Source organism: Necator americanus, chromosome V (assembly GCF_031761385.1).
Source record: "Necator americanus strain Aroian chromosome V, whole genome shotgun sequence".
Taxonomy (NCBI): Eukaryota; Metazoa; Nematoda; class Chromadorea; order Rhabditida; family Ancylostomatidae; genus Necator; species Necator americanus.
In genome coordinates this window covers 33,800,208-33,920,708 of record NC_087375.1, presented here as the reverse complement: position 1 = coordinate 33,920,708, position 120,501 = coordinate 33,800,208, and the positions used below count along the sequence as shown (strand labels likewise).

At 35.9% G+C, this 120,501-nt stretch overlaps 7 protein-coding genes across 9 annotated transcripts in view; 3 read left to right on the top strand and 4 right to left on the bottom strand.

Annotated features, from left to right (window-relative positions):
- Window positions 1–411: 411 nt before the first annotated feature.
- On the bottom strand, window positions 412–4,851 carry RB195_016055 (uncharacterized protein; the record flags this gene model as incomplete). Its single annotated transcript, XM_064207038.1, has 5 exons — window positions 412–440; window positions 733–880; window positions 1,524–1,618; window positions 1,688–1,831; window positions 4,818–4,851. The coding sequence occupies 5 exons, from the start codon at window positions 4,849–4,851 to the stop codon at window positions 412–414; spliced, it is 450 nt and encodes a 149-aa protein (XP_064062919.1).
- A 10,725-nt stretch (window positions 4,852–15,576) lies between these two features.
- Window positions 15,577–43,748, bottom strand: RB195_016054 (uncharacterized protein; the record flags this gene model as incomplete). Of its 2 annotated transcripts, none has more annotated exons than XM_064207037.1 (8): window positions 15,577–15,726; window positions 23,766–23,922; window positions 25,618–25,697; window positions 27,943–28,040; window positions 29,508–29,712; window positions 29,772–29,853; window positions 34,074–34,157; window positions 34,354–34,358. In XM_064207037.1, the coding sequence occupies 8 exons, from the start codon at window positions 34,356–34,358 to the stop codon at window positions 15,577–15,579; spliced, it is 861 nt and encodes a 286-aa protein (XP_064062918.1). The 2 variants fall into 2 exon arrangements, with proteins under 2 accessions (XP_064062918.1, XP_064062917.1); XM_064207036.1 differs by lacking the exons at window positions 15,577–15,726; window positions 23,766–23,922; window positions 25,618–25,697; window positions 34,354–34,358 and adding exons at window positions 36,362–36,468; window positions 40,237–40,358; window positions 42,786–42,918; window positions 43,716–43,748 and having other exon boundaries at window positions 27,862–28,040.
- Window positions 43,749–45,611: 1,863 nt separating this feature from the next.
- On the bottom strand, window positions 45,612–52,770 carry RB195_016053 (uncharacterized protein; the record flags this gene model as incomplete). The annotated part of the gene is made up of 2 exons (XM_064207035.1): window positions 45,612–45,736; window positions 52,686–52,770. 2 exons carry the CDS (start codon window positions 52,768–52,770, stop codon window positions 45,612–45,614), a joined length of 210 nt encoding a protein of 69 aa, XP_064062916.1.
- A 429-nt stretch (window positions 52,771–53,199) lies between these two features.
- RB195_016051 (uncharacterized protein) lies at window positions 53,200–91,289 on the bottom strand (the record flags this gene model as incomplete). Of its 2 annotated transcripts, none has more annotated exons than XM_064207033.1 (8): window positions 53,200–53,323; window positions 53,407–53,510; window positions 53,952–54,116; window positions 57,070–57,171; window positions 57,233–57,283; window positions 58,936–59,013; window positions 59,886–59,982; window positions 91,201–91,289. In XM_064207033.1, the coding sequence occupies 8 exons, from the start codon at window positions 91,287–91,289 to the stop codon at window positions 53,200–53,202; spliced, it is 810 nt and encodes a 269-aa protein (XP_064062913.1). The 2 variants fall into 2 exon arrangements, with proteins under 2 accessions (XP_064062913.1, XP_064062915.1); XM_064207032.1 differs by lacking the exon at window positions 91,201–91,289 and adding an exon at window positions 74,629–74,654.
- RB195_016052 (uncharacterized protein) lies at window positions 71,430–77,644 on the top strand (the record flags this gene model as incomplete). Its single annotated transcript, XM_064207034.1, has 2 exons — window positions 71,430–71,595; window positions 77,514–77,644. The coding sequence occupies 2 exons, from the start codon at window positions 71,430–71,432 to the stop codon at window positions 77,642–77,644; spliced, it is 297 nt and encodes a 98-aa protein (XP_064062914.1).
- A 17,211-nt stretch (window positions 91,290–108,500) lies between the features above and the next one.
- RB195_016050 (uncharacterized protein) lies at window positions 108,501–114,555 on the top strand (the record flags this gene model as incomplete). Its single annotated transcript, XM_064207031.1, has 6 exons — window positions 108,501–108,641; window positions 110,906–111,017; window positions 111,082–111,189; window positions 112,489–112,605; window positions 113,262–113,339; window positions 114,431–114,555. The coding sequence occupies 6 exons, from the start codon at window positions 108,501–108,503 to the stop codon at window positions 114,553–114,555; spliced, it is 681 nt and encodes a 226-aa protein (XP_064062912.1).
- Window positions 114,556–117,850: 3,295 nt separating this feature from the next.
- Window positions 117,851–120,501, top strand: part of RB195_016049 (uncharacterized protein) — a gene marked incomplete at both ends in the record, with an annotated part of 9,673 nt that continues 7,022 nt past the window's right edge. The window contains 5 exons of the mRNA XM_064207030.1: window positions 117,851–117,893; window positions 118,008–118,120; window positions 119,014–119,103; window positions 119,924–119,997; window positions 120,116–120,236. Coding sequence (XP_064062911.1) covers window positions 117,851–117,893; window positions 118,008–118,120; window positions 119,014–119,103; window positions 119,924–119,997; window positions 120,116–120,236 — 441 coding nt within the window. The remainder of the gene's footprint in view (window positions 117,894–118,007; window positions 118,121–119,013; window positions 119,104–119,923; window positions 119,998–120,115; window positions 120,237–120,501) is intronic.

The following is a 120,501-nucleotide window of genomic DNA, read 5'->3' as shown; positions in this document are numbered from 1 at the left end:
ATAACGGAAAGAATGTGCTGTTATCCAAGCTCTATTCACCCCCTCGCAAGAATTGTTCCAACCAGGGCAAATGGAAGGGCTCCGAGGCGGAAACAAAGGAAGGCTATGCCCACCAACACTACACGGAATTATACAGAGCGGAACGGAGAATCAGCGCGAAAGAAGAATAGTCCAAAAAAATAGATCAAAAAATGATCCATCTAGATACACATATTATTTATAATTCGAGCACAGAACCCTCGCATACGAAACATGGGGTGTACAACGAGCGAAACACAATGGAGGAAGTGGTGATACACAATGGTACACACGACGTGTATATGGACAATACACGAGGTACACACAAAAAAAAATTTGGATGGGTACACAGATCAGTTGGGAACTGAGAAAACTCGGAGCAGATTCAGTTGTTTACTTGGTCGTCATCATCGTAACGAACTCTGAAAGAAATCGAGCGTAAAAAAAACGGACTTCTTATGTATTACCAATTACACTATCTAACAAACGAGAAAACTAGAAATTTAATTTAATAAACACAATCGCGATAACCTGTTCGCGTTGTCATGAAGAAATTCTCCTACTCTGGTATAAACAAAAACATTACTTCTGGACCATAGGAGAAAACATGTCATTCAATTAAAAAAACAGCTTCTCGTTAACCTCATTTGTTGCGAAATACATGCAATGCGGTAGAAAACAACTCATGAAAAGAAAAGATATCATTAAGCCTACCTTCATAGTTCACTTGTCCATCTCCGTCGATGTCAGCCTCACGGATCATTTCATCAACTTCTTCATCAGTGAGCTTTTCACCGAGGTTGGTCATCACATGGCGCAGTTCAGCTGCCGAGATGAAACCGTTGCCGTCTTTGTCGAACACCTGACGTAGTGTCGATGTACGACAACAAGTTATAATGTAAAACAACATGAACAGACCCCATCAGCCCATTCATCATTATTTTACCTAGTAAACTGCAAATATTGGTGAACAGGTGATTTTTCCCATATGATGCTTATTATCCACTACTTTAAAAAAAATAAAAGGAAGATGGGCGATAAAAGCTACATCCTACATCTGCAAGCTAATACGAGAATTTCTACAACACCTGGAAAGAAAAACACCATCTCAGCAGCCAGGAAATCAACCTCAACGGAAAACTTATTAACGTACTTATCCAAGAAGTAATTTATTTATAGGTAGACAAGAATTATCAGGGTTTATTTATGAAGAAAAGACCTAAACGCCAGCAACCAAAGATCTTTGTAATTCTGCAATGCTTTTAACTGAGCGAGCAGTGGGAACAAGAAACCTATTCTCATTAAGATAAGCTATTCGTTCGACTAATTCAATCAGTCGACGAGAAAATTAAAACGCCGCTGCTGAAACTACTGGAGCAACATCCTGTTAAACGTAACATAACAACTAAGCACGTCTAATTTCCTTTTTTCTTACCCTAACTTCTGAATAACAGAAAAAAAGAAACAAGTTTCATGTTAATTTAGAGAGCGGAACAAAAACTAACCCGGAATGCTTCGCGGATTTCTTCTTCGCTATCCGTGTCCTTCATTTTCCTCGCCATCATTGTGAGGAATTCAGGGAAATCAATAGTTCCATTTCCTGAAATGAACTCCAGCATTGCAACACATTTCGCAAACAACTGACAGATAAACAAAAAAAACAACATACCGTCTGCGTCGACCTCATTGATCATATCTTGCAGCTCGGCTTCTGTTGGGTTCTGACCAAGCGATCGCATAACGGTACCCAATTCTTTAGTGGTAATGGTACCGTCACCATCCTTGTCAAACAAAGAAAAGGCTTCCTTGAACTCTGAAATACATTTATTTCAGAACATATTACCAAAATCCATGCTACAAAGCACATCAATAACATCAATACCACGTTGACAACTAGTTTTACATTAATGTTGCGTAAGATCTATGGAACATTCCATTTCATTTTAGTTTTTCATGCGTGAAAATCGCGGCGCATTTTCATCCCAGTAGCTCATCAGACAGCAAATGAGTGGTGTATAAGTAATGTCATTTTTCCCTATCCTCTTCTCTACTATTTCATTCTACATTAATATTGCAACAACTCTAATCTAACCTAACTTCTCGCTTCATTTACGCATTCGATTCCAACATAAGTTCTCTGATAGTCTCGAGTATTTTTTGTTAGTATTTTAAATCCTACAATGAAAGCAACAACTAGACACCGCTGAACGATTGCTTACTGCAAAGACTGTCACTCTTAGAATCACAACTCTATGATGAAAAAGATTTAATTCACAAAAATCAAAACATCTAATAGATAATTATTATTGCTTTCCAGAGCGAATCAATCTACACCACAGAATCGTTCAATACGACTTTGCCTAACGAAAAATTCATGTGGATGCATAAGTTTCAAACAAATATGCTTGATCATAAAAACTTGCACAAAATCATGTAAATCCTTTTTGATGGAAAATGTCGAGTCCATTAGTGGTTATTCGATCGACATCTACGAAATGTCAAAAAGATTCCAATATTTTTCTACCAAACTCTATGACCATTTCTATGGGGCTACGCTGATCCCATGCTCCTCAAAATCACCACTATCATCAATAAGTTCTATGAAATCTTTTAGACAATGTGCACATGTTAAATCCCCACTGTGACGCTAATCAATCGAAATACACCGTATGAGTGGACCACTTTGCGAGCGAAGTCGAGGAACTCCGTTGTTACACTTTTGATTCCGCCAGCACAATCGATTCAAGCTGCAAGTGGATTTACCCCATGTTATAAAGGATAGAAAATGCAAACGACATTTCCTATGAACAATATGGTACGAACAAAAAAAGAAAGCTGGCTGCAGCAATTTAGAGACGTCGAAAACGTTTTAATTTAAGCCGAAATACGGCACGAGAATTTACGCACAAAGTTGAACGTTTTCTAATCGTTTTTTTTTCTTCTTGATTATATGTGATTTTTCAGTGATTCCACACGTGTGAAATAGTTTTTATCACTGCGTATCATTGACGAATCAAGGGAGTGTCCCGTCGTATGTCTAACAAAGACTCTCAACAATGGAACGCAGCAGGGAGAACAGGCGAACAATGGGTTAGTGATACTGTAGCTCTCACTTTTTCACACTTTATGTTTCATATTCGTATGTATTTCGGCTATTCGAGTCCCTACACAAAATGATGGATGTGCCATCCCTTGACCTAAGAACTCAACTTTTCATGATTCAACACTGTAACCCTGCAGTAATCGATACTGTGCCCACTCGATGAGATAAACATTGCAATTCTGTTACTTTGCACTAATAACTAAAAATTCTTTTTCCAGTTTTTACTCATGTTATTTGATACAATATTAAGACGGAAATGACCTCTGCTGCACAATCGAGTCGTAGCGAGCTGATGTCTACTGCAATCGCGCAAGCGGTTACGATCGGGACCCTCGCTATCTCCAAATGGACAGCAAAGATTAACAACGGTCCCACCACGATAATACGCAAGCAAACCCTTACTCAATTGCACCAGTTTTCAGGACATTTCCACCCCATTGTAACAAGTCAACTTTTTTCACATTTCGCACAGAAAAAAAAAACGCGCGATAGGACGAAAAGTATTGATTTGTGGGGTAAACAGAAAGAAATATGTCGAGTGATGCTAGGGAAGCCATACTATAACTTGATATAAGCATAATAATTTGTAGATTTTCAGGATGTTTTCACCCCCAATTGTACTAAGTCAACTATTCCCACATTTTTAACGAAAAAAAAATCACGCGATAGCACGGAAAGCATTGATTTGTAGAGTAAACAGAAGGAATTATGCCGAGTGATGATAGGAATGCCGTATCGTAACCAGATAAGCATCTATGCTTGTAAATTCCACGTCATAGCAGTTGCAGTACAGCAACCGATAAGGAGTACCTCCACGAGAAAACACAGTAATCAGTGTTTATCATTAAGGCTAGTTTTTAGGAAGCAAAATTTACGTTTTAGTAGATTTAAACACTGAGAAGCTTGAAAGCCGGCAAAAAAAAAAAGAAATGAAAAATAACTTAAGAGTTCTTTATAGATAGCATTACGATTACTATTTCACAGCAAGTAAAATTACACAGACATTACGCGTACATTAATAACCTTGTTATGAGCAAGTTCTCATTAAGAATATTGCTGTTACAGAAATTCCATATTAATATTCGCAGAATAATAGGTCTGTTGTAGCTACCCACGTCTAAGATATTTCCAAGACAAATTATGGTAAAATTTGGCGAACATTATTCCCCACTCATTCTAGAATAATACCGTAGTGATTAAGAAATGATCTCAGCGATGACGCTTATACAACCTATTTTCAAAGGAACAGAAAAGCTCAGCAGCAAAAAAAAAGTGGTGTAGGGATGCTAAGGACAGCTATACGTTGTTCTTTGAGACATTTCATACTCAATAATTTGAAACTTATACATATAATCCCTTCTTCAACAAGATATTCACCACCTATACATTTTCGGTCATACAATTCTCCCATAATACTCATCATTTCCAATAATACACATGATAATCACATAACTACTTCCCTTTCAGCAGTCTTCTTCGTAGTTAAACATAATTTTGACGGAACCTACTCCCATTCAACGACTCTTTAGTATTAGTGAAAAAGTAGACGAGAAAAGGGGAGATTCGTGTCCTTCCTCGATTAATGGGTATTGATAGCGCCACTCATTAATGAGTCGGGGACAAGACAAATTTCTCATTTTCGAAAACACATTAAGAAAACGTTTCATTTAATATGCATGAAATAAAAATTCCATACCAGCAATCTGTTCCTCAGTCAGTTGATCGGCCATTGTGTTGAAAAGCAGAGATCAAGATGGAGAAATAGACCTGTGCAAAAAAGACGAGAAGTCCTTGTTCGACTGCTGAAAAAAGCAAAATTTAGTCTACATTGGGGAATAATTAGAAGCAATATTCACGTTTGTAGGCATCAAACATCATATAAGGACTACGAGTACGACTACGACGATTAAAAGTGATCGCGAACGTATTTGAACTGACAACGGATTAAGATACAATAGGGGACTTTAGAAAGGATAAAGAACTTAATGCCTTTAAAAACGCTAGTAGACAGTGAACGCTTCATAGAATGCACGAAACCAATTCGACAAGAAATTTGAATAGAAAAACAGTAACAATACGGGTTTGACAACATCAATTGCCACTTCACTGAAGAATCATCGAAGATGAACGTATAACAAAAACATAAAGTGACATCTTCAGGTCACGAAATGCACTTGTTACACTGCGAACATAAACATTTACGAAAAGAAAGAACTGAAACAGAAGAAGGAACGAACCGATCACGATATAATCGCACAAGAAATAGATCGGAACAGAGTGTTTCGTTATCGTTCGAATCGATACCCAAGAGAAAACACCAACCGACCGTGCGGCCGAACACACACACGTGGTAAAACCAGTATATCGAGTTAAGCCATTTCGGAAACATTCGCTCCCTCCTACTCATTCCCTCAAATAATCGCCCACGATTATATGACGTTGCCAAACAAATATTTTGAACAAAGCTAAGCGTTTAATGCAACTTTCCCGCTTTTTCATGATCTATCCAGATCTGCAAATTAACGATGATTTTTGCCCAGTTTAGACACAGAAGACAGGATAGCAACTCTTATAAGGAGTAGGGAGGTATTAGGGAACTATGTTCAACAATGCTTCTAATTGTATGACAAAATAGTCGAAGTAAATACTATGAACACTACAGGTATATCACTTCGAGATGATGACTGACAGTAACCTTTCTGATCCTTCATCACGAAAAACGGTATTCCCATGAACAGTACAGCGGGTATCTGTACCCAATGTTCCCATGATCATTTTCCTCCCATGTTTTTTCCAGGACCGCCGCGGGCTTACATACGTTTGTAGCAGTCCTAATCCAGCAATGGCCTCTGTTTTCTCTTTTTGGGCACTCCTGCGTCCCACACACATATCCCAGTAAATGTATCGATGTGCTGAACTGCAGTTGCAAAAGAAGAACACTCGCTTAGGTCCCACTAGACATCTTTGACGTGATCACAAGTGTCCTGCTCTTCTATGAATATCGAACAATTGTCCAGAGAATCGTATACGCCCGCAATGGCTTCTGTGAAATATTCCCAGACTCTTACGTTGTGCAAGTGTACAACGTACGCAGTGCGTAGAGGGACGTAACAAATGTCACCCTAATCCGAATGAGGTTTTCGATTAGGCTGTCAGCCATTACTGTTCCTAAACACAGCCGTGATTCCATGCCTCCCATCCAGAAATATTTATCCGAGATCCTTTGTACTAGAGCATACGTAATCGTCAACATTTCAGATCTCTTCCAGATTTACTATTAAATAACTTGTTGATATAGAACGCTGCACCAGAAAAGGAGGTAGTCTTAAATCCCGCAGTAGGTGCTGGCTTTTACCGCCTAAAAGCACACCTCTTTCTGTTAAAAACACGGTAGATCCTTAGGTCTCGCTTTGTCCCTGAAGAATTTCCACATATTATAGGAAGGCTATTTTAAGATGAGTAGTTAATCTTCTTTTAACGTCCTGCGCCCGACCAATTAAAGTAAGGCCTCATCAGACTCAACGAGATACAGCCTCACATGGATGATGATAAGTAGTACCACGCAATCGGATCACTATAGCGAGAATCCGCACCATTGAATCGTGAACCCATTAACCGCCAATTCTATGAGGGAAAACATAACTGACACAGCAGTAATTGCAAGATCAGCGGGGGAAACCGTTGACATTAAACTGCTCTGGCTGCTCTACTTTCGTTGGCGATTCCAAGAGATATTGTCTGTGCGTATCAATACCCATCAGGAATAAAATTGCGGTCACTACTGTTCGCCGCTATCATTAGCTAGCGCAAAGTATTGCGGTAACCTTTCGCACGCCTACAAGAAGGGATAGAGTGAATTTGTTATTCTCTTTTGCTACTTCTTTCACATCTCATTCTTGGATGTAGATGTGAAAGAAGTAGCCCATGCCACCAATTTTATAAGGTACCAATTTTTAAAAATTATTATACTTTGCATGGAAATTTACGCGTTATTCAAGATTATTTCGGTGTAACTCGAACCACGCTCAAAACACCCACCTGATGAAGGGAAAAGCCAGCAATTCTATCTTTCTAGCTGTCTGAGCAATTCTATCTTTCTTTCTGGGATTTTTCTGAGAAAAATCCCAGAAAGAAAGAAAATGTAGTGGATTAATTTGGCATGTTCTTCATCAGAGGTCCTACCTGAATTACCGAGCGGTTGCAAGTGGCACCATCCGTTGTTATTGAAGATACTTTCTGGATGCTCCAAGAAAACACCTATTATTTCCACATATCCCCTTACGCTTGACCAGAGCTCATGCTTGTTCACGAGGAACTTCTTGTGGGATTCTGGATTCGAGAAATGCAGACTCCTTAACTCGTAGTCTTTCCTCAGTTTTTAGCACACAGCCATGAATGCAGTTTGGTTCGGACATTAAGAGAGAAAGCACTTTATTTTCAACAATTTATGAGAGAATTGAGGAAAATTTATGAATTTGAGATGCTGCAGACCGTCCAAAACCAAAAGTCCAGTTGCCTTTTCGAACATAGGCTTAAACAATTAACGATAATGGAGAATAGTGCATCGTGCATTTCGCATTAATCTCAACAAAGAACGTTCAAACGTTCAGGTGAGTGCGAAATGGATTAACCAATCATGAGCACGTGGTTTGGTGCTCATGACTCCTAAAGCTGCAACTACTGTAAAATGTTAATACAAAATATACTGTGATGAACATGAATCATTCTCAAAAAAAGAATTTCTTTTAACAGGTAGTTTCTAGATAGAGTTTCCAATTTCTAGATAAGTCGACCAACAGTGGAGTTGGAAATCAATGTATTCTTGTGCAGCAAACGAAAAAAAAAAACAGGTAACGGAACTAATGTACACCTCTGCTCAATGTTCATTACATCTCCCCTACCAGTCTTCCATGCAGAACTTAGAAATAGTTTGGAAATTCAGAAATGTTCATGTCCCTTCGAATGATCTTTGAACCACCTACGTTATCGTGATTGAAATAGCTCATGTGTAGGACTCTAAAGCGAAAACAAGAGATTACTAGAGATCGAATACGAACTGAATTTCACCATACACACACAAATCGGCTTGTTTATTAGCACATACGCCGCGTACCATGTTTGTTTATGCCACGTAGTGTAGAGGATAATATAATAGAGGATAATATACGAAAAATTTCTATCCGCCTCTCATATGCAGATAGAAAATAGCCGCCAACCGTCAAATACACTGTTTACACTTCAAAAGTTCCACTTTCGACTATTCGCGCCAGTTTGGTTCGTAATTCTTTTTAATGTTTTTTTTTAGTACAATAGAACTTTCCTTGAGACCTGAAACGAAAAGATGGTTGGATTACTGTAAACATCTTCAACGAATGCAGCAAAACATTGTTGTTTCTGTAAATGGACCGTCGAATCATTTCGAATTATCGCATTCTCAGTTTACTCAGACACATCCAAATTTTGTGTAAACAAATGTTTTCAGCAATAAAACATACTGTACATTTCTATTTGGTTGTCTGTCTTGCTCCGATTAGGATTATTATTCGTATTATTACTAGGATTATTCCAACAAAAAAAAGTTTGCTGCAGCTTGGCAACGACCAAATTGAGAAAATAATATTTTCGTTTACCTCGGAAAAATTGCATTGCATGGAACTCAACACGGAAAAACTTCATGTGTTTACCTTAGTTTCGCGCATTTAAATTTCATTCTAGTATCAATATTACAGCAGTTATCAAACGTTAGGGATTTCATGACGTTTATTGGACCTTTTTTTGTGAAACATGCATGGAGAAGTGAATAGAATATTTGGACGCCCACGTAGGAGCTCTTTTTAATTATGAATGTATCCCGTCATGTTTTAGATCATATTTAGAATTGCTGACAACGCTGAATGATAGGATTCGTCCAACTCGGAATTATATTCATCGCTTGATCTCATTAATGAGAAGAAAGAGGTTCTAGCTGTTAAAGTAGTAGGTACAGTAGCATATAACCGAATATGAAGTAGAGAAACAAATCTGAAAGCAATCGTTTATAGGCGGTTAGACTGGCTGCGGAACTCAGCCACTGATTAAAGGCATCACTCCACGAATCTGAGGTGATACAGATTTCAGGTGGAGTATTCGTATACGGGATTGGAGACTATGGAGAGGGGGGTGATTCCGCCCATTTCTTCCTAATTGCCGTAAAAAACGGCCCGGAAGATACGGTTTCGGGCGTTTTGGAGCACTATTTTCTACAGGGAGTTCGACTGGAGCGCGCCAGCCTTGTGCGGCGTCCCGTATACGAATACTCCACCTGAAATCTGCACCACTTCAGATTCGTGGGGTGATGCCTTTAAGGGGTCTCGTCACATTTCGCCCTCCACCATCGCCCAATTCATTTCGCTCGTGTTGTACTCAAAAACGAGTTGAATTTCCAGAACAAATTTCAAAACAATTTTCAAACAATGAAAACTGGTGAAATGACTAATGCATCGATCGATCGGTGTCGATGTCGTACCGTGTGTTTTCGTTGAACCCTTCCCAAACACGAGCGAATTGTTGGGCGAGGACGGGCTGTTTTCGCATTTCGACCGTGCACAACTGGAAATGACCCCGGACATTGGGCTCTGCTGTCTATTTAGCCATCATTAACCTTCAAGATAAGCAATTTCCCAATCGCTGTACAACACGTGACTTCGGTAACAACATTTGCACAAGCACGTCTGCTTCTGAACGCAACTCATGATTTAGGGCTACTTACATCCCTCATAAAAAGGATGCACTCTTCCTGAACAATTTGCAAACCGAACTTTTGCGTTCCATGCATAACTCTCTTAACGTTGAAATAACACTAAAACCAAAAACAATAAGATTGTAAGAAAAAGGACCAATTGCAGAAATTGTGAAGAATTTGTATAAGTTGAAATAAAAGATGATAAATATGGTTTCATAAAATCTAACCAGAATGAACTGCGTAAACATTACTGCTTGATTACATACAAAAGAAATAGAAACTATCTTTTGCACGTGATAACGGCTAATTAAAATTAAAAAAAGAGAGATTGGCGACAACTCACCAACAGCCGATATAAAACCAATGCCTAAGGCAATAAGGCAGCCATTGTGGCGAGGTAGGCCTATATATTGGTTACGAGGCGCAGGCAATTAATCTGGAACATTGCAAAGCGCAATGCGCGGCGCAATCCCGCAGTTTCGATAAGCTTCAATTTCGAGCGTATCAGAAATCGATCGGCGACGTCCCGTACGGAATACGGGGGGGGGGGGGGCTCGGACGGAGATAACCGGGAACTACTTCGTAGGTAGTTGCTATGCATTTGTGATAAATCATATTCCTAGTTAACTATTCATTGCTTCTTTACCAGTTATTAATCACATTCAAACGATGCTCTCGTATTGGGTGTATCGATAGCGGTGTGACGATAGCTACGACCAAACATCTCCACTATGTATGCCGACTGAATATGACCACAACCGCCGTGTAAACAACATTTCGCGCGTGCGCGCGCTTTCATCGTATGCCTTCAACATTCAGGAACGTCATGAACATCTGTGAAAATGATCAAACTTGTATGAGAATTGAAGTATAAACTGTTGTAACTGCTGAACTGAAGCTGTTATTTGATGCTTAAGCGTAAAGGGCAAGGCGTTAGCCTGGTACGGTCGCGACGCGGTTCCGCAATCTTCACAAACCTGCTTCGAATGAACCTTATCTCGCAAAAATCCGTTCGCTAAGAACAAAAGAAACCGATGTATTGGATACTCATTCGTTCGCCGTAGCATCCAGTGAAACCTAATATTTTCCAACCCGTATTCAATTACAAATGCAATCGGAATATGTCAGGAAAGCGAATTCGTGTAAGGTCAAGTACGGATGTCAGGTCAAAAAGGATCTTTCTCAGATTTCGGAAATAAGGACTAAATATGAAACCGTAGAAAACCGCATTTTAGAGCAAAAAAAAACTGCACTAACGACAAACGAAACGGCGATAGCGGTGTCTCTGTTCAGAATGAACAAAGAGAGGGAGAAGGCAAATAATTCGTAGCGATGGCGGGGACACGAGGAAATCATCGTCGAAATATGCATGAATCACGAGAATTCAAAAAGAAAAAGTACGAGACTGTAACTGTAGATTCGAAAGGATGGGCGGGAATTTCTAACCATTACTCCTAACGGAACAGAAAGAGAACCGAACAGTGGGTAGTGGAGAATTTGGAAGCGCTCGCAAATTGCGCGAATCTACATCGAACAGACGACAGATGTGAACAATAAACGCACTAAAGCGCTATGCAATCAAACAGGCACTGTTTACAATTAGGTCCTAAGGTAAATACGATCCAAGAGCCGGTCAGGGGACGCGCACAACACGGAAAACACTAGCGAGCGCACCAGCCCCAACTCTCTCGCGCTGCGGCCGAAAAAAGCGCAGGCGACGACGGCTGATGGGCGGGGCCGGCCGCGCAATATCCGCGCATTGCGCCGCTGGTCAGCCGTCGCACCACCGCTGCTGCCGCCGCCGCCGCTGTCGTCGTCGTCGTCGTTACGTCGCGTGGGGTTCTCGCCACGATACGTGTACGTATCATTTCAGGTACGATGAGTACGGTAGGTTAAGGCATGCTTGGTGATGTATACAGTAAGAAGGTACTGGTACAGAATAGATCAATGAAACAAAAGGGCTTATAAATGATCGGCGGGTTTGTGGCGGGCTGACGAAAGTTCAAATCGGCTCAAATTTTATGGTGTTTTACATGGACTCCGGAGAATATCATATAAAAATTAACTGTAGGAAGTCGTAGAAGGACCATGAACTGTTCCCATGGATCACTGAAGATGATCTGTTAGATCTCTTAGCATGAATTCTTAGTATTTCCTTCTCAACGAAAACAGAAAGTTATGACTGAGCCACTGGGATACGCATTCATGTCCAAAAGGTGTGTGTGTGTGCGTCTCAAAAGACATAATGCCGATTTTATAGCCGTATTTTCAGTCGAAGTGAACGCCGCGCATTGCGCCGCCGTTGCGCTGACGCACAGAAATGTGCGCTCGTGCGCCGTTGTTGTTTGGTATTCAAATTTTCGTCGTCGCCAGCCATTGAATCATGTGCTTGACGCCGCGGCGACGGCGGCGGTCGTTTCTCAATGCGATCAGCTTAACTTATAGTGTATAGAGCTGCTCTCGGAGTTCACCGTTGTCTATTTGCAATTGTTCGCGACGCGACGTAGCGAGCGGCTTTGCGCTCACCTCACATGACGGGGATTTCCAGTGCCGGCAACGTCGCTGACGTCGCGGCGTCGAGCGCCTTCGCTCACATGATAAGCGGCGTGATAAGAATGAGTTGGCGAGGTGTCATGGAAAAAGTATAAATGGATGTTGTCACGCTTGTTGTAAACCGCGATTCACCATTCAATCGGCATTCTTATGAAACATTAACATCTATAACAAATAATACCGTCAAATGACTTCTGTCATTTGAAGCTGAGTCACCGTATAAATAGTGTGCAATTGCGGAATTTTGGCTATGACACGGCATACAGGTCCCCGAAGAGGAAGTCATGCAGAAAAGATTATACTGTAAATATTTCTGCTTCCTTTCAAGAGTAAGTTAATGATAAAATAATATAATTAATAGTAATATAGAATGACTTAATAGTTTAATAATGAATTTTTTTCCTCTTCACTGACAACGCTGCACACAAATATCTAGGCGGGATCACACAACATCTAATGTGATATCAATTCACTCTGGGTCAATAGAATGGCTATGGCGCATTTTTACTTCCACCCAAACACCTAGAACCACTTCCATCAGCAACTTGTTTCAGAAAATTGTCCCAGATAGCCTTTCTTTTCCCGGCTCTCCCATCTTTATCACAGAACTTGCAACGAGCCTGTGCTGCTGCACAAATAAGGTACAGAAAGCGGGAAGCCTCCCTGGTTATTTTGAACCTCAAGTAATCCAATTAGAACCTTAAGGGGTGTAAACAAATTTTAGCCTATGTCCCAGTTTTTTTCCGCCTAATATCACCCGATTATGACCGACTATCTACGAATTCTGTGGCCAGCGTCATCGGACCGCGTCGCAACCGCTCGCAGTGGCCGTAATGCGGCTATGAATGGCACAAAAGTTGTGATGAGGACTGGATATATGTTTCTTTTTATTTATTCGGCTGTGTGGTTGTATATTTTCGCTTCAATTTCCACAAAATGTATTTCAATACAAGAAGAAATAATTACTTTCGCCTTGCCATTACTTTGCCCAATTTTTCGTGAACTTTGGTTTGTTTATGTCAAAAATTTCATTTAATTTACGTGTTGTATGGAAAACACATTCCTTACCAGAAAAATAAAATTTCGAGAATATTCTACATTCATTTACATAATTAGTTCTACGATGAATTAATAGAGTTTCAGCTAACTCTGTCAAAAACTGTTCGTTTTCGCCAAACCTCATTTTTCAGTTCGTAGTGAACAGTTCGACCATTCGACTAGTCGAATACTCGATTTCTTGCGGCTTAGAATGGTGCGGTGACTAATTGGTGTGAATTTATAAAAAAATTGAGTTTGGTGTGTGTGAAAGGGAAATTTCTTGGAATGAGTGAGGAATATTTCGTTCAATCTTACTGTATCGTTGCTTTGTAGTACCGTACCCAATTGCATATTGTGTGCTATGTTTCTGTTCCTACCACGTTTTGGCGCGATGTGCATCATTTTCCAGTTTTCGCTCGTTGTTCGACCGCTATAATCCGATTTCCATTTTATGGCCTTCCAGTCCACTTACGTGAATGCGAAAAGCTGATTTAGAAAGACTTAAAAGTCTAAAAGTCAGATTTTTTCAATTTTCTACTGATGAAACTGAAGTTACGATAGATTTTCTAGGGATTTTCCTCCTAAAGTCGTAATGGGAGGACGTAAGAATGAAAATTGTACGTTCTACACTGAAAATCTTACCGAATTATGTAATAATAATAGTTCTCTGTTTTTTTCCTTGAACGTATCCGAATTCCTGAATTTTGAGAGCGACACAAATTACATGGTGGAGTTTTGAATGGTGCGATTCCCCTCACGAATTCTTAAGTTGAACAAAAAATTATTCTTTTGAATGAAGTTATCCCTTGTATGTAGATGAATTTGTCTAGGTATTTTTTCCTCCCGGAAAAGTCTTCGATTTCTTCAAAGAAAAACACCGAAAGGGAAAAATTACTGTAACATCTGAGAATCCATCTAATATCTCTTTAAATATCGATTCAATCGCCTGATCGTATGTGTAACGTATGTGCAGCGAATTCAAATTGCGCGCAATTGGACAAGAGCCAAATTTAAAGGTTGCTAATCAATAATATATTGGTGTCCTTTTCCACAATCTTCGGTTCATTGGCTATATTTTCCGGAAGCAACAAAATTTGTTCGGTTTTCAATTTCATTTTTTCTTTCAAATATTTTCCAAATTGTCATCGTACTAAAAATCATAAGTAAGAATTTAACTACTACATTATTATGTTTACACCAAAAACAATACTACATAACTATCGCCGAAATAATTTATTGTATTGTTTGTTATGCATACGCAAGTTTATTTATTGTTTGTTTAGCTGTCATCAACGCCAATTCTATGACACCACGGGGAATTGTTGCTTTTTTCCTGCTCATCATACCCTTCTTTCGCCTTTTTTTCGTGGAAAAATTACACCATAGTTAATTTTTCCCCGCTTTTCGAACGGGGAAGTTAATTTTTCCTTTTTGTATTGATGAAACAGGAACTACTAGCACTAAATTTATTCTTAAATATCATACATAGCTGGCGTGTAAAGCCAGATTTCTTTGAGGATTCTCGAGCTTACGTAGGTCTTCCATGGATTAGTGGATATAATGTGTCGGTGCCGGCGGTGGTGATTGCCTACAAAGCAGCAGCATCTGTTCCAGATAGCTGAGGTTTTTTTTTTCTGCGGTAATTAAAGAAGGGCGTGTTAGTGCATAGCTTAACTAGCCGGTCTTTATTGAATAAAAGTGCTAGCAAGGCTTCGGATTAACGTCTTCCGCATTTTTCTCATTCTCATCCGCATTTGCAGAATTTGAACAGACAGAAAAAAAATGGAAAGAAAAATGCATCAGGAGAATGAGAACGGAAATCAATATTAGATCCGAAAGAAAATATTGTGTCAAGCGTTACTGTGTTATTTCACGGTATTTCCTGCAAAACTGTTCACTTCCAAAAGTAGAACAAATTAAATTTCATCGGAGAAAATTGACCGACATTCAGTTCTCTCTGTGGTATTCTTCATTTTTTTTTCTTTTCTTTCGAAGGCAATTTACAATTAAGCTAGCTTTTTTGCTGAGTAATCCTTGCATCGATTTAATTCTTTTGCTAAAATTCACTTTTACAGGAATTCCTCGTTCCTATCCAGCATTTTTGTGAGGGCACAATTTGCAAAAATGTAATTAAATGCAGTTCTTATGGCCGTAGCATGCCGGATCCATCAGCTGCCGCATTACGACCATCGCGGTCAGCTGCGACGCGGTCGCGCGATCCTCTGATCATATCGGACCAAAGGGATGCATGCAAATGCAAATGCAATCCGAGCCAGAACTCGTATCCATAACCCTAGACTGTTGACCTAAGGGGGATAAATACGATAGAAATGAAACTACCGGCTACATCGTTTCTTCGGATCACGCTATGTATAAAATATGATTTTGTTGACATCCTAACGGAAACTCGGAGCAATGATATTTCGCCACGGGACCTATTTGTTTGTTGGGGAAACATTTCCATTGATAAAACGGATAGATATGTACTTTCACGAGATGATGCAGCGAACTGCGGGGAATTTTATTTTCCGATCCAATCCATGCTCCTTTATTTGAAAGAATAAGTTTATCCAGCTGGATAAATGATGATGGATTCGAGCAAAGATTGTTCAACGAAATGATAAGTTTTTGAACCAGAGAGAAATTTTCTCATGGATTTCTCACGGATGAGCAGCTGTGTATGCCGAAAAAAGTGGACCAAACAGTTGATAACATACTTCCAAGCAGAAATTATCCAGGGAATTGAAGCAGACGTTTCATCACGTGTGAAGAACCAAAGACCAGAGAATTTTCTATGCGTATTTCAGTCAGCACCATTAATTAGTTCGGGAATGAGCGACCATTAGTCACATCGTCAACTCCCTTGACTAGTACCTTCTTAAGCCTCGCGTAATTATGCATAATTATTCCGGATCGCTACATCGAGACACACAGAGAATCGTTGCCATGCATGCAACTGTGGACGATATTAATCTGAAAGAAAAGCGATGCAATAGGTAAGATTTTACGCGTGCAGACGATGTTCCTCTTAGAATTTGGTTCGGTGCTTTATACGAGAAATACACTTTTTTGTAATGTGAATACCTTAAAATGGTGGATTAATGGCAACATGTCACGAAATTGATGATGTTGGAATCTTTACCGGAAGAAACCAATGGAAAAGATAGGGTTAGGGGTGTAAATTACAAATGGAAAAGTGTTCGCGCCCAATTCCCCCTACTCGTCGGGAGAAACAGCGTGAGAAACGGCTTAGCTGTACGAATTTTTCTACGGGGCACCTTGCAACGCGGTACCCTTGCAAACGGATGAACGTCAAGGTTAGGTTTCCCCACCGGCATATTCAAGTAAGTTCAAGTAAAACTAGTGGATAGGCTGCTGAGGGAACCGGTGCGTACACAAGTATGACGTCATAACGTGCCTCGTAGGGAAATTCGTACAAGAAAACCGTTTCCCACGCCATGTTTCTAGGACGTTTATGAGGATTTGAACATGAACACGCTCATACCTGCATTTATATCCCTAATCCTATATTTTCCTGTGGAAATCTCAACCGTTGTCATTTCCGTTAGGTACTGTTTTTAAGTCCAAGCACATTAATCAAAATATTTAGCAATATATGGAAAAATAACTAGAGTCATAGTAAAATCCCAAAACTCGGATTATTTTAAAATCGGAAAAAGAAAATTTCTCTCATTAGCAAACTATGCAGGATTAGCAAATTTTACACTAATTCAGCTCGTGAATGCACTTTCACAAAGACAAATGCTACAGGGATAAAAACTGGTCCTGGTTAGCGATCATGAATGGCCCCAGGGTTCGCAAGACAATGCCAGGCGTTCCTGACGTCCTGCACTTTTCCTGTTAGGCTAACTTCTTCGCTCACTAACGTCGTTAGCTTCTGTTGAATCCCTCCGGATTCTCCTCGTGAGCACTGACTCAGTGTTTCATCGCGGGTGGATTTGATTTTCTTTTGCATGCAACAATCTGCAGAATGCACGGATTTTTTGCGATTGTAATTATTTTAAACGATTGATGCGCTCGCTTTAAAGTGTCCATATTTCTTCCTCGAAGAGAAAAAAAAACATTGCGATCAACTTTGCATGTTTACTTTAGCGTTTTACTTTGAAGCCTGGCTAAATGCTACTTTTTCTCCGCGTCGAGAAACGAACGGCATTGACTGAAGTGGATTTTTCTTTTCGCAAACAACGTCTATCAGGCGCTTTTGAAATATTAACTCTTGGAAATGCGGAACCCGTAAATTTATTGCGGCATGCATAAATGTATTTCCTTTTTCTAAGCTATTTGTTGTGGTTCTTTTCCTGAAATATTTCATCTTATGCGACATACATACACTCTCGAAGGGAATCTTCATCGTGTCACTAGAAAACGAAAATTTAAAAAAAAATTGAAAAATAATTCTCGACACGTTTATTGTATATAGAATAGGGACGAATATCAACAAAATTCTATATGATATCGAAAACATCGTTTTAGAAAATAGTCTGCACTTCCTTCTTGTATTTTAAACAAGATGAAAAGTTAATTCTATTTTTAAAAGGAGCAGTGAGTTTTTCGTTAAAAAAATAATTTTCAAACGAACAAAAATAGAATTTTTGAAAAGAATGAAAGGTAAAGGAAAATTTTTCAAAATAAAACGAGAAATTTGTGAGCGAAAGCAATCGATTTGAAGAGGATAATTAACGTAATATTTGATTACATGTATTACTTTTGAAGCAACTATGCAAATACATATTAAGATACTGTTTTGCAGACTTACATAAATAGATAAGGGAATTTCTCAGAAAAAAAAATAGTGTCAGCTATTTCACATTCGTACATACTTGTGAAATTTCTGGAAGAAATTGCTTAAAAATAAAGAAGAAGAGTGAAGAGAGGAAAAAATCTGCTGCACTGCATATTCAGCAATATCGAGAACATATAACAAACGAGCAAAGAAGAGGAGGCGAGTGAAATTTTCACTCAGAGTTTCACTCAGAGTTTTCGCTCTCACTAACTCATTTGTTTATTTATTTAGAATTATATCAAGATATTATATACATAGAATTATATGAATTATATTAATTTACGTTTCTTCAGAATTTGTTTATCCACTTGGGATTTTTTTTTCCAAAATTTGTTTTTATTTCCTATTGTGTTTTCTCAAAGATATAGTATTATTATTTTTATTTTCATTCAACCCCGGAAAAAATGTCTAATTTAATCTCCTAATTTGCATATTTAGCAATTTCTGACTAACTTCGAATAAAATTACATCTATAAAAAGGACTATTCATCTAACATAATACCCATAAATGGGAATAATCGTCTAATAAAATGAGAAACTCTAAAAAAGTGGTCCATTTAATCCCACGCGCTCGCTTCACAAGCAATTAATGTCACTAGTTTTGATACCCGTTAAAAATTATGAATTAATGTAGGGATTGGATGATTGCAATTATTTTCTAAGAAATTATTTGTAAAATCGCTATTATATTCGAAAAAAAAAACAATTTTGTAACGTGTAACATGTTCATGTTTTTTGAAGCCGCGACACTTCCTGCTTCTCATCGCAGCTCCTTTGCAGCCGGAAAATGTCTATTCCACGCAATTTCGATAATTTTTCCTGGAAATTGTAGCGTAATCATGATGCAGGAGAAAAAATTCACGGTCCACATCGCTTGTTATTGGAGTAATCGACGAGGTAAGGGATATGGTGGTGAAATATGACGTTGTTGTTTTTGTCGGTGAAATGGAGATCGAACTGGTGGAGTAGTTATCTATATCGCCGAGCAAGGAGGAGTTTTTCCGGAGGTTCTCGTATTTTTTTGGCTTCGAAATTTTCCAAAAAAAAACCTTGTTCTGTCAACTTTAACATCTAACAACCTGCTTTCGACCACTTTTGCTTTTAGAATAATTAAGACAGTTCATATTTTTAAATCTCTCTCTATAAGCGGGGCAAGGGAAAACCTATTGGGATTTTTAGAGCTTCTCTTCTTAAAGACCTCTCTTTTTTTCAGGGAATAGACTCTCTTTAAATGCACTTACATAAAAGCTTCCCAGGATTATCGGTCTAAACATCAACATCATTTAGATATGGGAACGAAATGGTTGTTTACCCCAAGTGTCGGCAATGGGGACGTCTCTCATGGGACGTCGATCATGCCGGCATCCTTCGCTCGCCCTCCATAATTTGTCAAATCGCAACTGGGCAACTAGAAAATGTAGGCTTTTAGGCGCTCCCAACTAACAACACCTGTCTGGGGTCTCGAACGAATCGAAACGGGTCATCGATGGTGGTTTTGACTTCATGACCCAGATCCATGAGAAAAGATCTGTCGAATAATCCGGATTGTTTCGATGATAGCGTTTGTGTTGGATGGGCGAAGCGATGGGAGAATCGTGGAATTTCTCAGAAAAGGGTCTGTCTAAACGTAAATGCTAATTGATTGAAAGCTTCGGAAATCCTTCTGGTCCTCATGACGTTCTTTTAATGATAACGCGTAAAAAATAGGGATTTGTCGAATTTCTTGCGGTTATAAGAAAAATGTTGAAATAAAGAAGCTAAGAAATTTTTGATTAAATCCGTAAACTGAACAATTAACCCTCTATCGTTTTTTGTCTCTTTCCATTATAAACAAAGACGCAACTGCTTCTCTAAGCACATGTGACTGGAAGAAACACAAACTTAGAACTTTTTGGGAGTTCTGGATTTTTTTTCTGAACGCAAGCTATTTGAGAATGAACTTTTTCGAAGGGGAAATAAATGCACTTTTGGCTTTGGCTCGAAACCGCATTTTTTATTTTGACAATAAAAAATATTGGATTAGCTTTTGCGGATGCGAATATTTAAACTTTTGAATTTTTATTATGGACTGAAAATCGGAATTCAGCCGCCCATACGGAACTTTTATCCATCGCTGGCGAGTTGAGTGATAATAAAAAGACAAAAAACGAAAATAATCGGATTTAGCATCTGCTTTTGACGATTTTTGCTTCTAGAATAATTTCGAACAGTTCATATTTTTGAGCCTCTTCCCATGTCGGGCATATTCAAAAAGAATAAGACTGCTGACTTCTTAGAGCAACATTTATGAACACTACTTTAGCCGTATTCGACGAAACTTGTCTCATTTTCCAGGATGACATCACACTTATTCAGCTAAAAGGATCCTAATTCCCTTTAATCAAGAGATTCACGATTATTATTAGCTCAAATAAGTGACCGATAAATTTTATGGTCTTTGATATCTTGGAATCTGTGATCGAAAACTTCCTTGTTTTGAACTTCCGAGGTGAAAAAATCAAAGAATTCGCAATCCAGAATCTATTCACTAATAATAACGCTTTCAGCGGTTGTTGTTCGCTTAGTCAGGAATTTTTTTTCGGATGGTGTGAGACACCGAATGTGACTCATTAACAACAACATCTGGAATTTACTTTGGTCATCCGGGCGACTATGTAGTGACGTCAGCATGATTTTAACATCCGGGCTCGTCCCACGCACGAGAACATCGAAGTAGGAATTTTCTAGTATCTGCATGTGATTCGAATGCCACGCTAGAGAAGTTGAAGGAGTCTTCTCCGAGTATAAACACACTTTTTTCTACTATACTTTAAGAAATGCGACTTGAATAAATTTTGTATTTGTACATTAAATATATTCGTATATATATATATATGTTTATTATGTATTTAAAAAGGTCAGAAAATAACATTTCCACAAATTCGTTTTGCATCATACAATAATCCTTTTTTTACTGATTTAAGCTATTGTTGAAAATAATAAAAAGTAAAGAGTAGAAATAAAAATAGGAAAAGGAAAAAAACTTGCATTTCTTTTGGATCAACCTAATAAATTGTAGCCGGAATTCGAGTAATTTCGGGAAGATTTTGAGGGGGCGAATGCTAAAAAAATAGGCTGAGAAAGGGAGGAGGAGAAAAATGATGGATCTAACTACTCGGTTGTTGTGTTTGCTTATTTGTGTTTTTTGTTTGTTGTTTACGGAACTTGGCGGAATTCTCTTGCCGCCACATGCATTTCTAATTTTCTTCTCACAATCATTTTAGATTTATGACATCGCTTTGTGAACAATGTTTTCTTTTGTGTGAGAACTGTGGATTTATCATATTTTTTTCTAAATTCAGGAAGAATTCGGGAACATTTGGGAATTTTTTGTGTGTGCGGATGAAACGGAACATTCGCGAACATCGCGAATGAGATTTCTCGTCCTCGTCCGCACAGCCTCGACGAGTTCAGAGCTCACCGGCGGGTTTCGGCCTGCTATGCCACCGTCATTTAATAGCGCTCCTATGGACACGATTACTCTTTTCCGGCCGCCCGGAAAAAAATCTCCCGAATCTCGGACTGCCAAATTGAAAAATTGGGAAGAATTTCTTTATTACGAGAGCAAGCATCGGTGATGAATTTTTTTTTTCGCGTAGATTCGATTCTCGTTTGAACGCATTAACGCAAATCTAATAGCAAACGTAAAAAATTCACTGATGAAAATTGAAATTCTATAAATTTTATGACAACTGTGATATTAATGAAGATACATATGTTAGTGTTTCAATATTAATATTTTATATATACTTTGTATACTTTATATTACCTTTTATATCAATTATTGTTAATATTAAGATTTTTGCTTTAATATTAACAAATTTTTAAGAAATTATATAAGAAATATATCTAGATTTTAGCGATAATTCGAGATATTAATAAATATAGATATTAATAACTTCAGAAATTCGCTGGTAGTAGTTCCAAATCACCAAATTTCATGACAAATATAATACGAAAAAATTGTGCCGAATTAAAAAAAAATGGAAAAAAGCCTTTTTGAAAACGCATACCTTATTCCATTTCTTTCGATTCTAGACGTATGAGGAAATGAAAAAAATAGGAGGAAGATGATATTAAATGCAAAGAAGAAGACAATGGGAGATAAAAAAAATCTTTTCGGAGAAAATGGAGCATTTTTCAAAGAAGAAGAGGACAAGAGAAAAAAGAAGGGTAAAGGAAATTTATGGGAAATCCTAAAGATTTCCGTTTTTTTAAGCGAGCGGCAAGGAAATGGGAGATAAAATTCTTAAAATGAGATTTTTTAATGAAGAAAAAGAAGAAGAGAGAGAAAAAAGAAGATTAATAGGAAATCCCTACCATATACGTATTTTCGTGATTTTTTTTTTCTCAAAATGAGTTGTTGACGTCAGGAAGAATTAGAGAATAGAGTCGTTGCCATTTAGTTATTGGGAATTCGTTGGTGTTTATAGTCACGGATACAATGTTTTTTGATCGTTTGAATAAATTATAGTTCTCTTCGCTGAATCGCCGCTAATCTTTGGACAATTCCATTGTTTTTTTCCTGGGTGTTTTTTTTTGGAGTTATGCTGTCTCGAAATCCGGTTCTATTTAATTTCACGGGGATCGCCAAAGCTCAACTAAAGAGTTTTGAAGGATTCGATAACAGAACAAACGAAAAAAAGTGGTTGGAAAACACTGTTCCCGTTATTATCGTGAAAATTTCGAACGAATCCGAACATTGACGCTTTGTTTTCTTGTTATGGAAGTGAATGCGGCTGTGTTGTGGCTGTTATTGACACCGAATGAGTTCAGCTAAAGAAGGCTGATGTCTGATCATTTCGGTCATAGACGCATCCTTAGAAATGCACAACACATCCATCGGTCGTTGAAATGTTGAGGAAAATATGACAGAACTGTCAGAAATGTATGTAGGGACTCTAGGAAACTTCCCAAAAAAATCACTAATATCATCAATCAATAATAAATATTAGGTTCAGTCAAAAATAACTTTTGCCCAGGTAACTATTGTTGTTGTTCACACATAGAATAAGTTATTCAAATAGGAGATTTTTTTAATCGCTATTCAAGCAGAGGATGGATGGATCTATGGACAGTAGTCTAGTTTTCTGTACATTACGTTTAATTTTTTAAAATCACTTAAAAAAAGAGAAAAATTATTTTCACCATGTGATGCGTTGAGAATTTAAACGAGGTAGTAGAGGCTGTGGCCTCGGCTCAAAAAAATCCATTTTGTACGGTGAATGGGTGATGACCGATCAGATCATTAAAAATTCCGTTCTGGAGATGTGACCTTGAAAGACGAACAAAGGAGGTGAGGGTCCCATTTTAGACCTGTGGTGATATTTTGAAGTCAATATTGGGACAAAATCCAAGCGAAACAACGAAAAAGGAGAAAAAAAAACAGCTGCGATGCTCATTACGTCACAATTATAATAAATCATCATAACAATCAATGTATAAAAAATAAAACGGAAGTAATTTCCGGCTGAACTCAATAATAATACCGCATCAACAAGTACGTATATTTTCTTCTCGTTTTTTTCTTCTTTGGATGTCTCCGCAAACGTATGACAAGTGAATTTTTGCCGTACGACCCTATCGACTAGGTGAAGGTCTGGGAAAGGTCCAGAAACTAGTAGGTTATTCGCTTCAACACCTTTTCTAAAAATAGAAGAAAAAAACTCCCCGTCTGGACAAATGCAAAAGGTGGAGATATGCAGATATGAATGATTGTTTTAATTTAGAAAAAAAGTCAGTACAAAAGGTAGCTACTAGAATGGACCAATAGCGCAAAGGGGGCGGAGAACGACGCAGCGTCGGACACAGTTACTCAACTCGCTCGCTATTGGAAGGAATTTGTAGCGGTGATACGGCTGAAGCAAGATTTACTAACGCAAAAAAAGTCTTTGAAAAAAAAACCCTAGCAATCTGCTTAATTATTTTCACTGTCGCTTCTTTTTTTTCGCTTGCCATGTGACCATTTTAGTGAATGGATGGCACTATGCTGTGATGGGAATTTCCACTTTCTTGGATTAAAATTAGTCATTATCCTAAATGAGCCTCTTTTTCCCTTGAAATCCTATATCCTATATCCTTGAGTTCGCACTTTCTTACAGAAAAACCGCTATTTTTCATGACAGCTACGTTCATGACAATACAATGGCGAAGTGATGGGGATTTTGAGTTTGAAAAAAAAATTGAACTATAGATTTTTTAAAGGGCTAACTGAGGTTCAATCATTACTTGCTTGTTTTTCCCCTAATCTCTGGAGAAACGATGATTAACCGAGAGGCATATGTGAGCAACGTTAGTGTTGATTGTCATGAACAAACATTTAGGGATGCTTGATGAAGTAAAAGTAGCTGGAATGTGGCTTCCAGGAAGCAATTTGTCAAAATTGCTGTTTTATTTCGATTATTTATTGATTTGTTCCCCGTACGTGATTACGGGGACAAATCAATAAATAATCCGATACCTGTTTATGATTAGAGAAACAAAGCTTAGAAACTGTATGGTGATTTGAAACAGAAGGAATACTGTAAACACGAAGGGACGCCACTAACTTGCTTTCAATCTTAATTTCAATCGAAATTAACTTAACTTAAAACTTTTAATCTCTTTTATAGAAACTTTTAATCTTAACTTACGATCTCTTTCGGACGGATTAATCTTCCGGATTTGTCGGAGATGAAAAAAAAACTAAATTCTGCAGGTAGATTTGAAATCGGCTGCTCATTTACTTTCAAACGGTATTTTCGGTAAAATTTAATTTTGCCCATTTCCAAGGATTCCGACGAGGATCGATTAGTCCGTCGGTAATCGATTTTGGGGCAAAAAGTAGTACCGGCAGTACAATGGGTTCTGAATCAAATCTACGTCTCCGATTCTTGAAAACAGTATTCCGGAAAATTTTCAACGTTTGTTTCTTCCCACTATTACATATGTACATAGATAAGGAACGTTTTGAGAAGATCAGCAAAAAAAAACACTCCCTCCAAATCCTACAGATTCCTGAATCTGAGAATTCAATCTACCTAACGAGGGCTCTACAGGATAGCCAAAACGACCAATATGGGATGTTCGCAAAACATTTCCTTTAATTCCACCTTTTTCAGGATGCAACAGCTCAAGTAATCTTAGAGTTTGACTTCTTTCGTTGCACTTGGAAAAAAAATTTGGGAAAAACCACGAAGGAAAAACAGGACGAGCAAAATCCTCTTCTTTTTTCCGCCAGTGCCACTCATAAATTCCTATTTTATGTGTTATGCGTCTATTTATTCCCTCGTGGGTGATGGAGGGGAACAACATTTTTGGCCGTAAACATGCATACATACCTAAATGTTGATAACGGCTCACCTTCCACAACCTTCAGACATGCAAGTAATCCAACCAATAGCGCACACTCTCTGGCCACGCCCCTGCCGTACTGTGATTGGCTGAAATAAATTAGTGGAAAAAAAACAAATTGAAGAAACTTCGGAAGGAGACATTCAGAAAGGATCTGCTTATTTTCCCCAATTTAACAGTGGCACAGAGTTTTACGACAGAATTTTACTCTATAAAGTAAACTCCCAGTATTTCGGCAGTAGACGAAGAAAGGGGAAGATTACTTCTGCGACCAATTTCAGGGATTTTTCTGCTCCACACGGATTTATCTATGTACTAAAATCCCAAAAGAATACTGTTCGTCGAGCTCAGATTTAATGAACGAACCTCAAAATGAATGAGTTTAAATGGGATTTCTAGGAACAAATAGTGCAAAAGCGGTGTTATTCGGAATTTCCTTCTGTGATGGGTCCCACTCCGACCTCATTTCGATAAAGTACGATCAATCTTCAATGGGAATAGATTTGAGGATCGCTGGAATTCCAAAAAAAAAAAATATGGCACATGGAATTATTATGTGCTGCCTGCAGTTTCTAAGGATTCTTTGTCATCGGATTGTCACTCATTCATGAGTCGACTACTGTCACAACCACGAATGCTGCTGAATCGGTAAATGTTTCCTGTTATGGCTATCATCGACGGGAAGCATAGTTTCATTCGAACGCATTCAACCGTGAAGGAATTTTTGCATGAATTATGCAAAAACCGACACAATAAGCAGTAACGAACGCGTCGCAGTGGCCGGCCGGGCGTTTTGCTTGCGCCGTTGCGTCGATAAGTGCACCGGTGACCGTATTTTTGGTGTTATCATGGTGGTTTTGTTACACGATCGACAGAATTTCGCCCGGAGGGATTTAAATGGAATGCGATGAAAATGGAATGGAGCTTTGCTCGAGTTCCAGTTAGGACCTATATGAAGCCTGTTCAACTTGTTCCACAAAACAAACATAGGTATAAAAAATATAAATATAAAGAATAAAATATAAATAAAATAAATGCAAATAGATATATAAATATAAACATAAATATAGGTGAAAACTAAGGGGAAAAAGACTAAAAATACAACTACAAAACCCAAAAATACAGTACACAGGAAGAAGTGAACCTAATTATGGCAGAAACTTCTTGAACGTGTATTTATATTAATATTAATTACATGGTTTACTAATCGATCCCATATTAATTACATTAATGAAATTAATTAAATGAATTTATTAATAAAATTGATGCGGTTCCTTTTCGTCCCTCATTAATTACTTTAATGAAGTTAATGAAACGAATTTATTAATAAAATTAATGCAATTTCTTTTCGTCCTTAAACAATCTAGATTAATTATTAAAGTGACAATAATTCAGTTTATAAGTTTTTTGCTCTACATAATAATATTTTTAATATTACATTATTACATGATATTTTTTCCAAAATACAACCCTGTAATTATTACATTTTAGTACGTACTGTAGTTTCCTTACGATCACACTCCCTAGGATACTGTAATTGTGAGAAACTGCGCGTGAAACTGCGGAACTATGAATGCTCTGTCGTGAATGTGAATATTTCGCTCATATATGTAAATAGCATAGCAGAAAACATCTAGGTAATTTTCGAATATTCGAATAATCAGAAGAACGCTACACTTGCACTAAAGAAAAAAGTTTATTATTACTGGTATGCTCATTATTATTATCAGAGAACATAGGAAAGAACAACAAGAAAGAGAAAAAGAAGAGAAAGGGGATGGAGAAGAGAAAAATGAAAGAACGCAGATGAGTTCAGCGGAAATCCCGTGGTATACATATAATTAGTTTAGAGCGAGAGAAAGAGAGAGAGAGAGAGCGAAACAAAACAAGGAAAGGAAACCCTTAAATCGCCGAGTGGCCGTTATTATTTTTTTCCTAGTTGGGGTGCTTCATCCAGAAGGCACAGCGCTTCCAAGAAAAATGTCGACTAATCAGCATTTTTCTCCCGAGGCAGCTTAATTGAAAAGCGCAAACGATGTCGACGATAGCGGTAAGACAGCGTCGTCGTTCCTTTTTTCTGGACAAATTCTTCGAATGAACGTGAAAAATGCATATGGACATGGAAAATAACGAAAATAAGAGATGAGAGAAATGATTTGAAAAGAAGAACCAAACAAACAGACAGACAGACAAAACGATGAGAATAGAGAGAGTGGGAAAAAAAACGAAAATGGATGAATGTCATCGGAATGATCACATGTTAAAATGATATTTGTGTCGAAGAGCGACAACATCAAATGAGAAACGTCTTCGCAGCAATGTACTACACGCCACCACAGCGACCAGTATGGAAAGTATATTCGTAATGAGCAAAGCGTAGATCCAATGCAAATAATTCGACGGCATACATGAATGCGGCAAAGCATATGGTCCTAAAAATACGGTAGTTTAATTTATACAGAAAAAATGAATGAAAATAATGAAATTATTAGAATGAAAAACCAAACCTGAACTCGTGAAATTCTTCCCTTCAAAAATTTATTTCTGTTCCGTACAAGCGTAAGCAATTTTTCTCAGGAAAGCTTTTCAAAACACAAATGTTTCGGGTAAAAATATTTGGATAATTTGCGCGCTAAGCTTGAAGGGCTTGAATGTTCTTTCAAAAATTATAAATTAGATTTTTAAGAAATGCAAAACTGCAGATTTTTTTTAAAGAAAAATAATCAATGATTGAATGTTTGCTTGAATCAGTGAATGAAAAATAATGAAATAAAATAGCGAATGAAATAATGAAAAAATTGATTGGGATAACATCTGTGTATGTAAATAAAAGGATTCAAGAAGAGTTCCAAAAGAGAAAGAGGGAGGAAGAGAGTGAGGCGCTGGTTATCATTAATTTGTGAAGGAATCCTTTTCTATCCCCATTCCTAATTTTGAATTAATTTTTCTCCTTTTTTTCTTGTTTTTGAAGGAATGGATGTAAAGTCTTCAGCAAAAGTTCCGGATGTAATTACAAGATCGATGGTTCGAAACCGCCGTAGGGTCAACCAAGCCTTTCATCCCTCCTTGGTCAATAAACTGGCTCCAGACGTGTTTACAAGGAGACGAAAAAAAACTAAAAACTATGTGGGCCTCACAAATCCGAGTTCAGGTGGACACGAGTTCATAAAACCTCTGCGATTCCGAACTGCAGTAAAAACCCGTCGGCGTACCCCAAGCGGACTAGTATGGTAGAAACTTGCTTTTTTTCGAATTCGAATTTTTTTTCAAATTCCTTAATCGGATTTTAGAGATCGCAGTACTTTCCCGTTGCTTTACATTTGGCAAAACGTTATGTAGCCGCACTGTGGGTAGATTGGAAGGAAATTGAATTTCACGTGGAAATTTGCTTGGGAATTTTAAGAAACCACGTGAAAACACCGAAAATTTACATGAAATCTAATTTTTTGTACATGTGAAAAATTTTGAGAAATTAATGCAGAGAAGTAGCAGCATTTAAACAGTAGAAGGAAATTTCACAAACATTCTAATATTCATTTATTTGGTTCGAACACAGTCATATCCTATGAGATCCACGAACTTCGTTCGTTCCTCAGGAAAATTATTTGGGAAATATTTCTACGCAAAAAAAAATTAACGAGAACGCAGATACTTTAGTTTGGCCCGCGAGACACGTTCGATAAGTGGAGAAAAAAATAGTAGGAGAGTCCATATGAGGACAGAAATTGGGTGAGTTACTCGTCCGGCCAATCGGTTGAACATTTCTGGCGCTGTTTATAATGTTTGAAACCCATAAAATAAAACCTTAACCTCAAAATTAAAAAAAAAATTGAAGTGCACAATAATTTTCTCAAAGATAATGAGAATCCTTTCCGCGAAGAACGCTTCCCCACACTCACCATCCTCGATGAATAATGGACGCGTGTTGGTGCTGGCTTCTGGGGTGGTCGTCTTTTCATCACCAACAAATTCCTCCTCCTCGTATTGCTCATCGCTGGTGATGTTCTTCACCTCCATCAGCGCATGCACATTTTTCAATCGTTCCTCAACCGAAAAATCTCCCGGCAACTCTCGTTTTCGTAACGATCGTGGGCATCGAGGCGGCTGAAATTTGCATCGAATTGACGAGTTTGAGAAAGTAAGCGAGTGAAATAGGCACGTACTATGTCTTTAACACAGTCGGCATCGTTTTTATGGCATACGGAGAGCATGCAATTGAAGTGAACTCGTCGTGACTTAGTGAATCTGAAGATGAATCAAAATATTTAAGAGATAAATTTCGTCAAAGAAAAAACTCCTGTGAAAGAAACAAGAAAAGGGAAAGGAAAGGACTACAGAGCTGAAAACCGCATAACTTTTCTTGGACTATTTCTCACGAGAAAGAAAAAACAAAAAATATTGCTCTTTTAGAAAATCATTCGGACATTTTTCACCTTCGCAAGGAACTACGGACTTCCAGACGTACATATATCGAAGTTATAGTCCGTGCCAAAAACTTTTGTTCCATTACGATTGTCATGTGCGCAGCGGCAACGCTGTCCATCGTCCTATACCATCGATCGATCGACATGAGCACGTGATTGTTGTGGTGTCTTCGCACGAGCTTAGTCTTTGTGACAATAGGGTCCTGCCGCGCGAACCTTTTTGTCGTGTTTCCCTTCGCTGGTATATAAAGAGCCGTGTCGTGCCCAGTACCCAGGCACGTGCTGAGATTTCTCCATCATTCACATTCAATCGAAGTGGACGATCCGTTGATCAATAGTGAGATGACTGAGTTCCGACTGCCAAATAGACCACGCAAGTATGCGTGGATTCAAGCCATTTATAGACTCACGTTGACGCATTGCCTCCGTCCTCTTGTCAATCAGCCATCCGACGTATCGTTCCGGGGCGGAAGACATTGGAAGTGTTCTACATTACAGCCAAAAGTCCAACCATGCATCGTAAAGAAGAATACATCGCTGTGTCCAACGAGTTGGGGCTGTCTCAAGACCTGTGCGCTTTTTCACCAGCGGGGTGTGATATGAAAGGGACATCGTTATTAGTTACTATTAGCGGCGCAACTCAAACAACCGCCAGTGGTCCGCTAACATCCCAGCCTTTCGGCTATCAAGGTGAGCGCTATGGTGGTCTGCTTTTCTGACGTTGTCTTTGAGCGATCTCTTTGCTAAGTCATATCTTACGGCGGTGACGAAGCGTATGAGGGGATAGATCACAAGTGTCCTTGGTTTTCCAGGCACTGAAGAAGGCGATGACGCCGAAACGTTAGCCAGTGTAGGGATTAATGACAATCTTGGTTAGGCTCAAACGAGGTAAACCACAATTCAACTCTATGATGCCAAGATTCAAAGAAGCTCGAACTTGGGGCTTAATTAGCCATCGTTCATGAGTAGTGCTTTTTCCATCTTAAACATTTCGATGTATTTATGATGTTATTAGCCATTTGTGTATGTTTGTTAGTTACGTATTTCTATGTATTCATAATATACATAGCCATAGTATACGCCAATGATATCATAAGGATAAACGTTGCAACTTGGTGTGACGCACAATATCTGCCCCGGGGATCCGCCAGCGACACCGAAGGAAGGAGACGTTGAGGTACAGCTCAGCGCCAGACTCAAGGAGCGCAAGAAGGAACCGCGTTAGTCAGAGCAGGAGTAGCGTAGTCCAGCTCAAACCTCACTAGATCCTCTCTGTTTTCAGTCGTGTCGGGGGTCAGACGACCAGTAGACGAGATTCGTTTGAGCTCGGTCTACGACAACTGCCGCGATAAGGTGGATTAAAGGCATCACCTCACAAATCTGAGGTGGTACGGATTTCAGGTGGAGTATTTGTATACGAGATAGTACATCAAGGAGAGAGGGGCGATTCCGTCTACTTCTTCCTAATTGCCGTAAAAAAACGGCCCAGAAGATCCGGCGCGTGCACAAGGCTGGTGCGCTCCAGTCGAACTCCTTATAGAAAATAGTGCGCCAGAACTGCCGAAGCCGTATCTTCCGGGCCGTTTTTTACCGCAATTAGGAAGAAATGGACGAGATCACCAACTCTCCATAATCAACTATCCCATATACGAATACTCCACCTGAAATCCGTACCACCTCAGATTCGTGGAGTGATGCCTTTAAGGAAAATCTTGAATCTTGAAGACTTGTCGCACTGGTGATGTAAATGTAAATGGTTGTGGTGGTGGCAGCCACATAGCAGGATATAATCGCTTCGTGACGAATATTTCACCTCACTCACTCATCCTTGCGCACTTTTCAGCCTAATTAACAAAAAAAATCACATCCGATCAATAAAACCAAAGTTCCGAAATAATCGGGAGAACGTTTCCAAAAAAAGAAATGTACGGAAAAGGGGCAGCAAATTTCCCACGCCGTAGGATTTACTATAGTTGGCACGTGTTCCGCGCGGTCTCCACTAATAGCACTTCGATGGCGCCTATTAGGGCACCCAAAAAAAAAGACCAGACGAAAAAAAAAAAGAGAACGTCGTAAGGAAATGTGCACTAAACGTTCCCAGCACCCCAATTGGAAGTATTTCAGGATTCGGGTTACCGACAACGAACGTTTTCCAAAAATGGTGTTGGAGAATGTACATTGATTCTTCTGAGATGCAGGTAGCTTAGGCAACGTAAGAAAGAAAAATTCTGAATAGTTGTCCGTGTGTCATGCTGGAAAATTTTCTGGAATCTCACCACAAGAAACAACAGGAACTGACTGCTCATTCAAGTCTTTTGAGTAATGGTGCTCAAAATACTTGAAAAATTTCCACACTTTTTTGAAAGTTCCAGAGGAATTTAAAAATTGAATTATGTCTTATGACCGGATGACGTGTGCCACAATTCTTACCAATTCTGCTCATGCTCATAAATTGTACTTTCATGCTATGAATATCCAAATATTTTGTGAAGTGAACAGGCTTAGATGCATGAATAAATTTTCATGCGAGCAGCATTTCCAAGAACGAATTCTGTTGTTTTGGTCTAAAAGTCGGATATTGCCACTATTTTAACATAGCCATTTAAAAAAGTGCATCCCAAGAAAATAGCAATCCATCAGTTTTTACCGTGCAGAGGACATCTATGAAAACTGTTCCTGAGGTGTCATGTAGGGATCGAAGTGAACAGAGACGTGTGTTAATTCCGGGGATTCCGACGTTCTAGCTCACTATTTCAAAAAAAATAATCCGCACAGGTTTTGCCATTATTCAATTTTTATTTGTATTTTTTTGCTGTATTCTTTAAGCTGAATAGTCGTCGTTTTCTTTGAGTTTTTTAGTTTAGTTTTTTTTCTATAAATTTAGTTTTTTTTTTCATTTCCCCAATGTCATTACCCTACACAATGGCTTCTTTCGTGTACCAATTTTGTTGTTCTCTTTTTCTTCTGAGCATTCAGAATTTTATAATCTTTCGGAACCAATTTTATTACCACCATTTAAGGAGGATAAAGGATAAAGTCACTGGCGTATCAATCCACTTGGGATGCGCCAACGCGTTTTACTGAAATTCGTAATCGTTGAGGTTTTGGAACGCGTGTTGGCCTATACAATGACTCGCGGGGGCCAGCCGATGATCAAGTCAGTGTTTTTATCCTCCCAGACAGGTCTGGTACCAATTTATCGAACCCGGAGGATGAAGGGCTTGGTCGCCACTAGGGCGGTTTCGAACCATCGACCGTGTGACTATAACGGACCTCTAACCGACTGCGCCACACTCACCCCCCATCATTTTATAACAGTTTTTTTTGGCAATGGATATGATGGCAAGCTTTTATGTTTTGGGTCAGAGAGAGTAAAAGTTATGATCTTTCCTACTTCTAGGAAGTCCCCGACGGCTTCTTGAAATTTTGGAAAAAAAAACGAAAAAACTTCTCGGAATTTCTTCTGGATTTTGTTACCGTGCACTTTCTAAAAATTTATTCCCGGAAAATTTTGCTTTATCACGAGAAATATAACAGAAAAGAATAATAGGAAGGAATGTAATATAATATAATATAATATATAATATATAATATATAATAGGAGAAATACAGATATCAGGAGATAATAGAAAATATAAATATCACGAGAAAAGCTCAAAAGAAAAACGATTTTTTCTTATTTTTTTCTCCTGTTATTTCCAATATTTCGCTTTAAAAGGTTTTTTTTTCACATGGGGTAGGATCTATCGCTATCATATCTCTCAACGAGTTCATTATGGTAGCAAACAGGGTGAACTATCATTCTGTAAGATGAAAATGAAAGTGAAAATTTTCTTCGAATCGCAAAATTTTCATCTCTTCAATAGTAATTTTCCTATCCATGGAATATTTTATTACATCGCCGAGACATCGTTGTCGAAAGAGAAAATCAGCAAAATTTCCATTTAATTATGCATTCATTTGTGTATGTATGTATGTATGTATGCATGTATGTATGAAGAGCAATGTTCAGCCGAATATGAAAAGAAAAAAAAACTCTGCCTGAATGCTTTTGACGGTGTGTAAACGACACCGTTAACCATATCGTAAGTTGGATGTGGCAGGATCGACTCATCGAGCGAACACCTAAAACAGGTGACAAATTTAAGGTCTTCTCTGACAACCTAAACGTTCTTAAGGTCTTCTCTGACAACCTAAACGTTCTTAAGGTCTTCTCTGACAACCTAAACGTTCTTAAGGTCTTCTCTGACAACCTAAACTTGGCATCGTAACTCATTAACGTATAGTACAAATAGGTCATTTATACAGTAAATAAACTAACGTCATATGACATCACGAAAATATCATTAAGTCCGGAAAACGTGCACTTTTTGCAAAATGTGAAATTTCCATCCACACGGAAAGGTAATTTGCGAAAATATGTGTGGTAATCACACGCACTTTCTCGCGCAATTCTCCGCTGCATGAATGAGTTTGGTGAAAAAAATTACAAAATCTGCAAATATCACTATCATTTCTAGGGATGAGAGGCGCTAGTGAGAATTTAATTGAAATTTTTTAAATGATAATAACTGCGGAAGATACGTATGTTAGAAAACAAACAGATTAAAAGAATTTACGCCAAGAAAAGCAAAAAAAAGTGCTATAAAGTAGACAAGAGGAAACTTTTGCTGATCGATTCCCATATTGATAGGGGTTGATCATTTAGATCACCCACCCCATGCAGATACCCATTGAGTCGATATCATGATCTACTATGCCGCCAGAATTTTGCTCTGCTATATTATAATTTTATATTTTATAATTTATAATTTTGAGGGATCATAAAGTGTTCCAAAATCAAATTTTTATTCCTCTGTAGACCTTTAAATATTTTTTCTTACTTTTAAGGATTCCTTTTTTTTGTTAGTAAAATTTCGCATTGCTACAGAAAACAGAATGATTTAACTTTGAAGAAATCATATATGGATAGAAGTACATATGCTCTGAACAACCCTGAATGAAAACATTCGAAAAAATTCTCCGGTACGAATAATCGAATACTCGAATATCCGAGCACGTGCAAAAATACAATCGAAACTAAATATCCTATAATTATAATTCAAGGCTAATTCTAAAATTATATAGTTATTAAATATAAAAATAGTAAGGAATGGCGGCAGCTGACATCAAATTCGTTCAAATTTGCAATCAAATTTTCACGAAATAACATAGACGCAAGGATTATTATTCGATGGAATATTTAAAAATTGCGAGTATGAATTAAGACGCATGAATTGTCGAATATTCGAAATATTCATGGTTCGAACAATCGAGTTTTCTTTTTTTATAATGCTAAGATCGGCTGAGTCTTAGAATGTTCTCTGAATCCTGAATGAATATCAACTACGCGTGGAATCTGCGTTATCGATAGATCGGCGCTGTTAATAACATTCTAAGAAGACCTGGGAAAGAAATAATTCCACGAAGACTTCTGAGAAACTCACAGAAGTCCTACAAAAACTGTTGACATATGTTAAAGGATAAAGGATAAAGTATCTAGCGTTTATCAATCCGCTTGGGATCCGCCACCATCTTCACTTCAATTAAATATCGCTCTGAGGTTTTACGAACCCATTTCTGGCCCATACTGGCCCATACTGGCTTGCGAGGGTTAGCCGATGTATCAAACTCAGTGTTTTTATCCTCCATGACAAGCCTGATATCACTTTATTGATTTCGGAAGGATGAAACGCTTGGTTGGTACTAGGGCGGTTTCGAACCATCCATCGATTGTGCAGTCCCGGAGTAACCACTTACCAACTGTGCTACACCTGCACTGTGACATATATGTAGCATCTCTGCTACATAGAGCTGCTTTCTAGCGTTTATAAATTGAATAAACCCGTATACATAATTAAATGTATTTTACATTGGCGAAATTGTTAAAACTGTATGGCTGCGACGCTAAAATTCGGTCCACCAATAATTTTTACTTACTGTACTACTGTATTTTTACTTACTGTACCACTTATTATCACTTCTTTCTGGATTAGGGAAACATGGATGTCATAAAACGATCCCTCACTTTTTTATAGTAGGAAAAAGCATGTTTTAGTGTGTTTCCTGCCGCGAAAAGGACTGCACCAGGTTCTACCGAGAAAAAAATTGGATGCGGATTTTCTTCAAAATTTTTTGCTGTTTTTGTTCCAACTCGGACAAAGTGTGTTTCTCTTCACTTTTTTCGGTTTGCTATTGGCGTATATGAATAATTAGATTAGTAAATAAGTTGACTCTTCGGTTTTCTGGAAAATTTCGGCCAAAAAACTGACGTCCACCGTGAAACGTACCCGTTATCGTTGATAATTAGATAGGATTGTTTGAATCCATTGTGTACATAGCATCGATATACCTTGAAAGCGAATTCCGATGATGGACAGGACCATCGATGATACACCTGAAAATATCCTAAAACCTAAAACCTAAAACTAACTAAGATCTAAAATAAAATAAAAAATATGTTGTCTGTCGCCGAATGTGACGAGCTCGTGTTTAGTGAAAACTCGAGAAAAAAAACGCTTAAAAGGTGCACTTTTGTAATTTGTGGTGGAAGCGCGGCACGGCACTTCAACGAGAACTTTTTCCATGCCCGCCGGCATCGAAAATTTGCTATTCGTTTCTCTGAATGAGGTTCGGGATTTTCTTGAAAAATTTTCAAATTTGGAACGATTTTACGGAAAAATTAACGGTAAGTAATGAGACGAAAAAAATGCAAAACGATAGAAATTGCTGGTGGAATTTTCCGAAGAAAAAAAGATTCCCTAAGGAGAAAAAACCCCAACTTTATTCCTAGTTTTGTGTTTTTTTTTGTAGATTTCATGATCGTTTGGAAAAAAAATTATGGGACATTGTGAGAATAGAAGGGAAAATAGCCTGGTAGTCCCTCTTTAGGTTTTCAGAAGGATTTTCCGTCCTCAATAAATGAAATGAAATTTGTTAAATGAGAGATAAACAAGAAAATTTATTAATGAAAATTAACTTTTCTTGTTTATCTCTTATTCCCTACTTTCTTTCTTTTTTTTTCTGAAATTGTTTTGTAATAAATCTTTTTTTTTTGCATTGTTCTGAACTGAGAATAAATTCTGGATCGACTGAAAAGTTATTACTTGAAAAGTTGGAAATTTCCTAGCTTAACCTGTAGCTAGGGATTAATATCTGAGATTGCAGAAGATTTATTTATTTATCAGAAGATTTAATTGGTGAAGGCCTTTTCTGAGCAAGTTATATGAAAGGATAAGAATTTTTGTTAGCATAATGTTTAAGAAAAAAATTAGGAAATGAAGGAAATTTTTACGTGAAGCTCATTTGATCATACAATTTGATTGTTGTATTTCAGTTCATCCTAACATTTCGTGGTAATTTTAGACCTACGGAGAATCTTACACTTTTCCACGGATCCTTTTCCACAAAATCCTAAGTATTTTCTCGGATCTATAAGACTTAAGCGTACTTAAAACTATACCATTTCTCCAATTGTTGCCGATTGAATCCTTGGACCATCCAAAGTGTTTTTACGAAGTGAATAATGACATACGGGCGTACGTGATGTGTTTAGCACCGGTTGAGCGACGAAATTTCTAAAAAAAAAAGAAATTCACGAGAAAATCGTTTACGAAACAACTGATGGTTGTTTTACGTACGATTTTTGTTTTTGTTTCAATTTTTGCTTTTTTCTTTTAATTTTCTTTTCCCCGCACGCATGTTTACGTCATATTTTGCAGGTGGAAATCCGAATTGAAATCCTTTCATGTTGATTGCTTACGCCCGAAGCGAAACGAGAAAAAAACAAAACAAAACAGAATTAGCTGGAGGAAATGAGCAGATGTTCGAGTTTTTACGACAAGTAATATTGGTGGATAGCAGGGAAATGGAATTGATTGCAAGGCCCACCTCGATTTGACCGCATTTTATTTAAATCCAGAAACGAAAATAAAAATAAAAACGGGAACCGGGAAAATTCCCGGGTAAAGAATAGTATTCGAAACAAACGAAAAAGAACGTGAAAAAAAACGTACATTGTATCATAATATGCTCCAACAGAAATATTTTTTGATGTATACGAACAGGTTAGATCGTAAATTTTATCCTCCTCCGTCAGATGTTCATAACTGAACGATACGACAACTCTTAGATGAAAATCTGTTGTTGCAGGATGTAGACTCTGGAAATTTCTTTCTTCGAGTGTACGTATGTGTGCATAATCTTTTTTTTTCGATAATTGGCCGGTAACAAAAAAAAAATCACCTTTTTGCTCCAAACTCCACATTTCCCATATAGAGGTGTGATAAACTTCGGAAGTGTATTCTAAATTTTATATTTTATACGGATAATTATGGGAAGAAAAAGCAAAAAAAAAGAAAAAAAAACAACAACAAAAGGGTTTTTCTTATTGGAGTTTTAATTTCTATTGATTTCTAAACTTTTTCCTCTCTATTTATTTATTTTTCCCTCATATTTTTATTTCTTAAAGTATTTTATTTTCAATGCTAATTACGAAAAAATATCTCTAGAAATATAAAAGTACATTTTAGAAATACAAAACGATAAAATTTTAATTTAATTTAATTTTAACTTTAATTTTAAATTCATTTTTCACTTTTATACTCATCGCTTTAGATAAAAAATAGTAGATAATAATAAAAAAATTATAGATAATAATAAAAAAAATGATCGAATGTACGTGACCCTAGTTTATTCGAAGAGAAATCAAATTAAGATTTTTTTTTTCCCAAGCCCTTGAGATATAATTACGCTATAATTATGGATCATTTAGATCAAAAGTCTAGAAAAACAAGTGAATTAGGCTCATTATGCAGTGGAATTAACTTCCACCAAAATAAGCTGTGTAATTACTGCTTTAAAGGAAAAAAATGCGGTAAAGTGTCTGGCGTTAATCAATCCGCTTGGGACGCACCAGCGTGTTCACTTCAATTCAGAATCGTTTGGAGTTTTGGGAACGCGTAACTAGCCTATGCAATGATTTTCGGAGGCTACCCGATGTGCCAAGTCTGTGGTTTTATCCTCCCAGAAATCCTGGTACCCAATTATCAACCCCGAAGGGATTACAATTTTGGTTGGCACGAGCACAATTTCGAACCTTAGATCGATTGCGGGCTAACAGCGTAACCTCTTACCCACTGCGCTACACTTGCGCCGTGACATATAGCATCTCTGTTAGAGCTGCTTTTTAGTTTTTATAAGTTGCATAAGGCAGTTTACTAATTTACCATATTTTACATTAACAAAACTCCTAAAACTGTAGCACTGCTGCGTTAAAATTGGCTGCACCAATTATTATATTAATGTGTAACTTTATCGACTCTGGGGGATGGAATGATTGTTTGGCAGCAGAGCGAAATCGAACCTCCGGTCAATCATGCTGCAGCGGAACTTTTTACCGACTCCGCTACATCGGTCCTAATTACCGCTTTACTCTTCGAAAATTTATTTCAAAAAAAAAATTCTGACCATCATTCATGTGAGTAAGTTAAGAAATATCTTTAATTCGCAGAACTGCACTTGTATTCCCTGAATAAACGTTAATGGATAAGCAGCTCAGAAGATCCCAATGTGAGGAAAAATCATTCTTACATCCACAATAAAAAAAAATTTAGTGTTAATTTTAAAATGAAATTAAAAGATGATGTCAATTTCCATCAGTTTGTTCTAAACAAACTTTTACTTTCAAAAAAAAAATCAAAAAGTAATGAAATTTTCTGTGAGATCTACGTTGCAGGATTTATTTTGAAAAAATCATTATCCGAATGATGCTAACGGATCGTAGTCCAGAAAAGAATCTACAGTTTTCCCATAGAGTCCTCCTCTAGAGAAAACGGTCTGCGAAATTGTTCCTTGTCTACTGCTTTATGCAAATTCCCCGTATATCTACAGTAATTATTGATCTTAATAATAATAATAATAATAATAATAATAATAAAATAATAATAATGAAATAATAATAACACATAGTAGTAATGTAATAAATAATGATTAAATGGTTTGATAGGAAAAGATAAAATCCTGACGTTATTTAATCCTTTCTAGATTTGTCACCGTAAAATCGACAAAAAATGGATTTGAACGAATATTTCTGGAATATGACCGTAATTTATTCGTAGTCGAAAAAGTCAATGACTGACAAACCGAAGAAATATGACTGACTGACCATTGTGACATATTGCGTACATTCATGATCTTTTTCTCGATGACTGGCATAGATTCGGCCATTAAATGGATAGTCCACCACAATACCCATCGTCCCCTCACCACAAATGAGTATTGGCGCTCCTAAACGCACTAAATCTGTGGAATTTTCGAACTATTCGCGGTAATCAATTAAATAATCATAAGTAATCAATAATTATTGTAGTGTGGAATAGTGGAATTTTCTATGGATCATTTGCTTCAGTCTAAAACGTTCAGAACGTAAATCCATAAAGACGTATTATATATGGGAATATCCACAACTTGTGACCTTGACGTTTGCAATTAAATTAAACTCAAACTTTATTAATTAAACTCTAATTAATTTAACTTCAATTAACTCCTTAATTTTTTAACTAACTTTAAACGTTTTTTCACACACCGTTGTAAAATAGCTGAAAATCAACCAATTGAAGAAAATTTATATCATTTCATGCTGTTTAATTTTTGATCGGATGTTAATGCGATGGTTTCGACAGAAGAAAATTTCTGATGTGTATGGAAACGTTTCCGAAGTCAGTAGGTCCCAATGCTAGTTTAAAAAAATTTCTCAGCAGTAATTTTTCACTTGTCTGATAGAAATTGAAGTGTACGCCCTGTTGAGCCTGATAATGACCGTTTACATAAAATCACTGGAATGGAAACTGATCCCATACCGAAGTATTCAGGAAATAGCGAGAACGTTTCAGGGGACTTGGCCACCTGCCAACGACATCTTCAAAAAATTGGGAAGGTTTACAGGTAGGGTATACATGGGTCCCGAATCTATTACGGCAGGATAATGCCAGATCGAGCGCAGTAAGATTAATCCAGAGGTTTAATACGGCAACTAAACTTGGAGATTTTACCTCATCCCTCATTTTCTCCAGACATAGCACGCAATCTGATTTTTATTCATTCCGATCGATGGAACATTTCCTGAGAGGAGGAAAAACTCAAAAATCTCAAAAAATATCAAACTAAAAATATCAAAAATTCAAAAATATGAAGTGCGAGCCAGAATCATATTTTTCTTCAAAGCACGCGAAATTTTATGAGTTCAAGAGAATTGAAACTCTACCAGGAAAATGGCAAAAGGTCCTGGACAACGACGGAGATTACATAAACGGCTAAGGATGAAATAAATCTAGGTAAATTAGTCTTATTTTGTTTTCATGGGGATACTTGATTACTTAAGGGTACCTCTAATATTTGGTGCCGCAACCTAGACCTAAACTAAGGCTGGTCAGTAAAATTACCTTACATAGAGAGCACAAACGTATAATAAAAATTCCACTTTGCATTTTTTTCCGCAAAACATTGGGCAGTTCCTTGAATGATGCGATTTTTTAGCTGGAATTTTTTAACTGGAATTTTTTTTAAACGGGAATTCGACTGCTCCTTTATTTTCGTCACAACAATTTTCGTCAACAATTGTAGTTGTTAGAAGAATGACTGTGAAAATCTGACCGGAAAAATGGAAGAGGTTTGGAAAAAAATAAACGAGGATATATTTTCGATTGAACAAGCCTTGCTAACGTTAATTTTAGAAAATAACGGAACTAAGCATGGTGTATTACTTACAGGATGGTTAGCGTAATGAGGAGATGATGATGCGGGCGTGATGTGAATTTTGAAAAAAAATTGATTTTTTTCACCTGCCATTTTTATATTTAACATATTATACATAAGCTTTTAGAAGAGAATCAAGAAACGAAAACGGATTCGATTGGAAATTATGGGAAAAAAACCGGAAAGGTTAAGAGAAAGTAAGGTAGTAAAATATAATTGCGTTCTAGTTAAACACGATTCGAAAAAAATGTCCTGTGAAACAAAAAAAAATAAAGGATAATAAAACCATGGAAAGAGGTTTTACTAGAATATGTTCTGGAAAAAGTCTGAATTGAAGTTCTTAGCGTACAGTTGTTTTAGAAACATGTGTGGTAAGAATGAAATTACAGTAGAATTCAAGTATAGGGTAAATTTATCTCCTACTTTTTTCTGGATCCATCCTTAAAGTAAAAGACGATGGATGAATTACGTAAAAAACATGACAGATAAAATTCTTAAATTAAATTTATGGAAAGACTATTATATTATATTATTGTCGTACATTATATTATTATTGTACATAGATATTATTGCCTGAGGTTTCTAGATTACAATGATCACATTATAATTTCTACGACTACTACAGTATCCTTCGTGAATACTGTATTGAATTTGACGAAAATTTTTGGACGGAGCTACAAATTATGGAGTGTTCGCATTAATTTCTAGATTGGCAAACTTGTGGAGGATGAATGGGAGAAAAGTTCACAGAAGAAACCCTGGTTTTAAAAATATTACTCACTCTTAAATCCTAAAACTAATCCAACTTATTTCCATTAATTGATGGAATTTCATTTATCTTCTTGACATACATAATTTCCATATTTTTGCTAATTCTTATTGTAATTTTCCGGGATTATTTTCGTAATTTCTATGTCCTCTTATAATTATCCGAAAATCCACAAAATATAAGCTACATACCTGTTGATTTTCGACGTTCTTGTCGTGTCGGTAATCGTCTTAAGGGGATACGTTGAAATTTGAGGAATTTAGCCTGATTCAGGTTATTTGGTGTGAGTTGAATCACTTCCTCGTTGATTTTCTTGCGGATCTTCTGGAATGGAATGGATTGAAATTCAATGGCAGAGTGACTCAAGAGAGAAAGAGAGAATAGGCTAGAAAATTCTAGAAAATTCTCTACAGAAACTCTACGAAATTATGTACGCACCTCAGTGTTTGTCCAGGAAAATAGGACTGCGATTAGAATTGTGAGAATTGGAAGCATCTTATTATTATTATTATTATTATTATTATTTTGAATTCATCTTTTAAAAATTGTTCATAGTTCCTGAAATACGAGTAAAATTGGAAAAGAGAGTGGGGAAAATGGGAAACGAAAGAGGTAGGGATCCGTGGGATACGGTAATAAGGAGAGGTGATGACCGTAAATCAACGATAACTACTACAGAATTCTTAACTATACATACATTCGAACACAATAACGCATGGATTTAAAGCAGGTCCTGGGGATTACGTGGACGTCGTCGCTAGAAAAACCCCTTCCCAACTTTTTCGTTCCTATTCAAAATCATCCAAGCGGAATATCAATGTACTAATTTCCTCTCGCACCTACGATGTGTGCACGACGTTCCCATAGAAATCCAACAGAAAGTAGGAATGAGGAAAATAAATAATTTCCTTTCAAATAAATCGTTTATTTGGAGCGAAAAAAAAAGATGGAAAATTCTATAGAAGTTATAAACGGACTGTTTGAACTGACCACATACACACAATCGTTCAACGATTACAACAAGATCTCACTACGAACGCCGAATCGTTCTCAGTTTATGCAAATTTTAAATAAAAACTCCGAATTGAGGTTACGATGTGTGACACCACGTGCACCCCCACCGGTGGCCGTGCATTCGAATGCCATAGAATCATTAATCGCAGGTGATGATCATATCGTCGTGCATTTTCCACCACCTCCACCACGGTTTAATGGATTTGATATGATGAGGAGAAAAAAGTAATCGCATGTTAGAGAGATGTTCTTTTCATCGCGTTTCTGGATCTAATTGTGATCTGCCGGAGTGGCCGTGATTTTGATGATCCTACGGGGAAAAACTTGAGAAATTCCTCATCAACGACGATGAATGAGTGAGTTTCGTGAAACGTTTTTCACGTGACCTGAACTAGTGAACTATGTTTAAGCAATTAAATTCACCATCATTCGTATATATCAGTTTATTTTTAAAGTTTATTTTTTTTCTGGAAAGAAAAGATCTATTTCGAAGAAAGTTTCATAAGAAAGAAATTTTTTATCCTATATTTATGATATTAATTAATAGATAGATAATTAGATTATTAGATATTTAGATATTAATTTAAAAAAACTTATAAATTATATAAAATAAATATATAAAAACAAATATGTATATATAAAATAATTTCGAAAAATTCATAATATGGGTCCTTAATTTTTAGTTATAATTAAAAAAGGCCTTAAAAGTATAGAAAGTACTGGTTGAAGAGAAATTAAAACTTCTTCTTAATTTGCTGTCTGCCAACTCAGAGAAAATGGAAGAATATTTATTTATTTATTTATTCAAACACCTGCAGGTGTGCCATAAAACAGAAAAGAAAATATCTCGTACATTCTTGTTTTGATAAATAACACAAATAACTTATGTGGTAAATAACAAACAATGTTAAACAGTAAATAAGTGATAATAGTAATTTAATGATAAATAAATAATAAATGTACTAAAATATACTAATACTAATAAATGTAAATAACAAATAGGTTAATAAAGCTGCATCTTCCTTACTATACGAGTTTTCTGTGCTTCAATCAATGTTAGCAATTTTAAGACCGAGAGAGTGCCGTTCTGATTCGTTCTTGTGGAAAATAAACTGGAAAAATCGAGTTTTTTTTTGAATTTTCTAGGATTGACAAATTTATAAGGATTAAGTCACCAAATAATGATAAAATTTAGGATTCAGCGCATCCTACGTGGTTCTAGGTACTTCCATAGATACTTCCATATATAGAAATATGTCTATCGAGAATCGAAAGTTTTTTTTTCTAAGCGGTATCCAGAAAAAGTGCTGCATTCGTTAAGGATGCGACTGTTGATTGTTTGAATAGTATGGAAATACGGCAAGAAAAATGAAATGCTAATTTGTTGTGAGAGTAACAGTTCACGGATATTCAATTTTACACTGTTTATTTATTTTTCATCGTTAAAATGTGGTTCTTTCCCACTAAATTCGAGTACAGTTCGGATGTGTTCAAAAGCTGCTGAGATATAGAAATCACGGAGCACTCAGGGAAACTACCGGCTCTGCTCTTTAATTTAAGGAGAAAAAGTAATTAAGAAACATTAACCAGAGGTTAGGAAAAAAACTTCTCGTTCGAACATTTATCATTCTTTTCCCATCCAGTCCTTCAAAATCTATCCATATAAGAAAGGGTCCCAATCTAATTTTATGTATACAAAAAGTAAGAAGCATCTAATAATCAAGCAAGAACGATATTCTTAACGTAACGTCGCAATAGAGAAAAAAACTAGAAAATATCCGTCTGGTTTTCTATGTGTTTTAAAAAATTGTGAAACCTATTTAAATATTTGGACCTATTTATTATTTTATTTACCTGGATTGTTTCTGCCTAATTTTATAAGAGAAGAAAATACAAATTTAAATAAACTTTCAAATCAAAGAGACCGTTACTTTCTTCAAAAAAAAAAGAAGAAAAAAGGATATACAGCAGGATTAAGGAAAACTTTGTTATATTGAACTTTTTCAGGAAAATTGATCACAGGATTTTCGATTTTCAGTGCATCTGCAATCATCTCCTTTGACATTTTCAACTGGAGTGATTCGGAGATATCGATAAGACCTTCGAGATCCAGATATCATAGCCCATCCTAAATATATATTTCTTATATTTTTATCCAAAATTCAACTACATTTGCTTTCATTTCATCATCTATTTTCATTGAAAATTTCTCTGGAGAATCTCTTAAAAACATTATAACACTATAAGCAACGCATAAATATAAAAGTATAACTACTACTGAAATTACAGAATTAATTGAAAAATTTTATTTCTCCTTTATTCTAGAAATTTCTTCATTATTTGGATGAAATTTTATGTTATTCTAGAAATTTCTTCATTCATTATGTGGATGAAATTTTATGTATACTTCAGGAAAAAAGATGCGGAGAGCAGTTAGGAAAGAGAGTGTGTTTCGGATGAACTGAGACGACGTCGAGAATGAGGTTCACATGGATCCGTTACGCCCGGACCTTCAAACGAAACGAAAAGGCCATGTGAACTTAATCGGTTGACACAAAGTGAGTTTTGTTTGTGCGGCAACTTTGGACATCTCATTCATTCGTGACGTTCGGGGAAGCAGCGCCAGATGTGAACGTGCATGTGCTGTTTAGACTCGCGCGCGGTTGTTTCAAAAATTCGGTCAAGTGAATGGAAAGTGTAAATAAACAGACACACACACGAAATGGAGGGAAAGTGACGACATGACGGTGATGATGGTGGGAAAGTGACGACAACCACAACGACAACGACGGCGAGGAGTATGAGAGTGAAATTTTCGTTCGCCCGCACGAAATCAACAAACTCTCGGATGAACTGAGACGACGTCGAGGACGACGAGGACGACGAGGACGACGAGGACGACGACGAGGACCGGAGTTTCAATGAGTTCGTGGAGAGACGCTATTGTAGCCGCTCCGTTCAGTTCAAATCGACCATGAGTTCGCGTTCAAGGGTCATTCACTTCTGAATACCTCAGATCGGGTTTTTTTTTCTCTCTCGACCAAAGCCGAATCCAAGAAAAGATCTTAAAAGGAAGCAGATGGACCTCTTATTTGCTGTTGTAAGCTAGAAATCGGTTAGGAAAAATTTCCAATAGATTTTTTACATTTACATTACATTTCTACATATTTATTTTCTACAATTTTTCTTCACATTTATACTTTTAGCACATTTCAGTTTAAAAAAGAACTAAAAATAAATTTCTTGGATATAATAAACACCACAGATATGTAGTTGTCTCCCATCTTATTTTAATCTCTAATATTTATTATTTATTTACTATTATTTTAATTATTTATTACAATTTTTACCTGCTTATACGACATTATACGATTTATTTTCGGTAATTTTACATACGTAGAGCGATATCTACCTACATTTACCATTTCATGTGAATATTTCAGCATACTGTAGACGAATAGTGGTGCAAACTTGCCCGTAAAAACTTTAGGATCCTTGTAAAACCATTGTAACATCCACTACTATCCATTTCGTAGAACAACCTATGTGCTAAAAGTGTAAATGTTAAGAAAAAATGTGGATGACTATTGTAAACTTTTTTAATTGATTTTTAACCTTTTTAAACTTTTTTGATCCAACGTGAACAAAAAAAATAAATTAAAATTTGTAATACTTTTAGACAAGTTAGCAAATTTTTCAATGCATCATATTTGTGAGAAAAATTCAATTTAATGCTCACTAATTCCCAAATCTTCCATTTTTGATTTTTGAAAGACAAGAAATTAATCTAAAATCATGTGAAGACCTAAATAGTTTATTGTAATCGTATTCCAAACAAATTCAGGATAAGCACTTTCCATGCCAGTTGATGGAGGAAGTTGTAATGGTGATATGCTTGTAAAAATTATTAGAAAATTACATGAATGAATAAAAAATGTGAAAAATTGTTGACATCTCTTTTTTTCGTAACGAGATGTTTCCGACTCCTTCATAAAAACTCGCATGAATTTCGCGTGGATTGGCATGAAAACTCTGAACTTGAAATGTTTGTTTATGAAATAAATATGAACGTTGGGGGGAAAAGAAAAAAAGAGGGAAAAGTTTCGGAAAGGAAAAAATTAAAAAAAAAAAAAAAAAAAAAAAAAAAAAAAAAAAAAACCGTGAATGAAAAAGTTCAAAAAAAAAAGAATGTGGCGGTTTGTACTGGGAAGGACTTTGCAAAAATTTTAGTTCCACTTAAGGTATATTTATTAGGCCATCAGGTTCATTAAAAAAAAAGTCAAAATTCACCGATAAATCAAGAATGTTTCTCCCATCCAATCGATATCCATCATGCGCATAAAATATGCGTCGTTCGAAAGCGACATAGTATGAACGAGACTTTAGAGCTTTGCGAGAACTGGAATTTCTTTCTCATTCCGGTTCTAAGCCCTTATTTCTACGCTCATAGCGCATTTTTCTTCGCTTGTTTCACTTCTCAGCTGCTCGATGCTCGGCTTCATCTAAAAACGCTTCTCTAAGTTTAATTAGTCACCTACTAATTACTACCAATTAGTTAATTAATTGTTCAGCAAAAAGAATTGTCATTGAATCATGAAGATAAAGATCATTTCCCAAAAATAATGCTTATGTGTGATTTGATTAGAAACGTGTAAATAAGAGGTGGAATTATTTTTTGTTTCCATTTTTTTGTTTTTTTTTTTGTTTCCAAAGAAAATGACGAAGTTTTTCTTCAACAGAAAGGAAAACATCACTCATAATTCACCAAAACATGCACATACTATCACAAAAATTGTAATGTTACCAAATAAATAAAAATATGATATATAAAAATATAATATGATTGCCAAAATATGAGTGACTATGTCTAAAACAAGAGAAAACGAGGTGCTGTTCAAAGTTCCGTTCGAGAACCTTTTATTCAGAAAAAAAAACTCAAATTCCGAAAACCGGAGACAAGAATCTCTAGAAAAATTTTGATACTTAGCTTAGATGTCGAACATTGTACTTTTGATATGTACTCTTTCATTTTTTTTTCTAGTTCCACCTAATCAGATACATAGTTTCTTTTTCAGGAAAAAAAAGAACTAAAACAAAATCACAAAAATTACTTTTAATTACAAAAAAAAAACTATTCGGGCAGAAATGACAAATTAAACTAAAGAGCACGGAAACAACTATGATTCCAACCCATCACAAATGTGTTCAATTGCGAGACGAAGAAAAAAACGCATAGTATTTTATTTTTTTAAAATAAAGCTTTAAAATGAATTACAACAATTATTCCTGCTTAGGAAACGTTTTCTGAGTCACTCGAGAGTCATTCTTGAACATTTTAATATCCATAAAATACGAAAACATTGGCGTGGGAATCCACGAGTCTCAATAACTTAACCACATCATTTTTTTTTCTGAACGTTCACTAGAACAAAGCTAGTTAGGACAAAGCTCAGCTGAGAACCTTGCCAGAGCACCATAAACTTCTATTTTCTTGATATAATAATATTTTATAATATTATAATATTATTATAATAACAATACTTCTATTTACTTGACTTGTACCCAGGATTGATATTGATCTTCTTTATCAACTATTTAAAGGCATCACCCTACGAATCTGGAGTGGTACGGATTTCCGTTGGAGTATTCGTAATACGGGATCGTAGATTATTGAGAGAAGGGTGATTCCGTTCATTTCTTACTAATTCCCGTAGAAAACGGCCCGAAAGATACGGCTTCGAGCATTCCGACGCATTATTTTCTACAAAGAGTTCGATTGGAGCGCGCCAGCCTTGTGCACGCACCGCGTCTTCCGTGCCGTTTTTTACGGCGATTAGGAAGAAATGGACGGAATCACCCCTCTCTCCATAATCTACGATCCTGTGTACGAATACTCCACCTGAAACCCGCACCATCCCAGATTCGTAGGATGACTATGACTTTAACTGGTAATGTTTCGGTGTTATCTCATTCGTCAGAGCTTGGAAAATTCCAGGAAAATGAAAATCCGTGCAAAAGTTGGTCGAGTCTACGAGTCCCCGACAATTTAGCTAAGATTCAAGGAGAGCCGAACGTGGGCACTACTTCTATTTACATTAAAGTAAATTAAAACTATTAACTTTTCAACTTCTGTCTGATAAAATTGACAGATTGATTTATTAATTCAGTTTTATTTATTTATTAATTTTAATATATATATATATATATATATATATATAGATGTTTCGTGAGAAAATGGAAAATAGAATGGATGTAAACTCTAATTCAAAATACATAGCATATTACATAAATGAGGAGTGCTACCGTACTGCGAAAAAAACGTGTCCAACACTCAGGACACCTTACAGTATACATAGAAGAGCAGCCAAACGGCTTGATAATTGAATATTCGTGAGGCTCTTTATTATATATTATTTTTGTTTTTATTTACATTCACATTTCAAAACCTACCTTGCAGCTTCTTAGCTGAGCTCAACTCACCTAAGAAGCCGCAAGGTAGGTATGAGAGATATTTTTTAAAACACCAACATTTCTTTTTTGCATTTTAATGGTGCTCATACTACAAATAGAACATAACAAAATGATTTTTCTTAATCCCATTAAAAATCTATCCAACTTCTAGTTTTTTGAATGGTATCGTACGAATACGCCACTGACAAGTGAATTATGGAGAAGAGACATTGAAAATTTCACCAGAACAGTGAAAATGGGTCGCAAAAAAAAAACAGTTGCGTACATTTTAGGCTAAAATGGACTTTTCCTTGCCTTAGTTTTCAAAAAATAAGAAGAATTTTAAAAAAAAGGAGAAGAAAAAATAAAATATATATAGTGCTGCAGTACGGCTGGATTGACCTGATTTATGCAAGAACTATCTGACCGACTTGTGAAACTAAACATTTTTTACATTTATATGTCTTATATGTTTTATTTATATGTTATGGTTTTTCAACTATTAAGAAAGCAATTTAAGTAAATATTTACTACTAAGTCGCTTAAGTAACAGTACACGATATCTGAAGGCAGCAAAATATTTCAATATTTCACAGGTGAAAACGAAAATACTCGAAAATTCGATCATTCAAAGCAACATGAATAAAGTGTGGAAAAAAAGAAGAACATTTAAAATAAACACTTATTCCCACCGATCATCACTTATAAATTTTCCCGGATTTTTCATTTTTTTCCATAAATTATTACCCTAGAGAAAAGTAATTACTTTTTTTCTACAACATCAAGACATGTGAATTAATTAAATAAATAGAATGAAATGGAATGTCATTTAATTATTGCATGATTAACAAAAATTTATAAAATCAAATTTTAAATTCATTAATTAAATTTTTTTAGACATATTTATAGGATAGAATGCTTCATCCATTTTAATTAATAATAATTGCCCTTAATTATTCATTAATAATTACTCCACCTAATTAATGCCTCTAATTAATCAGTCACGGATCCATGAAAAATTAATGAAACAAAAATTTTACGCTAAAACTCTCCGTCTGGCTAGGAATGAGACGTGAAATAGTTGAAATAATTTTGAAATGTACTAAATTACTTGAGAAACCGTATAGTAGTGTAGGTCCCGAGTGGAAGAACGAAATTGACGACGAAACGGAGCCCAGGAAATCACAATAACACAAATTGGTCAGAATTGTATGTAATTGGAAAAGGAACAGATTTTTTTTTGTGTGTGTATGGAAAGAATGAATGGAATGAAATAATGATTTACCGTTACTGATAAGAAAAGATGAGTACGTCGTTACGTTCCACACAGTATCCATTAATCACGGATAATGGGAAGGCTACCGATGTCCGATATCGGTCATACTATGTTTTTTTTCACCCACACACAAATTGCTTGACCTTCTATGGAATCCATTGTGGAGTTTTCTGGATTACTGGACAAGTACAACAGTTCAGCGTAGTGTGATGTGCAGATATAACGACATACAAGAGTTCAGCGGAGAAAATCACCCTTAGCAATGATTATCGCTTTTTTTTTCTCGGAGCCTAATCCGCGTCTCCTGTGCTAATCCTGAAGAATTCGAGAAATCTGGGAGCATAGATGACAATCAAACCGCCCCCCCCACCCCCTTCCCCTGTTTCATTTAGTTCAAAAAAAAAGTAGAAAATGTCAGCGAGACTTCAACAATTTGTTCTTTTGATTTTAAGAAAGTAATTAGAAAAGAAAGAAATTTATTAAGATTTTTATTTGAAAAAAATCCAATGATTATTCTCCACATCCCGCAGAGCTCTGTACTCGAGGAGGTCAATCCAGGATAATTAGTGGTACACTATGTCCTTCCTTATTAACACGGTATCCTTTCTATCGTGAAAACGGTATCTTAAATCTAAAAATGTACTTTTTCTACTTTCTACTTTTCTTTTCTTTCTTTTTCTTTTTTCCTCTATCTTTCTGATATTTCATAAAGCCGTTTTGCTAAATTTACCAGCGGCAGTATTACGTGAGGAAACAAACCGTAACTTTTTCCACCATCTCATTTTTCACCATTTTTCATCCTTTTTTTTGTATTTTACGTGTCCTTAGTACATTTTCTTCCTCTTCCTGGTGAATGTGGCTTTATACGTTGTTCTTTTGGTTTAGAAGAAATCCAAAGATTATTTCCTGGATCTACTAAGTTACATTCGAGGAAGACATGTCAGAATGAATAGTCATAGGGTGTACTCTTCGGGTGACTATCCTTTTGTTGCTAAAAGTGCTAGAAATGCGTGGATCGCCACCAGGAGGAAAGAACTTTTTCCAGGTTTTCTTCTATTTTCGTTATATTTCCTGATCCCCTTTTGTACGCTACCGCTATAAGAAATCTTCAATTTTAAAGCTAAAATTATAGGGATTTTTAGTGACGGAAAAAATGATAGATATATGTTTCCTTTTTTTGAAACAGAAATCATTTTAAGATAGAAATATAATTGTCGCTGATAGATTTTTGCAATAAATATTGATTTTTCTAAAAGAGTTGCATACTTGGATTTTGAAGCAGTAGCCTTTTTGAATTCGAATTTTTTTTTGTTTTTTGAATTTTGAAGCCGTAGATTTTGAAACTACTCACCTGATTTCGGGAACCGTTTTCTTTTTCTGGAAAAAAAGCTCATTTCCGAATAGTTCTGTGTATTAGTGGTTGATGGCTTCGGCATTGCTGTGAACACACGCAGCTTCCGGATCTCCTATCCAGAACAAAAGCATCGGTTACTGTATTTACTGTACTAGAATTTTCTCCAAACAGCTACTAGAATGGGGATATCCTCTGAGTATAAACAGCATACTGTCAGAAAATTATTTTAAAAAAATTTATTTACAATTCAGGTAAGTATACTTCTCAAGCAATGATAATATAGAACATTTTGATCACATCAATACAGAGGAAAAAAAGAACTTCGATTGCGAAGTGACTGAAAAAAAAGAGCTGTCGACTGTAAATTTTCCACTATACATAGTTTATCTACTATTTTTTTACAAAAAAAAATCAATACGAGTACATGAGAAGACACCTCAGAAATAAACCAGTTATAATACATTGAATTCCTCTTTAACAGAGAAAAAGCCGGAGGAATCCCGGAGGAGCATCACCAAACTGGTCCCCATCCTGGCGAATAGTATTTGTATCCACCCCATGAGCCAAATTGATGATATTTGTTGGGGCCGACGAAATTCCGATGATAACCGAATGGGAATGGACTGGCCAGGAATCTGAATCGATCAATAGATCAAGAAAAAATCGGAAAATTGGAAAATTTGCCAAAAATATTTGGTGACTGGGGTTCTCCGCTCACCTCAACAACATTCCACTATGTGGAGGCATACCGTAGAGGAGGTTCTGTGAGTAGGTAGGTCCATAGGTAGTATATTTATAACCGTAACCAGGTGGTGGTGGGATCTGAAACAAAACGGACATTTTTCTCTCATAATTTTCTCAATTTCCAATTCTCCTCATTAATTTTAAGATTTTTTTCTAGGCTCTACTCATGGATTTCCACCATTTTTACCATCGAAACAAAGTTTTCCGGGAGAATTTTCTGCAAAATCCTCTTTATTACGTCATAAATTTTGTTGGATTTGCAGAGGCTCCGGAGTGTTATGTTCTTTCATTTTTGAGTCAAATTTCTTTGGTCTACGATCGACGCCGCCGCAGCAGCGATCCATCAAAATGACGGATGCGAGCAAATAGCATCGTGTTCCGAAGAAAGAAAGCCGATTAAATTGATGACACCCATAGGATTAACGATCATTTTCCATACAAGAAAATTATGATTCATGACGGGACGAGTTATCCGGAGCTGAGGAGAAAATTTTCCAGAATCCTTAAAGCGTTCCGAACCTGGTATCCGGCATAAGAGCCGGGACTAAGCGGTGGTGGTTTTTGATAGGTGGTCACCGGAGCGGGTGGAGGTGAAACGGTTCGGTTACGGTATGTCGGTGGAGCAGAGTCCATTGATGAAGGAGAACGAGAGTTCGCCGGTGGATATGAGTGATAGCCTCGATCCTGAAATGAGGTAGTTGGGAGAATATAATTTATTTTATTTAGTACTCCATATTTATCAGAATTAATTAATTTCACGTAATTTTATTTAATTTTTTTATTTCGTTTAGAAAAAAAACACTTTCATCTATTTCATCCTCTATTCTCTTCCAAGTTTTCCTTCCTTTTTCCCTTTTCCTCATCGTTCCGCTTCCCTTTCTATCTTTAAATCCTTCGAAGTTACGTTTCAAAAATATTTTCGCTACAAATATTTAGCTAAAAATAAAACGCAGTTGTATTAGGCCCTTGTATACACTAATACATTTTTCCCAACGTTTTCACACGTCCGAGAAGTTCGATCGACTACAATTCCCACCGCTCATCCGGAAATTTAACGAGAAACGTGTTTCTCTCGTATCTTTCCCACGTTTTCTTAAGTTCAAGAGAAAACACCTGTTTTGCTTCTCAGGGTGAACCATGGAATTAGTAATTTACCGGGAACCGTTAATCTTCGCCCCGTTCTCACCTCCTACTCTGGGAGGATAATTTTAAAGGGGGAAAGACAAGTTATTTTTTGTGGCTTCTCGCTGTTTTTTGATTTTAGCTGATCTATAAAAGAACGGAAACGGAATTTCAGTTTTAATTTTAATAATTTCATAAAGTTAGAAGAAATTCGAAAATTTTCCTCAGCGTTGATGACTCGAGAATTTAAATATCTGTAAGGACAACTACAATTCCTAGCCTTCAAGCGAAAAAAAAAATTAAAAAAAACGTTAGTGAATAGAAGGGTCAAATCCATGTACAATTTACTTGGAATGACATACGTTTAACCGGTGTAGGATAAATTATTTTTTTTCGGTAATTTTGCTGGAGTTTTAAAGTAAGTAAATAAGTTAATATTAACATATAAATGGAAATAAATAAGCAATAAACAAGATGCGATAATTTTTCTGATTTTTAAAAATAAGTCAAATATAAATTTAAAGGCATCACCCCACGAATCTGTGGTGGTACGGATTTCAGGTGGAGTATTCGTACACAGGATCGTAGATTATGGAAAGAAAGGTGATTCCGTCCATTTCTTCCTAATTGCCGTGGAAAACGGCCCGGAAGATGCGGCATCGAGCGTCCCGGTTTTCTGCGCTATTTTCTACAACGAGTTCGATTGGAGCGCGCCAGCCTTGCGCACGCGCCGCATCTTCCGGGCCGTTTTTTTACGGCAATTAGGAAGAAATAAACGGAATCGCACCCTCTCTATAACCTACTATCCCGTATACGAATATTCCACCTGAAATCCGTACCACTTCAGATTCGTGGGGTGACGCTTTTAAGCTTAAGCGCACGCTAAAAATAGAAAATGCTGCGCGACTGGCGATTTCTAAGACCACTATAATCTTAAATATTGATATATTGAATTGGATATTATTGTTCTACATTATTATATTATTAACTTTTCTATCTATCACTGTTCTATATATTAATGTGTATTGTATATTACTAAATATTCTTATGGTTATCAAATAAATTTTCATAGTACATGGATCGCAGACAAAAAATTTTCCTAGAAAACCCCTTGCCGGACAATTTTCTAGGATATAATCTGAGTGGAGGTTTTCTAACCAGGATATTTTCCCTCTTCCATGAGCAGTTCTCAATAACTCCTAAGAATATAAATCCCTGGAAAGAACAGAGAGAAAGAAATGTTGCCGAAAAATCTCCGAGAAGAGGAGAAAAACCGGGGAATGTCTTTCTTTCTAGACGTTTTCTGGATTGGGCAAACGCAAGGTGTATTTCTCTAGGAATCAGAAGTACTTCCTCTAATGCTCACATGCCTAAGGAAAAAATTTTTAACGCTTAGAGCTAGGCTTAAGAGTTATAATAAATTATTAAGGATGTAGAAGTCATGCGTCGCACGTTTACCTACGCCGGTCACGTTCGAGGCACGCTTCAAAGTCATCGGTGATGAGATATGAGGGAGTCGGGAGATCAACAAAAAAACGCTGTCAGCTTCGCGCAACTTGTTTATTTATTTGTTTGTTTACTCATTTATTTATTTGTTTATTTACTTATTTACTCACATACGCCTATGCTTCAGCAGAAAAGGAGCAGGAAATAAAAGAGACAAACTTTATCTGAGTCAAAAAAATTCACAAAACCGTCACCAAATTTATTGTCACTGGGACTCGGCGCTGTCCTTTTTGTAGCGGATAACATCCCGAACAAAAATAAAACTTATGCGGTAACGGTTCAGGGTATAATTTTCCTTATTTTTTATTCGAGGTGTTATTTTGAATTTTTTTCGAACAATTTCTTCGATCAACGTTTAATTTTTTTTTCGTAGCAATCTTTAGGTTTTGGGTAATTTTTCAAAATTTCAAAAAAAAAAAGAAATCCTTGCTATACCACATCACAGTGGCTGTGATGCCAAATTTCCCAGGGGAAAATCCTACGCGGAACTAACTCCTGAACTCTTTTTCCTCCTCTTCCTATCACTTTTTTCTCCGCCCTTTTTCGCACGCCATTGAGAGGAGTAAATAAATAAATAAATAAATAAATATTATGACTACCAAATTTTCATTAGCAATTCACGCATTCCAGCATGCAATCCACCGGTAGTATTCACCTCATTCTTGATTACGTGCCTCGGAAAGATTAAGGAGAGAAGTTTTGTGCATTTTTTTAGAGGATTTTCACTACAGTACCTCGTTCCCCTGCGTCCCTATAAAATAGTGCGCCTAAGGGTTTTTTTTCTCTCACTAATTAAACCACTTACGATCGGAGCTAATTCGTCTGAATTTTGTGTGTGTGAGAATAAGGGCAATAAGGGAAAATGCAGAATAATGTCGTGACGGCACGGGATTAATCATATAAGGCGGAATGCACTATTTTTCCGAAAATTCAAATGTGACGGATAATTAGGCGACGGAAAATAGTGTGTCAATAAGCATTACAGCAAAATTGACGAGAATTCACGTACCACCGCCGGTGGCACGCTATGTGAACGTGTTTGTCGTCCTGCGATTTCCGCCGCTGACATCACTTGGCCGTCGGCTAACGTCGTATGAAGTTTTAGTTTTCCCTAAATTTTGACGCATCAGGGATCCAAATGATCGGTGCAAATCGATAAATCCTATACGTACCTTGGATTGGCTTAAAGCATCCCGGAGATCCTTGTCACTGTTGACAATTACCTAAAACAGAAAATATATGTCTGGATATAGTAGCTTCCAAAATTTTTGTCCCTTTACGTTCCGCGTTGCGACTGTCGCAAGGCTATGCCCAAAAACGAGACGGTGAAGTGGTGGAGATCACGTCTAACTGGACACGCCGCAACAGCGCGCTGCTACGGTCGCAACGCGACCAGCAATGGGACAGAAATTTTGGAGAGAAGTATAAAAATTGTTCGATTCGATCTTTAACTTCTTTCTAAATGCAATTAAGGGTTCATTTCAAACTAATTTGCAAAAATTTGCATATATTCATGGGATGGAATGCTTCGCAAATTTTAATTGCCTTAATTATTCACAGATCCACAGAAAATTAGTGAAAGAAAAATTTCCAAGGTTAAACTGTTCTCCGATTTAATCGGAATCGGAAGCATATCTCGACGTTTTCATTCTGGAAACTCCGGAATACAAAGATTCTCACAATACTTTTGATAGATTTTGTAGGAAGTATGGGACCCTGGGGCCCATCTCACTGGTATCAGAGTCAGGTCAGAAATTAGTCTCCAATGATTTAACAGCGACCATGCAAAGGGATATGTAAAGCTGAGTTTAGTTAAACGCTGGGCCTTCTGGAAAAAAAGAAAGAAAAGAGAAAAAGAAAAAAAGAAGAAAGAAAGAAAGAAAGAAGAAAGAAAGAAAGGAGAAAGAAAGAAAGGAGAAAGAAAGAAAAATCCAGAAAACTCAAATAGGAACGACGTTTCCTTGAAAAAAAAAGCAGCGAAAGTACATTCTACTGTCCAAACCCTTCTAAGGTGCTCAGGTGCACGTCCCCAGTATCATGTTTGCTATACATTTACGTATTCTCACATGCGTTACATCCAGAAAAAAAAGGGGCGATGTCCTACAGAAAAAAAAGCGAAGTGCAAGTCGTGTCAGGACCACGTTCTTGCACGACACACATTCCAGAGCAGTCACATCATTCAACATGATGAATAAGTTCGCTTTGCCACTCTATCGCTCTTTTGACTTCCTGTTTCCCGAATCCTCGGAAAAAATCCATGTGGAATTCGGAAAAATCGGAAAAAATTGACGTATAGAGTGGGAAAGCTAAGCGTGTGATGATTTTCCAATCAGGTATACTGGACCAAAAAACCCTGATGAGGAATGAGGGAGCTCGTTGATCAATCATCAATCAATCAATGGATTCATTACTGTAATATTCTGATGATCAACATTCACCTTACATCCTTGTGTCGTTCCCATATTATTTTATAGTAATTAATTAAATTAAATATTTATTATTATTTTATTAATTTTACTTATTACTTATTATATTGTATTATTTTACAGAGAAAATACTTGTAAACCAAATATTTTTGATGAGAAGTCTTTAGACAAGAAAAATGCACAGATAGCCTCGTTTTCTTGCTCGAATAGTCGAATGTTCGATTGTTCGAATGTTCGAGGAGAAGTACCCATGCATAGTATGGATACGGATTTTTGGCGAGGCGAAAAAAATCACTTTTTGGTGGCTATCCTCAACTTTGTCATCAAAAACAGAATATATTTGCACCAGTCAGTTGTTGACTTTCTATTACTTAGAAATTTTTTTGTATCCAAAAATTTTCCGCTTCAGTAAACAGATACAAGAGGGAGGAGTAAACAAGTAAACATACCTGTCTACCGTGTTGATCAATATATGCGATCGCACCCTCAAAATCAGGCCTCACTTCGTGAACTTTTTTCATGAAAGCCTGAAAAAAGAGCGGATTAGTAACAGTAGCAGTGTCCTAGAATTACTATAACTTTTCCTAAAAAATCTGAGGCAAATTTACCTTGGAAAAAATTCTGTAAATCACTAGGAAAAGTTAATGGGATTTCACCTTTGACGTATTTTTTCATTTTATTTTAATTCTGACCAATTTTTTCCCCAAACTGTCTACTATTTGTGGTTTTCACTTCTGAACGAGTTCATTTCCTTCCAGAAAATCTGATAACTCCTTCAGAAGTGGGAAAAAAAGTGGTTAGTTCATTAGAGATTGTGCAACAATGATGTGCAATCATCTGAAAACGTCAGTCAAGGGTGGTCCTAAGGATAATTGGAAACAATCCAGATGAGACTATATTACTTAAAGAAGACGTCTATCTTCGATAATCATGGTTTTCTTCCTTAGTGAAACGGTAGCTGATTTACCGTGGTTATCGAACAGTAACAGAATCTTTTTTTTCACTTTTTCTTGTTGTTTACTTGGATTGTCGCTTGTTTATTCGATTCGCCAAGAAACTATGTATGCTTAGAACTCAACAAGTTCTATTTTTATTTATCATTTGTTTTTATTTATTATTTATTTTATTTGTTATTTTTTACTTATTTATTCTTATCCACTACCTGTTACAGTTATTTATTTTTATTTATTATTTGTAACATGTTTGTTCAATTTAGGGAATATACTCAGATTTTGGAAAAAAAAATTAGTTATTGTTAATTATTCGTCACTATTTGGTACTGTTTTTTTGAGTAATTTTGAAAAGTTTTTCTTGATGGTTTCGGAGAGTTTTTTTAAAATGATTTCGAATATTTAATTTTTTTGAAGAGTATTTTTCATCCGACAAAAAAAAAACTCACATCGTACAGATCAGCGTAGTCGAGTTCATAGTCGCTGATACGTAACACATATTTCTTCCCGAAATGATTCCATTTCACTTTTCGTCCAGAGAACATGCTGAAAAAAATAATCGAATAATCGGTAATGTTCTCAGAATTATTCAAGGACGACGACGACATCGTACGCATGTCGCATACAAATCGCACGGCTACGATGACGGACGGGCCGGGATGCCAGCTATTTTTGGCTGAGTACCCGCCTCGGGGGAAGGAGGGGGGAGGGGGGTAGGTGGGAGGCAGAGACCAGCCGCGAAAAATATGTGTGGACGAAAAAAATATGAGTATTGTTATTTCATATCGGATTATAATTAGAATTGGTGTAACGGCTTATATTTCAGACAGATGGAAAACATTGGAAAACATGGATTCAACTAGAAAAACACCTGCCTAGGCGATAAGCTTACACGGCTGATGAATGAAGAGGAAAAACAAATGCGCGCAGAACATTAATTAACATTTTTTTTACGTTTTGCTACCAATAAACATAAACATTTTGAAGATTTACATCTGCTAAGCTTTCTTAATCTGGATGCTCATAGATCAGAATGCTCGTAGAACAAAACATTTCATGAAGTTGAAGTAAACATCTGAAAATCTGAAAAATTATTTTTCTCCATCTATAGTTTCTTCTTTCTCTAGGAAACAATTTTTTAATGTTTTCTTTTTCTCAAAATGTTTTCGTATCTTGAAAGCTGAGTAAGATTCGGTCTATACTTTCTAGGAGTACGTCTACGAGATTTCGCTTTTATTTATTTTTATTTTCTATTTTTTTTTCGTTTTCTCGACGACAAAAAGATAACAATAAAATAAAAATTGTGGTTCGGTGAGATTATGTTTTCTGAAAAAGTGCTCTCCACCAATTACTTCATCAAAATACTAATAATTAAGTGAAAAATTTCCAGTAACAGGGAAAAAAATTATGAACAGTAACGAAAGGATTATGGCAATTCTATGCTAGAATATTTGATTTTATCAAGATTTTAGGCAAATGTGTACCCAAATTCCATGAAGACGCATTTGTAGGAAAAAAGAGCTATGCCAAGTTGAAATTCCAAAAATTTCAATAGATTTAAATAGCTATAATTTTTCAACATTGGCCAATGGAATGAGGAAAAAATCGGAGATAGAAATTTGTGTGTGATCTTCTCAAAAACACTTTTTACCTTCCTATTAAAAAAATCTTAAGGATCAAAAGCCTGTTACTTTTCTCAAAACATTTTCTGGAATGAGAAATTATAAATATGTATGTATATTAAAATTGTTATTAATAAATAATCATTAAATACTAATTATTAAAATTATTTAAAAAGTGATAATAATAATAATAATAATAATAATAATAATAATGTCCTGATGTCAACTGTGATGAGGTAATCAATGATGTCCCAGCCGAGTGGATAATTAAGGCTAGAGAAAAAATCTTAAAAAAGAGGATTTGAATTTTTTAAAGGGATAATAGGGAATAGAAAAACCACGTCATCATTAGAAGATTTTTAGCTGAAATCCTACCAATTTCATGGATATCCAAAGATTTAGTTTTATTACTTAACTAATATAAAAAATTGGGAGTTGCTAACATTTTATTTCTGCCTTCTGATGACGTCTCCTAAGCCAAAGAATCTCATTTGTCTTATATTCATGCTTTCGTTGTTTACGATTATATTATTACGTGACGTATAGTTTTTTTTTTGTTTGTTATAGACGCACACACACGGCTACAGTATTCTTAAACGAGAGAACAAATGAATGGAATTGAAGCGAACTCTAATATACGTAACTAACGTTATTCAAGACCGAGAAAAACAATAGATACGGTCAAGAAGGGGCGGGACCGCTGAGGAAGGAACTAAGGTTTTTTCTCCTGGCCAAGCAAAGCTTAAATTGGTCGAAGGGCTCAGAGAACAGTTACATTGAAGTTGAAAAAAATAATTAAATGCTAGGGAACCACAAATAAATTTTTCTTTCCACGAACTCGTGAGATTTTACAAATATTTATTCACAGTAATTCTAAATTTGAATCGCTTCCAATAAAGGTACGGTAATTTTCATTCGTCGAGGGGACATAGTGATTATGAATGATTTTGATGGCGGAAAAATGATTTTTCAGGCTTTCATTGACTACAGTACTACCTGTTTTGATCCTGAACTGGTCCGTCATTCGAAGAAATTTAATCGAAGATCAATCGAAGAATCAACAATTAAGGGAATCAACAACTCCATGTGAAAAAATTGGAATTACGTTGCATGAGGAAGAAGTCAGAAAAATTCCCGATTATCTTGGAGGAAAGGAGGAACAAGGAAGTGTAGAGAGTGTCATAGGTGAGCATAGGGAAAAACGACAGGAATACCGCAGATGATTACTGTAAGGAAGAATCCGCCTTGAAATCGGTAATTATCCTAGAAAAAAATTGGTAAAAACTAGGTGAAATTGAAAATAAAAGGAAATTTTTGTCGAGCCGAGCTCAAGCTGGCAACGCGCCAACTTGTTATTCTACTGCTTAAACGATGATATTCAGGATCGAGGAAGTGAAACGGCTAGTTTTATTTATTTACTTATTTATTTATTTGTTTATTTGTTTGAAAACACCTGTAGGTGTGGCATAAAACGAGAGCAAGATGGAACTGAGCTCACTAGGAAATAAAAAATACATAAAAATATAATATAATATAATATAATATAATATATAAAAAGGTGGAATATCAGCCCCAGGATGAACTTATCTGTACCTCTAGGATGAATGAGGCATAACAGTGTTGGGACAAAGTTCAAACGAACTAAGCATCACCTCGAAAATAAATAGTTTCTAAGTAAATACGATGGATACATCACTTCCTAACAAGGTCGTGGATCTTCAAATTTTAGCGGAAATGTTGGAATTCCGAGCAAAAAAGAAAAAAAAACGATTCAAAAGCTCATTTTTTTCATTTCCTTTTTTCACTCCTCAGAAGTTTATTCATTCATGTTTTTGTTTTTTAAAATAATCTGCGAGGATCCAAGTCCTCTTTGGGAATCCGAATACTTTCCCGAACAATTCGATCGGTTATCTACTGGCAATAAATGATCCCTAGGAATAATTAATGAGAATATTTATGAAAATTGTGACAGCTCCCTCAACCTTGGGGAGGACTGGCCTTAGATGGGATCTTTAGTAGCTTTAGACTTATTACGACCCCCCTCGGATATCCTCTATGCTGTCCGAGAAGTTGGGCATACCGTAATCCGTGTGAACATTAGCTGGGCTCATCTTTTTTCTATGAATTCTTAAGAAAAAAGTATCTACGCTAAGGAACAATTTCTTCCCTCAGTAATGAACCGATAATCCGGAATTACGATGCGATTAGGTGGATCTAGGCAAATTAAGAGTTTTTTTTCTATTTTCTTGGAATCTAACAACATCGGCAACAGAATTTTGGCGGGGTGTTTGCCAAAACTACAAAAAAAATCTTCAGGAAAAATCTTGTTATGAAAATATGAGGAAGATTTAAATTTCAATTAACGACAGTCCGCAATTAATTTAAATTTTTAGTGAAAAAAATAAAAATGACCGAAAAAACGTGTTTTTACTAAGAACCACAGGTGTGATTAGTTTGAAAAAAAGAAGTCCAGAAGGTTTGAGGTTAGCCTTAACTCTTGACCTTAACGAAAGGATTAACGAGAAAGGCGGAGCAGTGTGATCTACTCTCACTATACGATTAACGTACGCGTGAGTAATAGTAATAGAGATGGTCATTATTACTATGAGAATTCTCACGAACCCACCATTGTGTAATGAGTATTCGAATGATTAATGAGGAAATGACGTAAATGATGAGGGATGCAGCGGGAAGGCAGCTGCTTGATTGACGTAAAAGCTTTATTTTGTTGCTGACAAATAAACAATATATGTATGTATAGGGTTCCTGCAATTAGTGGAAAAAAAGCCAGAAAATAATATACAGGCGACGTTCAGTTTTTTTAGGTGTTGTTGCTTTTTTTGTTGTTTTTTTTTAGTTTTTTGTATGTTTTAGCTTTCTATCTTTCAATATTTCATATGCATATGCAATATTTCAGGAAATTAAAAACAATGAAACGTTTGAAAAAAATTCTGTTCATTTCCCAGGAGTCCAAATTAACGTAACGGATTTTTATTGTTATTATTTCATTTATATTTATAATTTATTCTCTATTATATTATTATATTATTCATTTATTATTTTATTTATTTATTATTTATTTATTTTATACTATTATTTTATTTAATTGTTTATTTTACATTTATTATTATTATAATTATTATTAAAATTCCAGAAACTACTCATCCTTCTTGTCATAACAATCTGTAGATTCAAATTTCACTAAGGATTATTTGAAACTAATTGGTGACAGGTGAAAATTTCAAATTTTAGCCCCTTTTTCCCAATAGGTCAGGATATTCCCAACGGAGCGCACAAAGTAGTAAAACTAAGCTGAGGAACAGTTGTTCTTTATTTTCGAATAGTTCTCGCTGTTTTCTTTGAGTCTTTACTGGATTTTTTCCCAATCGCTGTAAAACTTCCATAAAACTATTCAATGATATATGTTGCAGCTAAATTTAGAAATTTGGAAAAAAAAATGTCAAAATGTTACTGACCATAAGAAAATAAATAGTTGAAGTTAAAACGATAAAAGAATACAGACAGAGCTACAAATATTGCTTATTTGTATTTTTTAGCGATGTTTTTTGTAGTTGTATGTAGTTCTAGAGGAAAATAGTTAGAGGAGCTGTTACTCTCGTACCTAAAATGAAGGGAAAACAAATTTTTGACAGCATCATTAGTGGAATTGAGTTGAACGCTAAAATTCATTAATTTGAAGCAAAAATTGGAAAAAAAAATTTACGGAAAAGAGAGATTTATTTGAATTCGGAAATGCTAATAAAATTTTTGGTCTCAAAGTAAGAAAAAAAGAAGTAAAATAAGTCAAATAAGTAAAATAATAGTAAAATAAGTATAATAAGTAGGTCATGGTTCCTACAATGGCTCCTGGATACCAAGTAACCTCTCTATTAGTCACACCTTACTCATGCCTTACTCATTCTTGTAGCGTAGGTTTCGAAATTCTGGAGAGGAAAATCCTGGAGAGAAATTTCCGGAGAGAGTTTTCTGGAGAGAAAGTACGAGTAACCAAGCAACTCCATTGGTCATTGCTACACAAACTATTACATAGAAACCGGACGCCGAAGTCCTAGCCGTACTACGATAGTGTGGCGGTCTCGGCACGCAAACCACTGATTCACTATGAGGAGGCTCCGCCCCCGTCGTCGGGAAGAGTCCATGCGCCGCCGTACCCTTTTGAATACGATGAAAATGAAGCAGACGAATTATTCAGAGAGGGAATTATGGCGGCGAAGACCAGATGTGCTTCGTCTCAGAGACATCCTCTCCGAGGTCATTTGTACTTTATAATTTGGAGCTAAATATTGTTATGAGTGAAATTTTGCGTCGAAGAGGATTTCGGCTTGATTTCCTAGAGGACGAGGCGACGAATTTGCGATTTTCTCATCGGATTCTGGCCACATCGTTTGCACGGGAAGAATGAAAAGATGACTGAATGATTCGACGAAGAATGAAAAGTTCATCGCTATTATGGAAGAAGCGAAATTTTCTGACGTGTGACGCTTGAGTGGAAAAAAAAACATCAACAAATAATTCAAATGTGACACCACATTCATCGGATCATTTATTCTACATTGCAGAATCGAATAAAACATGCAAACATTTAAAATGACGTCTAAAAAATGTAGTCATAATTAGCTGAAGTTGTACTTTAGGCCCCCGATGGGGTGCGTTTTGGGTTCGTGGGGGGACCGGGGGGGGTGATTCCGTCCTTTTTCCTAAAAAACGGCCCGGGTCGGCTTCTTTTTGGGCCCTTTGTAGGGGTCGTTGGGCGGCGTTTTCAATTGGAATCACCTTCCTCTCCGTAGTCCCCCCCCCCCTATAAAAAAACCCCCCCAAAAATCCCCCCCCCCTCAGATTGTAGTAATCTTAAAGAAATAATAAAAATATAGATAATAAAAACTGAAAACAATTTAATGTAAATAAATAAAACAATACGAACCCAACTACTTCAGCCAGTGGTAAGGAAATTCGTACCGCTCTCACCGCTTCGTAGCACTTCTGTTATTGTCAGAAATTTCTTCCACTAATTTTTTTCCTTAGTTTTTTTTCCTCTTTTTTTTCTCACAAACATTTGTCTCCTCAAAATGAAAAGTCCCGTGTCATCATCAAAGGATCGGTGGTGGATGAGCGCTGCAAGAGGAACAGCAACGGAAAAAGTTGACACCTTTAAACCACACAAATTCCCCAGATCACCACAAAAAGCGTTTTCAATTAGAACAAATCGATTAGGATCAATCAGATCAGATAAATTTACATTTAAAAAAATCAGGAATAAAATTAGATCGGCAAAATAAAAATGACATAGAATTCCAGAAAAACATTCGCGAAAAAAAGGAGTTTGGAAAGCTGCCAAAAAGCAGAAAAGAATAAAATTGTACGCAGACGATACTTCTCGTCATCTCTAATTAAGCAGTATTGTTTTGTGGGTGATATCAGTGCAAAAATGCTTTAAAATTTAAATAAATAATAATAGTAAAAAATAAATATAAACAAATAAACAAATAGAATAAGAGAATGATAAGTAAATGAAGATAAATAATAATTATAATAAAATAAATGGCAATGAAAAACAATAACAATAAAAATCTATTTCTGAACTTTCATTCAATCATTCACAGATTTCACTCAAAGATGTAATTAATTTTATTTTTTTTTGAATTTTTCAAAAATTTGTATCACCTCATCTTTGATTCTGTCAAGTTTTCGAATGCAATCTCATCACTTCGATCCTCGTGCGATCAATCAGATCAGATAAATCAAGATTAAAAATTAGGAATAAATTTAAAATTAAAATGACAATCAAAATGACGTAAAATTGCAGAAAACCATCCGTGGATAAAAGGAATTTATAGTGTTGGAAAGCTGCCAAAAGCCAGGAAAGAATAATCAGTAGTGTCAACGACGAGAATTTTCGCGTCTATTTTTTAAAATGTTTTTTTTTCTCTAAAAATTCGTTCTCACTCTTTTCCTTCCGCCTTCCACATGCATTTTCTTTCATCCAGCTACCAATTACTAGCATAAAATTCTTCCTTCCAGACATTATCGTACAATTCCGAAAGTGGACCACGTGAAAAAAAAATACGCACCTCATCTGTCAGCGCACAAATGGAAGGGATGCGTTCCTGCTGACAGATAATTGTTGTTGCTCGAGCAGTTCTTGCTCGCTGACTTCTGGATTCATCTTGAACTGCCTACTTGAGTTAGATCCCAGGATACTTTATAAAAAAATACTTTTTTTTAAACATTTTTTACTACTAAGAATACTTTTTCCTAAATAACTACTAAGGAAATAACTAATAACTGTCTAAAATATCTGGAATTTCTTACCAATAATAATATAATTTAATAAAAAAAATAGAAAGTTTAAAAATCTTTCTGGATAATGAAGCGGTGCCTCTGCCAAATTCACGAAAACACATATATTCATCACTTTCGGGGAATATAAAATATGGAAAATTTTCAACCAGTAATAATATGATTTAATTTCGGAAAAAACGGAAAGTTTAGAAATCTTTCCGGATGGTGAAGAAAAGGGTGTTGCGAATTTTAGGGAATGACGTGAAGTTCAATTGAATTTGAATTGCTTTGGGGCATGCGAAGGTGCTCCTCGTCGGAGCTCAACGCGGACGGAGTTCAAAAAGCAGACTGAGCTCTAAACACTGACGGTGAGGTGTTGAATTTCTGGATTCTTCGAAAGTTTCCACTTTCTTTTAATGGTGTGTCGAAATTCCGAAATGTCAACTGATATCTTTTGAATTTGATCTGCACGCCGCGGGAAAAATGTTTACGATAAGGATGAGGATTTACGTAAATAAATTCCAGAATTCCTTCCACAATTTCTTTTATACGACATTTAGTAGCGCTTTAAAAACAACAGTAAAAAAAATGTTTGGGCGATTTCTATTTTTTTTTTCGCACCAAAAGATCTACTCCATAGAAATCCAGCTCGAAAAACATAAAGGACGAAGGTGGCTGAGCTCGGATAATTCCCGAAATTTCGATGTTGACGTGAGAAAAAGAGAGAAGATCAGCTCATCTCATGGCTATTTATACTAGGATCTTATTTCATATTCGTGAAAAAGTGCATTTTTTCCCCCCAGATGGGCTCTTTCTATAATTGAACGGATAATTATTGCGTGTTATGCGCTCATAGACAATATTACTGGTCGCACTACAAGGACTCGGCGGGGCTTCCCGGGAAAATTCCGCGAAGATGCATCGAAGCCCATCCGAATAACAAGAATGTCCTCGTATCCATCACTCTTCTATTCATTCCACAAATCGTAACTGAGGAAGCCTTTAAGGAAGCTTTTAGGGCGTTTCGCATTAAAAGAATAATTATTCCGTAAAGCTATAAACGATCTGAAGAATTTCCATTAATTGCTGAGCTGTCAGATAATTACAGTATGTAATTTAATTCAGTAATAATTAGTTATAATTATAATTTAGTAATAATTGAAAATACCGACATTCTCAATTTTTACTCAAGGATATAATCCTTGAATAGGGTAAGTAATTAGGCTGAGGCAAAAGTACTAATGGCGTCTTTTTAAAAAAATTTAAACTAACGCCAATAAGAAAAGGATTTAGAGTTATTTCAAGCACAATTTGAAAGAGTATTCCTTTCTCTAAAGAATTCTGTAAAAAATAGTCATAAATTCCTAAACCTTTAAAAAATTTAAGAAAATTTTTTTAAAGGTTTAGGAATCTATGACTTTATGAATTTATGAATTTTAATTTTAATCTTTAATATTTTAAATTAACATTCTGTAATAAATAGTAGTAAAAATAAAATAATAAATAGTAATAAATAAAATAATGTTTCTGGTTTTTTATACTGAACATGATTTTATGATTTTCTGATTTCATACTTATTTTTCTCACATTTTTAGATCACTGTTATAGCACATACATACAAATTTGTAATATTTCTAGCATTTTTTTTTCATTTTTTTTCCAAAATAATTCCCAAATCCGCAATTAAATTGGTGAAAACCATTATATATGAGGTTCAACAAAGTCTAGAGATATATACGAGAGAAATGAACAAGTCAATAAAATCAATATTCCCGGACAAAATAGTTAATGTAATCCTGTAATTAGCATACGTAAAAATCCTAGCGAACAAGATTTTATTGCTCTCAGTGAAAATCCGTAAAATCCAAAAAACCCATGGATGGTTCTTAGGCCAAATTGAAAAGTACGTAGCCTCCTTTCTGTGCCGTTGTCCCAAAGGGTTGTCCAAAAAATTGCACTTGGAGCTCGCCCACTACCTACATACATATATACATACATTTATACAAATTTTCTGTTGCATAAATAAATAAATAAACAAATAAATATATTAATTTGGGTGAAATCACATATATAGAATTTTCTCTCCATATTATATTGAAATCAACAGTACAAATTTTTCCATGCAAAAATAAATAATTTCTATCTTGATTTGATTTTAATTTTTTTACAGCAGATATATTATTTTGGAAGATTGTAATAATAAGTTTCTACGCTGAAACATTGGTTGCTACACAGTTCTTCATTCTTTGGTTATAAAGTTCTATGAAAATTCTAGAACCTCTGTCATTTAACAAAACGCATCTTACTTTGCAAATTGAATTTCGCGACGACAGCGTTCTTAAAGGAAAGAATGACAGGTGTTATTTTTCAAGATGCCGTGAAGTTTCGCGAGGCAACGGCTAAACGTAAACGCAAGTGAGAATTCCGAAAAAGACCAAAAATCTTTAACTTGTTCGAAATATTTCCTTATTTTTTAATTTTTTTAAAAAAAAAAAAAAACCAGCATAGCAACACGCGGAGGTTTTCCAAGACAATTGTAAATAAACAAGGAAAACAGTATTTGGGGTTTTATTTATGTATAAACAATTGTATAACGGTCACGAAAAAGCAAAAATATCTTACTTAAGGCAAAAAAAATTGCGATCAGTGATGTCCAAACAAGAACAATTCATGTAAATTTATTCATGGAATTGCAGTCATACTGTAACGTTGACTTCGTTAAACTAAGCAGTTTTTTTTGCGGACAGTTTTTAGGTGGTAGAGCTCTAATTGCAGCCACTTCGAGGATTCTAGCTCATCAAGCTTAATCAGCAACCACTTCTCATCAGAGCATCCGGACTAACAAGGTGCTTCAGCGAAAATCTCGGATAATTTTTTACAAAACAGGGACTTGAAGTTAACGAAATAAAGTATGGGAACAGAGAGCAAAAAGCACGTGCGCCTAACGGGACTTAACCCTGGATTACACATTCGTTTCTGGAGGAGAATTTAAGAGCAGTCGGGCAAGGATTACATGAATTGCTCTGTGTGTCTCACTGGATTGACCGTCCGTCGTCCGCTTGTGTGAAAATCACACAATCGTCAGTTCTGGAGCAGAAATCAAACCGATTAGCTGTAGAAACCACGAAAAACAACTGATATTTTCGCTTATACTACGTCAAAATCAAATTTATTTTCGGATCTAGTTTTCGCGCGCCGGGATTTTTTCCTCCCGCCGTCACACATTGAAAATGTTGTTTCTCTTATTCTATTAGGAGCAGCTACGTCGCGGTGGTTTCTTGACTTCACCGTCGTCGTTGTCAACATGTTTTGCGACTGCTGTCAAAAGCTATAAGTACGTGATCGTGGAAGGATTCGTAGGATCGGACTAGGACGCGGAGGTGGCGTGACGCTCACGGAAAGCCGAAGGAGGAAAACAAGGTCGCCACGAATTTCATCGCGCACTTTCATTCGACGGACCTCAGAATTTGAGGAGCTGTCGTAAAAACAATGCGGAACGAGAGCGAACAACGATTTCGTCGCGATTGCGATTGAGGTTCGGTTCACGTGATCACCGACGAGTCAACTAAAATGGCTAAAGATCTCAGGATGAGATTTCCGGGGCGGATTTCAGAGACGGATAGCGGACAACTGTCACTCTTTGATGCTGTCATTTGGCAGATCGCGTAGGTACACTTAAAAGGGAATGAAGTTAACTTTAATTTTAACCTAACTTTAACTTATTTATTTATTTATTTATTTATTTATTTGTTTATTTATTTGAAAACATCTACAATACCGTAAATAACAAATAAAGCAATAAAAAATACTTACTTACTTAACAACTTACTTATAACTTCTTTTTATTTTTAAAACTTTTTGTTTTTACTTATAATTTCTTGTTATTTTTAATTTTTTTTTGTTGTTTACATTTTAAAAAATAATACCTTTTTTTATTTTATTTCATTCTAAATATTTTGTCAAAGAGATATTTAAGGTGACCTGACCTAGAAATCAAAATTTTGACGCAACGTAAGGTCCTGACTGGAATTTTTTCATAATCATACCGGGAAAGAGAGTGCTAAGAAGAAAATGAGCAACTGTAAGCTGGGTCCTGAATGGAAAACACCAATAAGTCTTTCGAAACGCCTTAAGGTGTCGGAGAAGAAGTCGATTTTTGATTTGCGACTGGCTATGCAGCAGCGTGTAGTGGGAAGGGGAGTGGCTGGCGTCGTACTATTAGCATATGAGGTTGAGGGTGAGTTTAAGAGGCCTAATCTGATAAAATCTCGAAAATTTCTCCCATAAAACTACGGTAGATGAGAAATCCACAGATTTTTCAGATCAATTTTCATTCGAAATTGTTAATATTATCATTTATTTACTTACTTATTTATTTATTTATTGAAAACACCTGCAGGTGTGCCATGAAACAAAAAAAAAACAAAAAAAAAGAAGATGGAAGAGAGCTTACTAGAAATTCGCCTGAATTTTACACAAGAAGTTAATTTTTAAAATTTTTTTCTTAACTTTTTCATCATTCATTAATTATTATTGATATTATAGATATTTAATATTATTAATTATCTTTAAGAGTTTAGCGAAAATAGGCACAAAGTAGCTTTTTCTTTCTTCTTTTTTTCTTTTCCATCTCTTTTCTTTTCTCGAGGTTTTTTTTCGAAGAAAAAGAAAAGAAAGAAGAAACGCGTTTAACACCGGAGACAGATCAAACTTCTTTCCAATTTCTTAACATTGAGGCTAAAAATCATGTTTTTCCTAAGACTTACAAAACATCGAGGGGAAAAAAAATTTCGAGCAACACTGATTATTTGTTGGTTTCGGCCGGGCCGAGAGCACTGTGCGAAAATTAGTGTTTGCCCCCGGGGAGAGGGAAAAATGAGGTATGAATGCGGTGTGGTATGCACATAGATGTTTGAGACGAAGTTTCCTGAATGTCGACGTCGATTGTTGTCGCTTAGATTGTTGAGCTCCAAACGGCCACTCACTCTCTTTCGTTCGTGGCCAATCTATCTTCGAATAGATGTTGTTTTCTTCGTAGTTATGTATAATAAGCCGCGTGCTAACACAAACATAGCGATGTGCTAAAAGTGGTCGATCGGTGTCGGTGGACAAGGCAAAAATAAACGAGCATTTGGATTTGGAAGAAAAGAAGAACGATTAAAATCTAGACACATTTCAAAAAAAAACTTTGAAGGAGATAAAAAAGGTGGGTGACTTTTTTGAAATTGAAGAAAAAAAAAACGATTTATGTGAGAAAGAAATTCCGTCGCTATTGTTTTATTTTTTTTTGTTATTTTAGTTCCTTATTTTATTTATTTCTTTACTTTTATTTCTCTCTTTATTTTTTTATTTCTCCCACAGTAATCCTTCATTTGATCACTAAATGAAGTGGCACATGAAAATCTCTCTCTTTCCTGTTCTAAAACAATTCTATTTTTGATGTTCTCTATTATTTATTTTTGTTTATTTATTTTATTTTTATCTCTGCATTATTTAACTTTCTCATTTGTTTCAAACAAATGGGAGAACATTAATAAAATGTTTTTTGAAAGAAATTAAGAACATTAATTTAAGCGCAACACAATCAAATTTTTCGAGATTTCCTCAAAAATTTCCTCAATTCAATCACGTCTTGGTTCCGAAAGGAAATTTTTGTGTTGCTTGCCTTTTTTCATGCCAGCCTAGCTATTATTAGTTATTACACTACAATTATTGTTATCATTATTATTACTATTGCTTTTATCATTATTATTACTATTATTATTATTATATTTTTGCTCCGCTAACCAACAGTCATTCCTTCACTAAAAACCTAATAATTAGTCAATTAAAGGCCGTAAAACTCTCCATAGCGTCTTTCTCACGGGCATATTTGTTCGTAAATATTTTAGAAAATATCTACTTGATACTTTCTTCACAATTTTTAGGCATTTGTGAGTAAGTAGGTACACAAAATAATATGAAAATGTAGGGAAAATTTCCACAACGTCCAGGATCCCATAACCATCTTTTCACCTTTCGTAATTCTTTAAGATCTTGAATTTTATGACGCGAGCGCTTTAGTAGCTGGATTATATCCTCATATGAGCGCTGAAGGTTTCTTTAAAAGCTGATTATTCCCAAAAACACATCAATAATAATTTGTTTTCATTATTTATTGAGCTACGTCATTTCACAGTAAGTTTCATTTCTTAAAAATGGAAATTATAGAAAATTCCACGCACTTTGACGCAAACCATTTGAAACATCAGTTGTTCCTTTTTTTCTTTGCATTAATTATTAACTAGTTCTGCTTCAGCTCACCTCTACTACGGAAATCATTTTCATTGTTTTTACGGGGAGCGGACCGAACAAAATCCCCGTACCTTTTAAGCAGTCCGTATGTTTTCATCAACAAACTCTAATCGGAAGCGGGTCCCATGGTCATAATGGTTATGATTTCCGTAGAAACACACACAAACACAGGATGTTTTTCAGGTTTTTTTTTGGCCCTAGATAGAACCATCAGCAGCCAGTTTTGTGAGTGCGTTAGTAACGCTCCAAGGACAACTTAAGTAAAAACAAGTAGGCTTTCGTTAGGATTATTGTTTTGAGTTATTTGTAGAAATTTAGCGAAGAAGGGAAAAACCACTTCAAAGGAAGTACTCACTTCTTTTTATTTACGAGTCCCAGGAGAATGGCGCTAGAAGAGAAAAAGAAGAGGTTTTTTGAAGGCTGCATGCTACGAAATTTACAAGGAGAGGCAACGCTAAGAGTGCGGATCACGAGTATGAGTATGTTTACGCTCAATTCCCTCTAATCGCCCTAAAGAAAAAGGCGTGGGAAACCACCTTCCTGTACGGAGTTTCCTACGTGACACCTAACAACATGTCACGTGAGCGAGCAACAACGTATCACAAGCGTCCAAGCGCTACCGCTAAGCTCCGCTTCTGTCGACTGTCCGAAGAGACAGCGTTGATAGTCCACGTGATTCCGCGTTCGCGCGCAGACCCAGCGCTTGTGCGTGCACTTACCCGTAGGACACGTTCCCAGGTGCCTTGTAGGGAAATTCGATCGACAAGACTGTTTCCCACGCCATTTTCAAGAGGACTGCGGAAGAATTGAGCATGATGACGTTCATATTCGTAACCTACATCACTCACACTATCTTTTCCTAACATCCTAACACTGTCAATTTTGTGACATGCTGGCTTTAAAATTTACCTTAAGGATCTATTGTTATTTATTCTACGTTTTCTCGATTAATTTTATAAAATCAGGAGTTACGCACCTCGATGAGTCTGTACTGATGCTCATTGAAAAGTCGTGGAAATGGCTTCAATTGTAAATGATCCTGGAATTTTCATAACGATACGTGAGTGGAGGCAGATACGGTGATCGAATGTATACTGTATAGGGAAAAAGTGAAACAATCGATGAATAAATGGGGAAAGGAAGATGAATACGAAAAAAAAGAAAACATTGGAGAAGAGAGGAAAAATGAAAGCAGAAAAAATGGATGATAAAGGCTCAGCCACAATTTTCAGCAGATACCAAGGTGGAAAAATTTTTTTAAAAAATAATTGGAATTTTGAGTGCGCACTCCTAATTTGGATGAAATATCTGAAAGTTTCAAAGGAAAACCTTATTAGTTTTTCCATACGCATTTTAAGAGAGGAACACAGGAATAATTGATAGAAAAAAGGGAAAAAAGGTAAAAAAAAAGGTAAAAATAGGATAAAAATAGGATAAGTGAGGAGATGAGGTGGGCTCGATTCACGTGGAAAAGCAGAAACACTTAAGTAGGCCTATTCTAAGCGGTAAACACGTGGTCCAATAGTACAAATTTACGGAAACGATAAGGAAAATTGGATGCTCGAAGAATTTACGTTCTGAAACGAACGAACTCACAAAAATATACTTTTCCCTGCTACCGCCGTAAAGAAATTCGTATTTTATTACGAATATTTTAAAAAAAATTAAATAATAAATAAAATAATAAGTTTTATTCACGAACGAACTCACAAAAATATACTTTTCCCTGCTACCGCCTTAAATAAAAATTCGCATTTTCTTACTTTACTTTTTTCACCTTTTATTACTCTTTCCCTACTCTTAATCTAACTTTCTTTTATTGCTTATTTTTAGTTTTCGATCGTTATTTTGCAAAAAAAAAAAATGCACTCTAAAATGCAGTCTAAATTAAATTGAGAGAAAAAAAAGTTGTTTTCGACGAACACCCGCTGAAATGGAAATCTTTTCATTCAGTTTTCCATAGAAAAATCTATTTTCTTTAGAAGAATAAGAAGTCAACACGTGTTGTGTTGTGTTCCTTTTCGGGAAGAAAAAGGATTACATCGGAAGAAGAAGCTGCCGAGGTTTCCTGCAGGAGATATTCAAGAGGATTTTTTTCCCTTGCGTTCTCTTCAATGAAGAAGCAAAATTTCGTTAGCGGTGAAAATTCTCACATATGTATAGCATATTCGCTGCGCTTTATGCAACAAATCCGGCGGAAAAATGCATTCAGTGGGAATTTCCGACCGAGGAGAGGAAAAATAAGCAGAGATCACATGATGTGGCATGGATTTTCGAGTGATTCTTTTAGGGAAATGCTCTTTTCTCGAGTTCCAGTATGAAAATATGAGCATATATTATTCGTGGGTAACCATACTAGTGAAAATATTTTGGGAAATTTTAATTATCCATGGAAAACAAGAATTTTTGATACAGAAATTGTCGAATCATAGTTTCGAATTAACACAAAATAGTTAAAATATCGAGAAATGTGTACCGGTTCAGTTTTGAAAATTCACATTGGAAAAGTTGAAAAAATGTACCCCAAGGGTACGTCAAGGACTTTAAATCCGAAACACTGGATGTACGAAATCACGTCTGTCTGACCTCAAAATTTCTTCTGCTCCAAAAACTTCGCAAAAACACCTATAAACTCTCCAGAAATTCGTTTGAGTCTGGGGAATTTTATGAGAATTCTCTTCTCGGGGAACACTTCTCGCGTTCAAACTTGCAATAAAATGACTGCAAGAAAAAAAAAACGGTTGAATGGCAAAATTCTGAGTGGACTTCTTTATCTGCCTTATATCTTTTTTTTCTTCAGGAAAAATGAGACAATGAGTAAACGTCTCATTATAATTTTAAAAAAATAAAAAAATAAGCGTTATCACAGAAAATCCACGATTATAAACCAAAAAATCTAAAACTGGGAGCTCCTTATTACTTATAACTATTTATTTAATTTAAGACTCATTTCTGGACAAAAATACAAGGACATTAAAAGTTACACTTTTTCCCGAGGGAGGATGGGCGATTATTGCCAAAATAATTGCATAGTCTGGAAATTTCCATGGATCATTAATTTCCACAACAGTACGAACGTCTGACGACGAAAGTGTTTTGATGCGATCCATCAGCGTCGTCGAGACAAGGGTCCATCAGACTTTTGAATAGGTCTGCGCTAACGATAATGATGGTCCCGAGAGGAATATACGAGAGATAGAACAGGGCCATTAGGTCACTCTTAGCTCCGTTAAGGTACTTAAAACCACTTTTTTACAGGTGGAACAGAAATGTTAGATCATCTACGTCAAAATTAAAATAAAATAATTTCCATATTTGTTCCTATTCTTGGTCAGTGCCCTAATAGCGAATCGCAATCATTCTACCGTAAAATATTACAATCTCAAGGAGAAATTTTTGGAATTTTTCCAACATCTACTACAATCTAAAGGAGAATTTTTCAAAATTATGTATCCGTAGAAAGAATTTGGCTTTTTGAATCCAGGAAAAAAAACTAGAATTGACATGCAAAAATGCAAGAAAAAATAAATAAAAATGAAGTTACTTTTTGGGACCTCTGCTAAAATCTAAGGAGATTATGCCAACGCGCATATCCAACCTTTAGTAGGTGTCGAAAAATCCATTTATCCACAAAAGAGATCAAGAAACTGGAAATAGTAAATTACAAAATTTTATTTGTAATTTATTCAAATTTCACATTTATGGAACCGTAAAATATTACAATCTCAAGGACCTGCAGAAGCAATTTTTGCGCTACCTCAATCGCAAAACATTTTATAATTTTTTTTTGGAAAAAATTCTGAACAGGAGAACTTATTTTTAAACACTTTTTTATCATATTTTTTAAAATCTTATTTTTAGAAAAGAGTCTTAGCGATCAGGGCCACGAATACGAGATCGCATCGTTTGACTACGAGGAAACGTGCGCCTTACCCGGCAAAGGCGAAAAGTTCAGAATGTCCAGAAATAACAAGGAGATTATCCGTGACTAATATTTTCCGCGCCGATACTTTTACCAGTGCCACCAGTGTTTACTTAACAGCTGCCAGATTTAGCTCGACAGTCCTACCATTGTAAACACCTGAAGCTGTGGGAGTGGTCCTAAGTGGAAGTGTGTTTTCTGCTTTGTGTTCAAACTCACGTGAATCCATATGGAAAATGTCCCAATGCGAGTTCGGCCTATACACGGATTTCCTGTCCTTTTTTAAATATACTCGTCATTTCGGAACAAGAACATTTAAAATTTCTTTGCTGGAAAATATTATTCTTATACTTCAAATTTTTCTATTAGCTTTGAGTTATTCTTTATTTTTCTGTTATCTTTCATTCTTTGATTTTTTTTTCATTTCATTTTTTTCATTTTTTCTTTCATTTCTAGTCATTCTAGTTTTCCAGTCATTTTTCATTCTTCTGTTATCTTCTTTTACGTCTTTTTGTTTTTTTTTTCATTTCGTCAAGGATGTTTTCTCCAAACTTCCCAACAACAATATTTTTGGTGATTGAAAGCAAGTGAAGGTCTAAAACTAAGTAGAATTTTAAACTGATTAAATGTTCCGGAGAATGCTTCGGAAAAGTGCAAAAATAAATTTGACTGTCTCTTTCCGGAAGCTGTATTATTAAATTTTTTCACTGTGCTATAATTGTTCGCTCAGAAGTAGAAAAATCTAGGCTAAGCTTAAGAAACACTTTCTATCCATCAGTATCCAGGAAAAGCGACAGAAATTACCGTTGGAGCAACAAAGAGCACGTTCCGGACAACCTTAAATTAAAAATGCACGCAAGAAAATTTGATTGGATCCTGTTTTTCACGCTCATCCAATATGTCAGGATGCTCTTTTCAATTAGTCCTTCAACGTACTCTAGGATGTAGGATGTAGGAAAACGGAATAAGCTGCCCTAATTTAATCACGTGACGCTTCTCGATGGGCGCTGTAAATTTCGTGGAAGAAAATTCCCCGAAAGACTTGACTTCTGCAGGATTTTTTAGCAGAAAATTTTCGTTATTGATGGGAGTTCCAAGAATGTCAATTTCTGGACTGTCTGCAGATAATACAGGGTTTTTTAGGAGAAAAAATATTCATTAATTGTCTCAATTCTAAGAATGTTAATTCCAGGACTGTTCCCAGTAAAATTTCCCGGTTCCCATCGACGATTTTAGTTTCAGTCTTCAGAAAAACTAGAAGAATTGGAAAAAGACCAGCAGCTCCTCTCCAATAATTAAAAATAAAAATTAGAAAAAAATTTCCAAATGGTTCATCAATTCAGAATGCGTGATCAGCTCATTAACGCGACAAACTGCTTGCCAGCGATCCACCAGAGAAAAATTCGTCTTCTCTCTTGATGAAGAAATTTGTGTGATTCCCTCATTTTTGGTAATATTTTTCACTTAATAAAATTAATAAAATAAAACGCAGCTACATAACATAACGCCCCCGGCTGTCCCGCCGGGAAAAAAGTTTGTCCCTTTTTTTAAAATTTTTACAGAATAGCAAAGAAACAATTTGGGAGAGTTTCCCTTATTTTTGGCAATATTTTTTCACCTAGTAAAATTCTGTGCAATGATCCATCCGAAAAGGATGAGATTAATAGCCTATAGGCTCAGATCGGGAATCACGAAAACCTCGAAACAATTCATTCGAGGATTTTTCCCACAAGTAGCTTTTTTCAAGGAAAGAAGATGCGAATTTTTGACGTTTTATCAGTAAACTAAGGATTTTTTTTAGAACTATCTCAAGACTTCACAAGACTTTTCACAAATAGTTTTTTTTTAGCAGGGAAATCTATGACATCTATGACAAGAATCTATGACATGAATGAGATTTTATTTGTAAATTAAGAAAACGTCTAGTAGAAGACTAAGAATAATTCATTACGCTAGGAAGAGAAGCGTCTTCCAGAAAAAAAAAAGTTGCTTCAAGTTACTTTTCTTGATAGGGAACTACACGTTTATACATGCGATCTAAACTTATAGCTGATTTTTCCATTTCTCTTTTATCTTTCGTCAACTTTTACCGGTGGTCCTTATAATTCGAATTTCTACCTGATCCCAAGATTATGTGGGGGCGTGAGTGCGCCAAAAAAGCAATAGATCTGAGGAAAATGCTGAGTGAGTTAATTTACGGATCGCTATGTAGTTCTTACGTCGCTTCAAACAATTGAAAACGCAAAAAAAGAACTTCCTAGGAATATAATTTGATGATACTTTCTAGACGACGATGAAAGGATACAAAAATCCGTCCCGACTCGAATGAACGAATTTGAATAGAATTTTATTTGAATCTAAATTCCAGAGAAAAACTGGAGGATTCTAGTTCTAAAAAAATGATAAAATATAAATGATGAAATGCTGCAAATATGTTTAAAAAAACCTCAGGTGCCTACACTTTGGACATTATTATACATTCATTTCATTTTTCTTTTAACGTTTTTTCTTCATAAGAAATATATAAACTATCGAAACTTCATTCATGACATTTTCTTCGTCACCCGTAAATAGCGCCAAAATTTTTCAAAAATATCCTATAAGTTCTCTTTCTTTTTTTCTAACGAAACACACCGGAAAGGAAAACTAGTAATTAAGTTTTCCGTCATGAGACAAAGAAAAAAAAACGAAAAAGCGCAAATAAGATGAAATAAATAGGCCGAAAAGAGACTGAAAACGGAAACGGGGAGGTTTTAAGAAAATATCAATGATTAGGGTGAGGAAAAATTTCAAGTACCATCATAAATAATAGAAACGTGAGAGGGTGGACACGGAAAAGGCATGAAAAAGCACCTAAATGGTTACCGTATCCGAATTTTATGTGTTTTCCTCGAGTAAATTTATTCCTTTGGATTTATGGAGCATTTTTCATCGCAAAACATGGGGAAATAACAGCAATAAAGGTCACTTCTGGTTATGTGGGCAGCGAAAGTGAATTTTGAAGGATTTTCAGCCGAAGTCGACTTGTCCGCTGAGCGAAAATCGGGAAAAATATCGCAAAAAGCCGGAAAAGTGGGATTGGAACGAGGCCAAATGAATTTCCCCCGGCTATAATCGTATCATTCAAATATCCGAGGCGAGCACCACCGATGTGTTAAGGATCGCATCAAAAAGCATCAAAACAAGATATTTCTGGAAAAGTATCTGCTGTGGCTGAGGGAGGAGGAGGTATAACATCACTCTGCCAATCATTCAACCGCTAGGACTATTCAACGAGATACGAGGGGGGAAAAACAATGACATTCTGGATATGACGTTCATTCTGGATGTGACGACGACGACGACGAACAGAGCACTTCCCATATCCTGATTTAATCGTCGCGTAGGCGCTGATTTACATAGTTCACGCAGCGGTCAGAAGTATAAACTCATCGTCGCTGATTTAATTTCTTTGCGTATCCAGAAATGGCACACAATCAGATTAAGGATTTAAGGATCGGGAAGCAGTCGAAGGAGGTCGAAATTGCTGTAATGTCAACAGTACACGGCGATGAGAAGAGCTCAAAGCTCGATGTGACATTTTTTCCGAGTGCTGAGTGGTTTGCTGCGACGCGACGACTTGCGACTTGCCATCAGGCCGTGGGTCCTGGCACGAGAAAATGATAGGCTAAACCCATAGATTTATGTCTCTGGAAACCCATAAAGAGACTTCCTTAGGGTGCTAGAGAAAAAATCGCCGCTTGATGTGAACATTCATCATAATTTTTAAATCCATACAAAATGGTGAAGCGACAGAGCAGCCAGGAAAATCGGAAAACTTGCCAAGCGCGAAAAAAAACGTAACATAGTAGCACGGAATATCTCATTTTATTTTTTTCTTATTTTAAAGTGTATTTTAAAGTTTATTTTAAAGTCTAGAGTATTTTATTTCACTATATTTTAGCTCATTCATCATTTATTCGAGTTAACAACAACCATGTTAAGAAATTCCAGAAGTTTCCTGAGCATAGAAAAAATGAAAAAGGGGAAATTTGTCAAATAGAAACCGTAATGGCAACAGGAAGCCATGGAATCTTGAGCCTGAGTAAGGGAAATCCCAGAAAATGAAAGGTTTCCCTATTTGCGTAACAGGGGAGTCGGGAAGAGAGAAGTAATAACAGAGCGTTTGTACGAGTACGAGAAATTACGTATGTACGAGAAATTTATATCTCTAAAATCTTTTCTCATAAAAAGGGACCATTAATTCTAGTGGAAGTATTCCCTAGAGTTTAAAAATATACGAGGGAATTTATGCGAAACAACTCTGAAAGATTAGCAATTTTAGAGATGAGGGAAATACAAGAGAAAATCCTTTTGAATTTTTGAAGATGTGCAGCCCAGCTGAATTTTTTTTTTTGCGGATTTTTTTACATATGGTAGAACGATAGAAGTTGGTTTTTCCTGTGGAATACTTCAAAATTTGCAATTTCCTTTTGGTAAATTATTAAAAATTCTGTCCTTCTTGGTAAATTATTAAAAATTAAAAACTGAAAAAAGTGAATTTGAGTTTATATTCAGAGAAATCAGGACAGGAGCGATGTGGCACCGCTCGGACGCCTACAGAGTTTCCAGAAAAATAACCACGAAGCAATCAGGTGGTTGGTGTTCGGTAAACATACTCCAATCCTTGTTCAAACACACTCTCTTGAAATGCAGTAGAAACTCCCCACACACACACCCACAGTTTACTTTGCGAGGGTCGGTAATGCCGCTCAACGTCGTTCGTTCCTAAACCTCTTATCATTCCTCTATCTTTTTTTTTCTTTTTTTTTTGCCCATACTCCACTTGAAAAATTTTCGGCGGAGCTTAAACCTACACCTAGAAACAACACTGGTAAATGATTTTGAGGCTGAAACTATAAATACCCCAGAATTTTGTTCTTCATTTTCTTTTTTCCCTTATTTTCTGTTTTTCGAAAAAAAAAACGGGTTAAGAGGTTAAAGGAAAATTTTCTATAAAAAAGCATATCTAACAGTTTCAGAGAAGAGAGATTCGATTGGATTTATTCTTTTTTTTTATTTTATTTTGTTATTTTTTAATTTTCTTAATCAGTTTCTATTATGTTGTGTAAAAGCGATTTATACAAATCAGCTGTGAAAAAATTAGATAGGATCAATACAATAAAAAAATTTTTCTCAACAAAAATTTTCGTCGGCTAATTTGAAGGCAACGTATCACGAAATTGACGAGTTCGGGGGCTCTCCGGGAAAAGACAGGAGATACGGATATAGTTCACGAGAATGCGCATAACCACGCCGAATCCCTTAGCAATAAAGAAAAAGGTGAGTGAAATAACCTTCGATGATCCAGTCTCTCCAACGATACAACTTATTACGCGATAGAACGCGTGCAGCTCCGACAATGTCAATGTCCAACGTACTGTATGTAGGCGGCAAATCCACGTGAAACGTATTGTAATGCGTCCTTGATGAAGGTATGGTATGGGAACTTTCTCTGCTGTGCGGAAAACTCTCAAGAATTCTTTTCTTCTTGTTTTTAAATGGTTTTCCCGTATTTCTTTGTATAAATAATGTATAAAGGGTGTGTATAGCGCAGTCGGTAAGACGTTCCACTGTGACTAGCGATCGATCGATGGTTTGATTCCGCCTCAGGGCCAACCAAACCTTTTATCGCTCCGGAGTCGATAAATTGGTACCAGACTTCTCTGGAGAGGATAAAAACCCTGCCTTGGTACATCAGCTGGACGCCCCAAGTCATTGTATAGGCTGCGCACGCGTTCGTAAACCTCAAACGATTCCGAACTGAAGTCGAACGTGGTGGCCGGTCCCAAGCGGATTGATTAACGCCAGATACTTTATCCTTTACCTTCTCCTTTATCCACCAGTAGTGATGAAGATGGCCCCCGAATAAACAATGTCTTTTCCCATTGCCTTCATCGTTTCTTTTGATCCTAGAACGACTCTCCGGTCTTAGTTTGGATGGATTCACTTTCTGTAGCACTTTTTGTGTACTTATCCACGATCATCATTTGTTTTAACCGAAAGTCATAGGAAAATCCTAAATCCTGTCCTAGAAGAACGTCAACAATGCACAGTCGCACAGAAATTGGAGCAAAGAGAAATCCTGGAGAGAAAGGACTTTGAAAAGATGCTCTTGAACCAGAAAAAATTCTGAACTACAGAAAAAGGATTTCGTTCATATCACGACTGCAAGAAATAAACATCCTACGCAGTTAAAAAATAAATAAAAAAAATAAATAAACAAATTACAAAAAAACTCAGAGATTAATTCTTTAAAAAATGTGGTCTCGGAGAGCTTAAAAAATACAATTAAAGGAAAATACCTTGCTAGAACTACATAATCCTATTCTTGCAATGTTATAGAATTAATGGTTGATTAAGAAATTCAGAGAAAAAATTTCAAAAAAGAAAGAAATTGATTTTTTAGTTATAGAAAATAGTCTAAAAATTAGAAGAAGCTAAAAAAAAAAACGTTTTCCATACTATAGAGGAAGTGCTCAGTGCGCGTGCGCCGCGAAGACGCGTCGCGTCAATTCGTTACAACATATTTTACGCCAACTGTAACCTATACCTGGGCAGCGCAAACTGCCTGCGCCATTGTTGACGCGTTGCAGAACGCATTCGTCCGCATTGCTCGTAATAAGTTGCATCGTCGGGGAGATGACGGACGGCGGGACCCATCTATTCCGGATGACGGGACCGTATCTATTCGTGTCCAAGACGTAACATCGTCAATTTCATCACAAACCATGCAGTATAGCAGTTAAATTACGCTTTGTAGGCGTAAAAAAGTTTAGCACATGTTTTTGAGAAAAAGAGGAAGAAAACGACAAAGCGGTGGTTGAACAATGACTTTGTTATTGATTTTTTGATACAAAATTGATATTATAAAATTATTATATTATTATAAAATTGATATTTGATATTAAATAACTCCCAATGTCATATCAAGGAAAGAAAAGTGCAATGATGAAGACAGTAATGAAAATAGTACTGTAAGCTACAGTACTATCCAAAGATTTTCTCTTTTTGACCCGTTTCAGGATCCATGACAGGAAATGCATACCTAGAAATAAAGAGTACGAAGCTAGAAAACCCGAAATTTTCATAGTTAATAGCCAGTAGCTTGTTTAGGAGCTTTTCATGGTGGAATCTAATAGAAATCTGAAATAAAACGCGGTAGAAGTGTAAAATATAATAGAGCAGGAAACAGGATCCAGGAAATAAAAACCTCTTATTTTACGCTTGACGGTGACGTACTATAGTAGATATGTACTTCTAGTATAGATATGTACTTCTGTCGTAGTAGTTCCGCTTTCCCTCGCTGGTAAAGGTATTTTTGAGGTATTTCTCAATGAAATTAAGAATTAAACACAACTGAGGAGTTGTGAACCATGGTGTCTTTCCCCAACTAATTTCCAAGAGCAGAAAACAAGCTGGGCTTTTAGTTTCTTTTTTCCGGATAGTAAAAAAAAAGGTGTAGCACAGTCGGTAAGAGGTTTCACTGTGACCGAGAGATCAACTATTGGTTCGAAACCACCCTACAGCAATCCAAGACTGAGAAGATGAAAACACTGACTTGATAGATGACTTTTAAATACTAATAATAATAATAATAATATATATGATAATAATATTTTAAATTATCTCTCTATCACTGAACTCCATGAACTATTATGGAGAAGAACACTTCACAGTATTATTGGCGAAAACGAGTGGGCAAATTTTTTTGCCGTGGTGAATAAAAAAAACTTGCTTATTAAAAGCCAAGTACAGTATCGGAGCGGGAAAACACCAGGAAAAATTCAGCGCCGGTAAAAGTTTTCCGGAACCGAAAACGATCTTTTCGCCATTTTTTTAAAGTCGGCCGAATGGGACCCGCAAGTCATTGCGCGGCTGAACGCAAGTTGATAAATTTCAAACGATTCTGAATTAATGTGGTACCCGTAGGCGCATCACGAAAAACTTTTTCCTTTGTTTTTTTTTTCTCAATTTTTCTTCTATGGATGTGAATTGTCAAGAACAGGGAAACAGGGAACTACGAAGAAAAAAAAAATCACCGTTGTTTGGCTCGACGACACCTCTAGAATTGCTTTGTCCTGGTTCTTCATGCGGATTGTTGTGAGATTTGAATAAAAATCCACATTTGAATGAGATCCATGAGTGGTGGAAGGGAGCAGTGCTCAACAACACATGGGTGAGTGCATGCGTTCGTGCCGTATGTTGACTCTATTCTCAATGGCACCGCTGCTGTTGAGAATTGAGAGGAATCAAGGATCGAAAACCACGACGGCTTTGCTATTTTTAACAGCTTGGCTCTCATTTCAGGATCCATGAAGAAATCCTAACATGAACCGTAGGGAAAAATCCCTCTCGATTACGCCGGAGCTCGTGCTACGAATTTTGGACGTGCCTTCAAAATCTGAATGAGACCAAATCGTTCTCCTTCGTGATCGATCAATCAGCGATCACCGCTAAGCTTTTTCCGTTAAAGTTGAGTAGTTGGGCTAATTAATTAAAAAAAAATAGTCAGCAGCGTTAAAGGAGGCTCCCAGAGTTCTTCGAACTTCGTCGTGGGACCTCAGGCACTAGCTCTACGAGAGGTTCTCGAGAACAACGCGATCATGTTTTGCGAAAGCGACCTGCGACGCAGTGGGACCTGGACTGGGACCCTTTTTCTCGTTCCCACAGTTTGTTGTCTGCCTTTTTCCCAAAAAATTTAATTCCTTACCATGTGGATAAAGATCAGAAGAAGGTAAGGGTCAGGTCAGAAAGTAATTTCCAGAAGCGTCAGCCAGTAAAGTCAATCAACTATTTAAGATGAAGCTTATCCAGAAGAAACAATACATCATTTAATCATCCCGAGCTTAAAGGCATCACCCCACGAATCTGAGGTGGTACGGATTTCAGGTGGAGTATTCGTATACGGGATCGTAGATTATGGAGAGAAGGGTGATTCCATCCATTTCTTCCTAATTGTCGTAAAAAACGGCCCGGACGATAACGGCTCGAGCGATCCGGCGCGCTATTTTCTACAACGAGTTCGATTGGAGCGAGCCAGCCCTGTGTACGCGCCGCATCTTCCGAACCGTTTTTTACGGCAATTAGCAAGAAATGGACGGAATCATCTCCCTCTCCGTAGTCTCCCATCCCGTATACGAATACTCCACCTGAAATCCGTACCACCTCAGATTCGTGGGGTGATGGGAAATGGGAAGTCGAGTACACGGACTGCTTCTGAATTCTTTCCCGAAGCTCTTCGGATACATTTTATGAAAAAAAAATTGGAAAATTGATGGAACCAGAGGAAATGAATGGAGTCAGTACGAAGTGAATACTGAATTTTGTGATCAAAATTGTGGATCAGTAATTTGAGCTCAAACATATCCTCTTCGTAATATTTTTAGGATCTAGGTTTAGTAAATGACCTATAGTGGAACAGTGTAGTTAGTTGAATGCGCATTCGTATTTTTAAACCTTCGAATTTTTTTGTTTCAATCCTTAAAAATATGGATAATAACTAAATTTTTAAATAACACAGTTCTTAGAAATATATTACCCAGTTTAATCTTCTCAAACGCATATATTGCAGGTTTTTTTTCCTACTTATATAGCTGCTAGAAATTTTCAGGAACCAACAGAAGCACGATTCTTGGAAAATAAATCCTTTGCTCTATTATTTATAGACGTAGCTATTGTGGTTCGAGCAGAGCATTAAACTGGATAAATGTTCGTATGTCCTTTCAAGTCAAAATTGAATTCCATCCCGAATTTCCACATTTGTTATCCGCACATTCGTGAAAAAAAAATTATCCAAAACAAAAGTGCATAAAGGGACGCATATGTGATGAAAAATATAATTGAAAATGCAACCGCTTCCAGCAAAAATAGCACCTCATCAAAGTCACGGGAACGTTGCAAACGCTCCCGTAAACCATTCACCGAATTCCTACATTATTTATTCTTCCTTGAATCCTTGAATAGTAGGAATGAAGGAGAAAGCGAAAGAAAAAGTGAGAAATTTACATAATAATGAAGTGAAGAATAGAATAAGGTGAAAAATGTAGAAGAAAAAAAGAAATAAGAAAAAGAGCAAAGTAATAAATGAATAAGAAAGTGCTAGGCGTAAAAAAATTAAGCAGCTGAGAGCTGCACCAAACGCCTGAACACCGCGGATGAAGCGAATAGCAGGGAACTAATCGCTGAATCCGGATTTTAAGAAAAAAACTGCAAACTGTGCAGATCTCAAGATAAATCCATGAATCATAATCTTTTTCTACTATGAATAAATATCAATAGAAAGATGTGTGAACAAGGATTCGTACCAAAACAAGTCTCGGAAGATTTTCTTCCTTCATTTTTATACTGTGACCGCCAATTAATTGGAGTTAACTCCTGGTAAACTCCGTGATTACTAAGAAAATTACCTTATTTTTATTATTTTATTCCAGTCATTATTATATTTTCTATGGTTGTTGTATTTTAGTTATTTCTAAACATCTTATTATATTATCTATCTTATTATTACTATATGTCTGTCTAATTTGGTTATTATATGTTATTTTTGCGAAGTTCATTAGTTGTGACAGAAATCCTAAAATTATGAATTGTGACAGTATTCCTGAGTAGATCTAAATCTTTTAAACATATAAATATCTAGTTATTATAATTATTCTTATAATTTCTACGGTTATTGTATTCTATTTATTTTATTTCAGTTAATACTTCATATATAAGATTATATTATATCAATTATTCCCAATTATTTATTTTTTCTGCTGTTTGGGCGGTAAGCTGAAGAATGATGGCAACTACGAGAAAGATATTTAGGAAAACTGCGCAAAAGCCATCCTGATAAAACCAAGCGGAATCCGATAAATCCAAGCGGATGTGAATCTTCTCGAGACCCTCAACGGGAATCAGAGTGAACGGACAACCTATCGAACTCGTGGATGAGTCCTGCTGTTTGGGCTGTATGCTGAAAAAACGATGGCAGCTACGAGAAAGATATCCAGCAAAGATGCGCTAAAGCCGTTTCCGCATTCAACTCCTTAATGAAATGCCTGTGGTCGAGCTCCTCGCCAAAGAAGTCAAGCTGCGACTCTACCTAAGTCGCCCTACCATGACACACGGATTGGAGACTTCGGCAGCGCCGTCGGCTGTGATGGGGAAGCTCGACAGCATGGAGAGAAAGCTGTTTAGACGACTGTTAGGCTAGTCCTGCCCGATGAGTGGCATATCGAAGAACTTTACTCGGAAGTGGACATGATGTACCGGCAGATGACGCGAGGAAAGCATCAGCATCTTGCTCCGCCCTCTAAGATAGCCGCAGGAAACCGTCTTCGCTTTTTTGGTCACGTTATGAAGTGATCGTCGTTTCCCCAAGTTGTCCTGACGATGCTCCCAGGCTCGAACTGGAAAATGCTTCCTGGTCGTCGAAGAAAGTTCTGGAAGGAGGTGGTGAAGGAAGATCTAAGGACACTTGGCGTTGATAGGAAGTTCAGTCGAGACGTGAAATTCTACCGCCTATGGAATAGCGATCGATCGGGGGTTCGAATCCGCCCTGGTGCTCACCAAGCCTTCCATCACTCCGGGGTCGGTGAATTGGTACCAGTCTTGTCTGGGAGGATAAAAACACTGACTTGACACATCGGCTAGCCACCGCAAGTCACTGTATAGGCCAGTTACACGTTCGTAAACCTCTAACAATTCTGAATTGAAGTGAACGTGGGGGCGCATCCCAAGCGAATTGATTAACACCAAAAACTTTAAACTTTTATGGAATAGCGACGGATGGGTACATTCTATGCGGACTTTAGCTGAAGATTGAAAAGGATGAGCTCGGATATGTTCAAGGACGACACACTCCGGCGAAGATGCGGATTGCCGCGGCAGGGCCTTAACATCTGCCAAAAATTTCAGCTGTTATTTGTTATTTTGGCTGAGTTGACTAATAGTGAAGGAAATCTTGCAAATATAGCAACACGAAAAAGAGCAGTGTGTGCCGAAACCCTATACAATCCTTTTAATCCAGCATCTAGAAATTCCAGAAATTTTCTTATAGTCAAAATTCGGAGGATGTGAAGTGGAAAAATAACAACAACAACAACAACGAGAAAATCCAGAAAGGAAACATGATCTTAGAGAACGGATACATAAAAATTGCAAACATTCCTCAAGAGTCTCCAAAAGTTTCTCAACAGTGTTCTTGATCGACGATACAGCATCAATCGATGATGTGACATGTCCCATAGTTTCTCCCACAATAAAAGAACGGTTGTGATTCGAAACCTGTACTTTTATACTTGTTCATACTGCTGTAATTAGAGTAGCACATGGCATACTCACAAATAAAACATAAAATAAATATTTATAATTAGTAAAAAAAATAATGACATTAAAAAAATAATTAATAAATTAAACAAAATTAAAAAATAGAATAAAATAATTAAAAATAAAAATAAAACGATAACGGTGAAAAGAGCATTTATTTAAGGAAACGACCGAAGTACAACAGGTGGTTTAATAGGAAACCACTTTTTGAAGCAACGGGTCTAAAATAAAACAAATTCTTTCAATATTATATTAGTTTGAGGTTATTTCCACATATTATGGTTCTTATTATATTTTCTAGTAGTATGTAATATTAGTGCAATTCTGGTACATCCAAGGATTTCGCATGAATTAAAAATATCATTTTTTTCTGTCACTAAGAAATGAAGAAGGGAACAAAAATATCCTTGGTCAAGCTCTTTTTCCTGAAAAGATCGATTATGATTTAAAATAGTATTCGTCACTTAAAAAAACGCATAAAACGGATTACTGTATCCTACTGCATCGATGTTGTAACCCATCGACAATAAATTGTACTATACTATAGTAAGAGATGAAGGGACGAGGAACACAAGACGGATCCATAAAATCGATATTTATCGATGGACAGTAATTCGCCTGTTTTTGCTTTCAATACATCGTCTTTTTCTTTTTTCTCTTAGATTTTCTCATTTTACGGCTTAATTCACACAAAATGCTTCGTTACAAGGTTACTTGTAGGTACGCGGTCTGAGTATCTCCAGATTCCACCCAGGTTTTATGGATGCTCCTTTTTTATTTTTTTTTATTTTCTTTCTTTTTATTTTTACTTTTCATATAAAAAAGGAAGCCCATCCATAAAACCTGGATGGAATCTGGAGATACACAAACCGCGTACCTATAAGTAATCTTGTAACGGAGCATTTTGCTGTGAATTAAGCCGTAAAATGAGAAATTTAGAGAGAGAAAAGGAAAAAGGTTATGGTAAGTGAGAAATCGAATCATTTATGGAAACATGTATGGAAGCAAATTCACGAAGGAATCCGTAAAATCCACTTCCATCGGTATTCTGGAGAAAAGCCTGAACCAGCGCGCAGAAAAAAAAATCGAGTTTTGCTGGGAATTCGCCGTGATATTCATTGCTTGGCTGAACAACGGGGTACTGTAGCGTCTGACCATTTAAACCTCTGTAGAGTTTCAAACAGCGCAACCCAGCCGGACCGGTTAAAAAATCTGCGCGAATCCATAAAGGAATCGTCGATGGGTCTGCTGCGGAAAAAAAAGCGGACTTACTCATCGGTGCCGGCAGCTCTTGAAAGTGGACGTGAAATAGTGTCGAACACACGTTCATGTAGTACACGTTCACGATTTTGCCAATTCATTTTGTTTTCGCCTGAAATTGCGTAGCACTAGCATTGTTTACGAGTAATATACAAAAAACCTCGAGAAATAGGAATTTCAATAGAAAAATTCGACTTTCAATGAACCTCAGCACCGTAAGATGTCGTATTGATTTTTAATGAGCTCTACACGAAGTTGTTAAAAAATTTTACTGGCTTTTATTACATAAATACAACATCTTACTATGCCGAAACGTTGACAAATGAAACTATTTAACAACCTCATGTACATTTCATTAAAAATCAATACTACAAATCAATACGACGAATTTTATCGCATAAAAATAGAATATTTGAAAACGTAGGTCGTCTCAGATGGGCATAATGATAGATTCTTAAAGACCGAAAAAATCAACGAGAACCCACAATTTTCATGCAGAAGGACTAAGAAAAATGAAAACGAAATAAAGGGAAATCTTTCATGGAAAAAAGTTCTTCCAGAAAAAAAACACGTAAATTTACTGGGAGAGAAACAGCCGATGAATTGCAACGAGTGTGGTCCTCGTGCTCGTTGATTCTCCTGCATCGGATTATTCGCGGAATAATTTTTTGTCGTGGAAACAATTACTGTAAATTCTGTTAGTGATTTAGAGCTATAGGAAAAATTATATGGCTTGATTTAAATTTCATTTGTAGCAAAGAATATATTCTTCTGTAGTTGTAAGTAATATTTCTTTTTCGGCAAAAGGGAATGCAGAAGAAAACGGATTACGGTATTTTGCTGCTCTGACGCTGCAAAAAACCATCGATAAATTAGAATCTACAGAGTATTAATGAATTCAAATACAAGAATTTTGTCTAATTAGCCTTGTTTTTTTTTATTTTTCATTTTTTGTTTATTTTTTTATTTGCAATCAATATGAATCAATCTGTTCCTGAGATTTGTACTCTCTCAATTTCATACAACACAAATAACTACACCCTGCCTAGACAATGCTTCTTTTTCTTTTTTCCTAGCGCATCTTTGATGTTTATGTGCGTGAATAAATAAGTAAATAAGCAAATAAACTATGAACAAGATACATATCCTTTGCCGTCATGATTTTAAAGGTTTGAGGTAAGTGATCATCTTAATTATGAGTCTTTTGCTCCGATCAGAACCACTTAAAACCAAAACGGAAGCATTTCTTCCAGAATGGATCAATTGTTCTTAAAAATTTTTAAAAAATAAATAAATAAATTCAGATAAACAAATTAGCGCATCCAAAACTGGTTCATCAACAAAAAAAATTACTCTTTGTTGCTGAAAAAAAAAATAAAGCCAAATCCTTCAACTACGCTTACGGGAAATATTTTGAAATGAAGAAAAAAGAAAACAATTTTCAATCAACAAAAAGGCGAACATTTTGAAAATAGAAAAAAGCGAAAAAAAACCTATTCAAATTCGCATTTCAGGCAATAAATGGTAAGTGGAAGTATTGCAGAAAATTTCACTTGTACTTTATAGAAACCACTCGGAGCATCATATAGGCATATAAATCCATTCTGCAATAAACATGCACCAAAAGCAAGCGGTGCATAAAATATTTGCTATACTGAGAAATACAATGAAATTTCGAGAGACGGAGAGAAAGAAAATCGCAAAAATACGATAGAGTCACTGATTTTTTCCTGTTGACGTCGAGTTGAAGAATAGGCATTCGGTAACGTCGATTTTCTAGCATCTAGAAAAAGAAATAATCTAAAAAAAGAAATAATCTGAAAGGGAGAATCCAGAAAATCGTTGAAAGGTAACACTCGTAGTTGTTCTGCACGATTTTAAGGATTTCAAGGAAGTGTTTCCAATTTGAACCCCTTGGGAGAAGGAAGTAATTCTTAGAGGTGATAAGACTACCAGGAATGTAGTTGTAAAGGAAATTACACTTTTTTTTCGAATCGAGAAAATAAAATTCTTCGTCTGCACTTTAGCGGCAGTGATTTAACACTGGTAAAGGATGATGCCATGGGGGAAATCCGTATAAATAGATCAAGGGCGAGGTTCCTGGAAAAGGTTCAGCAGAGTTCCGGAAATGTGGGGATGCGGTGAACTAATATGCTTCCGGAATGACAAATGTGGGTGGTAAATGCGCGTTGCGTGCGCTGTTTGAGTTGAGCACCTGAAGAACGCTGTATTTTACGAAGCACATACGCAAACAATGCTGTCCAGGTATACGGAACAGAATACGAAGATCATTTGATCCGGTACAGATCAATAAATTGAGAAGCTATTAACATCGTATCGATTGGCACCGGCATTATCGAAAAGAAACAAAAAAAAAGAAAAAAATATAGCAGAAATCTTGACCGGGCAACCACAGCAAGAAAATTAAAAGTAAATAAATTTTAGACTATTATAGTGAACAAAAAAAAAGAAAAAGGAAGAAAGATAGAAAAAAGCACAGTTCAAACCAAGCTGAGAAAAAAAATTTCATTAAAATTTTCTTTTCTAGTTTTTTAAAGTTTTTCCCACTTTAAACAATTCAAACAACGGGAAACGTAACACGATTACAGTTTCACTTTTGTCAAGTTGAAATGTTTACCTTTCTTTTTCCAGAAATTTCTGGAGTTAGATAATGTACATATGTATGCATGACAAGTGTACTGCAAGTCTGCGATCAATGAGAAAACATTCTTTTAAAAAAATGAAAATATTTGCCGCCCCGCTCCTACGAAAACGGTAACTGCAAACGGCATTACCGCCAAATAACACTAACAATATAACATTACGATCCGAAAAACAATCAAACTGAGTTCTAGATCAAAATAGTTGTTTTAATGTTTTATTTTGAAAAAAAGTGGCAAAATCATAGAAGAAATGAGGGGAAATGAATTGTGGAGGCTGACGATATAACAAATTTCTTCAAAACTTGAACAATTAAATTATAAATTTATTACTTGAATTTTCCGACTAATATAGAACATATAGAGAAAGATGTTCTCACATCGAACGAGATCTGGTCCCCAGTCATTTGTTCCCGCAGAATAAATCTACACTCTAAGGTCCTGTACAAGGTCCTCCTTTTCATTTCCCTCCACTCTTCGAGAATTCCATTCCAACTGTACCAAAAGCTTAAATGTTGAATATTTCTAAGAGGAGACGGGAACTTCCACGGTACATCTGAGGAAGAAATTATTTGTCGGATCATAATTTTAAGGGACAAGATCCACCAGCAAAGTTGGGACCAACCTCAGTCTCCAATTTTTGAGAAAAATCACGAAAGAAAACGTGATGTCGTCAACGTTCCAAGCTTTGCTAGGTTTTCAGAGTGAATAGTTGACGTTTTGCACTCCAGTGTCTAGTCAGGTACGTGAAATATCAGCAAATCCAGCATTTTTCGCCACAAATCCTACCTTAATCCCGTCCTCTCCGGTTCTAATCAGTGTAGATGACAGTAGTGAACGTGCGTCCTTGCGAAATCAGCTCAAAGTAGAGCGCTATCCTCTAGCTCTTAAACCAGAACATCCGATTACGGTATGTCTCCGAAGATCGTGTCTCTCTCAACTGAGTGAATCAACGGTAGGCGATAGGAGTTGTGGTGGTGACCTCCTCAATGATTCTAACTGCTATCGAGACCGCAATGTCGCAGAGGTCATTCCTGAAAGGCGATGACCCAGGGCTGCTGTTTTTTTTTTCTTAAATTCACATCGTAATTAAAGTCAGAGTAGAGCAATTCTCGTCATGTATACATTTTTGTGAAGACAATGCCTATCTCAATATCACTTCAACATTTCTATGTCTTTGAAATTAATTTTTTTTAAATTTACGGGGAACTCCCCAATGTTTGCGATGTCCACGTGTCGCTAAACTAAATTTTAAACAGTTTATTTCATCAGAAAAATATAGGATAATTCAAAAAAGAAGATGGTACGAGCCCTTTCCCACTCTATTCGAGCACACGGAACACCAGCAAGTCCAGCACTTTTTCGTTTTACAAATGCTACCCCAATCCTAAGTCACATATTTTACGTAGCAAAAAAAAAATACAATCTATTTTTATATTATTCTCTACACTATATATTCTACTCTCTATACTTTTTTATATTCTTTATTCTTTATATTCTCTATACTATCCTCTAATTTATTTTTATATTATTTATTTTTATTTATTTACTATTTATTTGTTATAAACACCATTACTAGCTAATTTAGTTTATAAAATAGTAAAAAAAATGCTTAATAATAAATTGTTTATATTTTTTATATTTTGAGAATGCTCAAGCTATGATATTTTTGAAAGCAACCATACGCATTCGTGGCTTCCCAGGGCAGGTACCAGAAAACTCGCCTCGTCTTTTGTCGTTTTCCATTTTCTTGTTTGTTTGAAAAAACAAAGCACTCTTTTTTCTTTCCATCCCATATTAGGAGTAGTAAAAAGTATGTGAAGCAGTAGAAAAGTAAAAATATAGTATAGAAAACCGCAGAAATAAACGAATTTTATTTTTCATCCGGAAGTGGTGTAAGGTCTAGAGTTTGTAATATCTAAGTTAAAAAAAACAGTGTAGAAAACCAGAAAATTTTATTTATTTAACATTTACTTATTTATTATTTATTCTATTCTAGAAAATTTCATTTATTTATTTTTTATTTACTCGTTATTTATTTTATTCCAGAAAATTTTAATTTTTATCAGAAAGCGCTGTAATGTCTGAGGCTGTAATGTCTAAGTCTAAAAATGCAGTGTAGAAAACCGAGAAATTTAATCAATTTAATATTTATCTATTTATTATTTATTTTATTCTAAAAAACTTTATTTATTTATTATTTTTTCACTTATTATTTATTTTATTCTTTTATTTTATTTCAGCACTTCCTGATGAAAATTTTATTTTTGCTGTGCTGAAATAATCTGAATAATCGTGTCGCCGCTACTGCTGCATTGTATTTTAACATAAATTGTAATTGTGATTGCAATTATAATATAATATTGTCAAATAATAGCTTTCCATAATTTTTAGGGTAATAAAAAACTGAAAACTTTCATGTAAATTTTTGCCCTCGAGAAATTGAGGAATTGAGGAGGAAAAAGGAACAAGTAAGGGAACAACAGTATCGAGTAATTTTTTTTCGGAAGTAATAATAGTAGTAGAAGTAACAGTAGTAGGTAGTAGTAGTAGTTTTGGGCGAACTTTTGCAAAATCCGGAGTCTCGGCCACTTACGGACATTTTAAGCGCTTCCGGTTTCATTTCCTTTTCCGCTGCTATACGTCAGTTATCCAAATATCATCGAATAATATCAAAAAAAAAATTCTTATTGTTATTTCTATTCCTTCGAAAAAGATACCGGTTACCTCCACTGAGAAAAAAATAATAAAGATTTAAACAAAATAAATAATTAATAATAATTTAAATAAATATATAAATAAAATATCTTTAAACAAACTACGTTAACTAACCAACCCTGTACATAATTGCTGTAAATTTCAATCTAAATAAAGTCTACAAATCCCTCTCCGATATACTGTGAGTCCTGCAAAGAAAAGAGGAGATAACCTTAAAGGGCGACTCAGAATTGTCCCTTAATTATCTAGTTATCTAATTATCCAATAAGTAAGTGTATATAAGCCCAACATAATCGGATTTGTGGAAACCAGATGGTGTCGAGTGTCCTGCAGATGTCGGCCATGGAGGAAGGGGTCAGTAGATTTTGGAAATCCACTAAATTTTCCAGCATTTTCTGACGTCTCGTCTCCCTAATCATTAAAAAAAACGCCTTATCTTATCTTATCAACGCAAATCTCGAAAAAAATTTCAATGGGAAGAAATCTTTCCTAGGAAAAAATAGGATAAAAAAAACGTTCTGGACTAGTTATACTAATTTTGCGCGGTAAAATTTCAAAACTTGAAAAGGAAAAAGAGAGGAGCGACTGAGAATTAGCAATAAATGTTATAAAAATTAATGTTAAAGTAAGAAAACATATATTTTTACTTATTTTGCATTTATTGTTTTAAAGTACATTTATATTTCAATGAAATAGTGACTCTTAAATTTGAAGTCTATGTAAGACAAAAACAGAGATAAATGCCATGATGTCAGCGTGGCCAACATCCAGAAAAACAACAAACACTGAATAAAAAATTTCGTATCAATAGCAAAGCAGTCGCAAGAAGAAGCACCGTCACGCGGAAGTGAGAGCGAGAAGCGACAATATCGTCATCAGAACGAAAATAAGCCGGAATCGCGTGGACACGCGAATTGACCTACAGTCAGGCCAAAGACGAGTGCGAGCGTCCCGCAACGAGGACGCCTGAGGCGTTCGAGAGCTGATCGCCGAACAAAGATCAGGTGGAAATTGGTGAAAACTGGATGCAGTGAGTTTTTGAAGAAAGAAAATTGAGAAAATGAATGAGCGGTCATCAATCTCAATTTTAATGGCTAACTGACCAAATATAAAAACTCTGAGGTTCTCGAGGTCACCCATCCGGCAACGTGTCCCCAGATGGACGAAAAAAGAATACAACAGTAGGTTTTTAACTTGTCTGGATTTATTTTCCAAGTATTTTTACCCTCTACACCTCAAGCTTATTTTCACCCGAGGATATAATCGCCTTCTGACCCGATTTAGTTCGGTTACCGTACCCAGAGCACACGAAAAGAAGGACTACAATATATCAAGGATATGGAGAGCTGGTAACGTTTATTGATTTGCTCATTTCGACTCTTGCTCCTACTTTTAAAAATAGAAAGAAAAATCCAAAAAAAGGAAGAATATAAAAAGTAGTTAAAGTAAAAAAGTAAGGAGGAAAAGCGAAGAAGTAAGGAAGTAAAATGAGAAAAGTCCCAGCCTATCCCTAAAGTAAACGCAATTACGCGGCCAAGCACTGAACAATCGTGTAAAAAAGAGAAAGAGAGAAAGAGGAAGAGAAAAAGTTCCATGGATAATTCTCAATCACTCAAACTCGGTCCAAGGGAGAGAAACAGAACTCAAATAGAGAGATCTAAGATCCAGACCTCTTCCCAGCACTTTAAAGGCAAAAAAGCTGAGGAGTTAATGAAAAACTACACGAACTCTTAAATGAGTCTAGCCGCACCATTATGAAATTTACTAACTCATCCAATTCTAGGAATTTTCCACTTGAAAAAGGAGTAAACGCACAATCCACGCTCTTATTTTAGGAAATTTCATCTTGCGACGTTCTATCATGCGTGAACGGCTTCGAGACTCAAGAACCGCTCAAGTAGAAATCGTTGACGTCAGCTAATCGGATGTATCGGTTACGTTTCTCTGCTTTTTCAGGGCAATTACGGGTAATTTTCAGGAAAAGAAGTTGCCAAAAAAATTATTGATGGGAACTTAAACGAATGTATGTAGCTTACCTTGGTTGAATACATAAAACACTCTAAACGTGGAAAAGTCCATAAATGTTTCCACTAAATTATTTCTTAGTTTGTAAATATGAAAAGAACACCAGAAAAACCTTTAAAATACCAAAACAAAGTTTTGAAAAGTAATAATGATACAAATAATAAAATATAAAAATAATAACAAATGATATAACACATGTATGTAATAAAACAAAACAAAATAAAATAGAACAAAAATAACAGACTTTGATTTGTAAAAGAAGTTTGTAAAAGAATAGTTTTTATACAAGTAGCAGCAGAAATTTACAGCCATAAAATTTTGTTTTAAAAAAATTCGCCTTTATGCTTGACTAGTAAGTAAAAAATTTATTTATTCAATTTTTTTTCCGTGCATCCTGCAAATGCGAAGGTTTCGTTAACGAATATTCCAGGAAGTATGCAAATCAAAAATTTCTTTTACAGCTCCTATGTCCACGAAATTTGCAACGGATTCTTTTCTGCCAAATTTATATACTTATTTAATACACTTACTCATCACTAGTGCACATGTATGCGAAAACTCGTCCAAACATTGAACGAATACGCCATTAGATATGAAATAGCCAGGAAAAAAGTTGGAAAAGCAGGTAAGGGTAAGGATTTCAGAGTAGAAATAAATAGAAAGAGTGAAAATTTCTCAGAGACAAACGTAGAGCATTCTTTCCAATCGTTGAACGCTAGGGAAAAAAAAACAAAAAAAAATAATTGGAGATATTTTTGATCGGGGTAGACGTCTTAATCTTCTTTTAACGGTTTAGACAGTCGATAATCACGATAAGATTATTCTATGTTGTCGGCAAATTCGACGAAAAATAATAAATTTTAATTTGTCACAAGTTTATTTGTATGTGTAATTGAAGTATAAGTTATTCTGAATGTTTTCACTACTTGTAGAAAATGTCATTTTTTATAGACCATATGACGTATAAAAGATGTTGTTGGCTACATTTGAGGAATTTAAGGCATTTAACAAAATTAAAATTAATTTTATACTTATCATTTATTTTATTATTATTTAATTATTTGTTATTATTCTATAATTTGTTTATTATTTAATGCTTTTATTACATTTACTTTCGAAAAAATATTAATAGAAACTTGTAGTCACCTTGTTTAGAAAGCAAAATCCCCCTAACAGAGCAAAGGTACCTATATTCCGGCTAAGATAAGAAACCTAAATATTTGATATAAATTGTAAAATACTGGCACAATTTCCTAAAAAGAATGAAGTCCTGAACTGAGTACTTAAGGAATTTCTGAGAACTTAAAGAGAAAAGAACTTAAAAAGTCTTGTATCTGTGTTCTCAAATCAGATTTTCTTCTCATGTGGAAGAATTTATAGAATGATCGAATTAATTGAATGTGAAATATCTGAACCATCAAAAAAAATATTAAAGTTGAATGGAAGATTACTTCAATTTACTTTTGAATTATTCACGAGATAAATTACATTCATACTTATTTCTTATTATTTCATATTATTTCTTGTTATTATTATAAATTCTTGGGTTTTTTTATTGTTTTTTCCACTTCCACTGGGCATTTTTCCTGGTAAAAAATAGCAATAACGACAATATTACGTGATAATAATAAAATCACGAAATAATAATAATTTGACGATAAACAAAAAGCAGAAGTTATTCAGGAAACGGTAACTGTTACTGTAAAAACTGTAAGCATAGGCGAATAACTGTTCCCATACGGGATCCACGTGTCATCGATCCCACCGTACGGTTCTATTGTAGATTTCATTCGATTGCAAGCACAGCTGTCAGCAACTGTACTGTAAATTCAATAACAAAAATATTTTCCTATTTGTAATAATTCAAAAATACGTTCCATAATCGATTATGCATTCAGAGGTGGAACTACGACCCATTTGTTTACGTTTGTGGGATTAAGAATACATAAAAGTTTAGAAATATTCAATTGTACCTTTATACATATTTATTTATGCGTATTAAATTCTACAGAAGGTTTATCCGTTAAAATATTGATAAATCAAAATTTTTTCTCCTGATTTTTTCTCTATACTCTATTTATTTCCTTTTTTTCTTTTATATTCTGAGCTTATTTGTGACACCAATGGTAACAACTGAGGAAAATTAATTAAGGAAATTTCACGGTAAATCCACTCTTGTTCTGCATGATGTTCCCGAGGAGAAGACGAGAAAAAGATGCGAATTTTGGATAGCTTGTTTTTTTAATAAACACCCTAAATCTGTTAAATTTCAAATTTTCATTCATCCTTTCGTTTTTTCATTACTCAGCGATTACTTCTTTTTTTTCCTACACACGAAATTATCAAAGGAATTTTAGGAAGTGAACGTCACTAGAAACTGAAGGAGCGCGACGACAAAGAAAAAAAAAACAGAGCTATTCAACATACAGCCACTCAGCCTACAGATTTTTCTGGAAAAAAATTTACAGCTCCAAATTTTACGAGCACTTTAACAGTTACAAAATAAAAATGGCTTTCTTCTTCTGTGACATTCTAGAAGTGAAAGGCTTCCGGTTACAGAATACCAATGCAAAAGTAATAACATGGTCGATCAGCTGGACAAACTCAATGATATCCGCCCACAAAAAATGAAAATGTTTGCGAAAATTGAATTTTTAGACCACCCACAATGTTGCAAGAGTTCGTTCACACTCGTCATTCAGTTCCATTGCACCGAATGTATGAGTTCAGCTTAGAGAAAATTCTCTTCGAACGTAATTCATCAAAGGGTTCTAATTTTTTTTCAGATCGAAGTTTTGGTTGAAGAAAAAATCATTTAAATTTTTCGAGTTATTCCAGAAAAAGTGAGATAGGGTTCGTGCTTTCCTCCGTACTTGTGAAAACTCTCTTTCACTTCCTCCTTTCTCATGGATCATGTAAAGAAAAGAAAAGTTTCCCTAAGCGATTTGTTATAGCAAATACTCAAATTTTCTTTTTTTTTCAGAATTTCCAACCATTTCGTGAGTTTGCACAACTTCTATGAGATCATAGATTTCCTTCCTTGTTCTTTCACCGACATTTTTTTCTTATTTTACATGCACAAAGGATCCAAGAACTCAAGGATTCGCTTAGAATTTCTTAGTTTGGGCAACATTTTCCCTAAACCCTCCCAGACGGAAAGAAAAACTGATGATGCAAGTAGATAACGATAGAAAAGCCGAGAAAAAAATGAAAAAGAAGAGAGAGGGAGAGAAAAATGAGAAAAATCTGGATAAAACAAAAGGAGATTGGTAAGGTCTCAGTGGGGTTTCTGTGGCTTTTAAGGCTGACATAGAAACCACAGTATGAGAAAAAAATTTGAGAATATCGAAAAATATCACGAATATAATGACAGCCCCTCGAGTTGACCTACTGTAACCGTGAAAATATGCATGAGTTGATCAGTGCCCGTGGCTGTACCCGAGAAAAAAAAGCCGATGTCCATGGTAGCCGACGACAACCGTTGATGAGTCAAGAGAATCCCGAAAATTTCCCCTCCATAATGCTTGACGAATCAAACAAACATCGAAGCAAACAAAGCACGGCACACACACACACACGTTTGCGTTTCCGCTTTGTAGCGTTTTGTAAATAATGACTGTATCCAGATCCTAGGAACGTATCGTTAACCATTTTAAATAACTCCTTAACAAAAGGAAGGTAGCATTTTTTCTCATTCCCTCTGTTCCTCGTGAATCAATATTACATTTTGAATTTTCTTTCCAAGTGTAATAATACTAACTTTTCCTAGAAAACTGCAAAATTCCACTAGAATAAACACTTCTTACGAAAAAACATTGTTTATTGTTATTATTGTTAGCATTTGTTGTTGTTTGTATTGTTGTTGTTTATTTTACGCCATTATTTAGTTTTGATTTTGTTTTTTTTTGTATTCAAATTCACATTAGATGGAAAACAGTGTGAAGAGGTAGAGGGCACATTCACAGCATAAATAGAAGAAAACTCTGGGAATTTTCCCGAAGAACGCTTCGAAGAGAAAAAAAATTCTATTTAATGTCCTTATATATTAAATATTCGTGAGGGCAGATTGTTTACTTCCTGTATTTTGAGTTTTTGCTTTACGCCATGGCAGCTTCCTCGATTTTCCAAAAGATTCCTTCAAAAACTATTTCAACCTTAAATTTTTGAAATTTTAGCTATGATTTCAACAATAAAAATATTCGTATTTATTCTACCATGTACTGATTGAATAGAATAGATTTTCACAAATCGAAGGCGATATCTTTTTTTTTGTTTGGGAACGTTTTTCCATGCATCCTAATCCGATACACAAATGAGCCCAACCTGTATCCTACGAAACAATCTACAAGAAAAAAAGAATGAAAAAATTGATATTTTATCTCAATACTGAAAAAAAAACTGAACTTTTGGTAGGGAATGGTTTGAAAATTTCTCAGTAGAGATTTTTTCCTCTGCAGTAAATAAATCTTTTTCTCGTAGATCTATTCGTTAACAACACAACTGGTTCTCGTAAGAATATGCATTTTAAATTTTATAACATTTTCAGGTAAAACGTAAATAAAATAAATGATAAAACAAAAATAAATAAATAAAATAAATAATGAAGAAGATAAATAATAAAATAAATAATAATAATAAAGAAATAAAGAAAACATACTAAAGAGAACAAACAAATTAGAAGTAAACGTACAAAGAAATATTGTGGTATTCTAAAAAATTTTAATACAGCACCTCCGTAAAAGTATTGTTCTCCTCAATGCTATTTTCAGACCACAGAAGCTGGCGGCCAGCCGAAGCTTCTAGCTATTCTTCAAACACTGAACCAGACACCACTTGGATGACACACCGGAAAAGTCCTCGAAGTGAAGTGAGGACATCGAGAGTTTCGATGACCTTACACTGGACAATCCATAAGAAAAACAAATAGATCACACTTTTCCTGCTTTAGGATCCATCAACGTGGATTTCTCAGTGTAAAAACCTAGTTTCTATTAATTGCGAAAACAGGGATTATTTTTTAAGAAAATAATGCGAAGTGTTTGGAAAGAGAATTTGAAAAAATTTGAGAACAAAAATTTGAAAGAACTTGGATTTCTCAGGCGAGAAGATTTTTGGAAAAAATAGAAAGAACAAAGTTTTTTAGAAAAAAACTTGGAATTTGAAAAAATTTATTATGAAAATTTGAAAAAACTTAGATTTCTCAGGCGAAAAACCTATTTTCTATTGATTGGAAAAACAGGGATAATTTTTTTTAAGTATTGCGAAGTTTTTAGAGAACATTCCTTTTAATTGCGAAAAGAGGAATAATTTTAAAAAAGAATAATGCGAGGTTTTCAGAAGATCACGTTTCCATCAATCCCTTGTTACTGTTCAAATTATGGAAGGACTTCTGGAATAGGAATGAGATACGGAAATAAGAATGAAAATAATCTTTTCAGCCATATATTCCCCACCGTTATCGGTAAGCACTTCGAAAGCATCAGTCTTTCGCTTTTTGTGTCGTAAATTTAAAGGTAGACATTGTAGATTTTTAATTTTTTTTCTTAGATTTTTAGATTCAAATCTATTCAGTTACGCAGAGATTATTCTGAAAATTGAGCTTATATGAGAAGTATTCCAGGAGTAAAGGAAGAAGGCAACCGTTTTTGGATCCAATAATCTTATTATAATTATAATTATAATATATATAATAAAATATTTAAAAAATATAATATATAGTGAAAATAATAAAAGTATTATATGATAAATAAATCAAATATAAAATATTAATATATTATATAATAATAATATAATTTATTTTATAATTAAGCAACCTCATAAATAGCGTTTTATGTTTGTTTTTACTACATTACACGTAAAACAGTATAAGTTATTGTAAATATATCTTTTCAGGTTGACAAACATTAGGATCGGTTTACAACCGCGCTCGCAAAACAATATTAGAGCACTCGTGTTTGAGAAATTCCGAACAACATGCGCATGTGTTTATCGCTGTTGACAACGACATTTCCAAGGAGAAGACGAGAAAAAAATGTGAATTTTTTGGATAGTTTGTATTTTTTAAGACACTCTGGATCTGTTAAATTTCAAATTTTCATGCATCCGTTCTTTTTTCATTACGCAATAAGGCATTACTGTTGAGGAAAAAGAAAATTTTTGAAGAAAAAAGTGTCAAGGCGAAAAAAGAAACGAATCAAGCTCATTTCACTCCCGCCTACTGTTTTTTTTCAAAATCATTGATTATTGATAAAACTATTGTAAAAAAAATTGATATGAATCCATAAAATATTGCAAATATAAAAATATAATACAAATTAATGAATTAAATTAATGGTTTAAAAATATAATATAAATTTTAAAACAGAATTTTAAATTTTGTGCTGTAGTGTCGGAATAGAGTATAGTGAAAGTGCATCAAGGGTTTTGCCGAATGAGTTCTTCATTAGCGTAGAAGACAGAGAAATTTCTCAAAGGTGAGCAAATTTTCTTCATTAAAAAATTTAAAATACCTAGTCTCTCTCTTTTTCCCGACCAAGATTTCGGAGATTTAAGCAGAATCTAAAAAAGACACGTCAAGTCTAAAGAAAGCTTTCAAAGAAAATAGTAAAATCAACAGGTGTAACTATTATTTTATTGTTTTCTCCAGTTAAAGGCATTCGAGCGTTCCGGCGCGTTATTTTCCACAATGAGTTCGATTGGAGCGCGCCAGCCTTGCGCACGCGCCGCATCTTCTGGGCTGTTTTTTACGGGAATTAGAGAGAAATGGGCGGAATCACCCACCTCTCCATAATCTACGTCCCCGTATACGAATATTCCAGCTGAAATCCGTACCACCTCAGATTCGTGGGGTGATGCCTTTAAAGACTGAAGTCATCGCGATGTTTCCCTGCTCATTACAAAAGGTGGGACATGGCTCTTCATAGGATCTGTGCGATCACTATGAACAGCAAAGCATGCTCTGAAATGTGTTCCGATGCTGGCCCCAAGGTTGACAGGAAATTTCTTTGGTAGGGTGGGTGCTATACTCTATAGTCGCGCTATAGTCCCGCTGACCTCACGTCATGTGGCGTCCAGCGCTCTGTACATGACTGGGACACCACTTACAACATACTTCCTCATTTTCATTCATTTCCACCGATTTGCTTATACTATGTTACATTACTTTTTACCTTTTACTTTTTATTTACTTTTTATATTATTATTCACATTACTTTTTATATTATTTATTTATTTATTACTTTATATTATTTATTTATATTGCTATTATATTACTTTTTATATCTCCCCTTTGGTTTTGAACACCAATGCAGATAGGATTCGCCAGGAAATAATTCAGTCAGACTAGCTCATTCCACAGTTTACATTGCGCTGTCACATCGAATGATATTTTATGTGTATTGATTTATACAGTAGTGATGATTACATGGAACTTTACCACTCGTCTCGTCCTGTTCCAATCGCTCACTGTCCTTATTATGACCTACGAGTGATTTGCAATGGCTATATATTGCTGCAAAAATTAAATTAGCCCGTTTAGTGCTTATGCTGTATATATCCGTAGTGGGGTGCACTTTTTACCCAGGCGCACACCACTTAAAGGCATCACCCTACGAATCTGAGGTGGTACGGATTTCAGATGGAGTATTCGTATACGGGATGGGAGACTGTGGAGAGGGGGGTGATTCCGTCCATTTCTTCCTAATTGCCGTAAAAAAAGCCCGGAAGATGCGGCGCGTGCACAAGGCTGCCGTGCTCCAGTCGATCTCGTCGTAGAAAGTAGTGCGCCGGAACGCTCGATGCCGTATCTCCCCGTTGAGCTGAACCCGCAATCCACAACCCCGTCTCTAGCTTTTCCCGTGGGTTCCCTCACATTAGATTTTGACATTCTCCCTTTGAGAGGTCAAACTACTATTGTCCGCAAAAACCTGGAAGAGCACCGTTTTCATGAGGAAAGAAGTTAATGATTTTAAACACACATTGGCCGTAATTTCCTCATTCATTTGGCAACATTGATAATTTTGTCTCGCTTTCTATTTAGACTCATTTTAGCCTCGTAATTATTACTGGTTTTCCTACCATTTGTACACCAATTATACCCATATACGAAACAACTTAACTAACTCAATAACGTTCATAAGTTCTAGAAATTAATCTAAAACTATGGGATGTTGTAGCGCAGTCGCTAGGAGGTTCCGCTGTGCCCACAATCGATCATAGGTTCGAATACGCCGCAGTGCGAACCAGCCCTTTCACTCCTTCGGTGTTGATAAATTAGTACCTGGCTTGTCTGGGAGGATAAAAACACTAACTTAGCAATATGGGTTCTATTATCTCTAGCCCCTCTAGTCATCCTAAGGGTACAGGCGCGTTGGTGAACCTCAAACGAAGTCTGAGTTGATGTCGAACGAGTATCCGCATAGGGATTGATCAACGCCGTGCACTTTACTCTTTAATCTGGAAATGACTAGTTCAAATGTTCCCGTGCTTTGGAATCTCAGGATACTTTGGTCTATGTTTTCTGTTAGACGTTGGGACGATTTTGCTTCTTAAAAGAAACTCTTCAATGAATAATGGGAATGAATGCTTGTCGATAACGAATGAGTTCTTGCCGCTTGCACTGCTCTGTGACTTATAACTGCCTGATATTGTGTGGATCGAATCATCTATATCGTCGTTGGTGATCCATACACAATGAATACTCATTCGTTAGTATACGGAGCAGCTACAATTGTGTGCTACTAGGGACAGCACATCCGGTGTAACACTATCTATGACTAATTTCAATGTATATGGCTTCCTCTCTGAGTATTGCCCATGTTCGACTGTCTTTGAATCTCGGCATGTTGAAACGTAGTTTTAAATTGATTTCCTTGAGCTGTAGCCAAGATTGGTATAGATCGTAAGTACTAGAGGTAAGCACTAGCCAATGTGTTGCTGTTTGAGTTTGCCTACCGTTTGGATGCTTTCTGTAGGGTGATGAGGCGCTTGAGGGAATAAGTTACTAATCGCTTTGAATTTTCCAGGCTCTGACGAAGGCGATAACGCCGACGCGTTAGCCGTTGTTTAATAAAGACCAATCTATACCAATCTTGGCTACAGCTCAAGGAAATCAATTTAAAACTATAAGGCTTCCGTTTTCACTACTTTGAACGATTATCGAAACACTGATCGAAGGTAGTGTGGAGTTGACGGAATAAACGTAGAATTATTCCAATCCACCTCTATTTACCCCTTTAAAGACGTCGAAGAAGCCAAAGGTCAGGCCGATAAAAGTTTCGTCTAAAAAAGGGTCTGGGAAAAGGATCTCGCGTGAGGATACCTCACCTTCTGTAGCAGGAGAATAACCTGCCAATCCACCACCCCTTACGTTTTGAAGGGCCAGTCTTGTTGTGTAAAATTCAGGCGAATTTCTAGTGAGCTCTGTTCCAATTCGTTTTTTTTGTTTTATGGCATACCTGCAGGTGTTTTCAATAAATAAATAAATAAATAAATAAATGGATAAAAACCTTATAAGCACATTGATAGAAAACTTGGAAGTGAATTATTTGAATTTAGCAGATAAACAGAAAATTTTAGGCTTTGGGATAGGTCTGCAATAACTCAACGAAAACATTTCTTATTTTGATGCGAACAGTTGGATATTTTCGTGAGATCGTGGTCTAATGAATCTTCTCCACTGTTGACGTGAGTGTAAATAAGCAATGGTCCAAATTGATGAGTGTTGTAATAGGGCAATTATCGCACTTTGAGTTCCTGCGCCTAGCGTCTCATAGCGGTGCTTATCATTTTCATTTTTTCATCCTTTTTCTACCCTTAAAGTCCTTTAAATTAAATCTTTGATTAATTGTTATTATTATTATTGAATATTTGATTAAAAACTGTGTTTCAGTGCAGTCGTTTACAAGCTCAATGGTTCATTTCATATTTTTATTCCTGATCCCATCTGCAGTATTCTGTTCATGTATAGATGATGGCGTAAAACATGTTGAAAATGAAAAATGGGTTAGAAATGGAAATTTTCTAGTCACATGTCTGGCTGGTGAAATAAAGGTATGCAATAATTTTGTAAATTCGAGGTAATGAACTCAAAATCGAGTTTAAAAAAAAGAACACGGTTGTGTTATTATCAGCTTTTTAAGCCGTGTAAATTTTCTGTTTTAATTTTTAATTTTAGATCCTTTTAAAGATTTAAAATCATATTTTTTAGGATCATGGAGTTATTTGTTCAGTCATGTGAATATATGTTTTAGGAAGAAATTATTTTCATGTCGAAATGAATATTCGTGAAATACGTTAACGAAGAATTATTAGGAAAATTCTGGAAGAAAATAACAATTTACCACTGTTTCATGATGAAAATCCTAGTGCACAGAGCAAAAACTATCCCAGCTATCATGGAAATTTCCAGAAGATTTATAATTTCTAATTTTTCTCCAACTAATATACATGTATGCCTGCAGAAAGTGCAAAAAGTTTTTTCTTCATTACAACTTCGATTTTTTTTGCTTTGCTAGTTTAGTACATCTGAACAGGAAAAAAAATAACGGAAAAAATAGAGGCTTCGAAGATTTTTTTCAACAACAGACGTAACATGCCACAAAAAAAAATTAGCTTCGAATGAAAATTAATGGATCTGTTTGAGTGACTCATTGTTACGAGTTTTTTTTTTCCCCTGCGAAAATCGAGACCATAAATATTTACTGGTTATTCGATGTGCGAAAAATATTTACTGCACGAAGAGCGAAAGGATCGAATGTTTCCAAATATTCAGTTGCTTCAGAATTGTTTACGATGGGAAAAAAAACAGATCAAAATTAATAAATTTAAGAGCTTGTGGTGTTCTCAGCTGAGATTTTTCTCTTTCTGAACCAACCAACAGTGTGCCATGTCCCATAATTGGATTGGAATTGAACTGGAGCGGACTTCTAAGCTAAATTTTCAATAAATGTGAACGATGGCAAGTGATACATTTAAATTTGTTACGAATTATAAATAAGTATAATAATTTCTGGATCTATAAAATGAGTGAGGGACTCTTCTCATTTCATATTAATTTTAAAAAAGTCAAAAATAAACAAGATAGAGGCTAAAATTGAAAGATGGATCATTTTGCCTCAACCTAGACGATCTATTTTTGGATTAGCCTTTCTCCACAGGGAAGGAAGGCTTATCTTAAGAAAACAATATCAAAAAAAAATTAGATGAATAAAACATTGAAAAACAAACAAAAATTGAAAAACCTAACGAAATGGTGAATGTTTGAGTCCAAATCGTATTTTACTATTTATGATACTCAGCTACGTAGCTGAAACATGGCCTTTAAACAATCACGACAGTAGATCAAAGCAAAGAAGTGTGCTGTCACATACAAGTCGGCAATAACAACTATGTGAATAGGGTCCCATGGTGAAGCAACTTCATCTTGAGAGTTAGCCGAATAATTATTCAATCACATCCGCAAACTTTCCAAGAACTTTCGAGAAGTTTTCGTGCGTGATGGACAGGTGTCTCCTTGAAATCAACTATGTCCTTGGACTGTGGAAATTTTGCAAAAAGAAAAAAAGCTAATTGAAAGCCAAGAAGTTTGCAGGAAACGAAAAGTAGCGACGGGAAGGTTGTGAAGTATACGCCTTAGGGAGAAAAAGGAACAAATTTTAATTTATTAAAGTCTTAGGCAGATATGTTACGCATCTTTTGAGTTTTTGGTATGAAGTTAATATTAAATGCATTAATTATATAATAATTTCCGGAAACAAAAATCACTCACTTCCTTCATTTTTCCTTTTCTCTTTTTCCTCCATTTTTCTCGTACTACTAAAATACATGTTCCATGTGGAATTTTAGTAATTCAGCCATACTTCCTGGTTCTACGGGTGGTTTTCTGAAAATAAACAAATTAAACAGAAAATCAAAACAAAGGAGTTTCTGTAATTAAAATATCTGTGTAATTGTAATAACTGGACTCGTCACTTAAAAACCCATCTATGTGCGTTCTACGGCAACGTGAATCTTTCAGGAATCAAATTTCAAAAGAAGAATCGAATTTTCAGAAGAAAATAATAAATTTGAAGCACTATTCTTTTCTCTTTATCCATAAAGAATTTTTCGAACCCAACTAAAAATATTCATCCATATAATATGTGTTTTGAAGCAACTTCATAACACATTTGCCCTGGGGGCTCAATTTAATTCTCAAAATGAACTTTGGACTTGAAAGTTGAGGAATTTTTCGAAGTGCCAATACTTGAATTTAAGGAATTTTTTAATTTTTCAACTTTTCCTTAAAATTTCCACAACATTTGCTAGGATTTTAGGTGCTAAACTGTCTTACGGATACTGGTACCGTACTCGAATTAGGCACAACATCATATGTAGAAAATGGAGTTGAGTACTCGTGTACAGGCGAAGAGGATCCCGTATATGAAGGTTCTTGGTTACCGAATAGGAAAATATTTTCCCGTATACTTCAATACTATTGGGAATTTTCCAGGATCCGGAGAGGAAATATCCGTGAACAACTGCCCGGATAATGCCGATGGTTCTGACGATATTACAATTGGGAATTTTTTGATTTGTTGCGTATCGAGACGTTTCAAAGGTACATTTAAAACGTTGGCTACGATCGCGTTTTGGGAAAAAAGTATCCATTTTGTTCATTTTTTTCATTTCTTCATTTTTTTCATTCTCGTAGCCACATATATTATTGTTAACATAATCAGAAGTCAAAAAAAAAAATAAAAATAGATATTTTTCGAGACCATGCCATATATAGCTTCATTTGGGTCTGATTTAATTACTCGACAAGAAAGGTGGCAAAAAAGTGGAAATGTAGCTAAATCAAAATTTAAAAAAACAATAAAAAACAGAAGAAAAAACAACAAAAGCCGACATGTGGACTAAGCGGTCCACATGTCGGCTGTAGTCGTTTTTGCCGCTATCGCTAGCCCCCTGGGCTGAATCAGCTTTTGCTTTCTGGCGCTAGTGATAGCGCTTTCTGGATGGAACGAAGTCCTAGACTTAGTTCAACACCCCAGGATCAAGGAGGTAGTTACTCGGCGACTTCTTACATTCGCAGCTCCAGCCTTTCTGCGAGGAGGGGATCATGTTGCCCGTTCCTGAGGTATCCAGATCTGTCAGTTTTTGGAATATTTACAATAGAGTTTCATCAAGGATACAGGAAGAGATTTATGCGTCAACCTAATATTTCTGGAGATTTGCAACGAACGTGCTGTATGAGGAAGAAGCCAACGTTTTTGATGTCGATAAATCACCATAGGATCAATACATCCTTAAGGACACTTTGCCATAATCGATCAGACCTCTGGAGTGATATTAGCAGTAGCTGAGAGGTAGAAAAATGGGAATATAACCGCACATCGGTACAAATACAGCAATTGAGTCCGAATGCGCAGCTAGGATGACCGTCTACTAATTCAATAATTTGAAAACTTGGAATTCTAGAATTTGAATAAGCGAGAACGAATTTGGAAACATTTTATATATCTTTATTATTTTTTATTATTTTTTTTTATTTTTTTTTATTTTGCATTTATGGGTCTGAGATCAATAAATGTTGGAAACACTTTATGTATTTTTGTTGTTTTTTTTATTCTATTTATTTTTTATTTTGTATTTATGATTCTGAGATCAATAAATGTATAAAATCTTAAACAATTTAGATCCATGTATAAAACCTAATTTAACTTAATGATTAAAGTTGTGATCTTTTTATTTCGATGCTTCCTAAGCCTAGTTTTATGAGCATTATTAGTCTAGAAACGAAATTCTAAGGAACATTAGCCCGGAAAATACAAAAAAAAATCCACTTGAAACCAGTTTTTCCAGGCTGAACGAAAACTATAAGAAGATAAGAAAATCGATAAATTCAATGTTACAGGTTGCGTAGACGACTACGGAGATTCTGTCAAGACTGGACATTTTGTGTTAGGAAAAGGCTTACTAAAATACTGTAATATCCAGAAGAAAGGTTTACGGGCTCGGATTGAGCCGAAAGGTGAGGATTATACGTGTTGTGTCTCTTAATTTCCCAAAAGTGTTCCAAATTTCTACAAAAAAAAATGCGTTGAAGCTATTTTCTGGAAGAATCGTTACGCTTTGTCGTACTCCAAAATTGTTGTTGACATGAATTTCCCTAGAAAAAACTCTCAGGACAACACAATTTTAACAGGAGGCTTAAATTTTATACATTATAAGCAGCACATACTGCTCCTGTGAAGAAGAGTCGGACCGACCATACACTTTTTACTGGCTCCACTCGGACTGCCGTGCTGGCCAGTGAGGGTCCCAGCTGGATTCGCAACCGCTAGTTCCCCGTCACAGCAACTTCGAGCACAGCTGCTTACGCGGCGAGTGCATCAAAGTGCTAGTCGTTCTGGAACCATCACTAAACACCTCCAGCGGTGACGGTTTCTTTGATGGGTATTGATTGCACTCAGTGACGTATCGTTACAGTCGCTCTGCTCCAGTCTATACTTCGTCCAGAAATTGTTCAACCCAGTAAAATTTAAGCTAAACATTGGTTTAAGAAACAGGAGTTTCTTCAATAATTTTTGAGCAAATTATCAAAACGACCAAGTATTTTCATCATCAGCAAAAACAATTATTCTCATGACTACAAAAACTTACTAGGTTTTCTTTCCTCATTTCCAGGATGTTTCAACGGATCACGAACTGATGACGTAGAGGACGTTACTTTCCATGTGAAGAAGTACACAGTTTGGCGGCAAGGTGAGTAAAGGCACGTGTTTCCACATTTCTATCCATGTGATTACCATTTTTCTGGAAAAACAAATGTATACTCTTACTTCATCGAAGACTTAAAGGCAGCATACCACAAATCTGAGGTCCTGAGGGACCGGGAAAAGGCAGAGATGGGGTTGTAAACTGCGGGATCCGGAATGGTTCTCTAGTCGTCGTAAAAAAACGGCGTAAAAGACGTCACTTTTCTACAATGATTTCAATTGCAACTCGTGACCGTTGCGTACGCGCCGCATCCACATGCGAGCGGTCGAAGATCGATGATGTCTCCTCACCAGCCCTCTTCGTGTGAAACCAAAGAATAGCCTGCTGAGGTGACCGGAATATGCACATAGAGGCGCGTTCTAACGTGACTCGTAGGAATTAAAGCGGTTCTCACGCCGTTTCTTACGACGATTCGGGAGAGATGAGCAGGACCACTCCGGATCACGCAATCTACAATAACCTCATCTCTACATTTCCCCACGGATTCCCACACCACGTCAAATTCGTGGTATGTTGCCTTTAGAAAGAGAAATATTTTGACAATAGAGAATAAGATTAAAGGCAGCATACCATGAATCTGAGGTGGTGCGGATTTCAGGTGGAGAATTCAAGAATTTACGGAGTCGTAGATTGTGGGAACGGGAGTAGTTCCGCTCATCTCTCCCTGCATCAGTGCAAACAGCCGCCTCCAGAATGTTATTTTGTATGACGCCATCTATTGCAACCTTTGCTCCACCCCTTGCGCCGCCTCCGTCCTGCGATTCGTCGAAAATCAATTCGGACTGCCCCGATAGGCAGTAAGGGACGCTACGCGTGCAAGGGTGGCGCGGTGCAATAGAAGGGATCGTACAAAACAGCATTCAGGGGCCGGCTGCTTGCAGTGATTCAGGGAGAGATGAGCGGAACCACCCCGGTCTCTATAATCCACGACCCCGTACACGGATACTCCACCTGAAATCCGCACCACCCCAGATTCGTGGTATGCTGCCTTTAAGTGAGAATCGCGTATACACTTTTTTGCGAATGGAAATTTCTGGAACACTCTTTTCCCATGTCAATAATCCGTTGTTTTTGAGGAGCATACGACATGAGATGTGGGGACGAAGGTATTCATGTCTACAGATGCTATGTTGGCAATAAAGCGGTCTATGTTGGACAGGCTTGGATAGACGACGAAGGAGTTGTTAATATATGCAAATAAATGTTCTCGATTATTTAGGGAAAAAATTCCTACGTGACACAATAAAATGAGAGATCTTCGATTTTTAATAAAATAACATTAAATTTGTGGCAACTTTTCCATGTTTTCAATGAAAAATATCTTTTCAGAAGAAGTCTGTACAACTACTCGGACTGAGCTTTTAAAAATTAATTTTAATCCAGAATCTTTCACAGCGTCACATTCGTTTATGAAAAATAAAGGATAAAAAGAAATATAAAAAAAAGCAAAATATAATAAAATATAATGCAACTATATGTTGTTGTAATATATATTTTTATAATGTATATGTATTGTTTATATAAAAATATTATATTAATTAAATAGAAGATAGAGAAGCACACCACGATAATATGCTTCACAGAAAAATAAATAATATAGATCACCATGGATTTGTCACTTGAGCATCCGAACGTGTGAACAAGTAAGGAATTTAAAGAAAAAAGAGGAAAATCCTAAGGATGGAGAGACATGGAAGAAATTAATAAGAAATAAATTATATAGGCGAAAGGGGCATCCCGCATATGGTAGCCGGGTGACTAAAGACCCTTACTGAAACAACTTATTTTTTTTAGAAAACGTTTTTTTATGAAAGCAACGAGGAGAAAATCAGTTATCAGCAAAAATCAGAAAAGGAAAAAAATTTAATCAGAAAAGTAGAAGCTCCAACATCACGATGAAAACATTTTTGAAACTGAAATTAGATTTACGAGAACTTTCACATCGAAAAGTTTGCAATTGCAAGCAGTTGAACTCAGCAAACAAGGTGAACGGTAAGAAATAATAGATAATAATAATAGACGATAAAAGAAATAACACGAGGAAAAATTGATTCAGAATAATACAATAATGGAACTCAAAGCGGTTCGTAAATCACTTCTACTATGATGATTTCACGACATTTCTGGCGGTCGTTCAAATCACGTCGATATGGATTGATTGACCAAATCGAGAGATCATAAGTTGACCAGTTCCATGCTTGACTATGTTGTTTTTTAAAAATTCCGAAAAATCAACTTGTGTTCTTTTTGGAACCTGTAGTTGCGACGAGGAGATCCATCACTATTTAGAAAAAAATTTCATCCAACAATCTGCAAACTTTTTTCGAAGGCATCACTCCGTCAATCTGGGGTGATACGGGTTCCAGGTGGGTTATGCCTAAATGGGGTCGTAGATTACAGGGAAGATGGTGATTCCGTCTATTTCTTCCTAATGGCCGTAAAAGACGGCTCGGAAGATGCGAAGTACATTTCATTTTTTATTAATAATTCTTTATTTTATGATTCTATTTTTATTTTCTTTTTTTTCTGCATTTTCACTGTACATTTAGTGGCTTCTGAAATACCATAAAAACTTGTCTGCGGGCTTTTTGTGGATATTGGTACGTCTTCAAGAATACCTGAAAAAAATCTAAACAACCGATTAATCGAACATTCGATCAAATTATTCGACGAATTAATTGATACTGACCTATTTTTGTTGAGGCCAGTGAAAACTTGTCAGTTGTGGATCTCACAGAGTGGATCTTACATAGGCCAAAAGATAATTTTTATCTTCTTTATGTTAGGAAAATCTGGAAGTTATTGCATTTGAAGTCTTCATTATCTCTTTTTCTCTTTTTTTCTTAAATGATTTTTTTCTTGAATGTTCTGACTTAGACAAATGTGTTTTCTTTTTTTTTGGGTGCACTAATTATTGTATGTGAATAAATAAATGAAATTGTCATTATTGTGAATCAAGATGGATTGCCAGGAGTATTCCGCTTTACACAAGTGAGGGACGGGATTCGAAGTTCTATCCTAGGTCATCGATCGAAAATCAAAGACGGAGCCGCATTTACCACGGTCCGAAAGCCAATTTAGCTAATGTAAAAAATATGAAACTAGAAATTAGAGCATAAAAAAGCGGTGCTCACTCGATTAATATCGTATCTGAATGTTATTTTCATAAAATTTGGTACAATGCTTCTGAATGCTGCTGAATTTCACTTTCTTGGTTTAACGCTTTAAGAAGTCCCAGAGGTCGTAATCTTTTTCTATGGATTATATGGAAAAAGTCACCAAAAAAGTTGATTTGAACTCATAAATATCTAAATATATATAATATCTAAATATCTCATAAATATCTGAAGGACTTTGGTGGAAAATCCAACGCTTACGGTCATACAATATTGAAAATACGCCATCCGATCTGGCCAGTCAAGAATCCAGGGAAGTTGGACCAGATCCGTGTCCGACTGGGCTCCACACGATATCAAATGCACTACAGAAAGACGCCAACCCGATGATCCTTCACAAAGTCCTTTAAAGAAAAATTTGATGCTAAGCGTGTCCCACGCGAAGAGAGAAACTTATGCAACTCAATCGAGATAAATGAAAATGCATTACTGGCACCCTCTCGACCAGTTCGAAAATCAACAGGTGTCAAGAAAATCAACGTGAACACATATGCGCGAATTGGTGGGAGGAACAAAGAGTGAGCAAAACAACTGACGAGAGTGGGATTCGAACCCACGCCCCCGAAGGGACTGGTGCCTTAAACCAGCGCCTTGGACCGCTCGGCCATCTCGCCGTACTCGGTTAGCGACTAAAGCTGTTCAAAAGGAATGCTCAAAAATTGCACATCATACAATTTTACATGAAAACGGAAGTCAAAACGATCAAAAAGGATCATGGCAAAATAACGAATGCTCGAACATTCGCAAGAAATATTATGATGTCCCTAATTTACACGAGCACTCCAATGAAAAACACGGATAATAACTTACAAAACAATTTTTCAGGTGGAGATGATTTTTAGCACTTACGTAAGGTGTTTTTTTTAATGTTTTCCATGCAATTTTTCAGCCATAATCACATGAACTACGAAGGATTGCCGTATTTCTCGTAGTAAGTAAGTAAGTAATAAATAAGTAATATTTAAACTCTTAATGAAGTAAAAGATCCACTTTCCAGCGGCAATTGGGCAGTTGTTCTAGCATAAATGACTTTCTAAGGGTCCAAAATCGAAAAAATCCCAGAAGATGACTTTTAAAAACGGTACAAAATTTCGTGGCAAAAAATATAAAAGATTGAATAACTATCAAGTAACTTTCTTTTACATTATTTTATTTATTCTTTTTTATTTATTTCTATCTTATTATTATTTATTTTGTTACTATTCTTTTATTCTTTTTTATTTTTCCTTCACTCAAGCGGTATCACATCTCGTATCAGTAAGATTCCAGCGCTATCACATGAAATTAACCATAAAGTAGGATCCATTCTAGTTTTTAGTTATGCAGGATGTGTCAGCAGCCCAGCAAAAGGCCGTCCATTATGGTAAGACATCCGAACCGTGTTTTTTTTTTCAATAGAAACCACTTTAGAAATGTGTTGATCAAGTTCTTTCTCTCTAATTTTGTAAACAATTATTTAAGTTATATTAAAATCTAGTTCCATTTCGAACAACACTACGTCCTTCCATAAGCCTTTCCACAGAAGAGATTTGTCTGTTGGCTTCGATGTGTGCTTTCGTAGCATTCAATTTACAAAATGCAGAAAACGCCGTGAGTTTATTTCTTTTTTTTCCAAATCTTAACACACTTAACACTTAAAGGCACCGTTTCACGATTTTGACGTTTTATGGGACCCACATCAGAAACGTAGAGTTCGGGTAGCATCATGCGGAATCCAAAGTGGTCCCATCCATTTTTTTTCCTGATCGTCGCAAAAAAACGGTGTGGAAGACACTGTTTTTGCTTCAGTTCCAACGCGTCACCTTTGTGCACGCGACGCATCCACGTGCGAGCGGTCGAAAATCAATTATGTCTCCTCACCAGCCTTTTTTCAGTGAAAGCAATGAATATGCTGCTAAGGAGACCGGAACGTGTGTGTAGAGGAGCGTTCTAACGTGCTTCGTAGGAACTAAAGCGGTTCCCACGCCATTTCTCACGACGGTTAGAGAGGGAACCACTCTGGGTTCCACAATCTACTACACGAACTCTACACTTTCCTTGTGGATTCCCTCCTGAGTCAAAATCGTAACAAATGGCATTGCAATTTCTTCCGTAATCAAAAAATGAAGAAGAGAAAAGGCAATGATTTCCCATGATAATGACAATGCCTTCTTTCTGGTTCCTGATAGAATTTAAGGTAGTTTTTATGAGAAAATTTTACCTAAATTTTTTCCTGCACCTCCATGAATTTTCTTGGAAATTAGTTGGAGTATCATAAAAGTTGAATTTACTGGATTTTCCCAGAACTAATTTGTAAATCTTATTTTTTATTTACGTCTACGCACGATTTAAAGGGTTCATTTACAGAAAGATTTAGGGAAGGCGTTGGTTCTTTCGAGAACTTGAGAAGTTGTGTGAAAGGAGAGAAATCTCATCATCAGAGGACTTCTTATCATAAGCATAGTTCTCATTATCCTCAGAAAAATCCCGATTTTTCTTTCCAGAACTTCTTCAACATTCTTACAATCGTACCTGGTGCAGTGTTTACCTTCAAGTGCTTAGTTATGAATTGTGATAGAAGTCTCATCGTTTTGGTAAGCGGAAAATGTTATGAAAATAACTTAATTGATTCTCCAAACATAATCTTGAAAGTATGGATTGCACAATAAGGATGAAGGGTAAAGTGCATGGTGTTAGAAATTTGGTTTTAATGCGACATTCCAGCTCTGGGTCTGAATCTGATGAACACGTAGGCAGAATGAACAATAACTTGCCTGGAGCCGTGAGCATGAATCAAGACAAAGTTTTGTCCTCCCAGACATCTCTGTGGCAATTTGCCGACCTGGAAACATTGAAATTTTTGTTGGCCATAGGGCGGTTTCGAACAATTAACCATGGAGACGTAATGCAACCACTTGCCACTGCACTACATCCTCCTGCTGTAGAGTTCTCCAACTTCTTTTTATTCATTACGATTCACTAAACTTATTCTTTAGAATCTTAGTTTCTCTTTCTTTGTTTTTCTGAACATAGCAAATAGAAAAATCCTTTTTTAGTATGAGAATTGGCATAAAAACAGCATATTGTAAAAGATATTGCTATAATAAGAAATTAGTTTTAAGCATATTGCTTAATATTGTCAAAGATGTTCGCTGATCGAACAAAGTTCAAAGGATTTAATAAAAGTTTTTTCTTAAATCCATTTCACTCAATATTTACCGAATTATCAAATCTGTTTGGAGCCATCTTATCAAAATACACGTTAGAAATGCTCGAATTTTTGCCAGGACAAGCTTTGAAGGCATAGTTTCATCTTCAGAAGAAACTCCTAGTCTACACACTTGAATTTTACTCAAAATAAGAAAATTGGAGCTAAAAAGAAATTGGCTGCTGTGATAGAATCGTTTCTTTCAGTTCACTATCACTGCGTATTGGCTTTTCTTCTTAATAGCTATTTTCAATGGTTATATGTATAATAAAGAAGATAGGTTTGTGAGATTGAGGATTTCTTTATTACTATAAGTGCTTATAATTTTATTATCCTATTCGTTGTGATTTGTCAGTGTTAATTAATAATTACAATTGTAAGGAATAATTTTTTTGCAGTTATATCAACATTCGACTCATGTTATTAGGAACACTCGGTGCTAAAGCATACTATAAGGAGTGGTTCATAAAGAACAGGGAAGTCGATGAGAGTCAATCGAGTCCTACAGGAAAGAGCGAGGTTGGCTATGAGCATATTTAGTATATATACACACCTAATCCGCGCGCGGCTATCGCAGCCTGACGTGGCTCTCTGCATCTTCAGTGCATCGCCCTCAACCCAACCGAGCCCATCTTGGTAGATCTTTAGCTTAAGCTCGCATAGAATCTACCCATCTATCGCTATTCCATAAGCGGCGGAATTTCACGTCTCGACTGAACAGCCTGTCAACCCAAGTATCCTCAGATCTTCCTCCATCACCTCCGTCCAGAACTTTCTTTTACGA